The 121,896-nt window shown below is 46.9% G+C and overlaps 7 protein-coding genes across 11 annotated transcripts in view; 6 read left to right on the top strand and 1 right to left on the bottom strand.

Moving 5' to 3' along the window:
• Window positions 1-241: 241 nt before the first annotated feature.
• LOC144726446 (splicing factor U2AF 65 kDa subunit-like) lies at window positions 242-15,572 on the top strand. Its single transcript, XM_078605171.1, has 11 exons — window positions 242-417; window positions 3,966-4,083; window positions 4,466-4,575; window positions 5,462-5,613; window positions 6,030-6,146; window positions 6,446-6,584; window positions 6,945-7,024; window positions 8,974-9,096; window positions 9,869-9,955; window positions 10,656-10,904; window positions 11,801-15,572. The coding sequence occupies exons 1-11, from the start codon at window positions 369-371 to the stop codon at window positions 11,930-11,932; spliced, it is 1,356 nt and encodes a 451-aa protein (XP_078461297.1). The 5' UTR covers window positions 242-368; the 3' UTR covers window positions 11,933-15,572.
• Window positions 15,573-16,671: 1,099 nt separating this feature from the next.
• On the top strand, window positions 16,672-27,383 carry EIF3L (eukaryotic translation initiation factor 3 subunit L). Its single transcript, XM_078605169.1, has 15 exons — window positions 16,672-16,916; window positions 18,265-18,307; window positions 18,997-19,210; window positions 19,536-19,615; window positions 19,796-19,857; window positions 20,667-20,736; window positions 21,341-21,414; window positions 21,690-21,861; window positions 22,658-22,812; window positions 23,723-23,893; window positions 24,624-24,757; window positions 25,345-25,518; window positions 26,303-26,492; window positions 26,919-26,999; window positions 27,119-27,383. The coding sequence occupies exons 1-15, from the start codon at window positions 16,893-16,895 to the stop codon at window positions 27,167-27,169; spliced, it is 1,695 nt and encodes a 564-aa protein (XP_078461295.1). The 5' UTR covers window positions 16,672-16,892; the 3' UTR covers window positions 27,170-27,383.
• On the bottom strand, window positions 26,946-61,615 carry LOC144726444 (protein flightless-1 homolog). 4 transcript variants are annotated; one of them, XM_078605165.1, is made up of 30 exons: window positions 61,470-61,614; window positions 58,694-58,804; window positions 58,248-58,319; window positions 57,902-57,982; window positions 57,544-57,629; window positions 56,306-56,470; window positions 55,777-55,880; window positions 54,973-55,148; window positions 54,222-54,379; window positions 53,850-53,934; window positions 53,049-53,196; window positions 50,592-50,734; window positions 47,475-47,690; window positions 46,056-46,238; window positions 44,636-44,718; window positions 44,067-44,141; window positions 42,375-42,458; window positions 42,105-42,276; window positions 41,602-41,709; window positions 40,608-40,799; window positions 39,087-39,302; window positions 38,591-38,730; window positions 37,713-37,992; window positions 37,419-37,573; window positions 34,902-34,962; window positions 32,505-32,633; window positions 31,925-32,031; window positions 31,039-31,144; window positions 30,578-30,643; window positions 26,946-30,173 (listed from the first exon to the last, which is right to left on the bottom strand). In XM_078605165.1, exons 1-30 carry the CDS (start codon window positions 61,533-61,535, stop codon window positions 30,039-30,041), a joined length of 3,903 nt encoding a protein of 1,300 aa, XP_078461291.1. In that variant the 5' UTR covers window positions 61,536-61,614; the 3' UTR covers window positions 26,946-30,038. The 4 variants fall into 4 exon arrangements, with proteins under 4 accessions (XP_078461291.1, XP_078461292.1, XP_078461294.1 ...); XM_078605166.1 differs by lacking the exon at window positions 46,056-46,238 and having other exon boundaries at window positions 61,470-61,615; XM_078605167.1 differs by lacking the exons at window positions 26,946-30,173; window positions 30,578-30,643; window positions 31,039-31,144; window positions 34,902-34,962.
• Window positions 61,616-62,698: 1,083 nt separating this feature from the next.
• On the top strand, window positions 62,699-73,409 carry LOC144726443 (protein FAM185A-like). The gene is made up of 8 exons (XM_078605164.1): window positions 62,699-64,044; window positions 65,055-65,164; window positions 65,556-65,645; window positions 66,782-66,920; window positions 67,119-67,160; window positions 69,467-69,562; window positions 70,230-70,367; window positions 70,979-73,409. The coding sequence occupies exons 1-8, from the start codon at window positions 63,156-63,158 to the stop codon at window positions 71,083-71,085; spliced, it is 1,611 nt and encodes a 536-aa protein (XP_078461290.1). The 5' UTR covers window positions 62,699-63,155; the 3' UTR covers window positions 71,086-73,409.
• Window positions 73,410-79,287: 5,878 nt separating this feature from the next.
• Window positions 79,288-83,328, top strand: LOC144726442 (uncharacterized). The gene is made up of 3 exons (XM_078605163.1): window positions 79,288-79,453; window positions 81,383-81,589; window positions 82,037-83,328. Exons 2-3 carry the CDS (start codon window positions 81,493-81,495, stop codon window positions 83,044-83,046), a joined length of 1,107 nt encoding a protein of 368 aa, XP_078461289.1. The 5' UTR covers window positions 79,288-79,453; window positions 81,383-81,492; the 3' UTR covers window positions 83,047-83,328.
• A 13,829-nt stretch (window positions 83,329-97,157) lies between these two features.
• On the top strand, window positions 97,158-100,497 carry LOC144726441 (retinal cone rhodopsin-sensitive cGMP 3',5'-cyclic phosphodiesterase subunit gamma-like). The gene is made up of 3 exons (XM_078605162.1): window positions 97,158-97,331; window positions 99,336-99,376; window positions 99,635-100,497. The coding sequence occupies exons 1-3, from the start codon at window positions 97,192-97,194 to the stop codon at window positions 99,709-99,711; spliced, it is 258 nt and encodes an 85-aa protein (XP_078461288.1). The 5' UTR covers window positions 97,158-97,191; the 3' UTR covers window positions 99,712-100,497.
• A 4,813-nt stretch (window positions 100,498-105,310) lies between these two features.
• LOC144726440 (dual specificity mitogen-activated protein kinase kinase 6-like) overlaps window positions 105,311-121,896 on the top strand; it is a 53,890-nt gene continuing 37,304 nt past the window's right edge. For both annotated transcript variants that reach the window (XM_078605160.1, XM_078605157.1), the window contains exon 1: window positions 105,311-105,600. In XM_078605160.1, coding sequence (XP_078461286.1) covers window positions 105,585-105,600 — 16 coding nt within the window. In that variant the 5' untranslated portion in view covers window positions 105,311-105,584. The remainder of the gene's footprint in view (window positions 105,601-121,896) is intronic.

Here is a 121,896-nt window from a genome sequence, read left to right as displayed (position 1 = left end):
TAATAAATAACGACGAGGCAACACCTGATGAAGGAAACTTGTGTTGCCTCCGAAACGTCGTGATTTATTATTTTATTTCTATTCCTATTACTTTTATTATTTACTTCTATTTTTACCTACGTGACTTTACCAAAAACCCCTAAAGGTATGAATCCTTGCAGTCACGAAAGCTTCAAATGTAGAATTATTATAAATTAATGATGACCCCTCCTCTTCCACCACGTGCCGTCCACACTTCCGGGGCGATGTGCATTGTGGGGAGGTCACGACGTGTGGAGCCCCATCCAAGACGGCGGCTCCTCATCCTCCTCATCCCACCACCACCACCACGGGACAACTTCTTCTGCCACCGCCGCTGACACAGAGGGATGTCGGAATACGACGAATTTGAGAAGCAGCTGTTGAACAACAGAGAAGGTACAACAACAGCAACAACGGCGAAGACGATGCCAGGGTACCCCAGCACAAGAAGAGGGCTTCTCTAAGCCATGCATAGTTTACGGCAGTCGCGAACACTGTGTTGTGTGCACTGCGATATCGCTGCTGCTGCTGCACACACAACACTCTGTGTCGCCTTTCTCGATTGTTCGAGATGCTTTCCTGTGTTTTAGAGTCACGGGTCGTGTCGAATCGCCGTGCGCATCGTGAGCCCGCATGTAACGCGAGCCTGTGTGTGTGTGTGTCTGTATGTATGTCTGTGTGTGTATGTGCGCGTGTGTGTGTCTGTATGTCTGCGCGTGTCTGTGTGTGTGTGTCTGTGTGTGTCTGTGTATGTGTGCCTGTCTGTGTGTGTGTCTGTGTATGTGTGCCTGTCTGTGTGTGTGTATGTGTGCCTGTGTGTGTCTGTATGTCTGCGCGTGTATGTGTGTCTGTATGTATGTATGTGCGTGTGTGTGTCTATGTGTATGTGCGTCTGTGTGTGTGTGCCTGTGTGCGTGTTGTGTGGGGAGCGGTGGTGTAGTGGTTAGCACTACGCTGCGCTATGAACCCGGCGCCCCGGGTTCGATTCCCGCTCACGGCCAACACCGGTGACGATTATCTGAACCAGTCCCGGGCCTCCCCTATGTCGACTCAGCCTCAAATGAGTACCCGGTGCGGTGTGTGAACATCGCCACTAGGGAGACAAAGGCGGTCGGGCGTGGTGCTGGCCACCCACCCCCTCGTGTACCGTTCCGGCCTTCATAGGTGCTCGCTAACAGCCCCCGTGTAGCCGTTAAGGCTACACGGGGGATCTTTGTTTTTGTGTGCGTGTCTGTGCGTGCGCGTCTGTAGACGTTTCGCCGGCGTTGTCGCTCCGACGGGTCTCATGCCACTTTTAAAATCGACCCCTGTACAAGGTGGTAGTGTTGTGGTTGGTGGTGGGGGGCTGAAGTCCCGTTAATTGGGGAAGAACTTCAATCTCGCAGCAGTAAGTGACCTGCATTGCTTGGTCTATCCACAGCTGGATGAGGCTGCTGCCATCTCCTGCTGCTGCACCTCCGTGGCTTGTGGTGACGTGCAGACATTGCCACCTTTGACCTCAGGGCGAAAGACTAAAAGTGCAGCGATTAAATGCCGTTCTTGAGTGTCGCGTATTGCCAGTAGGTTTTTAATTGTAAACATTGTACCGTGTCGCTGGTTTGACGGCTGCCAATAATAACGTCCATCACCAGCGAAGAAGATTCGTGTTTTTAAAACTCGAGTGGGGGCTAAGGACCTCGCTATTGAATGAGGTAGCGCGATTCGATTTCGGAATTGTTATTTTGTGAAAAAATATTAACATTGCGAATATAGCGGCTTCTGGTGCTTAGGGAGTGGGAGGTCACGAAACTTAATAAAAGTAATATTTGGGTCTTTCGGTAAAGTCACGTAAATAGGTTCAAAGAAAATAACAAAAAGCGACGACGTTTCGATCGCAACGCGAGCGTTCGTCATCATGACGACGAACGCTTGTGTCGCTTGTGTGTCACGATCGAAACGTCGTAGTCTTGTGTTATATTTTTGTTATTTTCTTTGAAAATAACTTTGACTTTACCGAAAGACCCAAAGAACATGAATTCCTGCATTCACGAAAGCTTTAAGTCAAGACGTAATACAGTAAAAGTACCGTAATTCAAACCGTTAAGGTAATTGGGCTGGGGCAGGACACGAGAAGGTACGGTTGCCATACAGCCAAGGAAAAACACATTCCTGCGGAGGGAGCTGGTGTAGGAACGTTGGGTTGCTCGGTCAATGGCCAGGGTCAACGGCGGCGTGGTGTATTCCGCAAATATGCCCGGCTGTGAGGGCGGGCACAAGCCGGCGTGAGTAGGTTAAACGTTGAGTTTTATAAGGGCACCACGGGGTGACCAGCCCCTCCCCACCCAGTCCCACCCCTCCCACCCCCCACCCAGCCCCACCCTCCCCACCCAGTCCCTTCCCACCCAGCCCCTCCCCACCCAGCCCCTCCCTCCTCACCCAGCCCCTCCCTGCACGATGGACGGACACAATAATCCCCTGTGGGCTGGTGTAACCAGGAGGTTCCTATCAGTATAACGTGGAAGCTAAGGAATGAAACGCGTCCTGGAGTTGTAATATTGAGGGGATGGAGCGATAACAAAATCGTGTTGTGTACTTTGGTGGACTTACATAGGGAGACTGGTGGCGCCTTTGGGATTGATCACGGCTGATGATGATACAAATGGTGGGGGAGGGACATCGATTATTTATACACCCCGTTTGATGCATCTATCATATGCTAAAGATCAATATGATGTATCGTACAGATGTAACGTGGTGCCTTCGAGGGCACCCTTTGAGGTTGCATTGAGCACTTTTAATGAGATTCTTTGAATTAAGAGCAAGGCAGTTAAGTTGAAGAGATCTACAACGGCATGTTATGCCACGTGGTTGTTTTAGATTGGAGAGGTCTTCTGTAACAACACAGTATTGCATTTATCCAGAGTATAGAATACATTTTCCCAACTACAAATCTCAAGACAAAACACACAAAACCCAACTACAAATTAATCCTAAAGTTGAACACTGAAAAACAAATCCATATCTGAAACGTGCCCAACAAGTGCAGAGCTGCGTTTTTCGAATTCCGCTTAGAGACGGAATAGGGATCAAATGTAGTGGAAGTGTAATGTTGAGCAATTTATAAAGTGATGCCCAGTGGACAGAACCTACGATAGAATGGCAGCTAATGGAGAAATACACCTGAGTGGATGATCCTCTTGGAGCTCCCAGCATGTGTGTGTATATATGTTGAACATCTTTGGCGTCGTACGTAGCCAAACGTGCTGATCGGAGGTGTTGGGCGAATGAAAACAAACTAAACACAAAGAGCCGTTATAAAGAAATGGGGTTTCTATCTAGGTGATTTCAAATTGCACAGCTCCAATGGCTTTCTAATACCGGAAGGCAGAGCATTCCAGACGGCGCAAAAGCGCATCTTAAAGCCCACGATGCGGTGACCGTCTTTGTTCGATGGCCAGCCAGAAGCCGCTGCTGTGAGCATGAATGAGCCAAACGCCGGACATACCCAGCAAACACACAAAACCCACCCGAAAAAACACATCGGAGGGCTACAAGGCACAGCCTCGAAAATCTACGAAATAGTATCAGGTTACAGTACGCGATCACGTGTCTTCTTGGTTCTTTCGGTAAAGTCACGTAGAAGGAAAATAATAAAATAAATTAAATTTAACATAATAAAATAATTCTCACGACGTTTCGGCCACAACGCAAGCAGCCGTCTTCAGGTGGACCTGGACCTGTTCTCCACCTGAAGACGGCTGCTTGCGTTGTGGCCGAAACGTCGTGAGAATTATTTTATTATGTTTTATTTTTATTATTTTATTATTTTCCTTCTACGTGACTTTACCGAAAGAACCAAGAAGATGAATCCCTGCAGTCACGAAAGCTTTAAATCGAAATTTAAGATCATGTGTCTGTTGTTTTTGTATTTCGCCACTCTGCCCACCTTGCCCGTCCTTCGGAAGAGCGGCTGGCGGAGCATGGAAAGGTGCGCCGGCATAGCCACAAAAAGCGGAGCCGCAGTCACAGCCGGAGCCGGAAGAGGCGCAGCCGTTCCCGGGACCACAAGCGCCGCTCACGCAGGTGTCCTTGCCCTGCATGCTCGCGTCCGCTAGCCGGGTCGTGCGTTTGTGGGTACGTCTCTGCGACGGCTGTAGTTATCGTGGCGAAGAGAGAGGAGAGAGTGTTACGCCGGAGGCGAGCAGAGGTAAAAGAGGGGTGAGGAAAATTGCCAGGGGTGAGTGGGTTTTATTCTGTCCAAAATTATCTGGAGGTTGACACCCCAGGTTGAGCTGTGGATGAAAATGGATGGAGGTACTTAAAACAGTTTTCAGTGAAATTAAATGCCATGCGTTCCCAGTGAAGGTTTAGTAAATGTGATCATTAATCAATGGTGGAAACTTCTACCGACTCATAATGGCTTCACCGCCCTGGTTGACATAATTATTACCGTTGTTTCCTGCAGTCGTTCTCGCTCTCCAAAAAAGTGTCGCAAAAAGAAGGCTTACAAGTACTGGGACGTCCCTGCCCCTGGCTTTGAACACATCACACCGCTGCAGTACAAAGCCATGCAAGGTAATATGTTTAACGCAAGAGTTGATTTTGCCGTCTCGTCCTGTCTTTACCCGACAGCATGTCTCTCGAACAGGAGCAATCCACACCGCTGCCAGTGTGTACTTGAGAATCAGAATTATTCCTTCCAATCAAAATGTTGATTTAGACTGGAGGAATCCGATGAGCTATGAAGCTCTTTTTCACGGATCTCCACTTGTGAGGACAAGCAAATGCCCGTAAAATATTGCTGTTTAAGTCTTCCTACATACCCCCCTCCCCCCACCCCAATAACTCAATTTGTCCCCAACATATCCACGGGATATATAATTTTTACAAAAATAGTCCGAAATCCTAATTGCAACAAAAATGAGAGGAATGGAAAGAGAGGAAGAGAGTTTAGAAATGTCTAAAACTGAGTACTGTTAGCATGGGGTATCTTTGCAATTGTGATTTTGATGACTGAGATAAGTAACGAAAAGTCCCGCATTCCTTCCCATCAAAATAAGTATTTCTTTGACTCCGTATGACAAAATTACTGAAGGATCCGCTGAGACTGTATTCTAGATTTACATCCATATTGGTGGTAAATCCCATGCCTTTTCTGTGGGGAGTGGTGACCAGGGATGCTTTCCTGAACACATCGTCATTGACCTTTATCTTCACGGCCAACACCAGCGACGATTATCTGAACCGGTCCTGGGCCTCCCCTAGTACCTGGTGCAATGTCTAAACATTGCCACCGGGGAGACAAAGGTGGCCGGGCGTGGTGCTGGCCACCCACCCCCTCGTGTGCCGTGCCGGCCTTCGCAGGTGCTGTTCGTGAACAGCACTTGCCCCAACAGTCTTCTAAAGGCTATACGGGGGGGGGGACCTTTGTCTTGTGGCGTGTGCTTTGTTGGGCGACCAGCGGCGGGACAGATTCCGGCGACCCCACTGCTGCTGCCGAGCGTGGCAGGCGAGGTGCCGACCGCGCCCACACAGGCGTTGGTAGTCGGCAGCCAGATGACGCGGCAGGCCAGGCGCCTCTACATCGGCAACATACCCTTCGGCGCTACCGAGGTAGTCCGGATTGTTGGCACGAGCGGGCACGCGAGCATCGCATGTGTCCGTATCGTGTGGGCCAAAGGCGTCCGAGTAAATCCTGCCGCTTTTGTTGACTTTTTTCTTAATGTCCAATCGGTCACTTTCCGAACGTGACGAACTATATCTTGTGTGGCTATATTGTGATGAATGAAACAGAAAAAAATGAAATGATAAACATTATTTCTGACGAATTAATGCCTTTGATGGAATTTTTTTAAATATAATCTGCCATATATTTTTTGCTCTCCAAACTTACATCTTATCCGATCTTCGGGTGTATCGCAATCGTATATTAGTGTACCTACTACAAATGAAAATGAATGCAATTTTTATTTATTGAAACGTGCTGTCAAAATGACAAAATAACACTTTGTCTTTTGCGTATTTTCTAGGAAGCCATGCTTATGTTCTTCAACACACAGATGAAATTGGCTGGCCTCAACCAGGCTCCAGGTGACCCCATCCTGGCTGTCCAGGTCAACCTGGACAAGAACTTTGCCTTCCTTGAGGTAAGTCGTGCAGCAAAGCAGCGGTTCGAGAGCCTAGCAAAAATCATTAAGGTCTCAATCCTGGTGGCCTGCTCGTCTTGCCGAATTAAACACCTTCTGCAACAGTGCTTTGAAATGTTATCAACATCGTGCGCACCACACATGTCCTTGTTTTTTTATGTAAGGTTTTAATTTTGCAATCGCGTAAATGTGGACCAAAGTCCACGAATCTTGTCGCGTTATTTCAACGCTGGGCGGACTGGTTATGTCTCAAATGATAATTTGCTCCGTACTCTTACGCACCCGTGGGACGCGTGTAGTTCCGCTCGGTGGATGAGACGACGCAGGCGATGGCGTTCGACGGAATCCTGTTCCAAGGCCAGAGCCTCAAGATCCGACGGCCGCACGACTACCAGCCGCTGCCTGGCATGTCCGAGGCACCTACGGTCCACGTGCCAGGTGCGGGGGTGCCCTCGGGGCACGGTCTCACTTCTAGGACGCTCGCTGCTATTGCCGTTGATGACTCGCGTTGCGATGGCGCGTCCACTCCATCAGCTGTCGACGGAGCAGGCAATTGAACAAGCGTTGAACCGACTTAAATTTTCCGTGGCATGTGAAATGTGGATTTCAAGATCCCTTCGGTGAGATGTTCAAATCTTCCCGCGCCTCCGGTCAGCATGGTTGGCTTCGTACGATGCGTAAGAAGTTCAACATACATGCATACGTACGTCCCACGTGTGACCAGCCATTACACGCCATTACACTTGTTGTCTGTAACCCTGACTACTCTTCTCCTGTGGTATGTTCTCCCGGTGGTAGGTGTTGTCTCCACTGTTGTACCAGATTCTCCGCACAAAATCTTCATCGGGGGCCTGCCAAGCTACTTGAACGAGGACCAGGTGGGACTTGGAACGGTGCAGCAGTTTCCAGTGGTAGCAGCACCGGAGCATTTCCATGATTAATGTTTGTGTTATGTTCCGGTTACGGTGTTTGAAAGCTTCCCTATATCATTGGGCCAATTTTCATGTACAGTAGATCGATTTAAAATGGCATGGTCTCATTTGGAAAATACATATAATGTATGCCCTCTCACTTTAGAAATGAGAACTGCAATACCAGTAGTTCATAGTGATATAAAATCCTTATTATTGACCCATGTAAATATGCCACGTGCTTTTGGCGTCTTATCGACGTGACTTTACCGAAAGACCCAAAGAATATATCCATGTATGGTTTGACTCATTATTTACGCTTTGCATCCATAGCTTGTCCACTCAGCGAGAGCATGTGATTTCTTTTTGCATGTAACCCAATCTACTGCAGGTTTAGTCGGAATGTGCGAGCAAACACGGTGCGACTCATATTTTTGAAAGTGGGTTTAGATTTAGTGACGTGCTGCAGGCAAGACAATGCAGTGCATTTTATTTGTTTTTTCGGCTAACACTTTTAACACTGCAATTCAATTTCTAAATCATTATTCGAAAAATGTTCCGCTTAGGACAAAAAAAAACTCACTTTTCACCACACACATTGATTAATTAAATGTTTGTAACAAACTTGATATGCCCAGCTTCTTTAATTATTCAAAAAAACATGCATATAAATTTACGATTGTGCGATTTTTGTGTTTACCGGACATTTCTTGGCACAGTCCGATCTGTAATGGTGTGTGACTTTGTGCCACTGCCAGCGATAAACAAGGTAATAAAATTGAGCTGCAGTTAATTTCTAGCTATTGCAACCTGTGCATCTCAAGGATAGCATTCCAGTTTGATTTAATATTCTTACATTCCATCTTTCTCACGACATTTTATCCTTTGAAGTCGCCAGAATCGCTTCTTTTTGTCCGTCTTTCAGCCAAATTTTCTAAATAAATGATTCAATATTCTCAGCGTAATATATCTGCAGACAGTGCTACAGCAACACAGTTTTGGAATGCCCTGCTGCTCGGTTTTTTCCCCACTAATATTGACTCGTGTTTTATTTTTTGTTGTTGTTTCCCAATTCAACAGCTAGGGAGCTGTTCAAAATCATTAAGTCTTGGCGCGTAGTCCACCTAGTACTCTAACACTGATCTGCTGCAAACCCAGACAGTAAGAGATCCCAGGCAAGTGAAAATACAAGTGGCCCTTGCCAGTCGATTGAGTGAGTCTTTTTACACTCTTTTTTTTTTCTACTAAATAATGTGTGCAGCACGGAATGGAGCCGGGCTCTGATACACATCAGGCGGTATATCGCTTGCACTCGTACAACGGGCAGCACCGTATACACAGATTGATTTTGAAGTCCTTTTAGGTGAAGGTACATTTATTCATCATCTGCTGCACCCCTTAGCCTGCACGGAGGCTCTTGCTCTCCGCCCACCAACATATGACGTAGTAATCATCTTGATGCTGTTTGTGAAAGCGCATTGATGGGTTTTGGTTGATGTGGGAAAATCGACTGTTGTCTGTGAGGCACAGTGAGTATTTTGTGACCACAACATATTTAAAATATCAATAGTTGAGCTGAGTTCACAGCTTCCTCCAAACAAAATACATCACAACATCCAAAAACTCTTAAATTAACTTGTGGTAATATAATCACAGAACCAGTGGCAGGGGTATAAATACGAGGAGGCCCGTATTTATTAGTGGATAGATCATGGCAGAGAAGGTATGTAGTCCCGGTGCATTGCATGTGTTGTACGCGCATGGGCACATGTGCTGCGCATGATGCACGCCCGTACATGCATGCTTACTGGACATCTGTGATTTAAAAAAAAAAGCTTTGTAGCTCATCGGATTCCTCCAGTATAAATGAAGATTCTGATTCTGAACAACGGACAAATGTTGTTATTTGTGTTAAGGTTAAGGAGCTCCTCACTGCGTTTGGGCCTCTGAAAGCATTCAACCTGGTGAAGGACAGCTCCACCTCCCTGTCGAAGGGCTACGCTTTCTGCGAGTACGTGGACGTCAACATGACGGACCAGGTACGGGCGTTGAAGTAGTCTCGCCGCTTGTTGTCTTGGTGTCTCTCGCTCGTCGGAAGTAAAGGCTGCCGTGAGAGCCGTTTGAAAACAATTACAGAGGATGGCAGTGATTGTTAGCCTGTGTGCAAGTCGTTTATTACGTGTTATGATGTCTATTATCTGTGGCTTAATACAGCATATTTGCAATACATTTTGATTTTATCTCGCGCTCTTCATGCAAAGTATCCACAAAGGTACTTTAAAATTAAAACTCAAATTTAAACAAAAATATATCAACAATAAAAGCATTGGCCAATCAAGCCAGCTTAAGGATGAGTTAACGGAAAAAATATTATTTTACATTTTACTCAAAAAGTTCAACGTTGCTAGAAACCCTGATATGACTTGTTGTGGAGTTGCAAAGGCAGGGAGCATAACAATCAGAGGCCCTAGCATCAACTCAATTTCAACGACTTCAAGCCACCACCAATAAAGCCGTTTTATTGAATATAAAGCTACCACGTTTTATTATATATAGGAGGCCCATTAGTCTACCTTATGTACAAGCTATCTGCAGATCAAAGTGCAGTGCAACACCAAACGTGCAGGATCATGTGGTTATTAACATAAACAAACACTTTTAATAATTATAGGAAAACAGCATTGACGTGAGGAAATTCTAATTATCAGTAAACGTAAATACAAATGTCGTAAACCTTCCCGTAAAGATAAAAAAATAGCTAACAAGTGCCGTTAAACGTGTGCCTGCGCGTTGCACGCTTTGCGGGTGCAGGCCATCGCGGGACTCAATGGAATGCAAATCGGAGACAAGAAACTCGTGGTTCAGAGAGCCAGCGTCGGATCAAAGAATGCCGCGCAGGTCCGTAGCACACTCCCTCGCTCCCTTCACTGGCATTCGTCGCTTCTGTTAAATACCACACAGTGCCGCACGGGTGGCGAGATGTTAACTCCCTCACCTGGTATGCAGGAAGTCGTGGGTTCGATCCCAACCCTGATGCCTGCTGCTGTATATTTAGAGTTCGCGGTGTCTCTCTCCCCGCGGTCGTGTGGGATTTTTCTCCAGGCCCTCCTGGTTTTCCCTCCACATTTAGAAATATGTGTTTATAGTTTAGCTGCTATAAATTTCCAAGTGATAAGCCACTTCGTTGAGCTATCATTTGTGTCCAAGTCACTTCTGAAAAAGAGCTATATAGCTCCGTTGACCTTACCTGCTAATAAAATAAAAATAGTTTAGTTCAGTTCATTGCTAGTCTGCACAACCTGCATGGTGTATTCAGTACCACAGCGCTTCATGCAATTTAATTCCCCAGGAAGACCTCACCGTGTCTCAAGACCCATTTTCAGGAGGGTTCTGCAATTGGATGTTTGGCCATTTCCATTGACGAGTGTTTTCTTTCTCAGAGGAAAACGTCGGACGCTGTGTTGTAGAAAAAAAAACCCACCGTACAATCTAACAACACGTCGGGAGAGCACCACTTAACCAAGATCATCGTCGCTTCGTTTCCGATATTCAACGTCGACTAAAAGCTCCCTCTTTGTGTTCACCGATGTGCGCGCAGGGCGCGGTGACGCAGACGCCAGTGGCGCTGCAGGTCCCCGGTCTGGGCCCCACGCAGGTGCAGCACAGCGGGCTGCCCACCGAGGTGCTGTGCCTCATGAACATGGTGACGGCGGCCGAGCTTGCGGAGGAGGAGGAGTACGAGGACATCGTTGAGGACATCCGCGAGGAGTGCGAGAAGTACGGCTGCGTGCGGTCGCTCGAGATCCCGCGTCCCATCAACGGCCTCGAGGTGCCGGGCTGCGGGAAGGTGGGCACAGGACAATAACTGCGCGTGACCCGTCGACGGCTTGTTTGCGCCCACACTTTGCGCGGTTTAGGCTCGCGGGGATGTGTGGCAATATATGCCACAGGTATGACGTTTTCTTTTCTTGGTTCTTTCGGTAAAGTCACGTAGAAAGGAAATAATAAAATAATTAATTTCTCACGACGTTTCGATAGCAACACAAGCAATCATCATCAGGTGTGAAATCCACAGCAAGAAAATTAGAAAAAAAGTGACGTTTTTTTCTTAACGTTAGCACCACTTTTTTTTCAAAATTTTCTTGCTGTGGTTTTCACACCTGATGATGATTGCGTGTGTTGCAATTGAAACGTCGTGAGAATGTTATTGTTTTATTATTGTATTATTTCCCTTCTACGTGACTTTACCGAAAGGACCAAGAATATGAATCCCTGCAGTCACGAAAGCTTTAAATCGAAAAATGACATTTTTTTTCGTACAGAGTCCATTCCTGATTTTGGACAGTTTTTGCTATGAACTGAATGGGGCTTAAAGAGCTGTGCTGGTCCTAACTGATTGGAGATGAGAACGTGAGACTTCACAGCAACTGTATTGCTGATGATCGCATGAAAGGCCATTGGGGATATTTATTTTTTCAATGTTTTATTGAGCGGTACAATCCGACCTTGAAATAGCCTGATGCATGAAAAACCATGGATGAAGACACGGGTTAGAACAACAAGCAGAGAGCTAAACTTTAGTTGCTTGCAGGTACCACGTGTTCATCTGAGAAATTAAACTTTGCCCATGAGCAGGCCTGTGCTCAATAGCTACCAAATGTGTTGTGTTTGCAGTGATGTGGCCGCTGTTTGTGATGGCACTAATGAATCGCAGTCTGATTTTCCATTCTCCTCTTGTTGCAGATTTTTGTGGAGTTTTCATCCATACTTGACTGCCAGAGGGCCCAGCAAGCATTGTCAGGACGCAAGTTCGCGAGTCGCGTAGTCGTGTCAAAGTACTACGACCCAGACAAATACCACAGGAGGGAGTTCTAAACAAATAATTCTCACTTAATTTTTTTTCCGAGCCCTTGTCGCGTTATTTATTTGGATGGAATTACGGACGTTTCTCTCCACGTTCTGGGAGCTTTTAAGTTCCTGTTTTGTTCTGGTCGTACTGGGTGCTGTGTTGGGCTTGATGTACGACGTTCCGCTGAACATGCCCAGAGAGCTGTGGTTACTTCAGCTTGGAAGAAGCTCCCACGACGCGGAGCGAGGCGTTGGACATGCCGAACAATGCGTGGTACGGCCCCAAAGAGCGATGGAATGTTGTTGTCGCTGCTTCTGCTGCTTGTTTATTGAATGACTCCAGGCATGTGCACATGGTTTAGAATGACAAAAAAGGGTTATAGGATATTGGAATGTTAGGAAGAAAGTTCCCCTTGCAGTTATAAATTAAAAGTGATTTTAATGATGGCACTTAGTTCAAAGCAGTTTTGCTTAATTTTGTGAAATCTTTAGCAAAAGCCCTGCATTACTCATTCCCCATTAGCTAGATATATTGACCCCTTAGGACATGCAAGTAAATATTTATTTTATTTAAAAAGTTACGTTTAAAATGACTTTGCTTTATTTTTACTTGGACGAAATTCTAGAAAATATTTGGCAACAACAGTGTGACGTGAATGGCATTGGTGTGCATACATGACTTATGGACAAGAACAATTCTTGAAATGTACTAGCTAGTGCCGGAGTAATATAAAGTGCAAAGTTTTGTGTTTTTTATATCTGTTCGTGTTGCTTTTAAAAACTGAAACTAAAATTGGCAGATGTTCCATTGAGATGTAATTTTTAGCAAATGTTGAGATTGTATATCTCGACAGGCAGAGCACTACCTTGCGTGCACATGTTTTATAAACTCCACTGCCTCCTGGCAATATAATAATCAGGGGGGTCGTGTGTGGTGTGGGGACTTTGTTCCAAACATTGTCGTTTAAACTGACCTAGTAAAACCAACAACATGCCTTCCACGTATGATGCTGCTCTCGGTTGTAATTTTAACAAAGCGGTTATTTTACGCACAGCAGACAGAGATAGCTCAATGTGAAACGCATTTGATGAATACACGTCAAATTAGCAATCGAACAACATCATGTTTGTATGTACGTATGCTGAACTTTTTTCGCACCGCACTTATCCAACCGTGCTAATCGGAGGTGTGGGGGAGGGGAGAGGACAACAAACTAAACAAAAAGAGCAGTTTTTTATGGAACGCACTCCCGAATAACACATTTAAACCTCCGCCTCATGCCTGGGATTCAGGCTCAACGTATGCATACAATCCATTCCCCCCCCAGTAGCATTTTTTTCCTTTCATCTCCACATTTTGATGAAGAAGAGAGCGAAGATCTGTCTGCCAGAAGTTCTGCGAGGCCGAGATGTGTCGTGCATCACGAGTTGGAGGACTTGCTGGCCTGTGACCAGGCTCCAGATTTGAAAGCGATGTCAGTTCAGTTCCTAACAAAGGAGATGGCACCGCTGCTGAGTTATGTGCACAACTTGATCGCGTGAGGTTATTGGCAATAGCCTAATGTGTGACGGCGTTTCTAGACAAATCGGTAGGATAACCAATCATTCTCGGTGCTAGGGGAAACTGTGAGCTAATACTTTGAGAGGAAAACGTGACGGTAAAGCATGGGTGTTTGAAAGGGAAGGCTTCATTCGAATAACAGACATCGTAGCTTGCAGACTCGAGACTCACAAGGTATGATTTATGAAAGACGTGTTGTGATTGGCGATCACACTATAACAAATGGAATAGTATCCTCACTGGGATCTTAGTTAATACAATCTGATGATGCCCTGTATTTATAAGTATGCTGCTGTGTAAACATGTGCGCAGTAAATGAAATAGTTTGGTCGTGTCACCAAATGTCACTTGTGTTGTTGGTTTATACCATTCCGCATGACTTTTCAGAGGGTCGTCGGTAGTATTGTTCTGGCAATGTCTTTCACAACCTTTTGCAGGCCCCCGAATATTCTACGCAGCTTCTGCTGTTGAGCAACAATGTCCACTCTGCGGCACGATGTAGAGGGATGAGAGAGAAGGAATCTCCCTTTTTGTAAGTGAACATTATTGGTGTGGGGAATAATCTGAGGGCTCGAGTTTTCACTTCATAGGGCTCGCTAAAAGTTGCTACAAGGCAAACCCTGTTTAGTTTATCCATCGTTCGCCGTTCACGAGGTCACACCTTGGGTTAAGTAAGGCGGAATTGCCCTCTGTGAGGCTCAAATGAACTTGACTGGTGAGCAAGGGGGTGGTGTGAGGTCTGCAAGTGTCCTCGTGCAGTTAAATAACTGGCGGCGATGAGTATGAATTAGCGTGTGGTGAGGTTATATTGCTGCTTGTGAATTTATAGCCGTTTCTGAGCACTTATTTGATAACGAGAAACCTGCGTGTTGGATTGATACCGTGAAGTAGTTCTCTCCACTCTGGTTAGAGGCTGTACCACCACCACAACAGTGTTTTACGTTGGTCTGGTTTTTGTAGACGTCAATGGGAGCTCGTTGATTTCAAAGGTTGTGTTTGTGTAGGATTGCCACCAGACCAGACGACCTGGGAATTGAATCGATTTGTATCGTGAACGGGTACCGGTATTGTGTTTGGAACTGTTAATCTATACTGCGCAGTTTTGATTGCCGAGGCTGGCTGAAAAATATGTCTGGGTTTGGTTTACTGTAGAAAGTTTGACACAACTTTAGTTTTGTGTGTTTTTTTAGTGGGGAAGTATAACGCAATTGTGGGAATACTGTATAAGAAAAATACTGTAATTTAAGCTAAGCTTGTCACTTTAAACAAAACGTGAAATTTAAAACAAAGCGGTACGAAGGCAATAAAAGTAAATGTGCTAATGGAATATATGTAAAACATATATATTGTAACTAAATGAACTGAATGCTCATGATGCTGTTTTAAAAAACACTTAGCAATATTGAGACTGCCTGCCTCCAACAATTGTCATAGTAAAGTTTCGAGCTTGAAACTCGTGGTTTGTGTTGTACAAAACGTGCAAAAAATAATGTATCGTGAAAGTTTGTTATTCTATTAAGGTCTAATTCGTCCAGCTTTAACAGAGCGTGCTACTACGGTTGGTTTGCGACTTCCTTCAAAATGTGATGAGCATCGCTTTCTTAGAGTTTGTGTCGAGTGGTTTTAGCATACAGGCGCGGAAAGGTTACATACTGCTCAGTATTACTACTGGATTCGTGAGAACATTAACCCCCCCCCTCCCTTAGCCGACCTGTTTCGTTGCGTTTATGTTTGCTGCTTAGATTTTCCGTCGTAAAAGCAACCGATGTTTATATTTGCCGTTTTTAATTCCAGCCCAAACGACGTCTCAAGAACATGCACGCTAACACACGCTGGGGCGGTTGTTGGTTTATATAAAAAAAAAACACCGTTTAAAGAAGAAGAGAAAGAAAAAAAAATCACACGTGAAATTGTTATTTTTTAATGTCAAAATATTTCTGGGAAGAAACTCATGACTGAAAAGTTGCTCCCCGAGGTCTCATCGCAAATTATACCACCACCACCACCACTTTTGTCATGAATTCACTTCTAAATAAGCTGTGCGTGTGTGTAATTTTTACTTGGTGTAAAAGTTTTGCGGTTATTAAAAAAACACACTTTTCATGACCGGTTCGTTGATTCTTTTCTCATTTGTTTAACGGTATATCATAAGTCGGTTTATGTGACTTGCTGTGGCTCTGATTCCCACTGCCGGTGTGCAGGCGAAGGGGTTATCGAAAGGGGTTTCAGGACAAACGAGTTAAAAAAAAAAGTACCTGGACGTCAAATCCATCAAAATACTCCACGATTTGTTTTCATATTACGGTAATATACAGGGTGCTTCAACATTTGTTTTAACACTTCTGAGAATTTACAACAATGCCGCAAGAAATGTGCTTCTGGGATCTGGAGACCACCTGGAGAAGATTCCAGGCACGCGTTGACAATGTTGGCGAACAAGTGGAGGCTCTGACTTTTGAAGCTATTAGCATACATTTGTTATGTTACAGTGTATATATTTCTGTTATTTTCCATTAAAAACGATAGTCCCATATAGGTGTTAACATTTTTTTTAAGCACCCTGTATTTAGGCGTGGCTGGGAGGAGCGGTGGATACGTCTGATGACCTAAGTTCGATGCCCAGCCACGGTTTCGGCTGAAAATGAATTATGTTAAGTCCACCCACCAACCCGCACTGTCGCCCAGCGTGGTGAAGTATGGTGACACAACCCTCACTGGCAGTGGATTGACACTTTGTAGCTTTAGCCGCATTGGGAGGGGGGTGGAGGGAGAGAGGGGGGAGGGAAGGTGGAAGGGTGGGATGGAGAGTGGAGGGAGCGATAGTGCAGGGATGGAGAGTGGAGGGGGGGATAGTGGAGGGGTGGGATGGATGGTGGAGGGAGGGGAGGGTGCAAGGAGGGGAGGGTGCAGGGGAGGAGGGGAGGGTGCAGGGTGGGGAGGGTGCAGGGGAGGAGGGGAGGGTGCAGGGGAGGAGGGGAGGGTGCAGGGTGGGGAGGGTGCAGGGTGGGGAGGGCTGGAGGGGAGGGTGCAGGGAGGGGAGGGTGCAGGGAGGGGAGGGTACAGGGTGGGGAGGGGTGGAGGGGAGGGTGCAGGGAGGGGAGGGTGCAGGGTGGGGAGGGTGGGGAGGGTGGAGGTAGGGGAGGGTGTGCTGAGGGTGGGTGGAGGGTGGGGGCCTTTAACGTAAACAGTTGGAATTTCGCGATTGCAAATTTCCGTTTTGAGCCGCGCGGGGCGCCGTCGCCGGCTCCCGTGGGCACCACGTGTAGGCGAGGCCAGGGCGCGTCGCTGTGAAGGCCGCAGTCGCTGCCGCCGTGAATTCTGCTCTTTGACTGTTTACGACAAATTTCTTCCGCTTTTAAAAGTGTTTTTTCCTTTTCACATTTTACTCTAAATTTGTAACTCCCCCACCCCCACCACCGATAAAAGATGAATGAAGAACTGGAGAGCGATGTGAGTACAGCGCGGCAAGCTGCCACTTGGGCGAAGGCCTTGACTCTAGGCCTAGCCCAGTCGAGATGCGCTTTGGTGTGACCCAACAACCACCACCACCACCACCTCGATGTTAACCTGTAGTTGCGTCTAACATCAGCCGCACGAAGACGAATAATAAGTCGAGCTGATGCTAGGAGCGGCAACAGAAGAAGCAGTGTTACTGGCGAATGTGGTTTTGTTGTTGTTGCTGCTGCTGCTGTTTCGAGGCGATTTTAAATTGTGCTGTATTCTAAACGTGCATTGGCGTCTCCTGTTCATTGCGTAAATCGCGTATATCCCAGCAGCTCGTGTCGGGGATCAATTGATCCCTGAGTCTGAGCCAGTTCAGCAACCGACTCAAAACGGCCTTGTTGCTACAGAGAGCATACTTCATTGTGTGATCAATGCGCGTACGTGATGGACTGGACGCTTAAGAAATGCTCAAATGTTCTTACGTAGACGTGAATGTGTTCGCGGTGTCTTTTGGAGTTTGATGAGCGTGTGTAGTCGTCGGTGACCGAGCGTCTTTGTCTCTGGTTAATGTGATGGTTCGTTTCTGGCTGAGTTTGGGTCAGTGCTTGGGGCAGGGTTTGACACGGGGTCAGGGGTTGAGCCAGGTTTTTGGTTTAAGAGCGTGTTCATGGTTTAGGCGTGGAGTTTGGGGTCAGGCTATAGGGGTTTTTCCCCATCGGGTTGAAGGTGTGGTGATAGGGTTTGAGTTCGTGGTTGGGATCAGGATTATGATTGTGTCGGGGATAATGTGTGTAGGTTCGGATTGTGGGCTTTGAGTCAGAATTGGGATTTGTATCAGGGGTTAGGGTTTGTGTTATCGGTCAGTTTTTGTGTTGAGGTTGAGTCAGGGTTGGTATCAATGTCGGTTACATTGGCGATCATATACCATCTGTTGCTGATGTTTTCACGTCATCGAAAATTGGCGTTTGAGAGGTCCACATTTGCGACCGATGTATCCACTTGAACCATTGGCAGTGCACACGACTTCATGTCGGCGGGGACTGTGTGTGTGCGCGCCCGTGGCATGGTCGTGAGTTTTAGGATATTGAACTCGTGACCCTTTAGCTTATAAGATATCGTCGTGTCAGCCGTGTGGGACAACCACAGTGGATGTTGATGACCGCTCACTTGTGGGCGTCTTTTATGGTGCTTGAAGAGTTTAAAAAAATATATATATTATCTTGGACGTTCTCAGTTGCTTAAAATATTCTTCCATCAACGTTATTGTTGTGCTTAGAAATGTCATGTTGACATGCTATAAGATGTGTAAGTCATCTGCATGTTCACTTACCTGTGTGTGCATGTGTGCTTGTAGGTTGATCCTTATGGCTACTTTCCAGACCAGGAAGGGCACACGGGTAAGTTTGGGCCCTTAAGTGTACTTATTACACAAAATGTGACACTTCAACTCTTGCTGGACACGAATATAGAGACTTCCTTAATTTTGATGGCACTACGTTAGTTAGTATTTGGACTTTAGCCTCATGTGTCCCTGCATTTTATACACGTACTCCTGAATTATTCCCACACACAACACTCTTTAAAAGAGAAATGGCCAGGCAATGTAGATCTCTGCTGCATATAATTTTGAGACTGAGGCTTTCCTCGATCTAAATGTCATTATATCACTGATTGTAACGATATTAAAGCCCAGTTAGGATAATCCTTACCCTTAGTGCAGAGGTCATTGTTCTACATGTTTTACAAAGCAATCTTGATGATTAAGGTGTTTAATTAATTTGAATCTTGATACACTGACATACAGTTCATGTATAAAATTTCATCCGAGATATCTGGCCAGCATGGATGAGTAAACCCCAGGATGCCTTCTGGAGAGGCTGTTGAGCCTCTCATCGAAGCCCTTCCACCAAGCAATTGCATGGCTGGACTGTTACCTGTCCTATATAACATGATCTTGTTTTAACTATGATGGCCTTTGACCATCAATGTATACATTCATTCACGCGGCCTAATAACTCACCGTTTGCGCCACGTGCCGGATGCGATCAACGCCGCTAATCCTCTCCGCCGCGACTCCGACCGCCAGGTGACCCGAGGCAGGACGGCGCGTTCGAGCGACAGAGCTCGGGCGGAGGCATGGCCTACATCGTCCCCGACGTCATCAAGGACTTTGTGCAGTACTTCCAGCGCACCGTGCACGAGCTCATGGAGCTGAAGGCCTTCCAGATCACCTCCAACGGCGGGCCCAACGACAGCATTGAGCAGAAGCGCTTCGACATCCAGAACATCTATGAGAACAAGTGAGCGCCGCAGCCTGCCCCTCTCTCTCGCACGTTCACCACGGCAGCGATGACCTCCAGGGGGGGTTTAGCAACCAAAAGCGGTTAGTGCTATCGCCGTTAAGTTAAAGGTTTGCAAGGATTTGCAATGCGCCCGGTTAGTAACGCTGCTGGATCACGTCTCATTACTTAAGGCCACTATTATCGAATGTGAGTTTTTATTATGATGTAGGTCTTTAGGACAGTGTCCCTCTTTCTAACAGCGACCGCCTTGCAGTGTTCTAACGTGTGGCTGCTCACCGCTCGTACTGCAGCAGAGTCCTGACGGGCTGGTTCTGTTTCACAGCTGGAATAAGTTGACGGAGCGATTCTTCCGGAACTCAACGTGGCCGGAGTCTGATGTCATCGCGCCGTACGTGCAGAACGGTGAGGCCACAGTCGCACTCCCCAAACGCTTTTGTTAGGCCGGGAAGTGATGATGAAGCGGGCCACCAACCACGTCACCTGCGCGGGAATTTGTTCTAACGCATCTGAAAATACATTTTAGGGTTTATTGCTGACGCTAACTGTGGCTGCTGTTTGTTTTAAAAAAATCCCTCTCTACAGATCCCGTGTTCTTGATTCTTTACAAAGAGCTCTACTACAGGCACATCTACGCCAAGGTGCAGGTAAGGTTTTTGAACAATTGCCATCCTTCTCGTGGAAATTTGTGACGAGCACTGCGGCATTTCACTGCGGGAATCATTCCTGCCAAGTTGCCGCTGCATTAACAATTAGATGATGTGTGAATATTATTTTCCTGTAAGTGACCTCTTGTGTTTTCTATGCCTTTATGGACTATGTTTCGTTACATAGAGATGCTTCACTCTTTTACTCTGTGCAATATCGTAATTGTAGTCATTATTCCTTTAACTTGAAATTTGATGTATCTCAGGGAAACTTTGTTACTACAGTATTTGCGTTTTTATGTCTTATTTGTAACATGTCCTTTAATCATAATCCTCACTTTAGTTAAATATTTTAAAGATAATTTTGTAATATACTCTACATGATGTGATTGGTTGCCATTTTTTTCTTATGTATTTTTATATCTATTGTTCTTGCGACCTGTTAAGTACGTTGTTATGTTTGGCAGAGAAACCAATGTTTTTGTTGAAACCCGATTGATTCAAAATAAACTAAACGAACGAAATTTGAGCAGACCACCTCGGCAACTTAATAGCCTCACCATGTGTGCGTTCATCTTGAGGATCCCAAGCCAGCTTAATGGATCTACTTGGCATGGAGCTATTAAAGATTAACAGGACCGCATGATAAATGAACTCAATTCAAGTTTTAAGAGCTATTTTGCAGCGGATAAAGCTAAGCTGTACGTGCACCTAAAGGGTTACCATTGTGGAGTCCACATGATTCTGTAAGATATGACTTTTGAGCTGCCCTTTGAGCCATTATTAACATGCAGTGTCTGCACCTTTAGGGAGGTCCCACTCTGGAACAGCGATTCGAGTCCTACTACAACTACTGCAACCTCTTCAACTACATTCTGAGTAAGTTTCTGTGCAGAAACACAGTGGTATATGCACTGTAGCATGCATGGAAATAACGGAGCAATCTTGGCTTCCCTAAATACATTATCGGATCGTATAATGTGGATGCAATTGCTGATGATAGGCAAATGTGTGTTTGTATATACAGAAAGGTGAACCTTACAAAAGAGCTGTACAACACAGTTCAGTGGAGCCAATCCCCCCTAAAATGCATTGTATAAAGAAAGGCAAATACTACTTAAAGCCTTCATATAGTCTTGGGGCAAGTGCTGTTAATGAGCACCTGTTCAGGCCTGCATGGCGCATGAAGTAATCGTGTGACCAGCACAATGCCCAAACAGCCTTTGTCTCCACAGTGCTTCTGTTTACATACTGCACCTGGTACTCATTTAAGGCCGAGTCGATCTAGGGGAGGCCCAGAACTGGTTCAGATATCGCTCGCCAATCGTGTTAATCGTTTCCGGGGCTATCGAATTCGCCGGTATCGTAGCACACAGCACCGGGTGACCGCACGCACAGCCACACGCGCCACGAATGAGCGGCACAAGGAACTTGCAGCGCCCTCATCGCTGCTGCCTCCTCTCTCTCTCTCTCGTCCGCACAGACGCTGAAGGTCCAGTTCCCTTGGAGCTGCCCAACCAGTGGCTGTGGGACATCATTGATGAGTTCATTTACCAGGTACCACTGCTCGTTTGTGTTTTTGGTACGAGTTTAAAATGAGGGGAGGAGATGTCTATTGGACGCTTATTCTGAATGTTTGCTGATTGCAGACAATGTATTTTATGAATTATAAAAGACACACCCTAGATGTTTTTTCTTCAAAATACAGGAACCAAAAGTGTGCCTTACAATCGAGAGAGAACCGAATACAGAGCGCGGCAGCGTTCGACCGGTCGTCGCGATCGCGTGGAAACAACGGTGGCGTTTTTTTAATTTCCTCTCCGCGCGCGCAGTTCCAGTCGTTCAGCCAGTACCGCTGCAAGATGGCCAAGAAGTCGGAGGAAGAGATCGAGTTCCTGCGCACCAACCCGAAGATCTGGAACGTCCACAGCGTGCTTAACGTGCTGCACTCCCTGGTGGACAAGTCCAACATCAACCGGCAGCTGGAGGTGTACACCAGCGGAGGTGAGTGGCACGCTCGCTCGAACCGCCGCCGCCGCTGATTCGTCTTGAACTTTTGCCGGCGATACGCGCTGCTGTAAAGCGAGGTGGACCCGGTGGTGGCGCAGTGGCTGGCCCCCAGGGGTTGGCAACGTGCGGTTCCGGAGATGCGTGCGGCTCTTTTAAGGACTGCTTCGTGACGTTACTTATCAACGACTTTCTTGTGTTCACCTGCATTGCGGATCTTAACATACGGAGGTGGGTTTTTTTTACTGAAATCGATTTTTTTTTCCAATTCTTGTTATTTTTGGTCACCGAACACTGGGCTAGCCGCTCTGCACTATGACCCCGGCAGTCCTAGTTTGATTCCTAGCCGTGAGTTACACCAGTGGCGAGTGATCTCTGAACCAGTTTTTGGTACCACTCTTTACCGACCTACATCCATCACGTGCTAATCGGAGGTGTGGGTAAAGGACAACAAACTAAACACAAGAAGCAGTTCTAAAGAAACGAGTTTTCAATCTAGCTCCAGTGGCTTCCTAATATCGGAAGGAAGAGCATTCCAGACGGTCGCAGAAGCGCATCTGAAAGCGCCGTGCGATGCGGTGACCGTCTTTGTTGGATGGTTAGCCAAAAGCCACTTCTGCGAGGATGACCAGAGTTTGCATGATGATTGTTTATGCTCCATGATGAGATCGGCAAGGAGATGAAGGTCTCGGCCCGTTCACAAACGGTTGCAGAAAAACACACATCCTCGCTCATTTGCTCTTGGACTTAAACCCGATCGAGCTCGTTCGCGTTCGTGTGCGTTGGGACACAGGCGACCCTGAGAGCGTGGCTGGTGATTACGGCCGCCATTCCCTCTACAAGATGCTGGGCTACTTCAGTCTGGTGGGGCTGCTGCGTCTGCACTCCCTGCTGGGCGATTACTACCAGGCCATCAAGGTCCTGGAGAACATCGAGCTGAACAAGAAGGTGAGGACGGATCAACAACAAAGAACTCGGCTCGCCACGGTCATCCGTTCACGCTCTTTAACGGTCCAAATTTGCTTCGTTTGATAAATCCTTTGCGAAATACTTAATTCACGTATGACTTGGATAGAGAGAAAATTATCGATTCTTAGCCAAGTGATTCTATGCACATACCATGAACATACCATGAACATTAGTTGATTTTAATTGGTGCATTGTTACAGGTCTACTTAGAACAGAACAAGGCAAGAGAGGATAGCGTTTTTAGCATTGGCTTCAGATTAACCTTGATGTACAATCGGTTAACATACGGCTACTCGGAAGAAAAGCCATTTCTCAGTCTATTCTGAAGCAGCATTGCATGACACATTGGCCTATAATATTTTGGTTCCATCAAAAAGACCAAGTTGGTGACGAAAGGAACGATATATTCCGCGCCTTTTCCACCAACAAATGCCAGCGTTGGGTAGAATAATAGCAGAGGGGGAACGCTTAATGCTTATCCTACTACATCTCACGTCCACGTGTACAACACGATGAGTGAAAGAAAAAGCAAAGACTTCCCTGATTAGACTCCTTGGGGCTGGTGCTGGGAATGAGTGCCTAATTAAGGCCGGCCTGGTGCACACGAGGTAGTGGTGTGGCCAGCACAATCCCCGGACGCCTTTGACTGCTGTACTTACTTGCTAGCTACTACACTACTTGCCACACACAGTGCTCTCAACCCAAGCCGAGGGTTGGGTCCGTCGGTTTGCTTTAACTGAGCCTCCAGTGAGGAGGGGGAGGGATGTCTGATCCAGCCAAGCTGATGGGGTCGACCCGTCGGGTAAAACTTGACGGCGAGTCGGATTGTGCCTCGCCAAGCTGATCCGGGGGGGGGTCGGTCCTTGGGTGTCCGTGTGTCTCCGTACAGAGCATGTACTCGCGGGTGCCCGAGTGCCAGATCACCACCTACTACTACGTGGGCTTCGCCTACCTCATGATGCGGCGCTACCAGGACGCCATCCGCATCTTCGCCAACATCCTGCTCTACATCCAGCGAACCAAGGGCCTCTTCCAGCGCTCCAGCTACAAATACGAGATGGTAATCTCACGGTGCACAAAATGGTCGCAAATCGTCCGCGACACGCGCCGCTGCCCCCCCCCCCCCGGTCTCTCGTCGGTTCTCGGAAGCTCAAGCAGATTCTAGCCCAGACGGTGCTTGGATGGGCAAGTGAGGTGCATGAAACGCACGGCGTTGTAGGCTGCTGCCGAGAGAAATGCAGCAGATTAGTGCTGTTCTGTAATTCTATGCTGCAATGTTTTTTCCTCCGCTTGCACCAATGGGCACGGAGCAGTGCAGTGATTTACGGTTAAATAACTCTTCGCGTGGGGGGGTGCCCTCATCCAGCAGTGGATTGACAAAAGCGCCCGTATGTATGCACAGTTTAACAGTTGCGGAATCCCTTCGTCTTCATTGCCATCGTTATCTGTACTTCGATCGCCGGAAGTTGAGCAACTGAATGGCGGTGTTGTATCTCGCTTTCGGTCCCAGGACCAGCTGCGAGTGGATTTCGATTGTACATCCTGATTCCTGCGCACACTGCGCTACTCTCTCGAGCAATAATGGCCAAGGAATTTTTTATTTTTTGTTTAATTCCTAAAACAACTTTTTGTCGGTGCCTTTAATGATTTCCTCTCGGCGAGTTATATAATGGGGCTGAGATTAGATTGAAAGCAGTGAGAATCCGTCTTGGCAAAAAAAAAAAAACCCCCATTGGGAACGTGCAAATTGTGGCTGTTGACACGTGCGCGCGCGTGTGTGTGTGTTACAGGTGAACAAGCAGAACGAGCAGGTGTTTAATCTGCTGGCCATTACCCTGAGCCTGTACCCCATGCGCATCGATGAGAGCATCCACACACAGCTGCGGGAGAAGCTCGGAGACAAGATGCTGCGGATGCAGAAAGGGTACGGCGTGTCCACTCCCGGCTAAAGAACGCCCCCCCGCCCCCCCCCCCCCCCCCCCCCCCCCCCCCGTATCCTGCACAGGGGCACCATGGTGGCAAGATGTTGACTCCCTCGCCTGTTATACAGGAGGTCGTGGGTTCGATCCCGACCCTGACGCTTGTATATTTGGAGTTTGCACGTTCTCCCCGTGGTCGCGTGGATTTTTCTCTCCATAATTAGAAACATGCGTTTAGTGTTTCGCTGCTATACATTTGCACATGATAAGCCACTTAGTTGAGCTATCATTTGTGGCCAGGTCGCTTCTGAAAAATAGCTGTGCAGGTCAGTGGGCCTTACCTGGTAAAATAAAAAACAAGTCATTCAGACGCTGTCACCTCGACAGACCTGGTTTTCACCTGAGGACGGCTGCTTGCGTTGTGGCCGAAACGTCGTGAGAATTATTTTATTGTTTTATTTTTATTATTTTATTACTTCCCTTCTACGTGACTTTACCGAAAGAACCAAGAAGAAGTTTTGAATAGATGGACATTGTTCATCCAGAAGTGGATTGCGAGCGGCTGACGTTGATGCGCCTCTTGGTCATGCAGAGAGCAGCAGCTGTTTGAGGAGGTGTTCAGCTTCGCGTGCCCCAAGTTCCTTTCGCCGGTGGTGCCCAACTACGACCTGGTGACGGGCACCTACCACAAGGAGCCCTACATGCAGCAGCTCAAGGTGTTCATGGACGAGGTGCAGCAGCAGAGCATGATCTCCAACATCCGCAGGTGACGCTCTCCGCGGCTTGTCTCGTCGGTCGAGGTCGGTGGTTCTTAACCTTTGCTGCGGCCTTGCACCACTTTGGTTCTCAATTGTAAAAGAATGTACGTTAATACGTAGGTTTGATGAAACAAAGTAGTTGTATCTTCTTGGTTCTTTCGGTAAAGTCACGTAGAATGGAAATAATAAAATAATAAAAATACAACATAATAAAATCATTCTCACGACGCTTTTATTATTTTATTTTTATTATTTTATTATTTCCTTTCTACGTGACTTTACCGAAAGAACCAAGAAGATGAATCCCTGCAGTCACGAAAGCTTTAAATCGAAATAAAAGTAGTTGTATTCCGTGCCCGTGTTTAATTTGTTTCGATGATTTACCTTATAAAATAATCTGGCCATGTCTCGCACCCACAGAAATGGCATCTCGCACCCCAGGTTAAGAACCGCTGGTCTTGGTAAAGGTGTTTTAAAGGTTCAGCCCTGAAATGTATCGCTCATGCCGGTGCTGGTGGAAGAACTTGCAGATGAATAGCGATTAATACCCGAATGATCATTCAATTTGTGAAGTACACAAAAAACAAGACCATGCAGATGCAAACTATATTTGCAAAGTCAAGGTGAACTGATAATCGCGATAATTGTCATATAGAAAATAAAACAAATATTTTATGTCTCTTGGTAACCCACCATGATGTCCTGGACGATGTTATGTTGGGAGCCAGGCAGCGTGTGTGTGTGCGTGAAGACCGTAACATTGCGTGTCCCCCCCGCCCCGACTCCTCGCAGCTACCTGAAGCTCTACACCACCATGCCGGTGCAGAAGCTGGCCGGCTTCCTGGACATGTCGGAGGAGGCGTTCAGGATCCAGCTGCTCGTCTTCAAGCACAAGATGAAAAACCTCGTGTGGACCAGCGGCATCTCGGCCCTGGAAGGAGAGTTCCAGTCGTCCTCCGAGGTGGACTTCTACATCGACCAGGTGATTGCGCGAGCGCGTGATGTGCTTCGTTTACTTTCAACTCCAACCCGAATGTATTTTTTTTATTTGATTTGTATCCTGTCAACCTCAGTTTATTGGCTTACCGCGTGGCCGTTTATATGACAGTACAGCAGACGGCCATATGGTTACACCAGGTTAAAGTGGGTTAACATTGGTTCGCTAAGCTGGATTGGGAAGTCCATACTGGGAATTACAATTCCCAGCATGGGGGGTGTGAACTAAAACGAAGTTAAGGTTATTGCATGGAATTCTCACTCCGTGAATTGAGTTTCGTGTGCTACGTGCGGTGTGTAATGTACGTGCTTGTGATGATTTTGTGCCCGTGTTGTGGCCGCTTGGGCTTGTGTGAATGTGACGTCAGTTTATGTACTTTATGTTCCGTCAACTTGTGTGTTTTATAACCAGGACATGATCCACATCGCAGACACCAAGGTGGCTCGCCGCTACGGCGACTTCTTCATTCGGCAGATACACAAGTTTGAGGAGGTAAAAGCGATCTTTTTCGCGAGCCGACACAAAACTTTGTACGAAACCCCCCCCCCTCCCGCGGTTGTCGCGAACGCGATGTAAACGTTTGGGTCATTTTGTTCTTTTCGCCTGCTCAGCTCAAGAAAGGGCTGAAGAAACTGGGGACCGAGAAACCGGCTCGGGTTTAAAGCTGCCCCGCGCGCTCCACCTTTGCATCACCTTCCTCCGGAAAACGACATGCGGAGATGCCGAATGTAACATTCCCTTGGCAATTTGCGTTTCTGATGGACATGTGCCCAAACAATTAATTCGGAACCACCTTTTGCAGAATTGCTTGCATCAATCTTTTTTGTAAATCTACCCATTGTCCATTGGAATAAAAAAAAGGTGATAATTGAAAAATGGCAGTTCAGTTTTCTTTCCTTGTGGGTCTGTTGGTCTCAAGTTTGTGTTGATTCATCTGCGTGTCTGTGCCTATTTCCACACGCGTGTCATTGCGTGTGTGTAACTGAAGTTGGGAGCAGTAGCCGTTAGTGCACCGCGCTACGAACCCAGCGACCCGAGTTCGATTCATGCTCATGCCCATTACCAGTGAGAGTTATCTGAACCACTCCTGGACCTCCCCTAGGTCGACTCAGCCTCACATGAGTACCTGGTGCGATGTGTAAATATCACCACCCACACCGTCGTGTGCCTTGCCGGCCTTCATCGGTGCTACTCGCCAGCAGCCCATTCTCCAATAGTCTGTTCAGGCTTTGTGAGGGGGGGGGATCTTTGATATACAACTGCAAGGACAGCTTATTCTCCATGGAAGCCATCCTTTTTATTAAGAGTGGTGACCACCTACCGTAGAATAGCAACACCGGAGACACTACTGCACGACACACATGAAACATTTGACAACGATCGGTTCGTGTACGAACTTGCAGAAAGAACAGGAAAAAGGCAAATTGGCTGGTTGAAATTCATTACGCAATGGTGCTTACAATGTGAATGTGGTCGCATTGCTCGATTGAAACGCTGGGCAGAAGCACAGCTGCAGCTCTGCTGCTACAGAAGATAAGCACACATTCAGGCAGCTATATGGCTGTTCTTTAGACAAGGCTTCGAGACTACAGCCTTATAAACACTGTCATAGTTAAACAATACTGTTTCGGTAATAAACTGCAATTTGAGTCGGCCTGTGCCAGGCTAAGTTTGGTTTAGTTGGTGCCGATCGGTACGAACCAATGTTCCCGTGAAATCTGTAATGGTGAAACATCAAGTGCGGATATAAAATATCGCTGCACCAACACCAGTGCACATCGAGTGACTGCTGATGTAACGAAATAGGGGACAAAGTTGCTAAGAGGTTTCGATTTCATATTGCCTTTTCATTCATTGGAATCTAGTGCAGACAAGGTTCTTGGTATGAATTCAGTAGTGGTGGAATGACTTCCATGAGTTGTCACAATTCGTGTTTGTGATTGCATTCAAATGTTGATTTTATAACACGGCTTTCGAATGGTAACTCCTCCAGTGGCTGCAGAGGTGACAGCCAATTACAATGTACGCAAAGTGAAAAACATTGATGCTTAACACCATTCGATATATGCTATCTTGAGGATCGATATTAATCGATGGTGTAATGTATCGCGGTTGGTTTCAACCCACTGTTAAGGACACAGACTTGATATTAGAAGCATTCTAGTGTGTCAAATGGTGAAACATCAATCCGGATTTAATATCACGCTGACCACCCTTGTTTATCCCACATGGTATCAGCTGGCCTGTGCCGTGTGGTTTGTCCTTGTGGCCTATGCTGTGCACTTAGCATCAGTAACCCATGCCAGCCTTCGGCCCCTGGGTTTTCCAAACCTGGCATTTAATACAGCTTTGATAGGAACAAGAATTTAAGAATCAATCTGCTTTAGATCCAGTAAAGAGTTTGGGTCACTGACTTACTTTAGCGCAGAGTAGTGTTCACTAGGTATGGACCGAATTTAGATATTTTTAAAATATCTTGTGAACAACCAGTGCAAATATGGATCCAGGATTATCCAAGCCTGGGATTTAGTTGAATACAGTCAAGCACTCTGTAGTACACTCCTGAGTGGTGTAGACAGCCAGGTCTCGCTGCAAGGGTGTGTCCGGGGCATTGGAGCCGAGATGCGTCCATAGCTGTACTACTTTGAGATTAAGAGCAGGCTACAAGAAGGATTTCAGTGTGTTTTGGCAAGTTTTTTTCTGGATTTCACCGATTATTCAGCCAAACTGAACTCCCATCAGTGCTGCATCATTACCGCCAACGATATAACTGAACAAAAAAGCTTTGCATGGATGCTTTGGTTAATGCTGCAGTCTGCTTTTCATGAAGTTTAACCTGATCTTGTTAGGCATTCAGGCAGAAATAATATCATTTGAACCAAACGCACATTTTCTTTCCATCGAAACTGCTGTTGAACTGGTCTCAAATGGAATGACATCGTTGAGATTTCTACATATTGATGGAGATGCACGGCGTGCGTCACCTTGGTAAATAATATCTGATGATATGCCATGTCCTGCCACAATCACTCAACCAAAGTCAGAACAATAGGTGCTGTTATACCAACACAGCAAATCATGTGCACACAGCTATGGTTTGCTCAGGCATGCAAAAAAGGGGTGCCGTGGTGGCGAGGTGTTAACTCCCTCGCCTAGTATGCAGGAGCTCGTGGGTTCGATCCCAACCCCTGTTATATTTGGAGTTTGCATGTTCTCACCGTGGCCACATGGATTTTTCTCCGCGTCCTTTGGTTTTTCCCTCCACATTTAGAATAAACGTGTATTTGGCTGCTATAAATTTCCACACGACAAGCCACTTTCGTTGAGCTATCATTTGTGGCCGGGCCGTTTTTGAAAAAGAGCTATTTATAGTATAGCTCAGTGGGCCTTACCTGCTAAAATATAAAATAGTTTCAATTAGCTGAGTTTAAATTGTTTCCTTCGGGGGCGCGGGTGTTATTGCGGGCTGGCCGACGAACGGCGGCGTTGATAGGGGTGCGCGTAGGAAACCGTCACTTGCCACTGAAGGCATCAGTTGGTCGGCTTGGGGAAGGGCACCCAGGCGTGGAAGCAGCGAGAGAATATGTGCGGCTCGTTGCCCTTGCGCACCAGGCGCAGCTTGCGTGGATTCTCCGGCTCCTTGCTCTTCATGTGCTGGATGTAGACCTGCAAGAAACGGGGCCTTTGCTAGTGTACGGTTACCTAAGAGGCAATCTACAGCTCCGTGGGGCAGTGACGTTGGCTAGGCTCGACTTTTAACAGCGGCCGCCCCCCCCCCCCCCAAACAATATTTCTAACGTGATCACCGCAGAGATATGGCTGCTGTTACCCGACCTCGAAAACTAATTGGGACCCTCCTAAATAAGAGCCCCGAGACTCGGTGTGGCTTTTCAGACATAAACGAGCGTAATGATAGCATATCCCTTCTTGTCATCTCATGAGGATTTTTATAAATTACAAGGGGGACTCCACCCCTCCCTCTCCCCAAAGATTGTCTGCTTAGAGGCCCCCAATAGGCCAGCTCCCATCACCGACACGCTCGCTGGGTTAAGGGCACGGCCGCCATGTACCTGTGTGGCCTTGAGCCCCAGCTTGATCTCCACCTGGCTGGACTGAGTGCCCACCCACATGTACACCTGCAAGGCAACCAAATCAAGGTGAGTGCGGTGTGCAGATTCATGCAAACACATGCATGTATTTTTGATGCAAAGCTTTCGTGACTGCAGGGATTCATATTCTTGGTTCTTTCGGTAAAGTCACATAGAAGGGAAATAATAAAATATTTAATTTTTTTTTTATTTCCCTTCTACGTGACTTTACCGAAAGAACCAAGAATACATGCATGTATGATAAAATTCTTTCGCACCGTACGTAAGCCAACCACGCTAATCGGAGGATGCATTTCTCGTGACAGTCTTCATAGGTGCTCGCTAACAGATCTTACCCCACAAGTCTGTTAAGGCTATATATGGGATATTTGTCTTGTTTTTTGTATGAGCGTGCGTGCGTCTGTGCGTGCGTGAGCACGTACCTCGCCGCCATTGTCCAACACCATGATGTCGTCGTCTGCCAGGTCATCCTGGCAAAAGTCGGAGCACTTCTCGGAAACGGAGAAGTAGCCCTTATCGTTGGAGCACCTGCACGCGCCAACCCCCCACGGGCAGAAGGATGGAAGATGACGGTCACATTCTACGGTGTTTAATAACCAGCTGAGAAGTCGAAAGGGACCAGGATGGTCTAATGTACAAAAGAGCGACCCGGGGCATTAGTCTGCCAGGAGAGGGGATGATGATTGCTCTGTATAATACCCAATTGAGTGCGTTGTCATTTTCTAATTTGGAACCTCGTGTGACCACAGGCCTACTCTTGCAAATGACCTCACGGGATCTTTAATGTCCACTGTAAATCAGGCTGGTATAAGATTATTATTATTATGGTTATTACACCGGCAGTAATAACCTGAGCCGCGGAAACGCTACCGCCGGACCACACTGCCTGGTGCGAGCAAACTTCTCCGCAGAGGTTCGAGATAAGATAGGAGGCAACTTGTAAAAAGGGAAGGATACACACAGCAGGTACGCAGGTGTCTGAGTGAAAGGAGTCAGGCACCGCACCTGAATCAGAGGTCGCAACCGGGTACTCGATACCCGTACCCTACCCGATACCCGGCTACCCGTACCCGGCCAGGTACGGGTAGCTGTTTGCGACCCTGGTGCGGCCGGGTACGGGTAGGCCGTGAGTCACTGGTGAGTAACCGTTTGTCACTCATTTCGGGTAGGGTACGGGTACCCTACCCGAAATGAGTGACCCTGGTGCGGCCAGGTACGGGTAAGGAATCAAAACCCGTTTGCGACCTCTGACCTGAATGTGCGGGTGAAGGGAGTGTACCTGCTGGAGGGGGAGCAGCAGCACCGCACCTGAATAGACGTGCCGTGCGCATGTAGGCGGCGTCTTGGTCGTACGGCTTTCGACCGCCAATCCCCACCCAGAAGAAGTTCTCCGGCTCCTCTCCCTCGGTGATCACCTGCATTCCGCGGCAGTAACCGGTCCCTCGGTTCAAACTCACGATTTAAAAGCTTCCTATTATTCCTCTTCTTCTTTATTTTCTCCCTACCCTCACCCTGACCGTATTTGATAACTATGGTGCAGTGTAATTTTGCCCTCCACCTTGAATCGTTTCTTCACGACACAAGCGTTCAGATCATTGTGTGGCCAAGCAGTGAGCGCACTGTGCTACAAACCCGGCAACCCGCGTTCGAGTCCCGTTCACGGCCAATAACAGCGGTGAATTTTTTAACCGGTCCTGGGCCTCCCCTAGGTCGACTCGGCCTCAAATAAGTACCTGGTGTGATGTGTAAACATCGCCACTAGGGAGACAAAAGTGGCCAGGCATGGTGCTGGCCACCCACCCCCTTGTGTGCCATGCCGGCCTTCATAGGTGCTCTCGAACAGCACTTGCCCAAAAAGTCAGTTTTGTGCGTGTGTGTGCTCGCGGACCTGCTTGCTGTAGGAGGTGTGGAACATGCTGCCCATGATCTCCTCCGTGAGCCGAGCCTCGTCCGGCGCGGCCCCCCGCCCCACCCACGCGTAGACCATCCCTGGGCCGTCCTCGCTGCCAAACGGCACCTGCACACCACACACAGCGCACCGAGGGCTCAGCCCCAGCCAAAAACGCCGCCGCTGATCGGGGCAACATTTGAAGCTGCTTTTACGGCCCAACGTACACGCACGGCCCATTTTGTCAGGGACGACGGCTGCCCTCGTGATTTTGACCATATTTCACCACGGTGGTCCAGTGCACATTGTGGGGGGGGGGGGGGGGGGGTACAGAACCACAATAGATGTTGCCGCAGTGCTGCCTATAATGGTGGCGTCTTTCCCGCTTGTTGCCAAGGTTCGCGGTTCGAGCTCAGCGGCACTCCCTGGTTAATACTGGGGCTGTATGAACGACAAAACACACACAGCTGCCGCTTCCCGGTAGATGTTAAAAGATCCCGTGATATTGTTTGAAAATGGAGTAAGGCCATCTTGTTTCGGCGTCGTGATGCGAATATGAGAAAGTTACTGGCACAATTTGGAACAACCAACAGCAAATCTTGACTTAAAGCTTTCGTGACTGCAGGAATTCATATTCTTTGGGTCTTTCGGTAAAGTCAAGTAGATAGATTCAAAGAAAATAACAAAAAACACCGACGTTTCGATCGCAACACAAGCGGTCGTCATCAGGAAAAGGGGGGTTAGCTTCCAAGGCAAACTGTTTATAAAGGTTTGAAATGGGCGTAGCCCAAATGTCAGCAGCTAATGTTAATGCAAGTGGTGGGCAGCAACCACGACAGTGGTCCCCCTAGGCCAGGGGTCGGCAACCTGCGGCTCCGGAGCCGCATGCGGCTCTTTTGAACCTTGACCGCGGCTCCGGGGCGGATGCTAGCGAGGGGAGGAGGCGCACTGTGACACCTGCTCTGGCGTTGCCGCTGCTGACAGGTCGCCGCTCCGCTCCACACTGCCCGCCCGGTGACAGGCAATAACGTTGCCGTTGCTTTGTCACATGTTTGGAAGAAGTAAAAACCTTCCTGGGCAGCAAAGAGCTCACCTTTGCTGAGCTGGAACAGCCAGAGTGGCTGGAAAAATTACATTTTATGGTAGACATGACAGCACATCTAAACACGCTAAATACAACCCTTCAGGGGAAAGGAGGCACAGCCCTGCACATGCTGGAGGAGGTTTTGGCATTCGAGCACAAGTTGACAGTGTTTGTCAAAGATTTACAGAGAGGTACACTGTCTCACTTTCCCTCTTTGAGAGAGTTCAAACAAAGTCATGATACGATAAATTTGGAATATTTCAAGTCTGCAATCACCACAATGCAAAGTTCGTTTGGGAAACGATTCTGTGAGTTCAGAGAGGAAAAAACGACATTATCCTTCCCTGTCACTCCCCTGGCGATCGATCCATCCCTATTGAATATGACTGCATTTGCAGGTGTAAGTCAACCTGATCTTGAGATGGAACTGGCCGATATAGCCGACAAAGATATATGGGTGTCCAAGTTCAAATGCTTGACCGCTACTCTTGAGGATGTTGCCCGTCAGAAGGCCATTCTGGCTCAGAATCATAAATGGAGTGATATTGAAAACCTTCCCAAACAGGACAAACTTGTATTCGAAACATGGAATGCCATCCCCAACACTTATATAAACATGAAAAAGTATGCATTTGGAGTCCTGTCGATCTTCGGCTCCACATATGTATGTGAGCAGGTCTTCTCCAACATGAACTATATTAAAAACAAACATCGATCACGCCTCACAGATGACAGCTTGCAAGCCTGTGTGAAAATGAAGGTGACGTCTTACAGCCCTGATGTGCAGACACTGTGCACTGAGGTTCAGGAGCAAAAATCCCATTAACCAGGTAATTGAGCTATTAATTTGCAAAAATATATTTTACATTGTTAAGTGAAAAAGTCCTTTTTTTATTCAGATTGACAGCTGACTGCACGATCCTGTATATAGCAATAAGGTAAGAAACAATATATGCAGTGTTATATTTGTTTTAAATGTTGCAATGGTTTTGCGGCTCCCAGTTTATTTTTTCCTTCGGAAACGGGTCCAAGTGGCTCTTTATGTCTTAAAGGTTGCAGACCCCTGCCCTAGGCCAAACACAATGTGCTCCAAACACGTTTTGTTATGTTATGGGCGCAGTATAAACGCAAGTATTATCAGTAATATATTACGATTATTTACAGCCAAACGTGGATCGATGTTGGTAATTAATCCGGCGTTATACTGCGCCTTGTAATTTTCTTCTCCAACAGGTGCAGAAAACAGGCAGTGCTGAAATGAGACCGGGCACAGAAGGTCATAGTGCAGGTAAGGGGTAGAGGCAGTACAGTACCTTGAGAATGTAACAGAATTCAGAGTTGAGAAAGGCAGCATCAGTATTAATCTGAATGCACCTGCACAAGCAGAGGGGCAGAACCGAAGGCAAGCAAAAGACAGGGGAGGGGTGGAGAAAACGCAAGACGGAGCAAACTGATGTAAGGAGAGAAGAAATTACAATTCCCATCCGGAGGTTATAGGAAGTCACCACCATCAGCCGTTAGCACGAGGCACCAGGAGAAAGACAAGGGCAGACCGCCATCTCGCGAAAACTGCGTGTGGAATATAATTCATGATTGACGTTTGCGTGAGCCCGCCCACGTAATGAATGGTCTTTACCAAATGCGTGTCGGTAAGACGCTCCATGACCTGACGCAGCCGAATTAAATCTCCACGGCGTGCAAAGCGTTTAATGCGCCAAATCGTTCATGTTTTCGGCTCGCTCACCGGGTGAGGTGAAGAACAATCCTCGCAACCAGATTCGCGTGAAAGCATACGCGGTACGTGGCGACGACTATACTTCTATGCGTTGGTGTGAACGTGTATTTCGTACATAAAGTGCGGTGACAAGAAGCCAGACTGTCCGTAGAGCATAATTTCACAATACGTAAAATTCAGACCAAATGGCAGTGTGGCCTAGATGGTTGCCCCTCCAACACCCCCCCCCCCCCCACCGCTAACTCACCATCGGCCCCCTGTACCCCACGTTTCATGGCCAGTGGTTTGCGTACATTAGAAAGCATCGACGAAGCGAAGCATCGTCGCGAGCACAGCTCAGAGTGCCGAGTGCAATCGTACCACAGGGAGGTTGCCGGCGTATTCTCTCGATTATAAGATGCAATTCCTCCCCCCCCCACGCACCGGTATTTGAAAGCAAAAGTCGGGGGGGGTTCAGTCTTACTATCCGGAGAATATTCGTCGTCTGCCTGCGCATGCGTTTTACAGTAGAACCCCTCTTAACGACCACCCCTGTGTCTTAATGATGGGCCTCCATAGAGCCAAATGTGGAGTGTATAGTGTAGTGTATAGTAGTTTTTAGTGTAGTGTATAGTAGTGTATAGTTGTGTGGTGTATACTAGTGTAGTGGATAATAGTGTAGTGTATGGTAGTGTAGAGATAGTAGTGTAGTGTATAGTGGTGTAATCCATAGTGGTGTAGTGTATAGTGGTGTAATCCATAGTGGTGTAGTGTATAATAGTGTAATGTATAATAGTGTAGTGTATAGTGTAGTGTATAGTAGTGTAGTGTATAGTGGTGTAATGTATAGTAGTGTATTGTATAGTTGCGTGGTGTATAGTGTAGAGATAGTAGTGTAGTGTATAGTGGTGTAATGTATAGTAGTGTAGTGTATAGTAGTGTAATGTATAGTGGTGTAATGTATAGTGGTGTAGTGTATAGTGGTGTAATGTATAGTGGTGTAGTGTATAGTGGTGTAATGTATAGTAGTGTAATGTATAGTAGTGTAATGTATAGTGGTGTAATGTATAGTGGTGTAATGTATAGTAGTGTAGTGTATAGTAGTGTAATGTATAGTGGTGTAATGTATAGTGGTGTAATGTATAGTGGTGTAATGTATAGTGGTGTAATGTATAGTGGTGTAGTGTATAGTGGTGTAGTGTATAGTGGTGTAATGTATAGTAGTGTAATGTATAGTAGTGTAATGTATAGTGGTGTAATGTATAGTGGTGTAATGTATAGTGGTGTAGTATGTAGTGGTGTAGTATGTAGTGGTGTAGTATGTAGTGGTGTAGAGTAGACCACCCCTTTTAACAACTATTAACAACTATTCGCTTAACGACGGGCCTCCATAGAGCCCCTTTACCGACCATTTCCCTGTTAACAACAGGCTGCTGTACGTACAGTAAGTATTAATAAATTAATTGCTTAACTATGTTTCTTTTAATATTATTTGTTTATAATGTTGTTGATATCTTTATGTATTCATATCGATTGTTTAAATATTATAAAGTACGTTTTGTGGGTGAAAAAGGGTCACTTTCGATGCTATCGGAACGAATTAAGCCTTCAACGTGTATTTCCTATGCTCGCTTAACGAGCAAATCACTTAACGACCGGTTTCGTGGGACCAATTACCGTCGTTAAGAGGGGTTTCTACTCTGATCGCGTTCGCAATTATCATCTTCCGGAAGATGGTTAGACACCGCAGCAATACATTAGCACCCAGGGGGTATGGAAGAGCAGAACTAACCAGGCTTTCAGAATGATCTTCCGGAAGACATGCCCATTTGAAAGCAGCGCGTGCGTGATCATCATCTGAACGATGTCTCTCCATAACGTATTCTCCCGATCATAAAGCACTTTTTCTTTTTCAACATTAACCCCAAAGGGAATCGCTTGGTGTGCCCTACATTTCCGGAGTGCATTATAATTTGGAAAATACGGTCAATTTCAAGGTGCAAAACGGCGATAAAGCACGGCGGACGTTTTTGTCGCGAACGCAGCGGCAGCGGGAAAAACAGGGCGGGGAGGTGGTGGGGGGGGGGGTGCATGAAGCGGGGCACTGAGCTCCTACCGTGTGCACAGCGCGCTGCCGTTGCTGCGCACATGGTACAGGCTCGGCTGCGCATCGTTATCCGTGATCTTCCTGTGGCCCCGGTGAATGAGAAACTTCCTCTTGAAGTGCGACAGGAACTTGGGGTTCTCCTGCTGCTGCGTCATCCGCACCACCTGCACAGCCGCGCGCAAAGTGTCACTCACGCGTCGCATTGGCACGCAGCTTTGAAGACGATCATGGTGATGATGATGACCATCACATCGAAGGCAATCTCCAGCAGAAATCTCCGGCGCAGATGTCAGCCGCCCCCACCTCCAGCTTGCCGGGGAAGAGGCTCTCAAACTTCTTCTGCAGGCTGAACGTGAAGGTGAGCCAGCCCATGTTTGAGGCGTCGTGGCCCTGCCAGAAGTACACCACGCACTGCATGTCCTCCTCCACGCCTGTGGCCTCCGCCGACGACTTGTCCGGCCTCGCCGCACTGGGCTCCACGGCCTCCCCCCCAGTGTCAGCCGCGCCCGCCCCGGCCTCCCCGGGAGCCCCGGCCTCGCCTCCTTCCTCTGCCGTGTTTTCGCACTCAACAGGCATCCAGTACCTGTCAAATTGAGCGGTGGTGGTCGTGGGGGCAAACGAGAGAATATCTTCAGTTATCTCCAGGTACTGAGAGCAAGAATGACTGAATACTCTTGTCAATCGACTGTCGGATGAAAGCCCATCCCCCGTGCCGCGTTGTTGGTCATGGGGGTTTGTTTAACTATTCTTCACCACGCTGGTCAAAGCGGTTTGGTGAAAGAGGGGGCAACAGGGCCGGTTCTGATATAACTCGCCAATGATGTTAGCCGTGGCCAGGAATCAAACTCGTGCAACCAGGTGCATAGTGCAGTGTGCACCTTCGCTAGCTGGGTGATCACAAGGCCAGTTGTGTTATAACATTGCTAGCTGGGTAATCGCATTGCAAGCTGGGTAATCGCATTGCTAGCTGGGTAATCGCATTGCTAGCTGGGTAATCGAATTGCTAGCTGGGTAATCGAATTGCTAGCTGGGTAATCGCATTGCAAGCTGGGTAATTGCATTGCTAGCTGGGTAATCGCATTGCTAGCTGGGTAATCGCATTGCAAGCTGGGTAATCGCATTGCTAGCTGGGTGACCACAGGGCCAGCTGGGTGAGAACAGAGCTCAGATGGCGTGGTCACCGGCACAGGAAGACGTAGCAGTCGTTTGTGTAGAAGTGGCCCAGTTCATCTTCGGGGAGACGCACAAACTTCTTTCCCTCCAGCACGAAGGCCTCCATGCCGTCCAGGTCGTCGCCCCACTCCTCCATCAGCTGCTCGGCCTGGGGGGGGGGGGGGGAGGGGGTGGCGTCCGCAGTGAAAGTGGCACCACATGGTTACAACCAGGTTCGCGACGATCTGGCGATACTGATATATATCGTATGAGAAAGAGAGAGATTGAGTGAAAGAGAGAGTAAGAGTGAGACAGAGCGAGAGAGTGAGTGAGAGAGTGAGTGTGAATGAGAGCGAGTAAGAGCGAGAGAGTGAGTGTAAGAGAGAGAATGAATGAGCGAGAGTGAGCGAGCGAGAGTGAGAGAAATAGAGAGTGAGAGAGAGAGAGTGAGAGAGTGAGCGAGAGAGAGTGAGTGAGTGAGTGAGCGAGCGAGAAGATGGCCGGTGAGCCTGGGAGCTGCTTGACCTCAGTGAAAGGCATGGGCGCCTGGCGGGGCAGGAAGAGAGCGGAGAGGTCGGCCTTCATCTGCTTCTCTTTCTTGGGGTCGGTGATGTCCACCTCGTCGGCGGTCGTCGTCGACGCCGTCGGTATTGGGGCCTCGACGCGCCTCATGCTCTCGGCGCTCTGCGTGTAGTCCACCTTCAGCACGTCGTCCCAGTTCTTGAACTTTGACTTGAACACCTGCGAAGCAAACAAAATAAACAGTCAGAGTATTGTCTATTTATTTCACAAGGGTGTACCGTACAAGTCGAGCATCGCACACGTCTACACGCGAGTGTTACGGCCTCTATGTGTGTTGAACTTCTTTCGCACCGTACGTAGCCAACCGCGCTAATCAGAGGTGCGCGGGAAGGAGAACGAACTAAACACAAAAAGTACTTCTAAAGAAATTAATTTGAAATATAGATTTAGAAGTGCATAGCTCCAGTGGCTTCCTAATATCGGAAGGACGAGCGCTTCAGATGGCCGCAGAAGCGCATCTAAAAGCATGTGATGAAGTGACCGTCTTTGTTCGATAGCTAGCACAAAGCCACTGCAAAGATGACCAATGATATTCAAGCAAGTGCCCATGCTTTATTATGCTTCGTAGAACTGTAATTAATTTCAATATGGCTTTGGTGGCCGGGTCGAGATGGGTTAAGCTGCTGTTCTTAAAGTCGGAAACCAAGGATTGAATTCAGGTGGTCTGTGTAGGTGTCGACTCTGAAATTGGTCATTCGAGAGACCAACACATTTTATGCGCGTGTCTGGGTTTATGAGGTTGCCACTCTGTTCTACGATGCAGGCCAAAGCTATCAAGCTACATCGCATGCTCGTGTTACATCAATACATGATAGCGATGCATGATGTAGCGATGCATGACAGATCAAACTAAACTAAAATTTTTTAGTTTTACCAGGTAAGGCCCACTGAGCTATATAGCTCTTTTTTCTGAAGCGATCTGGCCACAAATGATAGCCCAACCAAGTGGCTTATCATGTAGAAATGTTTAGTAGCCAAATACACTCAACTCATGTTTCTAAATGTGTAAGGAAACACCTGGAGAAAAATCCACACGACCACGGGGAGAACATGCAAACTCAAAATATACAGGCGTCAGGGTCTTGATCGACCTCCTGCATGCCAGGCGAGGTAGTTAACTTGCCACAGCGGCGTCCTGCATAAGGCATAGGGCATTGCTACATAGCGATGTAGTTACATAGTGATGTAGTGACGCATGACAACGATGCGTGATAGTGATGTAGCGACGTACGATAGGGATGGAGTGATGCATGATCGCGATGCCTGTTAGCGATGTCGCAATGCTTGCTTGTGATACGTGAGAGGTGCGTGATAGAGATGCGTGAAAAAGTTGCGTGACAGCGATGCACGTGAGTGACGTAGCAAAGCATTATAGCTACGTAGCGACAGCATGACGGTGACGCGCGATAGCAACGTAGCTGCCTGCGACGACAGGCGAGCAGGCCCCTCCCCCCCCCCCCGTACCTGCGTCTCCGTGCTCTCCAGGCTGCGCGTCACCACCGCGTGCGCCGGCCGCTGCACGAGGCTGCACAGCTCCTGCGCCAGCTTGCCGGCCGCGGCGCGCACCAGGCGCGGGGAGCGCCGTCCGATCCACACGAACACGTCGGACGCGCAGTCCAGGATGTAGACGCCGTGCGTGTCCAGGAGGCTCTGCACCTGCGTGCACGGGGAACCGGCCTCCGCTCAGGGTTCACTCTCGTTTACGTCTCTCTCTCTCTCTCTGGAGTGAACTTGCGCCCCACGGTTCAATCTTGATGTGGTATTTTATTGAGGGACTAACTGTGTTGGTGTTGTCTTGCTTTGGTCTGGGAGTGTTTTATTGTTGTAGTTTTTTCTGCCTTGCCCCAAGCTTGATAACTCAGTCGGGCCTTACCCGGTAAAATAAAAGTACTTTTGGTTTTTTTGTGTGATAAATCTGACTTTTTCTATAATGAATGTATCGATTATTTATTTACATTTAGTGAATTTCTTACCTATTTCTCTATTTAGCGCTCCTTAAAGTTTCTTTGTATCGTTCGCTGTTGTAACTCGTTGACCCGCCCCATTACTGGGACATGTGTGAAAAAGAGCTTCATAGCTCATCGGATTCCTCCTCCAGTCTAAATAAAGATTTTGATTCTGGTCGAGTGTTTGCCACTTGTTGCAAAGGTTCGCGGTTCGAGCCCAGTGGCCACCCTGGCTAATGCTGCAGGAGTATTGACCAGAAAACACAGCGGACATCAAAGACCCCGTGATGCTCTTCGATAAGGAAGTTGGCCATGTGTGCTGGCATCACAGTCCAAACTTACCAAATATTACAATTTACTTTCAAGTTATTTCATTTGGAAAAAACAAACAAACATCACAACACTGCCCCGTACTGGCAGACTTGGCAGTCACACATGCATATCATCAAACATTACGTCTTAAAATCGAAGCTTAACTTGAACACAAGTCGCCGTTCTAGCCGTACACTTACCAGCCTTTGATCTGGTGCCAGGTCTCTGGTGAGTTTGGTGTTGGTGTGTTCCACGGACAGGCGGTAGTTCACCTGCGGAAGCTCCAGGTATCCAAGTCCTAGCCCCACCTATACACAAAGACATAGACAAAGATCCCCCCCCCCCATATAACCTTAACAGACTGTTGGGGCAAGTGCTGTTGTCAAGCACCTATGATGGCCGTACGGCAGACGAGGCAATATTTACACACCACACTAGGTACTCATTTGAGACGGAGTCAACCTAAAGGAGGCCCAGGACCAGTTAAGATAATCATCACTGGGTGTTGGCCTTGAGCGGGAATCGAACTCGGGTCGCCGGGTTCATAGGGCATACGGACTAACCGCTAAACTACCTCTCGCCACCGATATGCACACACACATATGCGCACGCACATGCGCACAAGACGCATCAATCACCGCTGTGCCAAGGTCTCTCCGTGAGTGTGGTGGCCCCTCACAGGCCAGAGTGCCAAGGGTTTTACCTTGTAAAGTTTTGGCCGCGGAGGGCTGAAGTCCTTGGGCACATGACACTTGATCTCTTCGGGCTGCCCTCCCAGGATGTCCCAAAACTCAGCCGGTTCTTGGTTCTGCACCAGAACTTCGATTGCCGCGTGTCCCTTGCGCTCGTTCTTGTTGATCTTCTCTGCAAAAAGCCTAACAGTAGGCACAAGCACTTGGTCATTTGCTGTCTCTGTAAAACATATATTTTAATGATCATTATTTCAAACATTAACTGAATAAGCCTTGATTACCTGGCCTTGGTTTTGGCTCCAAGTTTCGCATACAGTCCCTTCCAGATGTAAATCGTGAGTCCTTTATCCAGCATAAACACAAACCTATGACAGGGCAAGAGGGTTACAATTCTTATGTAATTTCAATATCACTCTTTGTAAAATGTACACGACTACGGATTCATAAAGGCTACTCACGTACAACATCTTACTTCGACCAGAATGAATACAAATCCTGTCTCTTGGGTAACTGAAATATGACTGCATCTCAAGACACTATACAGAAACAGAATGATTGTATTACTATTTCGACAGAGGCAGTGATTTATAGGCAGAGGAAAAAATGAAGGTGTGTGAGGCTGGACTTAAAATAAGGGCAGGGAGAGTTTATGGGACGGTTGTAATGGCTGGGAAGGCAGTTCCAGACCGTGGGCGCAGCAAAGGAAAATGAGCGACCTCCCACTGGGTAAATGTGGCCTGTGGGCTTCGACAGAAAGCCTTGGTTGGCGGAGTGGGGTGAGATGAGAGGGGAGAGGTAGAAGAGTGCGTGGAGGGGAGTAGAGTGAGATGAGAGGGGAGAGGTAGGAGAGTGCGTGGAGGGGAGTAGAGTGAAATGAGAGGGGAGAGGTAGGAGAGTGCGTGGAGGGGAGTAGAGTGAGATGAGAGGGGAGAGGTAGAAGAGTGTGTGGAGGGGAGTAGAGTGAGATGAGAGGGGAGAGGTAGGAGAGTGTGTGGAGGGGAGTAGAGTGAGATGAGAGGGGAGAGGTAGGAGAGTGCGTGGAGGGGAGTAGAGTGAGATGAGAGGGGAGAGGTAGGAGAGTGTGTGGAGGGGAGTAGAGTGAGATGAGAGGGGAGAGGGAGGAGAGTGCGTGGAGGGGAGTAGAGTGAAATGAGAGGGGAGAGGTAGGAGAGTGCGTGGAGGGGAGTAGAGTGAGATGAGAGGGGAGAGGTAGGAGAGTGTGTGGACGGGAGTAGAGTGAGATGAGAGGGGACAGGTAGGAGAGTGCGTGGAGGGCAGTAGAGTGAGATGAGAGGGGAGAGGCAGGAGAGTGCGTGGAGGGGAGTAGAGTGAGATGAGAGGGGAGAGGTAGGAGAGTGCGTGGAGGGGAGTAGAGTGAGATGAGAGGGGAGAAGTAGGAGAGTGCGTGGAGGGGAGTAGAGTGAGACGAGAGGGGAGAGGCAGGAGAGTGCGTGGAGGGGAGTAGAGTGAGATGAGAGGGGAGAAGTAGGAGAGTGCGTGGAGGGGAGTGGAGTGAGATGAGAGGGGAGAAGTAGGAGAGTGCGTGGAGGCGAGTAGAGTGAGATGAGAGGGGAGAGCTAGTAGAGTGCGTGGAGGGGAGAAGTAGGCAGGGGCAAGTCCATGCAGGATCTTGTGGACCGTGCATGCGACCTTGAAATTGAGCCGGGATTGGATTAAGAGCCAGTGGAGGGATTGAAGCATTGGGGTGATGTGGTTTCATTTCCGTCATGGGATCAGGAGCCTGGCAGCAGCATTTGAATTGTCTGCAGTTTGGAGATGAGAAGAGTGTGGAGGACATTGAGAAGAAAGGATATGTGTGAAGAGAACAAGGACGTAGGATAAATGACAACCTCAAGGCTTCGCATTGCTAAAAAAATATATAAATATTATTGCGTACCTGCCTTGTACTGTTATAACTGCATTTGCTGCGACATTGCACTCAAGCGTAGTGTGGCTCCCACAGTGCACCTCACCTTGGGTCTAGGCAGCTTCCCGTCACAGGAACCGGCTCGAGCTTGATGTTCTTCTTGCCGTAACAGCGGTACATGCTGCGCACGCGGTGCACAAACGATGCTTTTATTTTCTGCAGTCACACGTGATGACATCATCGGGGAGGGGGGGTGGCGTGCAGATGACTTGTGGCGTAGAGAGATGACGTCACACGAATGACGTCACGTCCTTGGCCGCCACGGATATTTTTTTCAGTGCTGGTATTAATCATCAAGTTTTGGGCAGCCCTTTGACCAATTTGGCCAAGTCTCTCGAGGTTACGTCACTAAAAGCAACACATAAAGCATTTAGTTACTGTTGGATAATTAATATTTGCAAGTGTTAACGTGCCGACCCCAATCTATGGACAGACACAGACGGGCAGAGCTAAATTCATTTACGTTTTAAATCTTGGTTGGAAAGTGTTAAATTCAGCATCGAAATGTAAATCAAAAAAATCAAAAATGAAAACAAAACAATGTAGGCAGTGAAGAAGTAAATACAGCTATGATTGTATTATTGTGAATGGCGCTATATTCAGTCGGCTCAGTACCGGGTCACATAGACGGTCTCTTCCACCGTGAAGAAGCCACTGGGACTGCCCCCCTCGATGTAAGCCAGCTTGTTGTTAAACACCTTCAAAGGAAAACAAGCAAAAACACAATACAATAGGCCGTCTTTATGTACCATTTTATACACGCACGTACTCTAATACCCATTCCTCTTTTCCGAAGTCCGACTGACTGATTGTACGTGGACGATGGCCAGGAAAAAAAACGTTTGTTAAACTCCACTTGTTCACGTGGTTGGTTGGCCTCTGCATTTCTCACGATTCAGTTCCCAGTGATCTTTGATGAAATATAATTTGTGTGCTGGTGCAAGGTGCATTGTTACTGGTGAGGCCTTCAGCCAGCAGTGGATTGATTATCACTGATGACGACTGTAACATTATAGAATGTAAAAATGGTTGGACCACACTAACATATATATCAACAGCAGAGCCAAGGGAAAACAATTACAGATAATTTCCACGTAGAAATTCCAAGTGCGTGCATTGCTCTGGCTATTTATAATCTGCTCATTCACACTCAATTAGCACGTGGACAGAAATACAAAAGTACACTCAGTTCAGTTACTCTTTAGGACAGTTGCTGCCTTTGCGCTTGCAAGTAAATTCACCCTGCAAGCACCAGCTCTCTTCAGACATAATAAGCTAAGCAGAGTTTTTCATCTGGTTAGTAATTGGATGGTTGACTGCCTGGGAAATGGCAGGCGTTATAGGGCTTGGGCTGCGAAGATGCCGGGAGTTCCAAATTCAGCAACGAACTAAATGCATTTGTGCAGAGCTTGAAACTTGACCCCTCGAATAAATCCATTAATTAATGGATTTCCCTGCGTACTCTAGTTTCCTACCACATGCCAAAGTATCATTGACGGTAGTTGTCAACCAACCCAATGCAAAACCCTCCTGGAAAGAAAGTCTCAACACTCAGGGATAAATAAATGTCATTTGTATCTATATTTTTGGTTCTTTCGGTAAAGTCACGTAGAAGAGAAATAATGAAATAATACAAATATAAAACAATAAAAATTCTCACGACGTTTCGACTGCAACACAAGCAATCACACCTGATGATGATTGCTTGTGTTGCAGTCGAAACGTCGTGAGAATTCTTATTGTTTTATATTTGTATTATTTTATTATTTCCCTTCTACGTGACTTTAACGAAAGAACCAAGAATATGAATCCCTGCAATCCGTGCCCTATACAAGTTTACGGGCAGCAGTCTGGAGGGCCTGGAGGGCTGCTAGGGCATGGGTTTGGTTCTGACGGCCCTGTGGGGGCCACACCTCCCCTGTGAATGAATTTTGCATGCGGACGCTTCCACGCCTTTTGGCCCGCGGCCCTGGACGAGGCGGCAACGCGACGGCGCAACGGCGAAGCGAGACATGGAGAGGGCACGCGGACGTACGGCGCAGAATTCGGGGCTCTCGTCGCCCATCTCCTCGCGCAGCGTGCGGCACTTTGCGCCGAGGAAGTTGCGCAGGTTGACGGCGTGGATGGCGGCGCACGCCTTCTTGTCGAGCGTGCACTCGCTGCCGATCCAGTAGAAGATCTGCCACGCCTGGTCCGACACCTCGCGCGACGAGAACGTCTGCGGCAGACGTCGACGCGGCCATTCAAACCTTTGCGGGTTTCTCGCCACCCGCCATGTCCAACCAACCGACTCGCCCCATCCCTCCCCCCCCCCCCGCTCTCTCTCCTCTCTCTATCATCGTTAAATAAATGAAAACTCTCCATTTAAAGCTTTCGTGACTGAAAGGGTTTCATCTTCTTGGTTCTTTCGGTAAAGTCACGTAGAAGGGAAGTAATAAAATAATAAAAATAAAACATAATAAAATAATTCTCACGACGTTTCGGCCACAACGCAAGCAGCCGTCCTCAGGTGAAGACCAGGTCTGTTTTATTACTTCCCTTCTACGTGACTTTACCGAAAGAATCAAGAAGGTTAAAACTCTCCAGTGTGCGACTGTGGTCATCCAGAATATACCATACGCAATGCCCGATCCACAAATACCAACGAGACATCGCAGCGATACACTCCGCTGCTCCTGCTGCTGTTGTCTAGCTTGACCACCTGAATGTGAAATTGAAGTTGCTGCTCTGCATCTAAATCAGCCGTGCAAAAGAAGAAGGTTGATTTGCGAGGCTTTCCTAGAGGCTGGCTTGCTGGCTGGCTTCCTGGCATGTTTTCTACCACGACAGCAAATTGATAGGCTGCTTGCCTTTCAAAATACTGCATGCCAGTAATGCTGCGTGCCAGTACTGAAGCAGGAGTTTGCCGTAAAGACTCAGCGAGATGTTTTATGCATGTATGTTGAACTTTTTTTGCGCCATACGTCGCCAACCGTGCTAATCAGAGGTCCGGGGGAAATAACAACAAACTAAACGCAAAAAGTAGTTCCAAAAGCAGTCCTGATATGCAGGACTATATCGTTGTGTGGTAGTTTAACTTATAAACCTAAATATTTACAGTTATTTCCAGCACTTTGTCAAATCCACTACTGAAGGTATCCCCCCATTCTACGTCGGTCATGGGGTTGTATGTCAACCTCGCATGAAACAGTGTCGTTGTTTGTTAATGCAGGTTGGTTGGTGATGGGGTGGTGGGAAGGGAGTCACAATAAGTTCAAATATCTCTCTCGACAGACGAACATTAGCCGTGGCCAGGAATCGAACTCAGGCCGCCGGGCTCGTAGTGCGGTACACGCTAGCTTGCAACACCACCGCTCCAACGACCCCCCCCCCCATTCCCTTGTACACTCTTAGCTACAGGACCTCCCCTTTGTCCGAACTGCCACCGAGATGTACAGATGATGCCGCCACTCACCTTGAGCACAATGTAGCAGTCGGCCTCGTAGAACTTCCCGTGCATGTTGTCGTCCACGGGCGTCGGATAGAAGTTGTCGATCTGCCACATTTCCACGCCGGGACGGCCGCCCACGCCCTCGATGAAGAGGTTGGAGTAGTCGATCTGCGGCTTCTCCAGCCCCTCGTCCCATCGCCGCGCCTTCAGGTCCGAGCAGCCCAGCTCGCCCATCTCTTGCTGCGCACCACAGCAGAGACAGCAGCGACCGTTCTCTCGTCAGCCTGTTGATGACGATAATTATTGTTCGGGTGCTCGCGTGTGTAATATTGATTACGAGCACAGGGGATAATCAGGAAGGCGCTAGCTATGTTTCACAGTAGTTGGGGGGGGAGATATTGCTATTTGTAATCCCATTTGGGTAATTTTCTCGTCGTTTTTCTAACTTGGATCATGATGCTGGCACACAATGCATAATGATTTTTTTGGTTAGATCGCGTAAATATAAATGTGTCGTTAAACCCGCCACCACCCAACACAGCCAATTTGCAATGTTTGTCGAGTAAACAAAACGTGCCAATTAGTTACGACTGCAGCACATCGGTGTTGGAGAGTACATCCACAACATTTGCAATTCGAGAATGACGTTTCGCTAGTGATGACAACGAGCTGCATCAGGCGATGGCCAGAATTGTGAAGAAGTCCTCCTGTTTTGGTCTTAAATAGAGTCAAGGTGATGTCAGTACTGTAAGCCGATCAAGTGTGTGAACACACAACGGCCTACTCTTTTAGAACGGTTTCACAGGATCTTTGATATCCACTTTGAGGTAGCCGACCCGTATTTCTACGGTTATTTACCCGGGCCGGCCTGTCACATTGAAACCGCGACACCTCTGCAACAAGCGAAAAACGCACCGGGGCACTGGGTCACGTCACGGAGATAACGTTTCAGCAATAACCGATTACGGTCGGCAAAACAAATGGAACGACGAATCTCTAGCGCAGCACGAGATCATCGATTAGGGGTCCAAGTCAATCGATAGGTGGTTTATAAGCGTCACGGATGTTGATCGGTTGCCACCGATGTGTTGGATCGGGACTGCAGTGTAAAGCGTGCACAAAGAACGTACAGTAGAATGTCACATGTCCGACCGTCACATTTCTACCCTGGCCAATGACCCTCCCCACACCCGGTGCAGTATTTGTACACGGTACCTTTTGACACAGTAACGTATTCTTAATCTCGAAAACACTGGATGACCTCCCGTGTACTGTTAATAATTTCCCCATGTTTGTCAAGGTAACCTATCTGTGCATTGTTGTACTGTCATTTTACAGTTATATAGATATTCACATATCTGACCATTTCACACAGCTGCCTATACATCAGTACCCAGAGAGTCGGATGTACGACCTTGTACCTTATATAAGATGTACAATAAAACGTGTGTGACGCATAATGAAAGAGCATACGACCGTGACAACACACGGAGAAAGCACATACGACACACGGACGACAACAGCAGCGCGCTTAGCGTCAACACGATGGAGACCTGGGGTATAAATGTAACCCAAGATGCAGGTTACGCAGGATGATGCTCTTGACTGGTTACCTAAACTCGATCTACCCTTGTGTATCTCCATACGACGCAAGAATGGTCAGTAAAATATCAACGTTGTAACATTACCGCCTTCAACCCCCATGTGGATTTCCATATTCCTGTACAAATGGGACACGGCACTCACTGTACATCGCCAAGAAGTGGTGCATTTCAGGATTGAAATCGAACCATTCTCATCCAACAGTAAAGAGGAACTAACGATAGTTTCCATTACAAAAAAGATGAATCGTCTTATCCAATACGCAAAGCGTCAAAACCCGCCTTTCCCTATTCCCGTTTTGCACGTGCATCAAACATCTGTCGGGTCGGAAAAGTTACCAGAAAAAGTACGCGACATTTCTCTGCCGTATCGCTTACCAACGAAGCACCACTACGATAAGAGGCGCGAAATCACACAACAAAAAACTTCACTCAACGTCACGCGCCAAATAACGGCAGTCTCTTCTAGAAAGCAAACAAATGCACACCACCGTACCTCCTATGATGCCTGCATGGCCTGCCCGATGGCCGCATGGCGCACTGTCGTTGGTGGCAGCCCTTAAAGTAACTCTAACTGCCTCCCATTCCCACCGCGGCCGGGGGGAGGCAGGGGGAGAGGAGTGCCAAGTGGTCGTGTTACAAAAAAGATATTTTCGTTCCATAGGTAGCTGCCGGCTTGGCCATGAAAACAAGGCTCGGTTACTCAGGCGCACACCACGCTTCTTGCAGGGGTTTTTTTCCCCCTTTTTATCAGTTCGGCTTCTTCAACGGCCGATGTGACACAACGTGATGTTTGAGCCCCATCCAGCTGGGCCGTGAAGTTTCCGAGACGACAAAACCGGGGCCAAAGACCACGGGGAAGATATCGCGCTTTGAAACGCTCAATGAGGCGCGAGGGGAAACGCATGGATTGGCAAACATGCCCGAGTCCGAAACATTACTGGCATGACAGTATTATGAACGAGTTGGAATGGAACATTGCTATAAGGGACGTTAAGTGATAAACAAAGCCCACTGACACATGGGCAGCCGAGAGTGGGAAATGACAACTGACACCAAGTATGGATTACAGCACAAAGGCAATGGCTCATTTATGTGATGCCCAAAAAGCAGATTAGATCCCAGCTTACACTTCTTATCAAAATGAAATAAAGTTTTACAGAAGAGTGCCCACATCTGAGAAGAAGCAGTGACTCCCCCTTGCTGAAACCAAGGGAAAACTATCCCCTCGTTATCTCCGATAGCAAAATTAGATTACGCCGTAACTGCGGCCAAAGTGGGAGAAAGTAAGTGCCTTCCCTGATCGCGGGTTCAACACAGCATCCCTTGTCTCAGTCCACGCAAGTAAATGCCCCCCCGAGCCAAATAAGCTAATTCACTTTGGCACCTCAAAGCGGCGACCAGACGGACTGTGTCAAGTTCACATTAAATTCGCTGCACCGTTGGACGTGTGACAGGGTGCCGCAAACCTTGGCCCAGTGCTGCCCCACACCCCCCCCCCGCCCAAACCGTGACCTTTCACCCGGGCCCTGACACTTACGTCCATGCGGCGACTCTTTTCCTGCGCCACGTCCGTCATGCCCTGCAGCACCTGCTTGGCCTGGTCCTCCTCCGTCGAGTCCAGGGGCCTCCGGAGGCGCATCTTGCGTGCTATCACATCCTTGGTGCTGCCTCCTCCGGGCACTGTGGTATTGTTGGGAGAAGAGGGGTCACGCTCAGTCGTGAGAGGGGTCACGCTCAGTCGTGAGAGGGGTCACGCTCAGTCGTGAGGCCTCCCCCAAAGGTCGCAACCGGGTACCCGATACCCGTACCCTACCCGATACCCGGCTACCCGTACCCGGCCGGGTACGTGTACGGGTACCCGTTTGCGACCCTGGTGCGGCCGGGTACGGGTAGGCCATGAGTCACTGGTGAGTAACCGTTTGTCACTCATTTCCCAACGTCTTATCTCTTCTCACAATTCAAGTTCCTAGAATCAACCCGCGTGCGCCTGCAACATGGCTTCATCCCAGAGGTTGCAATCGGGTAGTCGATACCCGTACCGTACCCGTACCCGGCCGGGTACGGGTAGGGTACGGGTACGGCCGGGTACGGGTACCCGTTTGCGACCCTGGTGCGGCCGGGTACGGGTAAGGAATCAAAACCCGTTTGCGACCTCTGGCCTCCCCCCAGCCCCTTATTCATGGGGTTTTCACTCTCGAGGTGAATAATGCTCATGGGCTTGAGCCCAACTCAACATTTGAACGTCGTGGCAGTGTCAACATATTAATGAACGTTACGTGTGCACAGGCTGTCAAACGCGCCCTGCTGCACATACAAACTTTAAAATGGAATGAGGTACTATTTTAAACCTGCTCGCAGCAAATTTGGACCGCGACGCTTGAAGAGACAAGTTTAAGCTGCACTCGTAGGAAGCCCATCTGCTAATACGAGGATAACGTTTCATCTTATTCAGAATACATTTAGGAGCGAAAATATTAAACAAGTTCTCGATATTCTTGAGTTTGCAAATGTTCTGAATTCAAATCGCATTTCAGTTTACAACCTGGACCACGGTGAGTAATGACCCATGAATACCACTCTTCCACACAAACACAACTCAGAGAGACAAATATAAAACACAAGCAAGCACAGCAGATATACCAAACGTTCAGACACTAAAGATGTGTGTTCATATTCACCCTGGCTATACGGACATGTAAGCACATCTGCACACATCTGAAAAGACTTCGAACAACCACCATTTGCCACCACGCCACCTGTATCAGGCCATATGTACTTTGAGGCGACGTGAAGCAGAGGTCGCAAACGGGTTTTGATTCCTTACCCGTACCCGGCCGCACCAGGGTTGCAAATGGGTACCCGTACCCGTACCCGGCCGGGTAAGGGTACCCGTTCCCTACCTGTACCCTACCCAAAATGAGTGACAAACGGTTACTCACCAGTGACTCACGGCCTACCCGTACCCGTACCCGGCTGCACCAGGGTCGCAAACGGCTACCTGTACCCGTACCTGGCCGGGTACGGGTAGCCGGGTATCGGGTAGGGTACGGGTATCGGGTACCCGGTTGCGACCTCTGACGTGAAGTATCAAATGGCTCACTGGTGGGAGGTCACAGGACACACCCAGGTGTTATGAGTTAACCGAAATGACTGCCAGATGCACCGGCTGCATTCCCCACCTTGTTGTTTTTAAAGCCGCCTGGCACTCTGCTTGTTTCGTGAACTCCTCCGCCTGCTTCACATTACTTCTAGAGGAAGGCTACTTTCAACTGACCAGTGCCATCTTTGATGAGGCTTCTCAATAGGAGGACACGACTGGTACCAGTCATCAGTAAGTCCACTCAGCTCCAGGTCCTCCGGTACCACATCAGTCAATCTAGTCTCTAGTCTGAGGTGCATCCATTTAGTCTCTACTATTCAGCCAAACAGAAGCTGCTTAAGCATGCAGTGGCTGGGCATGCGAGCTACAAGACCCACCCGGCACAATCTTGCCTGCCAGCGGAGCGCATTGAAGCAAAAGAATGGTCGGGGCATCTTCCAGCGGCTTTTGGCGGGCCATCGAACAAAGATGGTCACGGCATCGCATGCTTTCAGATGCACTTCTGAAGCCATCTGGAACGCTCTTCCTTCTGATGTTAGGAAGCCGCTGGAGCTATGCACTTTAAAATCTAGATTGAAAGATTATTTTCTTTAGCACTGCTTTTTTGTGTTTAGTTTATTGACCTTCCCCAGCATCTCTGATTAGCAGGATTGGCTTCATACAGTGAAAATTAAGCTCAACATATGTACATACATTATGGATGACAACTCAGTGGTCAGTAGACAAATCAGCTCTGCAGTGTATCCTGGTGTCAAGGACATGGACTAGCATTCGCGATTCCGCCAATACATGTTCTTTCTCATAACCGGGCAGGCACCCACGTCGTTGTGCGGGATGCACCGAAGATGGAAGGGCACGTCGATAACAACGCACAGAGGAGACCTCAACACGCACCAGCAGCAGCAGCAGCCACCGCAGCGGCAGATGCCCCGGCCTGACGGAGCTGGTTCTGCAGCGAGAAGTCAATGTTGTACCACTCGGCCGAACGATCCATTGGCTTAGGAGGCATCACCAGCTTAGGGTTGTCCCTCACATCCAGAACCTGTGATGGCAAAACAGGGAAAAAGCAGTCCAACAAGCGAGTCTGCTAACATGCGCCGTCTCATTTAGGAAACGGTGTTCAAGTACAGGGCCCCGTCGAGATATGTTCAGCGATCGGCAATGGCAGAGCCAGGATTTTCCAGTAGGGGGGCAACCCCTACAGCAATGAAATATAATAGGAGTTGTTAGTAAGTAATGACTTGTCCCTTGCTTTTTATTCGACGCGTGTGCGGTGATGGCACAGCCATCGATCGAGGGTTGAATTCGAACCGTGTGTGATCAGCATCGCGCTCGCTGAAGGTGTTTGCCTTCAGGGAAGTCGTGTACTTTCTTTACGCAACTGCGCACAATTCTGAGTCACTTATAACTGCTTTGCCATTACTTATTGCCAATTATGGACTCAGACTATTGTCCTATCATCTCATAGAGTCCCTGGCACGTAATAATATGCTACACAGTGGCAGTGGGGGTCGCAAAATGCCGATTACTAATAAACCCCAATGATCATTGGGGGGACACGTGCCACCCCACCCCACCCACTGGCTCTGCCAGTGGCGATCGGATTCGTGAACATCAGCGTCAACACCCATTAACATCACACTCATCACGTTTAGAATCAGCAGTGAAGAAAGGCATTTGGGGTCTCAATCATACCTCAAGCAGACGTAAGAAGTGGACCGTTTCAGGCAGCGTCACGAGGCAGTTCTTATTCAAAATAAGTTTCTTCAGTTTTCTGCACCTAAAAACAAAAACGATCGACAATTTTCCAGCACATACAGTGGAACAATAACTTTGTAGGGTCTTCCTGAATCTTCATTAGGCGAGCTGATGATGCTGAACAAAAGCTGAAACTCTACAATGCGTTGGTAAAGCTAAGGCATCCTCTTCCACATGCAATCTCCGTTCATCGTCGAATCTTAAAAAAAAGCTTTCCATTTCAAACAGTCCCATTGGCAAGTTGTATCATCATTAAGCATTTGCGGTTATTTCACAAATCTCCGTATTTTCAGTTAATATCTCTCTCACCTGCAGAGGCCTTCTGGGATAAGCTCCAGGCTGTTATTGGCGGCACTAAATTGCTCCAGGTTTTGCAGTTTGCCAATCCCGGATGGGATGCCCTCAAAGTTAAGACTGTTGGAGTTGATGAAGAGTTTTCTGAGTTTGGATAACTTGCACACAGCCATCTGATCACACGACAAGGAAGGAGGGAGTGGATACCAATGTGAGGGACACAGGAGTGAAATTCAAGGAAGTTGTAACACAAAAACAAGGGACATATCGTAAAGACAAAAGCTTAACACGTACATTTTTAGCAGCCAATATTATGATTCATAATTGATGTTTGTGTTAGGCCCCGTATTGATTTGACCGAAGTTATGTTGTGAAGATGCTCCACCACCAAACACAGCCAAACCAATTATCACGAGTACAAACCTCTAACGAGCAATTATTATTGTTTCAGCTGACAGGTAAGTTGAAGAACAATATTCACAATCGCTAAATTTGGTTTGCGAGAATGCTTCTTCACCTTACCGACTAAGCTGAAACAACAATAATTGAACCTAAACAATAAGCGGTTGTATTCAATGCTTGTACACGTGAACATTTGATTTGTTTGGCCGTATCGGGTGGTGGAGGGATCTAACAATACAAATTTGGTCAGACCATTACATGGCCTAAACGAGAAATAAATTTTGATTCAAGATTTGTTTTGTCAACCGAATCTTCTTTAATGTATTTGCAATGCAGTGCGCGTGTGTATACGTTCGCTCCTCACAGGCAACATAACGAGTTTATTCCGAGATAGGTTGAGAGTCTCCATGTTGGTCCAGTGGTCCATGCAGAGAGACATCTCGGAGATTTGGTTGTCGCTCAGATTTAGACGCCGGAGAGTCGACAGGGCGTAGAGACACTCGGGGATGCTGGGCATGTCGTTACACGACAGGTCCACGTCTGGACGATGGAAACAGAACGACGCTTATGAGATTCACATGGAAATTACTAGAAAGGTAAAGATGATCCCATCGCGCAGATCAAGTAACCGTTATAGCACTCACAACCGTAATATATAACTGCTGCGTAATAAAGGTTTTTTTAGGTTAGATCACGTCAAAAATAATAATGCGTTGTTAAACCTATTTTTTTAATTTATTATGGATAATATTGGTTGCAAAATCCTACGCATATATAACTGTGTGTTGGCCAAACATGCCAATGCTAAGTTACCTGCAAATTACTCAACTGGAATTTCACAGACCAACATCACCTCCTACTGTGAAAATCCAACAGAACTCTTCCAAGACTGAAAACGCAGTGAGACTTTCCTAGGTAAACAAGCATCATTATAATTAACGATAACAACAGGACAGAACGGGGGCAAAAGTGTATGTCTGTGAAACTAGATAATGTATGTGTGTATCTTGAACTTCTTTAGCACCGTACTTAGTCAATCGTGCTAATCGGAGGTGCGGCGGGAAGAACAACAAACTAAACACAAAAATCCGTTTAAATAAATCAGTTTTCAATGATGATGGCGATTATATTGGTAGCAATGTGCATGCAAGACCAAGGCTGCAATAACCTGTCAGGTGGCTTAGTGCATCCAGCGACGCGGGCATGTTGTTCGGAGACCGCTGTGTGTTCCGCAAGTGCAGAGTCTGCAGTTTCGTCATGACAGGCAATTGCCTGCATTACCCACGTCAAAAGAAAAATTGTAAATGTCAAGCAAAACAGTCCAAACACCCAACGTTCTCCTATATTAGACTTAACGTGGTAATGCCTCCTTCACCATCATATAAAATGTAAACATGTAAACGTTGGGTTGACAATGATTGTACTAAAAATATATACAGAATAAGGCACTAGACAGGTAAATGACTGAATTTATTTTAAAATGCACAAGCTTCCTCTGTGACGTAGATCCCCCCATTTGGTATAACATCTTCAAATGCGATTGCATTTAGACATTCTATATAAATACACATTGTATTGTGCAATACGGATTACGCGAATTATGAAATCCATACGGAGATGAAAATTACACCCATCTAACAAAGTGGCTTAGTGGAAGCGGTGCCGAGTAAACGGTGCTCGAGATGCGATGCTCTCACCGGAGCTGGGCGTGCTGCAGCGGATTGTTGTTGAGGATGAGGGTCTGCAGGTGCACGAGGCGCCGCATCTGTGGGGGAAGACTCTGCAGGCGGTTGTTGCTCAGGTCCAGGTACAGGAGGTCCGTGATGTTGATGAACAGCTGGCTGTGCAGCGACGGCCCAATACTACAAGAACCATTAATCATCAACAGCAGCAGCAATGATATTCGTGTTATTGGTTCTTTCGGTAAAGTCACGTAGAAGGAAAATAATAAAATAATAAAAATAAAACGGTAAAATTCTCACGACGTTTCGATTGCAACACAAGCAATCCATCATCAGGTGTGAAAAATCACAGCAAGAAATTTTGAAAAAGCAGCAATGATAAAAATAACAATAACAAGCAATGCCAGCCATGACTGTAAACATTTTAAAGTACTGTTGTTTTTTAGTGTGTGTGTGTGAACACCGAGCACGTTTGTTAATCATTGAGGCATTTTAAACTGCTTTTTTATTTACTATAACTCATCATCGGGAGCATAGAGAAAGCAAGGATAGCCACGAGAAATGTACTTCTAAATTGATCTCTGCAATGGAAGCACTTTTTCCTAAAACGTGATGCTACTAAATATTTTTGGTTATGAGGCAGAGTTAATCAAGATGGTTTATTTACTTCTGTGGTTGCTCACTACTATTACCAATCACCCGTGTTTTTGTTGCGGAGTAAGACCATACCTGATAATTGTTTTTTTACCCTTCTATCTGGCAACAAAACTGACACCTTTTGTACAAGGAGTCATGTTTGCATAGACCACAATACCTGCAGTCATAATGCAAACAAAAAACATAACTCTGATAATGTGCACTGTCCTTGAAGTTGATTGTTCCACACCCAAGACAGTTTTCCTTAGAGCCTAGTCTGGCAAATGAGGTTCCAATGGTGTAAATGCTTACCCCGAGCTCTCATACTCTGATGGTGCATTGTCTTTGAGTTGCGCGCCTTTTGACGTCATATGGTCCAACCCATCTGAGACTAGGCTCTAAGGAAAGCTGTCTCGGGTGTGGACCAATCAACTTCAAAGACAGTGCACATTATCAGAGTTATGTTTTTTGTTTGCATTATGACTGCAGGTATTGTGGTCTATGCAAACATGACTCCTCGTAAAAAAGGTGTCAGTTTTTTTGCCAGATAGAAGGGTAAAAAACCAATTATCATATTTTTTACTGGCAAATGAGGTTCCAATGGTGTAATACCATACCTGTTGTGGCTTAGATTGAGGACGAGCATGTTGCGTGCTTTATCCAGCTCCCGCGGGACCTCCGTCAGCTGGTTGTGGCTCAAGTCCTTTGTGTGACAAACACGGGTTTAAAATACAACTCTGATCATCGGCTGTTACCGTTTAACCAAACACAACAATCAATTACAATTACCGAAGAAAATAGCTATAATAATAACTTGGTATTTACTGACTTTCCACATTCAATCTTACATTTCATGTGAAAATTAAGATGTTGACCCTTAGGAATCACTATTTGTTGGCAGCCTCTCTGCTGTATGCAGCGCTTGGGCGAGCACCCGCTGTCGTGGGCCATGGACACGCGAGGGCCTTGACTCACCAGGACAGAAAGGTCCTCCAGCTGAAAGATGTCATTGGGAACGCCGCTGTTCTTCAGGTTGTTAGCCCGAGCAACAATGGCCTGCAGAAATACCAAAACCAGATTTAACCGAGACAATGACACAAACCGTCTGGCATATTTGATCGGTAACAGGTAAAAACCTATTACTATATTTTAATATGTTTTGCCACTGGTAAAGGAGGTCTCATAGTGTAAATATTTGACATTGTATGAATGTTAACGGAAGTAGTTGAGAACTATGCCGTAACGTTCCAAACGAAATGTTTTTTTTTTATTCTGATAGAATTTCTTGAATTGTAATGTTTTAAAGGCAAAAAAAACAAACCCGGAGACAAGGCAGGTGTGAAATCTCTCCATGAAGGGTGTTGATGCTGTTGTGGCTCACAGACAAGTACTCCTAATGCAGAAAGCAGAACAAATATTCAGCATTAACAACTGCTGAACGTAGCAGTTCGGATAAATACATTAGTTCCCATAGACCCATCCCAGACAACTGGTTCAAGTCCCTCTCCACTGTGTTTTCGGGTTGTTACCGCCACTTGTTTGGCACTGATGTCCCCAAGTTTGACTCATCGTGCTGGGAGCTTGTTCAAGAACTGCGTCCGAAACTTTCTGAAGAAGCTCGCAGCACGAAGAGCAAAACGTCGGACATCACACCCAGCAACTCGCGGTACAACTGTGAAAACCTGCAGTGGTTGCAAAAAAAAGCAAGAACTACTTTAACCCGTTAATATTGTACAACATGCTTAAGGAAATAAAATGATGGCGAACCAGCTTCTCCAGTTTTCCCAGCTCTTCCGGCAGGTAACACAGTCCCGTGTGGTTGAGCTTCAGCCACCGAAGACTGCTCATGTCCTCCACACTCTCAGGAAAGTAGCCACCCTGAATGGAAAAGAAACGAGTCAGTAAAATGCATAACAGTTGAAAAGGTACTTTAAATTCCAGCGAAATACTTACAATTATTTTCAATATCATAATTTGTAGGAGTATGCAATCATACGCTAAAGGTACAATACCAATTAGAATTCCACATTTTTAAAGTGCTTGAAAATAAACGGTGAACCTTATTTATTCATTCAGTAATTCAGTATCCCAAGTCTCCATTCAAGTGAAGGCAATGCACATCAATTGGCTCTTGTTTGGTTTAGCGAACGACATCAATCTAGAAAAAATATCATTCTCAAAATGATCTAAACCTGCTGCTTTACGGACAGTTTCATAGTGAATCTCAATGAGATTTCACAGAGTGACAGCAAATTAGTAAGGCTTGTCACATAAACAAAACATGCCAATTCATTACTAGTTCAGCACACCGGTGTGTGTTGGAGAGTAAACGCGAAACATTTACGATTCGAGTACGACTTTTGCCAGTACAATTACAACTAGCATCATTAGGCAGACAGCCAGAGTTGGCGGGTTTAACAACACATCTATATTTACGCGATCTAACCAAAAAACATCTATTGTGGATAATATTGGTGGCGAAAGCCTAGGTGCAGGGTTGTCAACAGCACAAAGGCCGTCTGAAGGCGAATGCCTCCCAATGGAAATTCGCATGGTTAAAGGGTGTCCAAAAAGACCATTTATGGTCCCCGTACTAGGGATTTCACGTCATTAAAAGTAATTAATCCGACAAAAGGGGTTCCGTGCTCTTGCTCAAAATTGTTTCATGTAAAAAGTGGTGGGGGGGGGGTTAACTTCCAATCACATACCTGTCAACCCCCTATCAGTGCCTACCTTTTTAAAGACCAATTTAGACCTCATTGGCCACCCAGTGTCCTTATAAATCTGAACGTTCATCCATCAAAGTCCCATCACAAGGGAGAAACACAAATAGATTCGTTTTGACTTAAAACTTTCGTGACTGCTGGAATTAATATTCTATGGTTCTTTCGGTAAAGTCACATAGATAAAAAAAATAACAATAAAGTAATAAAAAAATATATATTCACTTTATTTTTATTATTATTTTTTCTATCTGCGTGACTTTACTAAAATAACCATAGAAAATAAGATTTGTTTAGTATTTTGCCCGTATTGAAACGGCTGTACGCCGTATGGACCTGTAAACTCGATTTCCCTGCACAAGAATTACGGAGTAAGCCGTACCGGTTGACAGCTGTTGCAATCACAATTTTATGTTGGTGTCTGTAGTGGGAAACGAACTCGCCATCAAGTTTTTTGGGACGATACAACCCGATAACAATGGGGAGCCGCAACATTTAAAAAATATGGGGCCGTCCATAAATGACGTCACGCACCTAGGAGGGGGGGGGGGTCAGACATTTGTGACGATGTGTGACGAGGGGGAGGGGGGTTTAAGAAATGTGACGTCACATAAAAATGAGCAACTTTAAATAAATATAGACAACACGTTAAACTTAATTAAATAGACTTTTTTTAAATAAATATTTTCTCCTACAACATCAGAGTGCAGCGCCACATTAAATACTCACTACAATGACAATAGTTTAAAGCGATTTGAAGCATGTTTTATTTGGGGGGGGTGCAGAGCTTGTGACGTCATATTTGAGGGGGGGTCTGACTGTTTGTGACGCCGTGTGACGAAGGGGGGGGGGTCAAAAATCGTCAAAACTCGCGTGACGTCATTCATGGACGGCCCCTATGATGTGAGGGAGGATGTGGAATACAAGTATTGTATTTAAACAAAACACAACACCAGGTGCTCTGACGTCAATGCAGCGCTGTGACTGTGCGCCACACAGCGACTTTTAAAAATAAATTTTCTCCACAAATTTGGCTGTCGTCTGACGAAGCTGGTTGCAATTACTGGCGAAACGTCGTACTCACGTTCTGTTTACGTGACAGACCTTACAAATTGTCCGTGTCGGGTGTGGTGGCGGGTTTAACGACACATTCATACAATTAATAGATCCAAACCAAAAAACACAACCTGCAATTATGGATCTAAATTAATTAATGTTTGCCATTGAAGCAAGGCTCAACAAGAAACGACAGAAGATATAATGAATAATTTTCTTGGTTCTTTCGGTAAAGTCACGTGGAAGGGAAATAATAAAATAATAATAAAATTAATTTGTTTTATATTTATATTATTTGATTATTTCCCTTCTACGTGACTTTACCGAAATAACCAAGAATATGAATCCCTGCAGTCACGAAAGCTTTAAATAAAAAAATAATGAATCGTTTCATTATTAAATTCGCGTCCGTCATTCAAACGCCGAACAGCTGTGAATGATAAACAACTTAGCGACCGCGGCTGCTGCAGCCTGCGCTCATTCAACAGAGGAACAGCAACAGCTGCAACACGAACGAACTGCGTCACTGTCGTCGCGGCTCAGCGGAATTCTCGACAATGCCATCTAACATAAACTCGCTTTTGGCCATCGTGCTCAAGCAGAGAGTCAGTCGGCAAGTGTTGCCACACACACACACGCACGAGACACACATCGACGCAATTGATTCTAACACTCCGATAGCAAATCGCGTTTATTGCCAGCAGTTAAAACAAACACACACACACACGTGTGTGAAGCTTTTATTGAAGCGTTTAGCGGCGAACCTTGAAGGAATTTCCACTCAAGTCCACGCCGCGCACGAACGGCAGCACGCCGGTGGAGGCCGCCATGACTCTCGCTTCACTTTCTCCCCCCCCGCCTCGTGACGTCACGAGGGGGGAAAACTACGGCGCGAATGTGACGTCACTCGGCACAAAGTTGCGGCTTTGCCTTCGGCTGACGTCACGGGCTGCGCCGCAATACTCGGCGACGTCACGGGCTGCGCCACAACACAATGGTGACGTCACGAGCTGCCCGGTAACACTCGGTGACGTCATGGGTTGCGTCGTAAAAGTTGGTGACGTCACGACGTCCATCTGTACAGAGACTAAGAATATTACTCTTAGGTTTTTTCGGTAAAGTCACGTAGGTAAAAAATAAAAATAATATAAGTAATCATAGAAATACAATAATAAAGCATGATTAATTTTTTTTAATGAAATATTTCTATTATTTTTTTTTTACCTACGTGACTTTACCGAAAAAACATAAGAGTATGAATCCTTGCAGTCACGAAAGCTTAAAATCTAGAACTAAAAATATTAATTTATTTACTGGAAGAATCCGATGAGCTGTAAAGCTCTTTTTCACAGATGCCCGGAAGAGACGGGTCAGAACGTATACAACAATAACCTAAACAATCTAGACGCAATCTAAATCATCTTATCTTAATAGGGCCCTTCCTGCTGAAATAAATAAAATAAAATCTGTCGATAAAAATAGAAATCTAACCGTACACTCAATGACGTCACGCGGCGCAATCGGCGAATTACGTCACAACAAAGTAAAACATGAATAACCATGCTCTTGAATTTCACGCATCGGATAAGCTGCTAGGGTCGCCGTTCGCCAATCAGCTGACGGTACCGGCCGCAGCGCTCTGTGAAAGGTAACGCCCCCTCCACCAAAAGCCAATCAGCTGACGGTACCGGCAGAAGCGCTCTGTGAAAGGTAACGCCCCCTTCACCAAAAGCCAATCAGCTGACGGTACCGGCCGAAGCGCTCTGTGAAAGGTAACGCCCCCTCCACCAAAAGCCAATCAGCTGACGGTACCGGCCGCAGCGCTCTGTGAAAGGTAACGCCCCCACCACCAAAAGCCAATCAGCTGACGGTACCGGTCGAAGCGCTCTGTGAAATGTAACGCCCCCTCCACCGAGAGCCAATCAGCTTGGCGGTGCCGGCCGAAGCGCTCTGTGAAATGTAACGCCTCGCCCACCCCCCACCCCCACTAAAAGCCAATCAGCTGGCGGTGCGGGCCGAAGAGTAGGCCACGTGCGGGAGTCGTCGTCCTTCATCCCTTCCCCCCTCCTCCCCTCCCCGTGCTCCGTAACAACAACAACAAAACAGAGCGGGGTTGTTGTAAACCTCCCGGGGGGAGGGGTGGTTTGCTCGCGGATGTTTGTGTTTGTTTAAACCGTTCCAACGCTCTTAACTCGCGCCAGCACGATGACTTTAACCACGTAGGCTCCGTAACTCTTCCCAACACGCACCCTCGGTCGAGCTCAACGTTGGTAACCACTGAATGGAGCAGCACCACACACACGTGTTTGTTTCCGTGACGAGCCCCTCGACCAAGTTGGAGCTGTGTCCGGGAGTTGGCGGCGGTGGTGGCGGGTTTAACGACGAAAAAGCCATCGGCGCAATAGATCGAGATATATATATACACAGTAGATTGAGGCGAGTTAACAACAATGACGGCTCTGCGATCGATCGCGGCTCACTTGAGAGTCGCGCTCACCCTGCGGCGGGCGACTCGATCGATCCGGCGTGGACTTTGCCACCGACCCGGTTCGAACCCAGCGCCGCCACCGCGGTGGGAGTCGCGTGTGGCGCTCTTCTCGTCGCTGCGTCTGCGGGCCGCGAGCCGCGTGTCCGTGCTGCCTCTGGACCCGCACGGCTACCCCGATGGCGACAGAGCTGTCGTTAGGGTCTTCAGGGAACGGGGCAGTGAGCACGGCGCGGGGCAGGGTCCTGGAGAGGGCATTGGGCTGGGTCCTGTAGAGGGCATTGGGCTGGGTCCTGGAGAGGACATCGGGCAGGGTCCTGGAGAGGGCATTGGGCTGGGTCCTGTAGAGGGCATTGGGCTGGGTCCTGGAAAGGTCATTGGGCAGGATCCTGGAGAGGGCATTGGGCTGGGTCCTGTAGAGGGCATTGGGCTGGGTCCTGGAAAGGTCATTGGGCAGGATCCTGGAAAGGTCATTGGGCAGGATCCTGGAGAGGTCATTGGGCTGTGTCCTGGAGAGGACATCGGGCAGGGTCCTGGAGAGGGCATTGGGCTGGGTCCTGTAGAGGACATCGGGCAGGGTCGTGTAGAGGACATCGGGCAGGGTCGTGTAAAGGTCATTGGGCTGGGTCCTGGAAAGGTCATTGGGCAGGATCCTGGAGAGGGCATTGGGCTGGGTCCTGGAGAGGGCAGTGGAAATGGCATTGGGCAGCAGAGCGCGCCCGCTGGTCAGGGCAGTGCGTTGGGCGCACGAGGCGTAAGCGTGGACTACAGCGATTCCCACAAACGATTGCAGGTGACGGGGAGTGAGCGAGCCGTCGGTTACCAACTGGAGGTGACCGTGCCAATTAAATTTGGTAGGTGTCTTGTTTGTGCAGCGCATTTCATGATGCTGTACAGGGTGGTCCGGATGTCATTGTGACCCACATTTAATTATCTTGAATCTATTTTTAAAGTTAAGGTTTATTTTAAACAAATTAATATGCAAAGGAAAATAAATGTGAGGAATTCATTGGGGGTGGGGGGGGGGGTCACAAGACACCTGGACCAGCCTGGACAGGGTGATCCATATACAACAGTACTGTATAGATTCCCGACTGATTTCTATTGATCCTCAATCTTATCAAAAGCCGATTGAACATCGCCAAAGTGATGTCCCCAAATCTCACATCGGAGTGTTGTTGTGATACGTTTATTGAGATTGGATGGTAGACATATAGGGGAAAGAATTCACGTGCTGTTTTCTCTCATTCCATATTATTTTAGTACGTGGATTGGCCAGTATTAATACACACCAGGGGGGTTATAGGGTGTGTAATCATTACGTTAATTGCCACCGTGAACTGAATTCGCATGATAGTCTGCTGTGGTACAAAAGTGACTTCTTTTCGTGCACCGTAACAGACAGTCCGTGGCGCCATAAATAAAAGCTATGAAAATCTGAAAAGATCGTAAGTTGCCCCAGGGAGGGGCCCAGCAACGCTAACCAATTGGCCCACCAGCCCGTAACCCTAACCAACTAGCCAACTAACAAATCGTACAAGCCCTCTCACTCACCCTAACAATCAGCCACTCCAACTAGCCCTAATATTGCCAGTAGCCCTGTCACTGACCTTAACCAACTCGCCAGTTAACTTCGAGTACCAACCAAAACCAACGAGCCCACCAGCTACGAATACTATGCTTCACACTGAACATAAGCATATCATTAATGCCCACCCTTGCACTTGGGCAGGACCTTTTTCACATTTCGGTCGCTTTAACGTTTTTAGTGAAAAATAAATTGATTTGTGCTAAATCGGGCATCGAGTTGACGGGTGGCTTCCAGAGTGGTGAATGATGACAATTCGGGCATTGTTCTGACCAGACTTGGATCTCGCGACCAGCGGGGATGGTGACGTCCACGTGGGCAGCATGGAAAGCGATGTGTGCAGCGTACGCACGGACAGAGGCGGCGTTCACTTGGCATCTATCAAGGTAATCCCCCCCTCTTCAAAAATATGGGGTTGTGTTAAAAAAATATATCTAGAGATATCACCAACTTTTCGATTTAAAGCTTTCGTGACTGCAGGGATTCATATTTATGGTTCGGTAAAGTCACGTAGAAGGGAAATAATAAAATAATATAAATATGAAACAATAACATTCTCCCGACTTTTCGATTGCAACACAAGCAATCATCAGGTGTGAAAAGCAATCATCACCTGATGATGATTGCTTGTGTTGCAATCGAAACGTCGTGAGAATTGTATTGTGTTATTTTTATTATTTTTTCCCTGCTACGTGACTTTACCGAACGAAGCAAGAATATATATCACCAACTGTTTAGCAACTGTACATTGAAACATGTCATTGTTTGTGATGGCAGGGTGCAGACATCAGCGTTGAGAGCGAACACGGAAATGTGTCAGCAGGGTCCCTGCAGGGTAACGTGAACATCCATGCCAGAGGTTGCAATGTAAGTCCCACTTGATCATGATCTGTCTCTTTGCGCAATGACAAGCTTTTTCGTTTTCGTGGGTTTCTTTGATTTCACACTGGAACTCCCGTGTGTGGATGCGTTCATAGCTGTGTGCTGGACTTACCCCCACATGTTGTCACTTACACACGTGTGCATTTGCCCAGTGAATATTAAGGATGTTGAACCAATACAAGCTCAAGGTAATTCAAATGTATGATCCAACAACAAGAGATGGGAGATGTATAAGTAAACCAAATGTATGAAAAAATGTAACAACGTCTAAATGCGGACCAAACACTTAAACATCTTAAAGGGTGATTGAAATGCAAAAGTAGGTCAAAGAATATACAGTCTATAAAAACGATGGTAAATGAAACGGGAGAAGATGACGCCTGTTGTATATTTGGAGTGTGCATGTCTCTCCCCGTCGTCACGTGTGTATTTTTCTCCGAGTCCACCGGTTTTTCCCTGCACATTTAGAAACATGCGTTCAGAGTATTTGGCTGCTGTGAATTTCCACATGTTAAGCCACTTCGTTGAGCCGTCATGTGTGGCCAGGTCACTTATTAAAAATAGCTATATAGCTCAATGAGCCTTACCTGGTAAAAGAACAAATAGTTTATATTTGATTTAAAGCTTTCGTGACTGCAGGGATTCATATTCTTGGTTCTTTCGGTAAAGTCACGTAGAAGAGAAACAATACAATAATAAAAATATAAAACAATAACCACAGCAAAAACATTTTCTTGCTGTGGTTTTCACACCTGATGATGATTGCTTGTGTTGAAATCAAAACGTCGTGAGAATTTTATTGTTTTATATTTTTCTTATTTTATTGTTTCCCTTCTACGTGACTTTACTGAAAGAACCAAGAAAAATAGTTTATAGTTGAGTGTAATTGTAATCGCCAAACGGGATGGTGGGTGATGGACGAGACTGGTGACGGAATGGCAGCCAAAGGGTACGACCACTGTGGAGAGGGAGCGATGATATCAGTTCATGTGCACGAGTCAGATGGTCGCAGTACAGCACTGCACTGTGAGCGATGGTGACGGTTTGGGGAGGTCTTTATCCAGCGGTGGATAGACACTTGCTGATGACGATATTGAACGAGGTTTTTCTTGCTGTTGCAGTCGGTGAACATCGATAAGCTGCAAGCGATTAAAGCGTGCGTTTCCACCAAGCGTGGTCCACTGAACGCGAAATTTATTTACGCGGAATCGTCGCAGTTCAGCTCGACTTCTGGAACTGTGAATTTGGGGAGCACACACGGTCAGTTGAACCCGTAGTCTTGTTGATATTAATATCTGAAAACGACAATTTTAATGCTGTTACCTGCCGCTTGCGGTAGTAAACGCTAACTTGGATTACAGAAAACATCTTGTGATGCCAACAGAAAATGCGATTGGATAAAAAGGCCCCATAAAGTAGCAGTGCATTGCTAACAATCGCAATGCTATGTATTTGCAGGAAACACAGTCGTCACTACGGACGAGGGACACATCGTCGTAGGTTGGTAATTGAACTCCGTGACAGCTGTTTGTGAAGGGAGGGAGTGAAATGCCACGTCCAGCACCAGTAGGATTCCTTAAAATGGGATGTCCAGTAGGGTGACCTACCTCTGTGAAAAAGACCTTCATAGTCCATCGGATTCCTCCAAGTCTGAATAAAGATTCTGACTCTCAGCTGCAGCTCAGCAAGACAGCCATAGGGTGGCACTGCGACTGTTATGGGGTCAATAGAACCTCAATAAGAGAGCAGCTTCACAGTAGTGGTGTGTAAAACGATAACCGGTAAACCGATAACCATTCTCAGAGTTGATTACCGGATCTAATAGTCACCGATTCTGGTGCAATTTCCGTCTTGTATGCACTGATTGGTTGCGATCGTACAGACCACTAGACCGCCTGAGCACATTGGTCCTCGTTTGAAAAGGTAAAAGTACAGTCCTGCATTTTCTCGCGCTCTAACGCCACTGCTGGCGGAAGGGCCTCGACTAGACGGAGCTCGAGCGAGGTAATTGGTCTACTCTTCCATTCTGGCCCAGACGTTTTGGAAGAGGTGGGCCGTATCATTGATAGTTTATTTTTATTTTTACATGTCTCCATAGGTACACATTGTTTGTGCTTTTAAAGCAGCCTAGCACCCGAACTACAGCGCCACCCTTAATCACCTAATTCTTAACAATTAAGAGTTTATAGTTGAGTCGTGCTCCGACGATGACATTTGTGTACATTTGTATATTTTGTACGTGGGTATGCGCACTTTATGCTTGTTATTTTCTGTTATATTTAAAAGTACATAGTATGCACTATTCTGCTTTGTAAAATGTTGTTCGGGCCAATCGTGCCCCCTTTAACCCGGTTAGTCTCGTTCTTCGCCTGCAATGGTTATGCATTTGCAATTCTCATGCTCGTGCCCCATGAGCCCAAAAAACCAGTTGTGATGGGTGGTAGCGGTGTATTTCACTCTGTTGCCAGAGGACGGGGTGGCAATCACGCAAGCTCGCAATTTGCAGACAGAAAACAGGTTGCTGTTGGCTGGGTCTCTAGGCAAAGAATTGCATTGATTTGTAGGCTGCCATGGCAACTGCCAGCACCAACCTCGCTGACGTTCTCTGCCGTCACAGGCGCGTACGTCAGCGAGTCGTCAACGAGAGAGGGTGCGGAGTGTGTTCACGGCAACTGCGTTTTTTGTGGCTGTGATTCTTGCCTTTCTCAGAATTTCTAACGGAACATCGATTTTGCGCTTCGCACAAACTTAATACAATTCCCGAAGTTCCAACATTGTAAAATGCGACCGGTTTGGCGAGGCTGAGACGTAAATATTTATTTCACAATTATCTTACAATTATCATTAATATCATTGGATGAATTAATCTCCTCTCGGAACTCTTCAGCTAGCAGTGCATCACCCTGTGTCAGAGAACGCTAGAAGATAAAGTCACTGAACTGCCCTTTGTGTTCCTTTCCATTTAGTCTCGAGCTTGAGATACGAGTTAATGGATTTATTTAAAAAATAATCGATTAATTTACAACGGTCGATTACATGGACCTCTTCAAAAATCACACGACCCTAAAGGTTGGAATTCTCCCCCCCCCCCCCCAACAAGTCACAGCCTCAACAGCCTGCCTACTAGAGGTGAGTAACATCCCCAACAAAATCTCGGCCAGCATGACCCGGCTGATAATAACCGATCACAGCCACAAGCCCTGCCCATCAGCTCCCGTCCCACCGTGTCACACGTGGGGAAACAGGCGAGACATTTTTCAACAATTTCGTGCCGTCTGATTGAAGTCGATTAATCGATTGCTTAGATTTTAATCGGAGAGCAGTCCGGCACCTCCGATTAAGCACGGTTTGGATTACGTACGGCGGTTAAAGGAGTTGAACGTAAAATTTCGATTTAAAGCTTTCGTGACTGCAGGGATTCATCTTCTTTGTTCTTTCGGTAAAGTCACGTAGAAGGGAAATATTAAAATAATAAAAATAAAACATAATAAAATACAATTCTCACGACGTTTCGGCCACAATGCAAGCAGCCGTCCTCAGGTGAAGAACAGGTCTGTCGGAAATACAGCGTCTGAATGACGCTTTTGAATGACGCTGTCTTTCCGACAGACCTGTTCTTCACCTGAGGACGGCTGCTTGCGTTGTGGCCGAAACGTCGTGAGAATTGTATTTCATTATGTTTTATTATTTCCCTTCTACGTGACTTTACCGAAAGAACCAAGAAGAAGTTGAACGTACACACACACACACATGTACAGCTCTTAACTGAGTCCCCCCTGTGTGCCGTGCCGCTTGTGCCTCCACAGAAAGCCTGGACGGGGGGTTGGTGGCTCGCACGCGAGCGGGCGACATCACGGTGCACCTCTCTCAGCCCAGCGCCGTGGAACTTTACAGCGAGCGAGGTGCTTGCAGCTTGCGGCGTTCGGCACGAGCCGACGCACGCAAAGGCTTAGGGGGCCCCAAGCGGCAAACGGTGCCCCCGGAATCGTAAAAAATAGGAGTGGCCAGCTCAAATTTTTGATCTTCATAAGCATTAAAGACTGATTAATATAAAAGAAAAGTTATTTAATATCTCTCGTCCCTGTCTTGTCTGTATCACTTCTAATCTAATTACATCTTCGTTACTTTTTTGCATCCCGTTTCAGTAAACGTGCCTCATCTGTACCTCCTCATCTCATTGCACTCTTTCTCGTCTATATATAATATATTCTGTCATCTCTCTCTAGGAGTTTATAAATAGGAAGGCGGTCCCCAAAGATAGACTCGGTGAGGCTTTGACCATTTGCAGGTTGATGGAGGTGGGAGGCGGCATGTCCAGTTCGAGTATCACTCGTCACCGATGTAGGCCACTGCCCGGGGTTGAACTTTTATGGCCAGGTCCATTGCGGTGGTGTATGAACTGCTGCGTCACCGTTCTGGGTAAAGAAGGGGAATTCTTCTTATGAATGGTATCTACGGTTGAAATACACTCAAACAATATCAATGTGTGTTCATTGTGTCCAAATTTTTTTTTTATTGACATGCCAATGCTGATTTCAGTTGTCATGCCCTCTTGTGTCTTGTGAATAGGAGATGTAAATATAAAATTCCCAGACTCCCTGGGGCTAGAATTCCTTGTTACTGGTGGAAAAGGAGTGGTCGTAAGTCCTGATGTTCACCTGGAGAGCATGGAGCTCAGCACTAAAGGAAGCACTGAGTCCTTGACAGGTAAGTTGGTTTCTTATTGAACCATTACTCTATAATAATAATGCATTTTTACACGCGCAAAAATGTGCGCACATATATTACCTTTGAACCTCACACAAGCTCATGCCCGACGATGTCTCAATGCTTATGTTTGTTTCAAAAATGTTATTAAGGCAGTGACCGATGTTAAAAGCCTTACCTTTATCTCGGCTGACCCAGCTGCACGTTGTCGGGTCATCTTGAACAAATGTTTTTTTTTCCGGGATTTTGGACCGAAGCCAAAAAAACACGATGTTCTTATGCAAATGTGGAACTCGTGGCTTTGCGCAATTGCGTCTCTCTCTGTGGCACGTACGCACCATCAATGCGAATGGAACAAAGCTCGAGCATTCAGACAATTTGACTGATTTTTTCCCCACTCGAATTGAATTACCCTAAACAAACGGGTTTTCTTTGTGATGGGCATGTGGCTACGTTTTACACGCACGTGATTTGCAGTACTGCCCCTGAACCAAAATAGCCTCGTGCTTCTGTCCGCAGTGGCGAATGCTTGGTGTCTGCGCGACACGTTTTGTCGTGAAGGTTCACAAAGTGATGCTCGTTCCTGTTGTCGTCGTCGTTGTTGTTGGTAGGTCGGTTGAGCAAGGGTGGCGTGCTGGTAAGAGCCACGTCCAAGCACGGCACAGTGCGTCTGCAATGGCAAAGCTGGTTTCAGTCTCTCGGCCTGAAGGGAAAATGAACGTTGTTTTGGAGACACGAATGCGTGAAAAATGAATCGAGAAAACATTAACCGTCGGAGATTCATCTGACGATATTGTCGTTGTAATGTCCAATGGAAATGTATGATGGGCAACGTTGAGAGAACGTAAGAAGGTCGCAACGTAGGGCTCGGGATGTAAATATGGGCAAATCAAAGATCTTGTGGAACAAGTTCACTTCAACAGGAGACCATTTTTTTTTTATCAAGTAAGGGCACACTGAGCTACATAGCTCTTTTTCAGAAGCGACCTGGCCACAAATGATTGCCCAATGCAGTGACTTATCATGCGGAAACGTATAGCAGCCAAATACTCGAAACATCTGTCGAAGTGACACGACCGATTGAACACAGAAACATATTTGTACCTTGGACTGCTATTTGAAGTTGGACCGAAATCTGAATTTTGAAATAAAGAGGTGGATCATTGCAGATTGTATGGAGTGTTTTTCTAATACTGGACCTTTATTATGAAGATTAACTTTCGATTGTGCCCAAAGAAGAACGTTTGCAATCCGTGTATGACACCCGCCGTGATACGATTCAGAAGCTCCGTCATGAAAATAAAGCGAACAAAAGCTGACCAAAGGCACGTACAAACATGGAGAGATGCATGCTTGGATTACAGAACTTACACAGATAAACAAGTATATTTGACACTGTAAAGAAACGTAAGAGGGCTTAGGTGGGAGACATCACTAGAAGGGATAAGGACAAATAGTCAAAAAATGTCAGCCAAGGAATGCAACGCGTCCGAGTGGAGGTCAGGCGAGGAGATGGAGGGGTGAAATGGGGTTGTGTGCAGGTGTTGGCTGGATCGTTGTATTGCTGGATCGTACAAGATGGGAGTGGCTTGGGGTGGGGGGGTAGGCAGTGTTGGACTAGCAATGTCTGTTAATGACGGTGATGAAATTAAGTGCTGTGCAGACGTACTTTTTTGACTGTCAAGTTAATATAAAAATCGCATTGTTCAATTTATCCTCCTTGTTTATGTATTGATATCCCCATGCCCCCACCCCCATGTTGAGGCCTTTTTCACGAAGGCACTGTCCCCTAATACTATTTACCATTCACATCACCCAAAGTATGTCACTTTGTAGTTTACTGGTTTGATCAAGATTCGACCATGTCCGTCCAGTGCTCGTCGAGCTGCATTGACTTCCGGTCGCCGAACGAATACGTTGTAAGGTCGCGTTTATTACACATCAAACGATTGCTACAAATGAACCACAACACCTTGCTGATCTCGTCAAGGAGCATAAACCATCATCACGCGAACTCCGGTCATCCTCGCAGCAGCTTTTGGCTGGTCGCTGCATTGCGCGCTTTCGGATGTGCGTCTGCGGCTGTCTGGAAAGCTCTTCTGATATTTGGAAGTCACGGCAGCTATGCACTTTCACATCTAGATTGAAAACTAATTTCTTTAAAACTGGTTTTTGTGTTTGGTTGTCCTTCCGCCGCACCTCCGATTAGCACAGTTGGATACGTACGGTGCGAAAGAAATGCAACATTAGCTTAGTGACAACTTGCACTGGCTGCCATCTTGATCTATAATGTGGAGTTGTGTGCATACCACTATCCATTAAGCTTCGTGTTTTTGCCCAAGAATTACCGTTTGCCTTCGATCAGGCCACATCCCATTCAGTACAGATTTACTGTGGCATTGAGAAATGTTATTTCCTTTGCGTATTTTAAATAATTTATAAATATACCTGTGAAGGCATTCTAAGTGTTCACGTGATCCTTTTTGCCACATGTCATGAGGCCACTTGATCAAACTAAGGAGTGCCTGCTGTGTGTACAGTGCTCCAGGGTTACCCCTGTGTATGGATTGCATTACCAAGTTGGTAGTAATCGATGCTTGTGAACTCGTTCCCTTTTTGAGGAAGCATGTTATATTCATAAAAAGTGTACACTGCGTACATATTAAACGCGTTAAATTGGGCCATCAGTGAAATCGCTATCCACGTGTTCTGAACCAGAACAACAACAACGATTGTAAAACAACCGACACTAAAATAACCCTTCGGTGTGTGAATATCTTGAGAAATTTGTATCTCAATAGAAATATATAACCTGTTTGTTTTGTTGATGTAATGGAAGCCTTGTAAATGTAATGGCCCATAAAATATTTAACGTTAAAAAGTCCGTAACGTTTTTTTCCACCACCAAGGCCTTTCCACAAACACTGAACGTTGTTCCACGCTCTGCGAATTGACCCTGCACTGTGTATGGATCGCCTATCTGTTACTATGCTGCAGTATGTACGTAAATGATGATTTATTTTTAAACCCACCTTTATCTCTGTTTGGCTACAGTGTTTTTATTCCGTTTCTATCTGTTCCAGAGCTATTTTGGTTGATAAGGCAGAGCGCTCGTTTGGTCACCTGGAAAGTCCTGTTTTGTTGGATGTGTGTGCCCTACTATTAACATTCAAAACACGTCATACCAGTGGTTGAATGAACCAAAAATAAAAGATTAAGGTATTTTAGTTATGTAGCTTCAGGCGATTCAATGTCATTCCGCATGCCTTGGCTGTCGAAAAACATTGTGCACGAGGTGACGACGCTTTGTTAAGACAACCAAAACCGTGGCGACATCCCTGAAATTGCGTTGACATATAGTGTTGGAAAATAAAATAACGTTCATCCCTCTGTCAATCCACTGCTGGATGAAAGCCTCCCCATTTTATGTCGGTCATGGGGACTTTGACCATGCTGGCAAGTGCAGGTGGGGTGAAGGGCCATCCAATACCGCTCGAAAAAAAAATCACTCGCCACTTATGTTAGCCGTGGCCGGGAATCGATCGATCGATGTCAGATCTCTGGACTCGGAGCGGAACACGCTGACGAATATGCCACCCCCCCCCTTCAACTCGAGCCAAGAAAAAAAACTGCAGCTCCCCCACATCGCCCAGTTCACAGCAAAATAAAAATAGGACGGCAACGTCACAGCGGCGAGTGTCTTGGGAAGAGTTGCAGCTGCTGAGTTCACGAATGGGCGTTAAAAGCTGTGCCAAAATTAGTGAGTGGACTTGTTAGAGGGAGATTGGTGAGGCGTATTCGCGTACAAGGCCAGTTCGCAAAGGGACCAATGCGGTTTCCTGTTGTGAAGATAGATCTTGTTGTTTTATGGGTTTTTTATTAATACAGAGAAGTGTAGTTTACATATGCCTTCGCTGTAAGCAACACCACAATACTGCATTTGTTTTTATTGAAACCAGTTATGTAAATGAATTGTAATAATGACTGGTTTACACGTAAATCTAAGTTATCCTGCATCTCGGTTTACATTTAATAAAATTACGTGTTCATATATTTATCTCGTTAGAATACTGTACCAATGAGGTTTCATAATACTTAGATTTAAAATGTTATGAACCTGACTAATAAGGGCTGACTCGTAGGTTTTCTGAACGTTTCGGGGATATCTGTCAGGAGGGACATTACTGGAAAACGGCAAAATGTGTGTACCTAGCAATTCTATCCTTACATGTGGCAGCAATATGTTCAGGAGCTAAATATGAATACTGGTAGGAACCCACTGGTTCCAAATTTCCAAAGTAGCATGGACGGAAAATGAGTGCTTGGAATTTAGAATCCGAATCAGAATATTTATGCTGGAGGAATCCGATAAGCAACAAAGCTACTTTTCACAGACGCCCAGCAAAATGACATTGAGAGAGAAAATAACACGTGGATTAAGAGATCACAAGGATTAAAGTCAAGCAATTGTAATTTAAATGTTTAAGCAAATCAAGTGGGCTTGGGTGTAAGGTATGATAACCCGGATGGACGAGTTATAAGATTGAGTGGCACCAAAGGAATGGAAGGATTCAGAGAGTACAGACCGCCGATGATTATGATGATGAGATGGAGTTACTGAATCAGCTCGTGTGCAGGGTTGGAAAGTTGGATCGCGTTAGATCGCGGTTTGGGGGGAGGGAGACCTTTATCCAACAGTAGATTGGCCATAGCTGCTGACGAAGGGCTAATTAAACGGCGCTACGTGATTGTAAAATGTACACTGCGTGCTTACACGTTTGAATGCGGCTATACCAACACCCGCAATTCGCCACGAAGTGACGATGACGTCACCACGGTGCCTGTGCCAGGCCAGGTGCACCTTGCACCTTGAGGCCACGTGAAGGGACAGACCCAGGTGCCATGGGTTGGCTGGCTGAGATGACCGGTTGATGCACCAGTTGAACGCACCCCCACTGTGCCAACTGCGGCTATATACACACACAACACACATTCGGTATTTGCACCGTGTACACACTGAATAACATCCATCATCTTCCATCGTGGTGGTGTAGTCTAGCTTGTAACATTAGAGTACTCTATTGCGCTTTGGTGCAAGTCACATACCGTGTCTACCCCGTATTCTTGTACAGGGAAATTGAGTTTTCATGCCCATACGGCGGACATCCGTTTCAATACGGGTAAAAAAATTTTAGTTCTCTCTTTGTCTGTGTTTCTCCCTTGTGACGAGACTTTGTCGGATGGACTTTGAGATTTGTAAGGGCCACGGGGTGACCAATAAGGCCTGAATTGAAATAAGCTCGGAGCCGATCAGGGTTTGAGCGGTGTGAAGTGAAGATGGGGACGAATTAGTTAATTCACAACCTCGACTAGGCTCGTTGATGGCGCAACATTTTTAAGGGAAAACACAACACGGACCCACAGACGCTTTGCCCCAAGCCTTACACGTCGTGGGAGTTGTGTTTGCACGGAGTTATCGTGTCGCACATATATATATTTTTGACGAAAAGCCACGTCTTGCTGAACAAACGTCTTCTGTTTAGACAGCCGCCATGGCCTCGGGTGGTAATTTCTTAACTCACGCGGGATAAGTGGGATACGTTATATGACTATGTAACACGATTTTGTTTTCCTGGGTAGTAAGTGTTATTTTCTAATTGCGTATGCCTCAAAAGTACAGAAAATGGCTCTTATTCCCCCACGAACTTTTATTTTGTTACCAGGACTTTATGTGAAGGAATGACACAAATGCAAACGTTTTCTCATTGAAAATATGTACATTTCAAAATATCACTGTCCTGATCACAAAAGCAAAGTTTGTGGGGAATAAGAGCCATTTTCTGTACTTTTGAGGCATTAGTAATTAGGAAATAACACTTACTACCCAGGAACAAAAACATAGTTTTTTAGACAGTGTTATTAATACAGTGGATTATTAACGTTGCTTTTGTGTCCTGATCACAAAAGCAAAGTTTGTGTGGAATAAGAGCCATTTTCTGTACTTTTGAGGCATTAACAATTAGAAAATAACACTTACTACCCAGGAACAATTTTTGTTACGCAGTTATTAAAACGTGAGATTTTTGTTTTCACGCCTAAGACCATCATCATCCTTATTAAAGGTTTACACGCGCATGCAAGTACATGCACATTACTGTAACTATTTTGAGTTGGGAGGCTTCGAATGTGCCAAGGGGAAGGCCAACATTATTGTGGAATGACTCATACACTTCATTCGTGTCACGTACTGTATAAAAAAATATAAATATTCAACACGCGTGCCACAGTTGTGCTATTGTGGCCCAAGCAACGCCTCACGATGGGCCGTATAGTAACCCACTGTAGTCTGACCTCCTTTGCTGGGAGGAATAAATAGCAGAACTACACAAACTCTCTCTCTCTTCTGAAGCCCTCTCTCGTCGTGGCTAGGAGACCTCGACATTGCCATTTAGCTCCTGAAAACGCAAGAATATACGTGTGTAAATGTATGAGGATTTCAAGACACACGCGTGCGTTAACGTTTCGATTTGGAGCGACATTCTTCAAAAGCGAGCTCATCTTTTGTCTCAGCGTGGCCAAATTGCGTGCTTTTGTTGTACACGCCAAGACATTATTAAAAAAAGACCTGCCTGTCGGCCTTTATTATGCTTACTCGGGAGATTCCAGAGCACAAAACAACAACGATTACCCCCCCCACCACCCCGTATAGCCTTTAACAGACTGTTTGGGCAAGTGCTGTTTGCGAGCACCTATTAAGGCCGGCACGGCACATGAAGTGATGGGTGGCCAGCACCACGCCAGGCCTCCTTTGTCTCCCCGGTGGCGATGTTTATACTACACACCACCCTCAGGCACTCATTTGAGGCCGAGTCGACCTCGGAGAGGCCCAGGACCGGTTGAAATATTCGCCACCGGTGTGTTTTGGGAGGATCGCGTGTGTTGGGAATTGAACTCGGGTCGCCGGGTTCGGAGCGCGCACCGCTCCAGACCGCAAAATTCCACCCCCACCCACATTCACCCCCCCCCCCACCAATAGCTCCCCCCCCACCAATAGCTCCCCCCCCACACCAACCCCCCCATCCACCTCACCAATAGCCCACCACACGAACCCCACCACCCCCACCGCCCCCCCCCCCATTCACCCCACCCCACCAATAGCCCCCCACACCACTCTTCCACCCGACCCCCCCCACACCAACCCTCCCCATCGACCCCAATAATAGGCCCCCCCCCACCACCCTACCCCCCCACCACCCTACCCCCCACATCACCCGACCACCCCACCCACACCACTCGTCCACCCGACCACCCCTCCACCACAATTCCCCTCGGGCCGACCAATCACGCGGCAGTGTTCACGTGCACACACCCCGGGCCGACCAATCAGGGAGGAGCGCGGTGACGTCAACGCGCGTGACCGTCAACTTGAGGGGGGGGGAGCTCCGGATGTCGCGTGTATCCGTGCGCGCGTCTCTTTAATTAACCCCTTTGGTGAAGGAGGAAGGGCCGGCTTTGTTGTGACGATGAAACAATGTTAAATAATATATAACAATAAGGTCACAGTAACAACAGACAGTGTGCGGACGGCCGCTGTGTTGTTTGCGTGGAATGTTTAGCGTCTCGTTGATGCTCGCGGGGTTTGTTTGGCAAAAAAGATGCAAAAACAAAAACAACTTTCGCTGGTTTCGAGACAGATCGTCGTGGTTTTATAATTCAACGCGTTTGAACAACAAAAACTATACTCAGAATTATATTGAAGGATGATGTTTGTATCACTGCCAGCATTACGGCCTCATCATGCGTCGTTAATGTAAAATATATTCTAGATTTGAAGCTTTCGTGACTGCAAGGATTCATACTCTTTAAGTTTTTTCGGTAAAGTCACGTAGGTAAAAAATATAAATAATAGACTGATTAATAACGGTCTTGTTTACATCCAGATTTGTGATGTGTGGCTCTGGTTTCTTCTTTGATAGGAGGTTGAATTTAGAGATCAAGTTAGCTTTGCATTTGCTTGACATTGAGTCAGCAGAAGCAGCAGTCATGTTATCAACGTGGTTCCAAACAGAAGGGGACATTTCTTGTGTTAACATTAAATGTGTTTGTAAGAGAGTCTTGTCTAAATTATCGAGTCAACAAGACCGTTATTAATCAGAGTCTATTCTTTTTATTATTTATTTTTACCTACGTGACTTTACCGAAAAAACGTAAAATATAATCTGGCTGGTTAGAGTCAATGGGAATTAATTGAGAATGTAGTTTAATTCTTACACGAATACGTCAGTGGGGAGTAGATATCTTAATCGATACTGAGGGATGAGCCTTCTTCACAAACCCCCATTGACCAGCGTGGTGAAGTATGGTCAAATTACCCCTCCGTGTGGGAAGCCTTCATCCAGCAGCAAGTGGATTGACAAAGGGATGTAAACAATTATATTCGTTAGTAGCTTGTGGTATAATAACATTATAGGGGGCGAAATAACTTATGTAAGGAACAATACTGTAGTGTATGAAAATGATAACATTGGGCATTTTGCGCAAAATGAGAATTCTACTAATCAAGTAAAACGTGATGAACATGAAGCAAGGCTGTACGTGTCCGAGACAATATTAATTCTTATTTGTAGCGCCGTCAATCGCGACTAATCTCGCGTTTTTATATTATAATCTCGTCACGTGTCTCGTTGGCCGCTGCGTTAACCTACATTTTAACACCCAGCTTGTACCTCGGATAAACAAACAAAAAGCCAATTCATTACACTCCTCCTCCGCATGTATAATTAACGCGAGCATTAACCATTGTTGTCACAAGACGAATCGAATACAATCGTTGTTTTGTCACGGGACTACTTTTCTTTGTATTGTTGGGCGTAGCTACGGATGGACACGCATGTGTGTGTGTGCTGCGGCTCGGGTGGGCGGGGCGTGGGGGGGGCGGCTTCTATATAAGGCAACGCCCGCGCACGCGCGCGTCACTTTCCCGCCCTTTTCCCCTTTTGCCATCAGATTTTGCCGCGATGGCCAACATCTAAGGCTGCGCCGTGACGCCGGAGCAGTGCACCTCGCACACCAGTTGCAAACATGACGTGAGTTCCGCGCAGTGTTGCCACGACGATCGTGTTTATTCGTGCGGTGTTGATGCGATTTTTAAAATGAAATAAAAACTCGCGTTTATAATGCGACGGGAGTTGGGGGGGTTAATGGTCAAAAGTCTCGCATGGCGGTATCCCGACCAAAATCATTTTCGCTATTCGGTGGTGGTGGTGACCGAGCTAAGATTGTGTTGTCGAGTGAGAATTGTCGGTGTATTAAGTTGGCAAACGTCTAAGTGGGTCACGGTCGAGTCCGACCGCATTGACGGGGGGGGGAGGGGGCGTTAAAATGCGGCGTCAAATGTGTAACGTTCATAGGCGTGTTGCGAGTGTCGTCATTAATAACAAGGCTTAGTAAGCCTTGTTTTATGTAGCGACTCGAGGCGACGTCGTTGTCTAGACACGACGTGGGGGGTGGAGGAGAGGGGGGTGCGAACGTCAACGAAGCGTGCGTCAAGATGGCGGGGAGCTTCCTGCTCGCTGTTGTTGTTGCTGTGAAGACGGCGACCCCAGCGGATTCCTCTTCCCCCGTGTCACCCACTCGCTCACGGTGTCCTTTAGCACTGATATCCAATGTGAAATAACCACTTGCCACCACCACCTTGTTGAATTATCTCGAGAGCCATTTCACGTGAAGGGGGTTGGTGGTGGGGTGAACCATTTTAGTCGCTTCGGCTAAAACGCGTGAGAATAATGGGTTAAATAAGAGGATAATCGAGTGTACTGCTGATCCCCCTAACGTTGTTGAGGTTACCATCGGAAGTTATTCGTGACGGAGAAGGAATCTAAACGGTTCTAAAGCGAGACTCCGAAATTTACTTTGGTTGTGATATTTTGAAATGGAGACCCGGGTTTTACCGATAATTTTTTTTATATATAGAGGGTTACTGGTGTAGTCCCAATCGGTAACGATGTTAGTCTTTACAATGTTGGTTAGAAAGGCCGCGTAACAAAAGCTCAAGTTGTCACCCAATGTGGGATCAAAACACTTGACAAGTTGGATGCAATCTCGCACCTCGAGCTTATAATGCCAAATTCCATCAATTCCCGTCACCCATGAACACATTCAACAGTCCACGATTGTTTTAACAGTGTACATGGTAACAACCATAGGTGGGACAAAGTCATTGTTATGCAAGTCCAAGTCGAGTCACAAGTCATCAAATTCATGACTCGAGTCTGACTCGAGTCCAAGTCACATGACTCGAGTCCACACCTCTGGTAACAACCCAATGGGGAAACTACCGAAGCGTAAACGCTCAACGACGGAGTCGTGTCGGGCAACTCCAGATTTCGTACGGCGCGAAAGAAGTTAAACATTTAACGGATTAGTGCGCCGTGGGATAAAGTATCAACCCATCCACATGCTTACACAAGTCGATGAAAATGTGAGTCAACTCGATATGAGAGGTGGGGGGGGTGTGGAGAGAGGGTTCCCGATAATGTAGTTGTGATAATTCAGAGTTTTACTAGCACACACAAAAACCCCCAGCGAATCTTAAAGAGCTGCGTTGTTTTGAAACACGTGGCTTATTTTAAGGCAGCCATTTGGACCGTCGCCATTTCCCCATCACCTCTCCTTTGACGCGCCGCCCTGTCGCGTAGGGGGGTGGGTGGTGATGGCTATTGGCTGTCAGCCGGCTCTTGGTTGGCTTCTCCCCGTGACCACGTGTTTGGTGGATCAAGTGGCTTTGCCGTGTTTGTAAACTGAGAATTCGCCTCTGTGCGCGGGCTTGTCTCATACGAAATTGAAGGCGACGTTGGCGAATATTTTAAAAGTCGTTTAATTTGTTGCCTATGGACTTTGTTTTTTAATGCGTGTGTGTAACGTTTGGTTTTGGTAATTTTTCCCCTCCAGGTAACGTTTTATTCCAAACCTTTTCGACGAGTCCTAACAAAATGCGTGTGTCATTGTCATTGCAGGTCTCTCGATGCATACACCGACGACAGGCTTGCTGCTTTAGACAGCATAAAGATCTTCCATGCTTCGTCACTAAAATCTCCTGAAATTCATCACGAGAAAAGATACAGAAATGATGGCGGAGAACACAACAGCTTTGCCCGCGGAGATATTCCAGGGCCACCGTGGGTCGCCCTTGGAGATGGCTGACGACCCCTTGTCTGGACTCGGTGCGTGCGTTTTTATCGGCCACCCCCATTCCATCCCGGTTCTACCACATTCCTTTATTTCTTTTTTTGTTCAGGGTGGGGTGAGTCGGGCCAAAAACATTTGAATGACGTCATTGGTGTTTGCAAACGGCCACTGAAGCCCCATGCAGTGTTAAATCGTATTTGTTGATTAGGAATACACGTTTACAGTACTGTAATTGTTTTTCACACAGGTAAAAATGAGATTGTCCTTGAATGCATTGGAGGCCTTGGATATGTTTTCCATATTTACATTCATGTGGCAGATTACATTTTCCTGCGTTCTAAATAATACACCTGAGCCACAGACCTATGAAATAAGCACTTTTACAGAGCATACAACTACAAGTAAAGATTGTGTTTCCATCAGTTGTCAATCACATTTTTCGCGTGTATGGGATTTAAACTTTTTTTTGTGCTCTTCCACAGTGGTTGACTTTGGACAGCCTGAATGGACAATGGACTTGGACTTCTTGCTTGAGGCAGAGACTGATCATCTGTCGTTCGCAAAGGAGACGGGTCTCTTCCATTCTGGCGGCCTCTGTTTGGACCAGAACCTGGGCCTGACCGATCCAAAAGCAGAGCCCCTGAACCAGCAGCCTGGGTTTGGTCTAGACAATATGCACCACGAGTCCATTCTTGACATTGGGGATCCTCAGCAAAGCTTATTTAAAATGCAATTTGACACATACCTTCTTCAAAATGATAATTTGCCCACGATAGAACTATTCGATATTGAGGCTAACCTGGGTTCATCCGAGTCTTCAGCCTGTATGCAGTCACCATGCTCTCCTTGCTCTTCAAGCTCTCTCGGCTCTGATCAGGTGGCGCCTTGCACGCCTCCGATTTCGCCCATTTTGTCCCCATCTTCAGAGTACTGCACTGATGGGGACAGCCCATGTGAAAGTGTACCCCAAGAGATTCTACTTGTAATTAAAGAGCCCGCAGCACCAGATTTTGATTTTGAGATGTCCTACTTGACAGAGAGTGAGGCAAGCCCTGAACACACCTCTGCTGAAGAAGGCGAAAGCTTTGACTCCAAAGATGAAGTCAAAGTGGAAGTTGTCGTGCCACGTGCGGAGACGACACCCAAAAAGTGCAGGCGCACGCCATACAGCGGCATGCCTAAGCGCGGCGGCGGCGGCCACGCTTTCCCCAAAGTTAAGTTGGTCTCCGATTCCTGCCCGTCGTCCCCCGAGGCGAGCGATTCGCCTGCGGGCGAGGGCAGGTTTCAGAAAAAGAAGGATCAGAACAAGACGGCCGCAACGCGCTACCGGCAGAAAAAGAAACAAGAACTTGAAATTCTGCAGGTCGAGCGAGATAAGCTTGAAGACCGTAACCGTACGCTCAATGAAAAAGCCGACTCGTTGAGTCGAGAAATTAAATACCTGAGAGATCTAATGGCTGAAATTCAGATGGCCCGTAGCCTCAAAAAATGATTAGTTTTTTTCGTTCTGGTTTTTTAAAATGTAGTTGCAACTATTTAATACAATCATAATCGGTTTTTCCAACACTGGCAATGTCATTAAAACCATTTTATGTTTAGCTTTAGAGTAGTGATTGCGCTTGGTGTATTTCGGCACTTAGTTTATAAACTGGGGGGGCTCTTGATGTTGCGTTGTCTTGGCTAGCTTTGTGTATTTATGCATTTTTATTCGTCTTCGAAAAAAATAGTGTGGTGTCATTGATCTATCCTGTCAATAAAATTGGCCCTGACCTAATGCTTGTTTACATTGTGTTTAATGTTTGTATGTTGAATATCACTTGAGATTTGCAAGCACAATTTATAATTCTTTAACCAGAATTAAATTTATGTAAACGCCCTCACTGCACCCTAAGCTATACTTAATATGGTGCTTTTAGGCTTTGGATTCTGAATAATATATTTCATTAAGGGAGTAAATGCATACGCATAGATTGTCATGGTTTTTAAGCGTAAGCTGTCCAGATTGGTGACGGGTGGCACAGTACATCGCTGGTGCAGCAGCAATGTTCGCATTGGGACTTGGAAATAAAGTAGGTAAGGCCTTCAGTAACTGGTAAGTACTGTACAGTACACTGGATATGAAATCCAGGTCACCGGTTCCATTTCACCTTTAATTGCGGCAGTTAAAAAGGCATCCCTGCACCAAAAAAGCTCGTGAAAGTGCTTTACATTCAGAGAGCATGAGTATAAACGGGGATTGATGTGACATGAATTAGCTTTACTCGTGTGCTTAAACGTAGGAAAATTACACTTATGGAATGCTTTAGAGACTGTGGAAACAATTTAGAGGCGAATGAAAGACAGCAATAGAACCCACGGCTGTGAAACTTGAACTTTGTTCTGCCCATTCTTCTAACGAGAGCACATTGACACAGAAAGGGGTAAACCAACGAAAACTCGATCTTACTCGGGCCGCCATTCACAACACAAGGCCTCACAGAGCTTAAGTTACAGAATAGGACCCAACCTTTCACAAACATAGCTGAATAAAGCATCGGTTAAACATCCTCAGGGCATTATTTAATTACAGTTCCAACAGTACATATAATAAAGACAAAGATGCCCCGTATAGGCATGGACTTTCGGGGCAAGGTGCAGTTAGCGAGCACCTATTTGAAGACCGGCATGGTACACGAGGGAAGCGGGTGGCCAGCACCACGCCCGGCCACCTTTGTCTTCCGAGTGACGATGTCTACACATCGCACAAGGTACAGTCAGCATTTGATGCTGAGTTCTCGGTGGGGAGGGGGGTCTAAGACTGGTTCAGATGTTCGTCATTGGTGTTGGGGGCCGTCCATAAATGACGTCACGCAATTTCGGACGATTTTTGACCCCCCCCCCACCTCGTCACACGGCGTCACAAAAGTCAGACCCCTCCCTCAAATATGACGTCACAAAGCTCTGCCCCCCCCCCCCCCAAAATAAAACATGCTTCAAATCGCTTTAAACTATTGTCATTGTAGTGCGTATTTAATGTGGCACTGCACTCTGATGTTGTAGGAGAAAACATTGATTAAAAAGTATATTTAATTAAGTAGAACGTGTTGTCTATATTTATTTAAAGTTGCGCATTTTGATGTGACGCCACATTTCTAACCCCCCCCCCCATGTCACATCGTCACAAATGTCTGACCCCCCTAGGTGCGTGACGTCATTTATGGACGGCCCCTTGGCCGCCAGCACGGAACCGAAGTCTGCTTGCACGGACGGTCACTATCGATTCTGGCCACTAGGTGGCTACGGAGGCTCTTGAGGAGCTTTGTGATGACACACCAGGCAAATGAGCACACAAACCTGCTCAGTGTAAAATACATATTTGCTGCGTGTTGCAGGTATTTAAAAACGTGTTGCCATCGATCTGGAGCGCCTTACGTGTTCATTTAGAACGTGTGAATATACGAGAGGAGCACAGACGTCACGCCACTCGTGTGGGTCTTTGAACATCTTTCGCAAGCCGCCGAGACGGATCTCCGTTGAGAAAGGAAGAGAGGCCGGTCAGCACTTTTCAAATTGACTGTCTAAAGGCAATTGAAACGCACGTGCCCACGATGCCAGCAGCTCGTCTGTGGCAGAAATATTTGGAGGACAAACCCATCGTGGACCTGCAGTGTGAACTTTGTAAAGGCTGGGAGGGAGACGCTGTGTGTGTGTGTGCGCGCCAGATGGATTGAAGGCTTCAATTGGGGGGTCCTGACTGTGGGGCTGGTGATTACGCCGGCACTTTGGTCAGAATCCCACCCCCGCCCACCCCACACAATGCCGCACGCCTCAAACCTGTAAACAGAGGTATGGCAATGCCATCCATTCATTTCTCCCAGCAAAAATGTTGCTAAAAAACGTCAACGTGAATATCGGCGGAATGGATTCTGATACACGTTTTTTTTACATTTATCCGACAAACATTTAAATCGTAACATTGGGTCACTTGTCTTGGATAATTCCAAGGGGGTGGGGTTAGTAAAGAGCTTTATAATAATCATTACATATTCAGCCAGTTTATCCACTTCTGGATGAGGTCGTCCAAACACCATGTCAGCCGTGGGGCTTGTTTGACCATACTTCACCAGTGCGCATCAGGGTGGCTCTTGGACAGGTTCAGGTAACCACTCACCACTCATGCCAGCTGTGGCAGTGAATGGAACTCCGGTTGCAGGGTTCATAGCGCAGTGCGATAACCACTGCTGCTTGACATACACAGTCGTAAAGATTTACGATCACCTTCAAACAGGCGTGGGGAACGTCCGGCCCGTGGGCCGTATAAGGCCCGCAAAATTATTTCAGTCTGGCCCTGCCAAGGCAACCGCAGGCGGGACTCGAAATTCAATAAATCTAGGCGCAAACCTGGAAAAGCATTTGCGAGTAGCAACACCATCAACACCAGCTAACATCACACGCCTCGCCAAAGAGAAGCAGTCCCAGCCATCACATTAGGGGTGAGTGAATTAAATATTTGACCAAATATAACGAGCTAATTTTTAAGTTGATAATTTTGTATGGCCCGCGAATGATGTTATAAATATCCAAATGGGCCTTGGCAGAAAAAAAGGTTCCCCACTCCTGCCTTAAAACAATCTCCTGAGTTTCCTAGAAATCACGACTACACACTTTGTGTCGTGACTATTATTTTTGCGAACACGCAGATTTTTCGCAGGCAATATTATTACGATTCACGATAGATTTATTTTGGGCTAGGCTACGTGAAGATCTGACCAAATTTGTGTGCTTAATAATAATGCTAATTTGTAACTCGCAACAATTTTCACTTGCCCCGAAGGCAGCAACCATGAGGCGCTCCACTACGCAACACAGCCAACACATATATACTGTATATAACGGTCTCAATCGCAAACGCTTAACGCGCCAATTATCGCTTCAACATAGCTCACCGCTAAATCGAGGAACAATTCTCAGAATCGACGTTTGGCAGAACCGTTACATTTTGTTGTTTGAAACCCCTTCACTGCTTACTTATAGTTGTGACTATAATCGCGAGAAGTTGAGACCTCCTGGCTTTAGCTCAAGCCTTCTATTTCTCGAGAAATGCGCTCTTTAATCCCTGGCCACATACGTCAATAAGTGATTAGAGGTGGTGCACGTGTGCCGGTCGTGCGGCAGCAAAACGCTACGGGTCAAGAAGGCTGTATCCTGTAATCTGTGAAATCTCATCGCCTTATGTCAAGCCACAAGCATCTGCGGAGAAAGTGGCACAGATCACACACATCACATACAGTGGTGATGATGCTGGAACATTGGTGGCCATGAATAGAAATGAAACAAATTGGGGCCCAGATTTTTCAATGTATAAACTCCGAGCGAATTCACAGAAGAGAAATGGTGAAATGCGAGAGAGAGAGAGAGATAGTGATATGAGAACAATTCAGACAGCAGATAGGGGCAGTAGTCTTCTTCTTACACGTGGCGTTTGAAAAAAAAGCCACAGGGCTCCGATTGTTTGAGTTTATTTTGTAATGTATTGCACGGCACCAGAGTATCTGAGTGGAGTCCGAGAGGTCGAGTGAGAAGAGAGACACGGATGAGAGATGTAGCGAATGATGTAGACAAGTGAAAAGTGTGCTAGATGGGAGAAGATACAAACACGAAAATGATGATACATATTGAATCGCCTTTAATGTCAAGAAGCTCGTGGTCTTTGTTAGGATTTTAATTCGTGGAGTAGTCGCGAACCACAATGCCACCACAGAGTATTATTGTTTCGTGAGATATTTAAGGATCTGTTGTTTTACCAATATCCAACTAACGAGTGCGTTTGAAGGCAATTATTAATTATCTCTGTCCATCCGTAATGTGGGCCAGGTGGCACGATCACTTTCCTCGTAAAGAAGACCCAATATCCACATGACCCGATTGAAAACAGCCCAAACTGATCCAAGGCTTCGCCCAAAACTTGGGAAACCCAAGCCACAGCAAACGTGATTCTTTGCAACTGCATAATTACATACTTCAGAAAATGAACGCATGGCTGCAAATAATCACATAATCCGTGTGATTTGTCCAAGATTCTTTATGGTTATATAGTACAAGTGTGCGAGGCGTGAGGTGGCATGTATGTGCCGTACGTTGAATTTCTTTCGCACCGCACGTAGCCAACCGTGCTAATCGGAGGAGCGGGGGAAAGGACAACAAACTAAACACAATAAAGCAGTTTTTAATTAAACTAATTTACCAAACTGGATTTTAAAAGTGCATAGCTCCCAGGAGTATCGAAGCAAAGGAAGACACCAGGGGTTGTCTCCCAGGGGTATCGGAGCATAGGAAGATACCAGGGGTTGTCGAGTTTATTGAAACGTGCGGTTTAGACAGGTTTCCATTGCACTGTAATCCGTAATGTGTTTGTGCGGGTGTCAACCGGAATCGTTTTGTTCGTAAAATACTTTTGGAAAAAAAAGTCCATTGCTCCAGCCCTTTCCTAATGGTGGTGAGTGGGGTTGGGATGGGGGTGGTGAGACGGTGGTGAGGTGGGGGGTGACGGGGGGGGGGGGAGCGTGTGGGATAGGGGGGCACCAGGAAGCAATGGGATTTATGTTGAGATTTCACGCTGGGGGCCGGCCCCCGTTATCCGAGTCGCAGGGTATTTTAAGGCAGAGATTAAAACCGCGCAGTTCATTTGACCAAACTGCAGGCGCCCCCGCGGGCACGGCGATCGGCCGCTCGTTCCTCCTCGTTGCATCTCCGCGTTCCGACAAAACATTTATCGGCGAGGTGAGTTTGGTTAGGAACGTTGTCGGGTCGCTGGTTCAGCAGTTCCACTGCTGGATTATTTTTTTTCGCCGGAGGACGACCGCTTGTGTTGCGATCGAAAACGTCGTGATGTATTAATTTTTGGTTTATTTTAATTTTTCTACCTACGTGACTTTACCGAAAGCACCAAAGAGTAACGTTGTTATTATATATTAAACAAATATATATATACGGATTGTTTGTTTTAACTTGACGAGTTATGCGAGCTGGTATGAGTATTTGGCGTAGCATCTGGCTCCGGTGTCTAAATCTGTGGGTTTTGTGCGTGTGCTTTAATAGAATTTGGCCAAGACGATGCAGCCAAAGAGATGGCGTTGCACACATTCCAGAGAATAAAAAACCGTAGGGCAAAGTCCATGTGTAGGGATATATAGACAATAATGTACAATGATTGTGTTAATAGTGTACAGCATACTCTTGATGAGGATTGCTTGTATTGCGATCGTGATTTATTTTATTTTATTTCTACCTACGTGACTTTGCCGAAAGAACCAAAGAGTATGGATGCCTGCAGTCACGAAAACTTCAAATCAAGAATGTACAGCACTTTGTAATTCTGCTGTTGCAGAAAGGGTTCCTTCCCCACACTCTCGGTCATTGGAGGCTCTTTGACCATTCATCACCGCGCTGGGCAGCGCTGTTTGGTGAGGAGGATGGGGCCTGACGTTCAAGATAAAACTCGACGCTGACGTTGAGCCGGACAACAGCGCTCCTTTAACTGAAGCATCATCAAAGCAAATATAAATTTAGAACGTAAGAAGAGTCAATGTTTTTTGTGTTTCTGGGGCTATAACTAAGATAAGAAACTGTTTTTTTTCTTTGTTTCTTCCTGAACTTATTTAGTCTGTTTCCAGCCTTGGTATATCTGGCCAATGCGAGTTCTCAAATGTCCCACGCACACAGCCTTAATAGAGTGCGGGCAAAGAAGGCGTCTAAGGGTTTACCGCCTCTCCGGCAATCCGGCGAATTTACCAAGAATTTGGCGTCGCGATTAGATTGCCAAGAATATGAATGGTTGCGCTCCGTATCTACTATCTCATTCGTATTTTCGCTCTCGTGCACGCTCTCTCATTTGTTACAATGGTTTTGTCCACAATGGTCTAAATGTAACATCTGCGCATCATTATTGATTCTCGCGTGCACGATCATGATGCATCTATCGTGAGCATAATTTATTTTAGTTTTATCTCGCCCCTCCCCGCCGCGATATCAGCATCAGCGCACGAGTTGAAGAATTCAGTTGGATTCGGAAATTCGTAGTTCTGCATTTTGGCCAAAGAACAATACGCAGAAGGCGTCACACCTCCGAAACTAACTGTGTAACTTGCTAAAACACGCTTTTCCGTGCGGCAAATGCACATTGCGTTGATTTGAAACGGTGGAAGAAGAAACTGGAGTAACGGAACTAGGTGACTGACGCGGTTAATTTAAAATCGCTCTAACTTTTCAACTTGTGCTGCTAGCAATGTAATTCTTTCACCAGAGTACAATTGATATCCTGTCTATAGAGTACAGGCTATACAAAAATACCTCAATACATTTTATCTTGACATTTAATTACATGAAGAGCAGAGTACAGTCTGTTCCCCTATAACGCCGAATATTTTCACGACGCGAATTGGATATAACGCGACGAATGTATTAGGGAACACATTTATTATATAACGCGGATGCCAATTGGATATAACTCGATTCAGTGTACAGAACTACGTCACCGCGCGAGTTGGAACTAAGCGGTTTTCCATTAAGCCGCGGCAAGGCATCACACGAGGCGGGATGCTGCTGGATACTTCTAAATGCTACTCACGGCGCCTCAATCTCTGTTCAGCATCTCACGTGTTGTCGCGGACGGGTGCTCTACCCGATATCATCTCTATATTATAACGCGATTTGTACGTAACGCGGTGTTCTTCAGGCAAGCAACGACCGTGCTATAATGGAACAGGCTGTACTTTTAGCACTGCGAGCGTGGGAGTATTGTGAGAAGAGTGTGGAAATTATGGCTTGTATATTACTTTACTTTGCATAGAAACGTGTTCTCGACTCGTGCTTACACCTTGCATATAAAACTACAGCTCTTTTTTTCGTATAATTTACCGAGCATGGGGCGTTCTTTCCCAGTCATAAACTCACTGCGTGTGAGAAACTCATGGGTGACTAAGAGCCAGGATGCACACACACCCGAGCGTATGAGCCGTCTCGGCTCCCGTTGTATGTACGTATCTTTGGGGCCCTTTTTTGCCAGTATCAAATAAATTATGAAAAATAATAATAATAATAATAGGTTTACCCTTTCTGGCAATAAAAGAGGTGTTAAAATTTTGATTTAAAGCTTTCGTGACTGCAGAGATTCATATTATTGGTTCTTTCGGTAAAGTCACGTAGAAGGGAAACAAGAAAATAATACAAATATAAAACAATAAAATTCTCACGACGTTTCGATTGAAAGAACCAAGAATAGGTGTTCAGATGTTCAAACGCCAAATATAAACCTTTTACAAGGCATCGAGTCTCCATTAACCACACGTACTTGTGGCAAAACATGAAAACACGCACGCTCTGATAACACTGTGTAACACATACATTTTTTGTTCCTGGGTAGTAAGTATTATTTCCTCATGCTCATGCCTCAAAAGTACAGAAATTGGCTATTATACCCTACAAACTTTGCTTTTGTGACCAGGACAGTGATATTTTGAAATTTACCATTTTTCAATGAAAAAAGTGGACGAATTTGTGTATTTTCGTTCACATAAAGTCAGAAAAAAACAACATATGAATCTAAATTAACATGTATTTATACTAAAGTAATAAAACGATGCCTGTATTGAAGTGGTGCCACGTGGCATCGGGTAACATCACTTCTGCAGGCACGAAGACTCCTTAAATTTATCACGAAACGTAAATGATGAAAGAAAAATCCGAAATTATCCACAAAAAATGTCGAGGTGCAGTCTGTTCTCCCTATAATGCGGTAATTTGCGTTCCTCAAGGACACCGCGTTCTGGAAAATTCGCGTTATAATAAATACTATAGGTTAAAGCACTGTCTGCGATAACGCATGAGATGCGTACGGAGGCTGAACAAAGATCTCAGACGCGTGGTGGGTAGTGTCTAGAAGCATCCAGCAGCATCCCAACGCCTTTTGTGATGATGCATACCTGTCAACCCCCTATCAGTGCCTACCTTTATTACAGACCAATTCAGACCTTCTTCTTGGTTCTTTCGGTAAAGTCACGTAGAAGGGAAGTAATAAAATAATAAAAATAAAACATAATAAAATAATTCTCACGACGTTTTGGCCACAACGCAAGCAGCCGTCTTCAGGTGGAGAACAGGTCTGTCAAGTAGACAGAGTCTGACTGAAGACAGGTCTGTCAAGTAGACAGAGTCTGACTCTGTCTACTTGACAGACCTGTTCTCCACCTGAAGACGGCTGCTTGCGTTGTGGCCAAAACGTCGTGAGAATTATTTTATTATGTTTTATTTTTATTATTTTATTACTTCCCTTCTACGTGACTTTACCGAAAGAACCAAGAAGATGAATCCCTGCAGTCACGAAAGCTTTAAATCAAAATTCAGACCTTATTGGTCACCCGTGCCCTTATAAATCTCAACGTTCAACTTACAAAGCCCCATCACAAGGGAGAAACACAAACAAATCGACAATTATATTTTTGCCTGTATTGAAACGGCTGTACGCCGTATGGACCTGAAAACTAAATTTCCCTGTACAACAATACGGGGTAAACCGTGTGGGTTGACAGGTATGGATGATTCTACGCCGAGGCAGCCGTACAAACCGCTTATTCCTACTCACACGACGTAGTTCTATTCGTTCAATCGCGTTACATCCAATTCGCATCCGCGTTATAAAAATACGTGTTCCCTAAATACATTCATCGCGTTATATCCAATTCGCGTTATAGGAGAACGAGACGTGTGCAAAATATTTAAAATCTGAAACTCATTCGTCGTGCGTTTAAATCTTTTTAATTTTCTCTGCCTGTTTCAGTTGCATGTCGGTGAACTAAAATATCTCGAGGGGGTGGGAAGGGCAAATGAGGCAGAGCCCAAGCCCCCATTCACCCCCAGCTTGCTCCGTTAGACCGAGGACTGCGCTCTGGCAAGCCGTCACACCTGGCAAGCCGTAGCAAGACCAAGGGCATCCGTGAGACACCCCCCCACCAACCCCTCTCTCCTTAATCTCTACGGGCATTAACAAAATCAGAGAGAAGACTTGAGTGGGTTTAGGACTCAGGATCTCATCAACTGACAGCAGCGTTCAGCCCAGTGTACCGCTGTCAGTCGGGACACGGAAGAGCCGTTGCGTGCGTCGTTTGTCAAACGTTTATGTTACTGTCCGAGCCAAGGTTGCTTTTCCATCGACCCCTCTGCCCCAATTGGCAGTGTCTTTGGCTCACACTGCCTCCCTCACCCGCTCCGTTTTTACCTCCAGCCGGTCTCATGGCTACTGGATGCGTTCTTTCAAGTCGTCCAGTAGCACTTTTAAGTTTGCCGGGTGGCGAGGGATCACAGGGGAATCCCATTTCAGTGTTCGTGTTGAAATGTATGCGTGCATGCACGTTGAACTTCTTTCGCACCGCACGTAGCCTCGGTTTGGCCAGAGAACATCTTTAGCCGACGGAAATGTCCTGGGTTTTGTTTTACTAATTTTTTGTATTTCACCACGAGAAACATACAGAGGGGAGAAGGATGGTCAGGATTAGGGGGACACAAGTCACACGGGAGGGGAAGAAACAACAACCAAACCGAGTGAGTTGCACGAGGGATGTCAGCCAGGACAAGACGAACATCGTCGTCTAAGGCTACACGAGGGGGTGGGGGGGGGATTGAAGCCAGTCTCATCAAGAGGTCCAAAAAAATATCCCCCTCCCATATAAAGCCGTCGATCGTTCGTGATTCCTTTAATCTGCGTGCGGTATGTTATCGTACGTAATGTGACTTTAACGGGAGCCAATCGAGCACGTTAGGATGTATCTCGACAGATCATTTATGATATGTAATCAGTGCCTGCCGAGGTGCAGGGCAGGCAGAAGGGTTTACCAGGGCATCCTGCTCGTTCGAACCTGTGTGGTGATGATTTTTCCCCCGATTCATATTGTTGAGGGGGTGGGGGGGGGATGTAGAGGCGGATTTCCCACGATGGAACGAGCTTCAGTCATGTTCCACGGTCACGTGTGGTGTGCGTTGGCTGGCGCATCTGGAAAGCGATTTGTTGTTAGGCTTGGTGGAGAAACTCATCAAGTGCTTATTTACATCGAAAGGCCAGATGCAAAAAGTTTAAAGCAAGTATCATGCATATTCTGATCACAGCGGCCATCTGGCCGGCTGTCTTACTTGGTTGCAGCAGCAGCAGTAGCAGCAGCAGGACACGTAACGTGACATCAACGACTCCTCCCACCTCCCCTCTTCGGTTTGTTCAAGGGAAGAAAAAAAAAGATGGACAAAACGCTGTGACCGGCGGAGCTGATAAACGGGCATAACAAAAAAAACCGGTCGAGTGAAAGATCACTGGGACGTGTTACGGAAGAGTTTACTGCCACGGCCATGTCATGTGCACAGATGATTTAAAAATCTGGGATTTGTTGTTGTTTACAATAGTAAAAAAATGTTTGTTGTTACAACAGTAGATGAAAAAAAAACATTGTGTGCTTTCATTAAAAGAGACGTTTGATTAATCGCGCGAGGTAGGAGCTTAAGATATGTCTCCCCTTGCGCGGCGCTGAGCAACTCATTACATTAATGGATTTGTTTGGCCGATTTCCTTGCCAAATTTAGGGCAAAAATCCGGCTGACCTTAAAATTCCATTTACGTGAAAAGATTAAGTGGCGCGCGTGTTGTGCCAGGCGCTGCTGTAATCTCTGCTCTTTCGTGGCTTTAAATTAAATTAGCCAGATGCATCGCAAAGCCGGGTGAAGTAATTGCGTCTTTTAGCCAACACAACAGACTCGACGATTGCGCTGCTTGTTAAGCCCCGCGGTGGTGAAGCATTTCAAATAAGCAAAGTACCGGAACGACATCGAGAAGAGCAAGCGCTTGATTTACGGCAAATTGCCACGTTAGAAGGCACGATTGCTTTAAGCGCACATATTCCCCGTTTGTGCGTTATTGATTTTTTATTTAGATTTACACCAGGAAAATATCGTATTCGTGGCAAGTTGCCTTGGCGCAACTTCTAAACATGAAGCTAAATTTGAGAAAACGAGGAAAGAGTTTGTGGCCCACAATGTATTGTATTAACGTATTCTCTGGATCATTGGACGCACTTTTGCCCCTATAATTTAGAGCAAGAGTGTGGGGGTGTTGTGTGTGACCGTATTTGTATCATTGACACCGCGCATATTTTTGGGGTTCGTTTTACCTTTCTAGAGCGTCTTATAATCCAAAGAATTTGGTATTATACTGGTAGGAACCTCCTGGTAACACCAGTCCACAGGGGATTATTGTGTCCGTCGTGCAGGGAGGGGCTGGGTGGGGAGGGAGGGGCTGGGTGGGGAGCGGAGAGTGGGGAGGGGCTGGGTGGGGAGGGTGGGGCTGGGTGGGGAGGGGTGGGGCTGGGTGGGGAGGGTGGGGCTGGGTGGGGGGTGGGTAGGGTGGGGCTGGGTGGGGAGGGGCTGGTCACCCCGTGGTGCCCTTATAAAACTCAACGTTTAACCTACTCACGCCGGCTTGTGCCCGCCCTCACAGTCGGGCATATTTGCGGAATACACCACGCCGCCGTTGACCCTGGCCATTGACCGAGCAACCCAACGTTCCTACCAGCTCCCTCCGCAGGAATGTGTTTGGTAGTGCATGAGAATCCACACACATTTACCGACGTTAATGATGCCAGTTATGTTTTTTAATGCTCGCCATAGCTTTCAGAGGACCTGAAGTTAAATTGTAAATAAAGACGCACTAGAGCACACTACCTTCTAGAACCGTGAGATACTCAACCATCCAAGAACTAACGGTTACCGAAGCTTATGCTCAGCCGACAACCCATAATTCCGTGATCTCTAATCTCTGATCAAGTGATTGTGGCTTGATACCGTATTCTCCTGCGCCCCAAACTTGTAGGGTCATTAAACCAAATAAAGAGTGCGCTTTCTCATGGGGGATAATATGGTAATATGCAGAGCCGTCTTTCAGAATATTTTGATTTATGAACGGGCTGCTTTATAATGGAGAAAGGTGTCTTAGTCTTGAAGATTCTGAATGGGTGATGGTGTCCTCTGTGTGGTCACATAGTTAACATCTCGCCACGGTGGTGAGATATCAACTACCTCACCTGGTGTGCAGGAGGTCATGGGTTCGATCCCGACCCAGACGCCTGCATATTTGGAGTTTGCATGTTCTCCCCGTGGTCGCGTGGATTTTTATTCAGGTCCTCCAGTTTTTCCCCTCCACATTTAGAATCAACATCACGCGTTTCAAGAATTTGGCTGCTATACATTTCCACGCGATAATCCACTCCGTTGAGCTATAATTTGTGTGACCAGGTCACTTATGAAAAAAATCTAGATAGCTCAGTGGGCCTCACCTGGTAAAATAAAAAGTTAATAGTTTAGTTTTAGTATTGCTATGGAGGAACCATCTTCCCGAAGATGAGTATTGCCAACTCTATTAAACTATGCCTTCTGGAACACGACGTATTTTTTCTTTAAAATACAGGTGGTGGTAACGTTTTTCGTACGCACATAGTATACAGCAATTGAGGGGACTCTTAAGTGGTGGTAGGAAGTATTCTGTGGTCTATTAGGTGGCATCAACGACATTGGCCGTGGCGACCGTTTGACACTCGCCTGATGATGTATTCAAGGTGTTATTTGAAAACTTGAGTAGCCACTTTCAAATGTGAGTTACGTGGGCGTTCACTGTAACGAATGGGGAACACCCACATCAATAACATAATTACCCAAAAATATCCATCCACACTCTCTCCCACGCACACAGTCACCTTAATTAGTATACACCGCACGTGTATAATTACACCGCCTATGACCAAATCAGCCAGAACGTGCCTCATTTTCATACCTCGGAAGCTCCGACTTAAGCCAGAGGTCGCAAACGGGTTTTGATTCCTTACCCGTACCTGGCTGCACCAGGGTCGCAAATGGGTACCCGTACCCTACCCGATACCCGGCTACCCGTACCCGGCCGGGTACGGGTAGGGTACGGGTATCGGGTACCCGATTGCGACCTCTGGGATGAAGCCATGTTGCAGGGGCGGTTGATTCTAGGAACTTGAATTGTGAGAAGAGACAAGACGTTGGGAAATGAGTGACAAACGGTGACTCACCAGTGACTCACGGCCTACCCGTACCCGTACCCGGCCGCACCAGGGTCGCAAACGGGTACCCGTACCCGGCCGGGTACGGGTAGCCGGGTATCGGGTAGGGTACGGGTATCGGGTACCCGGTTGCGACCTCTGGCTTGAGCCTGGCTGGTGCTTCAATTGGTCACCAAAATTCATGCCACGTTGCTCAGAGACGGCCGCTGTCTGCTACCACGGTGGTGGTCAGCAGAGGGCAGTGCAACAAACAAATCCACAGTTCTGTGCTTCACGTAAGTTTCACGGTGTGGTAATGCCCACATCCCGAAGTGGGTTGACAACAAGTGTGTGCACGTGTACAGACCTCATGTCATCACGCGGCTCGAAACGTAACGTTTCATCATCGCCAATTAAAAAGTTCCGAGGACAAAAAAAAAACCGCGTGTTGGAAAACTTGACAGACATCACGCGTGCGCTCGCACGGTTTTTTTTCCTTCCTCTTTTTTGGTTTGTTCGCTGCAGCATTGATTTGCCGAGGTCAGAGTCGGACGAAGGCAAGGATGAGTGCGAACACCTCGAACACACTCGCCCCTCCGACCACCCACACGGGCCCCACCACCCCCAAGAAAGGCCCGCCCAAGTTCAAGCAACGAGCGTCGCGACAGTTTAAGAGCAAGCCGCCAAAACCTGGCGTCAAAGGGTACGTGGGAGGGAGGTTGCTTCTCGGGGTTAACCTGGGAGAGGCAAACACGTGATTAAAAGTACGGCTCAATTTTGGCCGAGATATGGGACATTTCAATAAGTATAACCCGTAAAAACAAAGTTTTTCACTATAAATCCTTTATATGCGTGGCGGCTAGAGTCCTCTCGTCCTCTGGCTTGAGATGGCTGCCACCTATGGGTCAGATGATTGTATTGCACCATTAAGCAATTGGTAATTAAATATAATATTTTTGTCCCAAAAAGTGTAAAATTTTGGAAAAAAATTTCACGAACATTAATTGTCACGCACAACGAGTCTGTGTGGAAAATGTCAGCTCGATTGGATCACGGGAAGTGGGTTAAAAAAAAAGCAAGCAAGCGAACTTAATATAAAGGATTTAAAAATGCCAAAGCACGTTCTGTTTCAGATGGATCCGAAAGTATCACGCCACGGGAAATTACGCCACTTTTAAGGTGGTGTCACTTCCACCCCCCTCCCCTGCTAAATGTAGTGTCACGTGGCGTCAGGTGACGTCCCCTTTGCTAGGCAAAGTCCCAGGCGTGACACGGTATTTTCGGAATTCCATTGGAAAGAACGTCAGTGCTCGCAAGCTCGGTCAGACGGACTCTCATCCGTTCCGTTCAGTGTCCGATCCAGCCGCCACCACCTCACACCTCCCACTCTGCAGCAGCAGCAGACAGTCGTCAGCCCCCATCCCCGGCCCTCTCAACTCCCTCGGACACGCACGCCGAGTTGGGACGAACAGCTGTGCCGCAGATGACCGAGCAAGCTCGAAAAGTGTGAAAAAGCTCGAAAGGCTCTGATGTAAATGATCTTAAATTCAGAAAACTATTCGCGAATTAAACTTAACATTTAGAAAATGTTAAATCCGAGATTTTTTTTAAAATACAAAACTCATCTCGAGTGGTGGCAGTTTTAGTGGCCATGGTAATAGGTCACTGGGAGGTGGATGGGTGGCTCAAGGGAGGAGGGATACCGTGCCTTGTTGGAGCTCTAAGCTGGGACCGAATATATATTCCATGATCGAATCCAGCTACAGCCACCGGCGATTAAACCGGATTCCCAAACTCAGCGAGTTGATTGTAAAGGCTCGTCCAAATTTTTTGTGACCCCTAATTAATTTACCCCTTACATTTGTTTTCCTTTGAATATTCACTTCTGTTTTTAAATAAACCTTACTTTAGAAACAAAATACGTATTAGAAAATTTAATGGGGGTCACAATACACGAGATATCCACAAATAACCCAAGTGGCACCTTAAAATGTTGTTTCCAAATGAATTCGGCTTAGATCAAGAATTAAACATCTTCATTGAATGAAAATGCAACTCATTCCAGCGTATTAAAAAAAGTGGGTTCCTATTTCGAACACAATGGGAAAATACAGAAAGGCCTTCAACAAGCAAGTGCTGTAGCATCTTGTGAGGGGCGATCCTCTGACGCAAGGTGGTGCACTGCTCAACCAGAAAGTTCTAAAGGGAAATGCATTCGCGTCTTGGCACGACACCGATAGTTCAGTTCTGGCAACACCGAGGCTGATCGGTCAGTAACATTTCCACGACAAGACAGCCGGTGCACTAACAGACGTTACATCGGCGAGGAGGAAGGTCCTTGCCACAGTATATGTTTTATAAATCGAGTACATTTCAACTAAACCATTGCGAGCCGGCGTCTCCCTTGCTTTCGACTCACGCGCTGGTGGCTGCAGTCGGCCTCTCAATTGACGAGCTGGTTAGGAGGCTGACCCCGCTGAGTGGCGACCAGTATAGTTGACGGCGCGGTCGGCGCTTCGTCCGGATGAGAGATGCATTGCATGCCTGCAGCAAAGTCCGCACATGTCCAAACGTTCTCAACGTTTGTTTAATGAACGTCCGAGCTGGTGTATTACGCGTTAGATGCAATCGCGCGGATGTTAATGCACGCGGTAAAACTAAACAAATGTGAAACTTTGCCGTGAATGCATGTTCCGTTTTTTTGTAGGTTTGGGGATGAGATTCCAGGAATGGAAGGCTTGGGAACAGGTGTGTTACTTTATTATACACATGGAATACATTTGTTTGCTTAGAGAAAGAAGTAACTTCCTTATTTTTACACAAAACAAATCCATTGCTTGGTAAATATAAGAGGCCGAGACTGGATGCGACTTGAAATGCCCAGAAATACGAAGCATTGGAGCGAATGCCTCGTGACATTGCATCCATCATGATGACACCGTGTTTATTCTTTTAAAATCAATTTTACGTATTAACCACCGCGTTCCCAAACCCTAACCCCTGCAGACATCACCGTCATCTGCCCCTGGGAGGCCTTCAGCCACTTGGAACTACACGAACTGGCGCAGTACGGGATCGTGTGAAAGACACTCAACTCATCGCCACCACCGATCGTCAACTTCAGCAGCAGCAGCAGCAACAACAGCACCAACGCTCGCAACGTGCAAAGGGCACGCGCACGCACGCACGCGCACACGCGCACGCACACCCACGCACGCGCACGCACGCGCACCCACGCACGCACGCGCACTCTCGCACGCGCACACCGACCCGTAGACAAGCGACGTAACACACCCACACCGCACACCGATGCATGGGGCGCGCCAACCACGTCAAGAACGCGTTACCCAACGCGGTTGCCCTCACTTAAACTGAGAGGGTACACGCATACGCACCGATGCTTCGCACGCACCCCAAGAACACACCCCTCCTCCCCCTCCCTCGTCCACGGTTGCCCTCTGGGTCAGGTTAACCTCAGGGCTGAGTCACATGTGCTGCTTCCTCGAACAACTTTGCAATGCTGCCAAGATTTCCAAAGCCGACACTGCCGTGGGGGTTCTGATTGGTGCACGCGACCGAGAAAGGTTGTGGGTGGGGGCGCAATCGAGTTGACTTACCCCAAAATATAAACACACGTAATTATTTATCTGCAACATTTTTTTTACGTAGAGTCTAAGCTCGGATGTTTAATACATCAGGAATATTTCAAGACGAAATGTGTTCACGTTCGGAGAGTTGTGCGTGTCTATTTTCGTATCTCAGAATCACAATATTTATTTATACTGGAGGAATCCAACAGATGTCAAGTAAGGGGCGGGTCAGAACGTTTCCACACAGTACCAAAGCACACGATAAGAGTGCAAAATATAAGAAAGGTAAATAATAACTTTAAAAAAATACATATAAACGAAATGATTTGTATCCTATTCTTGGTTCTTTCGGTAAAGTTCCGTAGAAGGGAAACAATAAAATAATAAAAATATAAAACAATAAAATTATTTTCAAAATTTCTTGCTGTGTTTTTCACACCTGATGATGATTGCTTGTGTTGCAGTCGAAACGTCGTGAGAATTTTATTTTTTTATATTTTTATTATTTTATTGTTTCCCTTCTACGTGACTTTACCGAAAGAACCAAGAATATGAATCCCTGCAGTCACGAAAGCTTTGAATCAATATTTGTATCCTACCAGGTAAAGCCCACTTAGCTATTATCTTTTTCAGAAGCCACCTGGCTACAATTTATATCTCAACGAAGTGGCTCATCGTGCGGAGGAAATGAAAAAGCATCAACATAATCTAAACGCATGCTTCTAAACATTTTGACCTATGAATCGTCTGACATTTCATAACCCGGAAGCTGCCCTCACCCGAAATTCTACATCCCACACCACCACACTCAAAGCAGCCCAATGCCATCAAGGGCATCTCTGCAATTGATGCCACATTGAAGCAACCATTTCCAGTCGTCAGCATTGAGCAGGGATGGCCAAGATACGTTTGGGAGATTTGAAGATTTAGTGACTGCAAGGATTCATACTCTTTGTTTTTTTCCGGTAAAGTCACGGCGGTAAAACAATGAATAAAATAAAATTAATGAAAACAACTAAATTAAATCACGACGTTTCGGAGGCAACACAAGCTTCCTTCATCAGGTGTAAAAAAAGGGCACAGCAAAATAACTGTAGGAAGCTTGTGTTGCCTCCGAAACGTCGTGATTTAATTTAGTCGTTTTCATTTATTTAATTTTATTGATTGTTTTACCTACGTGACTTTACCGAAAAAACAAAGAGTATACGTTTGGGAACCAAGATAGATGAAATCCGCACCGCCGTAAACCTAGTTTTGTAGGTTAATCTTTCCATTATACTAGTATACATTTGTATCGACAAAGTGGATTGTATTATATGGTTATTTATTTCTTTTCAGTGTGTCTATATTTTCGAGTTTAAATGTCTGTTACCCACCCCCACCCAAAAAACTTTGGGTTGGCTCTTCCATGCGCCGTACACGTATGGTGCAACTATTCAGTGCAAGTAGCGCAATAAGCAAAACGCAGCGATGCGCTGTAGCAAGATTGCTCCTGGAACTTGTTGGGGTATTTTGTTTAAGGTGTAGCCTTTTGAAATCACCTCGCGGATAATATGAAGGTGTTCGGATTCCCGCGAAATGGAAATGCATTATCGTACGACACAAGACGCACAATAATTGTATCATCCGTTTATTGCTAAATATCGTTATATCGTGATTATAATTGGGCAATAATTGTTTTTTTTTTCAGATCGCATTTCCTGACGAAATATTTACGATTACCCACGAATTGAATCTTTTGAAAAGTGTTTTGCAGAGTAATCGATGACATGATGGAACTTCGCTCAACTATTTAATCGCATCTTGTGTTACTGCCTGCCTGTTCGTTATGCACGTTATCCCTTTTAAAGTTGCAAAGATTGGAATACTCGTGGCACAGGCTTCTGCTGAGTGAACTGCAATTGCAGAGCTTTTAATTCATCTTCATTAGGGATGGAGCACAGAAAAACAACATATCGATACAATAAAATTGTGAAATACGACAGAGTTCGGGAAACCTGATATCGCGATTATCGTCATATCGTGAAAATTAATATTGTATCTTGAAATTTTATATTGTGGCAACCATATAATTGTTTAACCCTGGTCAAATGCCTATTTCGTGTTGTTCATAAATATTACAGACTCCATTACAAACAATGTCGTGTTCAGTTTTACTCTGCCTTTGTTATTTGTGTGGTCGGTTCGAGCAAAGTCCACATCGGTGAATGGTTCACAGGTGTTCATGTAAACAAATAATGACAGATACAGTTCGTTCATAGGCTCCACAGACTGACACAGTACAATGCTGCATTAAATCACTTAAACCCAATCTAACGCCTTTTGTAAATGATGAGAAACTCGTGGGACAGAAGAACGAGTGCAGGGTGGAAGCAAGTAAGAGCAAAAATAGATAAACAAATAGACGCAAAAATGTGCTTTTTACACAGCCAACGACAGCGGGATTGTGACCACCCAATCGGTGCTCCCATCATGCCTTGCATGTCACGTGGCATTGCCATACTACACCTGTGCAATGCTCACCAGCCTTGGTTTAGAACGTTAGACCAGCGACTCGTAAAAAGAGCCATAATTGTGGCATTTTCCTGCGAGTTTTTTAAAAATCCTATATACGGAGAGCCTGCGATTTGGTTTAGTCACCCTTAAGGCAGCAGACCCAGACTGTATCCACATCAATCAGGGACCCAGAGCTTGGCCACGTGAAGCCCCCAGAGGCACAAGATAATGATGGCTTTACTGTACTGATGATTCCTAACCAAGAGTGAAACCGGTATTCGGTGGGTTTCATTGTCCTCCTCCGGTTGCTGTTTAAAATAAATACAACTAAAATATGGCCACAATAAAAAAAAGTGTTCAGAGAGGGCGCTGTGTGTGTTGCATGTGCTGCGTTACGAAGCCCCAGAGATACTTTTTGACTTTAAAACAACTTTTATTGCCGCCAGCAGCAAGAGCACTGGAGGCGATTCCGATACGAAACACACAAAGTCACCAGCAAACAAATAAACTAACGCTATAAATCCACGCGCTGTGGCGCTAAGCCCCAGAGAGAGAGAGAGAGAAAAAATGTCCCGTATCGCACTCTAGAAAGATTTTAGTCATTGCCATCATAATGATCGTCAGCCATGGTCAATCCACTGCTGGATGAAGGCCTCCACAAGCCGTCGCCTTCTTTCGTGATCCCGCGACTCAACAATGCGCCGTAATCCTCACGAAACAATTTCATTCCAGTCGTGAGCGGCAATTGGTGCAAAGTGACGGGCCATTGTAAAACTGCAGAAAAGTACGTGGCACTCATTCCTCGTGACCATTGCCAAGAAACTCATCACCAGTGTATCAACCCATCGTGGGGAATATGCTCTCTAACTGAGACCTAATTACAAATGCCCCCTCCCTCCTTTCGTGATAACTGAGAGGGCGGAGCGCCCTTCACGAAGACGTACAGCGACAGGGCAGCATACCAAGCATCTCAAATCTGAGTCTGACCAAAGGCCACCAAACCTTGTCCTCCACCCAGGCAGTCCGGCAACGTTTGGCAGAGCAGGAACGCACATCGATGAGAGGGAGAGGAGCATGGATGTTCGTTTTTTTATTACATATTTTTAAAAATCTAACTTGCACTGTTGTCTGATTATATTCGTTCAAATCTTTGACGCTTTAATATCTTCGGATCTACGAAGACTAACGAAGTGACATTTTCAACACAGACGCGTCGTCGTCTCGCGTGTCAATTTAAGATTTCATTGAAAAAAAACCGGTCCAGGTCCCGCCGATCCTGGGCCTCTTCGTGTTTTTTTTTAAACTAAGAAATGTATTGCAGCATTTCAAATATATTATATCCATCATCATCCAGACAAAATGTAGGTAACAAAAGTTTTTCAATGCACAAACTTTTATTTGCACTCAAAAGTATAAACATGTATTATTTTGACCCCAGTATGAATCAAATTTGATGTGCTGAATAAAAGTGGGTGGTTTCGTTTCGATGTTTAATTTTCCTTATTATGCAAGCCACCTACTTTTAGTCAGCACATCATATTTGATTAATACTGAGATCAAAATAACGTTTTTCCCCCCATTTTTTGGTACAAATAAAAGTGTGTGCATTCAAAAAGTAGTTTTTTTTTAAACCTGATTTGTTCATGAATTGCTTTAACCCACCTTCTAGACCTGCAGCAAAACACCCCTGTAGCCTCTTTTACTCGTTTCTAAGATAATATGGAGCCCTGCATTTGCGTGCTCACGCCACGGCTGGAGTAAGAGCCCTCGTGATACCGAAGGGAGTTCTACGAAGGGTATTGACCTACTAGACTGGCCAGACGTCTTGGAAGAGGTGTTAGTACCCACATTTTACCCTACCACACGCCGCCCGCTCACGTACTCTGGTGTATCACTGCATACTGCTGCGAGGTCGGGGTATTTAGGAATCATGCCCCATTGTTTCAACTGCCGTCGGGAGAACGAATCGGCGATCGATGGACTGCAAGTCCAGTGTTCACCATTGTAAGTGCTGTTGGCGAGTAGCACCTATGGAGGCCGGCAACGGTGTGGGGGGGGAGGGTGCCCAGCGCCACGCCCGGCCGCCTTTGCCTCCCCCAGCGGCGATTGTTTACACACCCCGCACCAAGGTGACCCCCATTTGAGAGGCTGTATACGTCTTCTGCAAGCTCCGCCACGGCTGCGACGGCCACTTCAACAAAATGCTGCCCTCTGCTGACCAACCACCACCACGACGACGCGCGCACTGTGGGCGGAGGGCTGACTCGGTCTTCCGGAAGATTACAGCCGAAAGGAACCCCCCCCACCACCACCCCCACCACCCCCACCACCACCCTCTCCCGAGCCCACGCACCTCTTGAGTGCCAATAATTATAATCAGCCATGTTCAGTGCACTGCTAGATGGACGTCCCCGAATCCCTCCCTCCAGTCCGGCGTGCCACACCTCTCACAATCCTGCGACGTTCATGATCACTCCTGAGCACCCCCCCCTCCCTTGCTCCACCTCCACCACACCACAAACCCTCCCCCCCTCCACCTCGCCTAGCCCACACCCTTCACCCCACCCACAGCTCCCCCCCCCGCAGTGATCATCCCATCCCCGCGGAGGAGCTGAGTGAAGGTGTTGAGTCGCGCGTGGTGGTGCTGGTGGTGCTGGTGGGTGCAAGCAGCAGCGGTAGTGGTGGTAGTCAGTTGTTGGTGGTGAAGCTGAGCGCAGGAGCTCACGTTGAGCTGCACCCGCCGAGTTTGTGTTGCCGAGTTTCGGCAGTGGGCTGAGAGGGGAGGGAGGCGGGGAGGGGGAAAGGAGCCGAGGCAAGCGGCGAGGCTGAGCGGCGTCTTCCAAGCGCTCGTTTAACGCGAGGAGACGGGCATGTCGCTTCCGAAAGGTAAACGTTGTTGGCTTGTGTGTGTACGTGTGTGTGTGTGACCGGGGGGGGAGCGGTGGTGTAGTGGTTAGCGCGCTGCGCTATGAACCTGGGTGACCCGGGTTCGATTCCCGCTCACGGCCAACACCAGTGACGATTATCTGAACCGGTCCTGGGCCTCCCCTAGGTCGACTCAGTCTGAAATTAGTTCCTGGTGCGGTGTGTAAACATCGCCACTGGGGAGACAAAGGCGGTTGGGCGTTGTGCTGGCCACCCACCCACCCCCTCGTGTGCCGTTCTGGCCTTCATAGGTGCTCGCTAATAGCACTTGCCCCTACAGTCTGTTAAGGCTATATGGGGGATCTTTGTCTTTTGTGCGTGACCGTGGCACGCACCAGCGTTTGCAAACGACGTTGTCTCTTGTCGGGTGCGCGATGTGTGTGTGTACGTGTGTGTACGCGTGTGCGTGTGTGCGTGTGCACGTGTGTACGTGTGTGTGTACGTGTGCATGTGTGTACGTGTGTGTACGCGCCCCTGTGTACAAGGCGTGTCGTCGAGGATGTACGCACGCTAACAGCACTTGCCCCCCCGACGTTCTTTGTCATGGCTACACGGGGGACCTTTGTCTTTTCTTTAGCCTGCGTGCGCGTGTCGGGAGCGCGCCCGGCAGCGGATCCATTTCTTGCTTTCACTTTTGCATCGGGGCCGCGTTTTCATTTCCGTGCTGGTGGGGGACCTTAGGTGTGGTGGTGGTGGGTGGGGGGGGATAGGAGATGTGGAGATGGCACGAGTGAAGGAGATCTCTCACCCGCTTTAATTCGTCGAGACCAAAACAGTGGGGAGCGGTGGTGTAGTGGTTAGCACTACGCTGCGCTATGAACCCGGCGACCCGGGGTCGATTCCCGCTCACGGCCAACACCGGTGACGATGATCTGAACCGGTCCCGGGCCTCCCCTAGGCCTTTATAGGTGCTCGCTAACAGCACTTGCCCCTACAGTCTGTTAAGGCTATATGGGGGATCTTTGTGTGTGTGCAATGTGTGCGTGGAGAGCGGTGGTGCAGCGGTGAGCGCCACGTTGAGACCCGAGTTCGATTCCCGCTTACGGCCGACACCCAGCGACGATTATTTGAACCGGTCCTGGGCCTCCTCCCCACCCCTCCCCCAGGTCGACTCAGCTTTAAATAAGTACCTGGGTTGCGGTGTGCAGTAAACACCGCCACCGGGGAGACAAAGGCGGCCGGGCGTGACGCTGGGCCACCCTACTCCATCGTGTGCCTTCATAGGTGCTCGCTAACAGCACTTGCCCCAACAGTTCTGTTTGAGGCTATACGGGGGATCTTTGCCTTTGGATGCATGCGCGCGCTCGTGAAGACAATGGCGTGCTGGTGTCAAGTCGTACTTGTGTGTGTGTCGCTGCTGCTGTGCTCCTGGCTAATTGCAATAGATCTTACCCCTGACGTGCTACTTTTAATAATTAGATGATACGCTTGTGAGTTTTGTGTTATCGGCGGTGCATTAACCGCGTTGGCAAGTGGATGCACAAGCAAAACTTGACATGACCTCGGAACAGGTTTCGTCACAAAACGCTGCACCTACAAATAAACACGCGCACGAGAAAGATGTCTTGAACAAAACAAATGTATGCACGACCAGGCGACGTTTCGGGCAAACGAGCTGCTTCTTTTCGCGACACAGAGAGAGAGAGAGATCTTCTTGGTTCTTTCGGTAAAGTCACGTAGAAGGGAAGTAATAAAATAATAAAAATAAAACATAAAATAAAAAAATAGTGAGAATTATTTTATTATGTTTTATTTTTTATTATTTTATTACTTCCCTTCTACGTGACTTTACCGAAAGAACCAAGAAGATGAATCCCTGCAGTCACGAAAGCTTTAAATCGAGAGAGAGATGTTTACGTGTGTTCTGCAAAGCGACTTTGCACTGCCGTTCGTCAATTGAGAGTGATGTTTCTGATTAAAACATCACCCCCCCCACCACCCCCACTTAGCTAACATCCGTGGGCCTGAATCCACTCTCCATCGGCAGCGGCAGTGGTGACTCTTGCGCGGGCCCCCTCGAGGTGTGATTGGGGATTTCTCAGGCAGTCGTTTCGTGATCCGTGGTAGTTAGAGATCCTTGGCACTGATGTTGAACACTTTTTCTTGCTCAACATACATCGCGCTGCAAACAATTGTAAGGACCGTGTCTCGGTATTGCACGGGTAGACTGGATCATCCCACGTTTTTTTTTATTTACAATCATTTTCAAAGACAATGCACATGTATATCGGAGCATGTTAGTTTGCATGCATGCATGTTCACCACCAAAATGCGTGTGTTTAATTTAGTACTTCTTGATTTCTTGCACAAAATGTATCCGACAGTATTTGGTGGTTGAACATCGTAACACCTGGTGTATTGCGAGAAAGGGTAAACCCCTCGTCTTGTTTCTCATACTGTCATTCCTGCTTGTCTCGTAAAAAAAACAGCCGTGTGAGAGCATCGCAGGCCCCTCGCTCAGGAATGCGTGGAAATTCCCAACCACGTGGCGATCGTAGAATGGACGTTAAGCATCGATTGCCATCGTTGCAGAGTTATGTAATGCATTGCAATCGCACTGGCCCAAACATCCCGACTTTACGAGACCCACCCGACTCGGTGAGTGACGCTTTGTTGGCCAGATCGAACGGACGGAAAGTCCTGCGTTATTCCAGCCCAATAACTCGAGTGTGTTTTTTTTATCAGCGACACAAAACACACACGAATGCGCGTTCGCCCTCCTCGGTCACACGCCATACTGCACGATGCACGAATCTCATCGCCGTTTCACCGGATTGCAAAGCACTCAACCGCTGCCGCGCATTGAAAGGCAATCGTCGGCAGCATAATCGCGCCATGGTTACTCCACTGCTGGATGAAGGCGGAATTAAATTTCTCAACAGCCCACCATTACAGCTGCTTGCGCGCGAGGCCGATTTGATTGATTTAAAATGTGTTTGCTCAAAGAAAGCGATACATTATACGTGCATAGTGTGTGTATGCAACTTACATAAGCACATTACAATAGCGTGGCACGTGAAAAGGTCCACGGACGAATGTTCGAGATCGGGGATGTTCAGCTCTGGGATAATGATGTTAGTTATCAAGTAAACAATTAAGGACATTTTCAATCATTAGGAACTTACATGAATTCTCTCGCCCACCTCCCGACACCAATCGCCGAATGGTAGCTCGCATAACACGTGCGTGCCTTTTGTAAAAAATAAGATAAAGGTGCAGCCCTGCAGCTGCTTGCTCACGCCTCTGTTGGTCCAATAACTTCCACAAGGGTTGAGTCCTAGGGAATGCAGTGTCTCTGGGAGGGTATTATGGCCTACTCTTCCACGATGGTCAGACGTGAGTGGTACCGACACCCTAACCCCACCACACGTGGCCTGCCCGAATCAATTTTTATTTATGCTGGAGAAATCCGATGAGCTATGAAGCTCTTCCCCCCCCCCCCCCACATATGTCCCGCAATTACTTTGTTTGGGCTGTGGTGGCACCCATTTATTACTGGCGGGTGGACAGAGGCGAGGGGTATTTAAAAAAACGTGGCTCATTGTTTCAACTGCCGCGCCTGGAGATCGAACCGGCGAATTGTGGATTACAAATGCCGGCGCGTTGCCGATTGCACCACGCACGGCAGCATCCTGTGCTGTGGAGCCAGAATGATAGCTTGTTTTTAATCTTGTAGTATCACGTCCGCTTTGTTCGTGTTTCCCCTTTGGGAAGTCGTTTAATTACTGTACACCCATTGTGATCGGGTGTCTAATGTACAGTATATAATACATTGTGCATGTAAACACAAGACAGACTATTGGGGCAAGTGCTGCTAGCGAGTAGAACCTGTGAAGGCCGGCACGGCACAAGGAGGGGGGTGGGTGACCAGCACCACTCCCGGTCGCCTTTGTCTCCCTTAGTGGCAATGCCCGCACGAGCACACGCATAACGTGGGCTGCGGAATTGCCAGGGCAGTACAGAAAATGGATTTCGTTTTAAAGCTTCTTTCGTGACTGCAAGGATTCATCTGCTTGGTTCTTTCGGTAAAGTCACGTAGAAGGGAAATAATAAAATAATAAAAATAAAACATGATAAAATAATGTAATATATTAAAATAAAAAAGAATATAATATAATAATATATTAATATTTAAAAATGTGTTTTTTAATTATTTTATCATTTCCCTTCTACGTGACTTTACCGAAAGAACCAAGAAGAGCAAATGGATTGTTGAATCAATCTGTGCGCAGCCTTTGATTGTTACCCTCCACCCACTACCCCATCCCTCCCCTAACTCCCTGTGGTGGATCCGGTTTCCAACCCACGCAAAGCAATATCATCGATTCATCATCTCAATGCCTTACAGGGGACCCTCTTGAAGAAGAATACAAATAAATCACACCCACGAGGTTTTAGAGAGCGTGAGAGACATTCCTGGCCAAACAAATCAAAGAGCATTACAAATAATGAATTGCTCTCTCTCTCTATTTCTCTCGAGAGGGTGGGTAATTAATAAAATTCCAATATTAATCCGTAAAAAAAATGTTATACTGCAAATCTCCGCAGGTTATACGATGCGTTCATTCCGGGGGGGGGGGGTGATTTCGTCTTCTTTTGCACCAAAGTGTGACTTGTGCGTCGACTTGCCTGCCTTGTGCCCCCCCCCTCCGCTTTCATATACAGAGGCCAAAAAAATCAGCGGGCTACGGCCGCATGCAATGAGAGCAAGGGGCAATCCACTACTCTCTGGGGGGAAGAGGAGGTGGTACGGGGGGGGGGAGCTGACGTCCACCCCCATTCCATGACGCACGGCGGGGGGGGGGTTGCTGTTCTCTTCCAAGAGTGCCGCCGTATCGCGTTGCACAATTGTGCAAAGGAGGTGTTTGCTGGCATCTGGGTCGGTCTAACAGTGTAAATTGTAACAGACAAAGGAAAGAATGAACACAACCCAAAACCCCACCGCGTCGTCGGTGAAAAAGTCGGCGGGACGGCTTTCCCCAAATCCAGTCGTTCCAAAATTCTTGGCAGAGCGGATCCAAATCATTAGCACGGCGAACTTGCCTTTTTTGATGATGGTGCATGGACTAAATGGCTTTGAGCAAATGCTCACCGTGGGTTACTCGAGATGACTCGATGCACAGCAGCAGCCGTCGCTCCCAATCGTGAACACTTGGCAGGATTCTCTCTCTCCTTGCAAACAGAGTCACGAGACTCGGCTGCGGCCTTGCTGACTAACGCAAGCGTCATGAGAGCACTATGTATGTGTATGTGCTCGCAAACAGCACTTGCCCCAAATGTCTGTTAGGGCTATACGGGGAGGGGGGGGGTCTTTCTCTTTGTATGTGCATGCATATGCATGCGTCGTTTTGCATGTGTATACAGACTGGCTCCAGTAAGTTGGAGGGAGCAGTGGAACAACATGTAAAACAATGATGCAATGGGCGTCACAGCCTTGACTCGTATATACATAAGGGGAGGGAGAGGTTGGAGAGATAAGATAGAGCGGAATGCACGATAGATGATACTTTAAACGTTGTTTTAAGCGTTTGTTTAACGTGTGTTTAACATTAATCGCAATCGTATGCAGCCTCCCCCGAGCTCCCCTTGGTTTTTGTATGCCCTTTTTTTTTTGCGACACAAAGTTTAACACGGATCTGTCGGGTGTCAGTCTTACGAGCGAATCGGGTCACTGTGGAGTTGTCGCCCCGACCTCTCAATCCTCAGGAAGCTCAGCACGGTCGAGGCCCCGGATTCGTGTTCTCACGTAACTTGAACAACATTGAAGTTGTAGGAATTATTATTTTTGTTGTTGTTGCAACTTTAGATTTGCTTGCACGTCGAATGCATTTTTTAAGTGGACAATACCCCCCTCCCACACTTTCCCTCACCCCCCCCCCCAACACGTTTTATTCAATGCACCTGAGCTACATACACTTGCATACCTGTTAACCCCTTATCAGTACCTATCTTTATTACAGACCAATTCGGACACTATTGGTCACCCCGTGCCCTTATAAGTCTCAACGTTCATCCTACAAAGTCCCATCACAAGGGAGAAAGACAAACAAACAGACACAACAAAAAAACGCGTCGTGTGGACCTGAAAACTCAGTTCCCGCTGCACCAGAATCCGGGGTAAATCGCTCCGGGTTGACACGGAATGTGATCCGGCATTGACACCCAGCGCGGCGCCAACGTGTGCGCCTCGCCTGGGTACAAGACGCTCTTTCGTGTCACCCGGCGGAAAATAAAACCCACGTGGGTTTGTCGACACGTGCGGCTGCAACCCTAACCCCCCCCCCCCCCACGTGCTTCGTGACACGCAAATGCAGAGTCCACAAAAAACAAAAACCACACGCCCTCCTTTATTTACATCGGATGGATTTGTGCGTTTTCAAGGTGCGTGCATTGCATTGCATTGCCCCATCCGTTGGGTGCCAAATGCACGAAAACGCACCGGGGAGAGCGTCGCTGCTGCTGCTGCCGCTGCTCTCAGTCCGCAGCTGCGGTCCTGCAAAGGCGACTTGCGGTGCACCAAGCGGCAGCAGCAGCAGCAGTGGAAGAAGAAGAACGCCGCGCACTCGAGGCCCGGCACATTCTGTTCCCTGCGCTAATCGCCGCGGCTGGGGGGAGTCGGGGGGGGGGGGTCCCTTGCGGGGGTACTGCGACGGGCAACACAAACACCGCCAGTAAGAATTGACTGTTGCCGTACGTACTTTTTGTAAAAAAAAATCGATATGGTTTTTAGAGTAAGAGCGCTGCATTGTCCGGATTATGAAACGCACCCCCCCCCACATCTCCCTCCCTCCCACTTCTTTATTTTAATGCAAAAGTTGGCGCTGCGTTGTATAATTCGTACGGGATGGCTGCGTGTTCAGACACGCAGACCAATCGCTTTCACAATTATTCAGTCACTAATGTTTTCACAATATTACATTGAAACCTGAAGTAAGCGGGCTTCATTATTAATCAGCCGTGGGGGGGTAGGGGTATGCCTGTAAAAGGATGGCCCTCTTTTAAATATATCTACAGTAACCTAAATGTGACTTATTGAACTGCGTTAATAATTCTAATCCAGTGGAAAAGTGCGTCGTGAGTTGCAAGTGTTGAGTGAGCGGTGGTCCGTCTGGGTGTGCTGCTTGCTTCGCCCCCCCCCCTCCGTGCTTCTTTGAATGGACGAGGAGGCCCCCCCCCCGTCCTGCCACCAGACACAAATTCGTGGCGTGTTTATCTGCCCGAAAAAAAAACGCAGTGCTGCTCCTTTTTCCGCTTTCGAGGCAATGCGCTCCGACACAAACGCACTGCGCTCGCTTCCGTACCAACACGCAAAACGTTTCGTCGAGTTGAGTGAACTTTTAGACCCCCTGACATGCCAGAGGGTTGTTTCTTGTGCGCGCGCGCGTGTGTGTGTGTTTGTGTGTGTGTTTGTGTGTGTGTGTGTGTATTTGTGTGTGTGTTTGTGTGTGTGTGTGTTTGTGTGCCTTCTCGCGAGGAGTAGCCTTCACAGCAGCATTCTTCTGTACTCATGGTTACAAGAGGGTCGTGGCCTTTTTGGTTTCGTTTGGGGGTGGGGTGGTGGTGGTGGAAACAAACCGGCAAACCGTGCCACTTTGTAGGATGAGGTCGCTTTTGTGTATTTCAAGCTTTATACCCAGTTGAGTCTTTCTCCTTTCGTATGGATTTATAGCAGCAATATAAACATGTAATTTTAGATGTGTTATCCACTCAATTGTCCGTGGATCTCCTTCCTCCCTTCTTTAAAGAAGTGCAGACAGCGGCGGCGAAGTGTTCAAGATGCGGTCGATGGTTTGGGGTTCGTGTCCATGCCACGTGCAGGCCGTCGAAACTTTGACGCGCCATTTTGTGCATCTGCGTGGCCGCATTGGCCACATGGCCCGGTCCCGAATTGGTTGATGGTCAACCTGGTGATGGTCAACCGGTTGATGGTCAACCTGGTGATGGTCAACTCGTTGATGGTCAACCCGTTGATGGACAACCGGCCTTTAACACCACCGCCCCCCGTCGGTACCAGAGGAGGGGGGCGGCGCGTACGGACGCCGCCACGCCACGAAAACGCCACCGCTCGTCAACTTTGCAGCTTTTGTTTTCGTGCAGACAAGACGAGGCGTCCCATGCAAGGAGAGGAGGTGGGGGGAGGAAGGGGGGGGGCAAAGGTCAGCGAAACGATCCGGGCCCTTCCTTTCTCGCAATAGACACGCCGGCGTGAAACCTTAACCTAAGCCGTTGTTGCTCCTTCCTCCTAAAAAAAAACAGCAAGCGTAATTTTAATCGAGTCTTTAGTCTGTGATCTCCGTGTTGTCATTCTCTTAAAGGTCACGATAAAGCAGTTGCATGGGATGGTCAACCGATTCGATTGATGGTCAACCGTTGGCGGCGTGGAAGGTTGAAACCGGGGTTGATCGACGGTCGAGTCGCTGTAGGAGATGTTCAATTTTTGACGTCGCCCGCAGTCCAGACTTGCTCCCATCTCTCGCCTTCATTTGTATTTGTGGCGTGTGGAGTGAGTTGGTTGATGGGCTGGCCTGGTAATATTATTTAATATTAATGGGAAAAAAATATTGCATCCGCAAAAGGTCCAGAAATGTGGTGCAACATCTCGTTTGCAACGGTGTCCTGGACTTGACGCCCACCTCGCTCCACAACGCGTGATGAGCGAGACCGGTCGAGACATAAATGACAACACGGAGATCACAGACTAAAGACTCGATTAAGATCACGCATGCTGTTTTTTTTAGGAGGGAGCAGGAGGAAGGAGGAGCAGCAACGGCTTCGGTTAAGGTTTCACGCGGGCGTGTGTCTTGCGAGAAAGGAAGGGCCCGGATCGTTTCGCTGACCTTTGCCCCTCCCCCCACCCCCCACCTCCTCTCCTTGCATGGGACGCATCGTTTTGTCTGCACGAAAACGAAAGCTGCAAAGTTGACGAGCGGTGGCGTTTTCGTGGCGTGGCGGCGTTCGTACGTGCCCCCCCCCTCCTCTGCAGGGGGGGGGGGGGCGTTAAAAGCGCGGAGCTGGAAGTGTATGCCCGTGCCTTGTTGGATTTGAGACCACGTTGGCAGCGACGATGACAACTGGCAGCAGCAGCAGCAACGCGGTGGTTGTTGGCTTCTTGCAGCCTCTCCTCTGCTGCTGCGCCGCTGTGCGCGTGCGTGCGTGCGTGCGCGTGCATGCGTGCGTGCGCGTGCATACGTGCGCGTGCGTGATTTGAGTTGCGCATTCGCCGGCAGGTGTTGTTTGTATGGCGCCAACAACAAAAAATCCCGAATGGACCCCCACCCCTTCCCACACCGCCTCCATCTGACTCACACCACCTCCAACTCTGTCCATTTCCTGTCTTCTTTTATGATGATGATGGTAACCTCAAATCCCCCCCCTCTCCCCCGCATCTTATGGGTCCTCAAGACTCGCAAGCCTCCTACGACATGCCAAGTGACTAAGCGAGTACTTTTCCGTGGGCCTTTTGGTTGTTTTTTAAAATTCTCCGATGAGCACGGTCGGCTACGTGCGGTGCAAAGGAAAGTTCAAGATACATGCAGACATGCACCGTCTGCAGGTGTTCTCAGCACAAGGCTGTCAAGACTCAGAAGGGTTCATGCATTGGCCAATTTCATTAATGAGCGTTTTGCATTGTGTATGGGGGGGGGGGGTAATTCAAAGTGCCCAGAGGAAACCCACGCATACAAGTGGCTCTCACGAAACACCGTGCGCGCTGATAACTCTTGCACTCGTGGTGATAGCTTGCACGCCCACGCTGTACCCGCCATCAATCTTGGTCACCTTGCAGGCCAGCAGTTTGGGAATTTCACGTCTTTATGTCGTGATCCACTAAAACCCTTCGTCGCCAAAGTGCTCGATCACGGGTGTTTGTCACACGGCTGCCATGGAGCGAGTGAGACCTTTGATCAGATCGAGGTGCAGTTTCACATCCTGGTTGAAGATTCCTTTGGACCAGAAAGAGAAAAAAAAGCCGAAGTTAATTTTAGATGATTTATCTTTTAGTTTTAAGTGAAATGCATGTAATCGCCGGTTTTGACTGGCATGTGAGTGCAGCTGTTACGACTCTAAAGTTGAGATTGGGCGTTGATATGACATTGGCAAATGTTATTTAAAGAAAAGAAATGGGCATGGTTTTGAAATTAATTGAAATTATATATTTTTGGTGAATTAATTTGTTCTCTCCAGAATCCTTTATGAACAAAATATGAATATGGCGTAGGTGTAAGAAATATCTTCCGGTACTTTGTATTTGACTATCGGTATTACGTACAGGCTGTCGACAACATGAATATAAAATTGCATGCTTTCTTCGCAGTTAATGATCGCATGGCTCAACTGTTTTATCACGCAACGTGCGCTCACAGCAACCGCGTGCCTGGCTGAGCATGCATTTATTTATAGCCGCCTGGGTTTGGAAACACGCGGTACATTTTAAAATCCACCTCCGAATTCGTAGACCTGGATTATGGCGGCGGAGAGAAGTGGGACGTTAAAGACATTGTTCGGGCTGTGACCGTTGACTTGCGTTGAATTGTGACATCGTCAAACAGCTCGCGACCGTGGGCATAAAGTTCTTCACCGCGACGAATCGGTGCACGTAACTCGTAACCACAGCCCAAGGTTGCTACTGGATGTGGTGTGCCGGGAGTGGAAATATGTTTTTTTTTTATTTCGGATTGCTGACCCAGACAGATCCGTCTGCAATTCAGTCCAGACGAGGACGATTTTCTGCAGTGCAATTTCAAGCGCTGTGTGTAATTACGTTTGACTCGCCCATCATCATCGTCGTCGTCATCGTCAACTTGATTTCTCTGTTACTACAGCACATTTCAAGCGACTGTATTGCAAGGCAGCGCATGTCTATCAAAGTGCTCCAGCAGTTACAGATTCCCATAAGCACAACTCCCCTCTGTGTCTCCAAATATAAATACAAATAAATGTTAAAATATATATAAAGTATACATATATATTTTAAATAAATAAAAAACTTTTTTTCCATCGGCCTTATTAGCTTTTCGAGACCAACTCCACCCAACTCAAGCCTTGGGCCCATCAGGCAACTCCTGCTGAGTTAATAGGTTGTTATTGAAAAGAGCACCCCGTGTAGACTATGGCACCCTGTTCAATACGGAGAGCAGCATCGTAATACTTATTTACAAGCAGCATGAACCGGCCCCCTTTGCCCGTATTAAATTCGAGCTCAGCAGGGTGGCACTCGGATGTTCTCGTTACACTTTCCAGGAAAAAAGGAGGGCTTGGAAACAAGTTGCGCTTGCTTGCTTTGCTCGGGACGTAAACAAGCTTCCAGGGCTGGGGTGACCGTGCTTTCTGCTCTGTCGGGTGTACTGGCTGAGCTAAAGTGGACAAGCATGTGTGGGGCAATGTGGGGCTGGGGGCTGGTGGGGGGGGGTATCATCTTAGCCAGTGTGTCACCCCAGGTGTGCGTTTCATTTTGGTTCCAACATCAACAGTAAGCAGTGTTAATGCGCACTTGCGCCATACGATGAACAGTTGTTCAACTTTTAGTGAACCGCGTTACATTCTCACGCTGGCTCGATCCATAATCTCCCCCCCCGCCGCCGCCTCCGACATTCGAATAGAAATCACCGCTTCCTTGTCAACAGCGATCTGCGGTGCTTGTGGAAATTGTGGACAAGAGTCACGCTTTCTTGGAAATGAGGTCACTGGATTTCCCCAGGCGATTCGATTGATTGTAACCATTCCGATTCATTGAGAGGGTTTTGACTCTTAGGTTTTTTAAATCCTTTATATTAAGTTCACTTGCTTGCTTGCTTGCGTGCTTGCGTGCTGGCTTGCTTGCTTGCTTACGACCGTGCAAATCTTTTGGTCGTTTTTTAACCCACTTCCCGTCATCCAATCGAGCTGACATTTTGCACACAGACTCGTTGTGCGTGACAATTAATTTTCGTGAAAACAATTTCCTAAATTTTACACTGTTTAGGGAAAAAATGTTAAATATTTAATTACCAATTGCTTAATGGTGGCAGACAATCATCTGACCCATAGGTGGTAGCCATCTCAAGCCAGAGGACGAGAGGACTCTAGCCGCCACGCATATAAAGGATTTATAGTAAAAAACTTTGTTTTTACGGGTTAATTTTTTGTTAGCCTTGTTGCGGTGATGGTAGCGCCCCTAGTGGTTGACAGTAATGTCGTGTGTATCCATTGTGTAGATCGTTCCGCCTTCGGAAAAATGGAAGAACTAAATCAAATATTTGTTTGATTGCGTTAGGAATTTCAAACGGGCGCCGAAAAAGTGTGTTTACATCGATTGCGTCCGTCGCCAAAAAATATCAACCAAACGTTCAGTTTCAGTTTTCATTTATTTGGTATAGCCCTGTGAGCCATTCGGCTCTTGAATCGGGTGCAACCGCAACACACAAAAAATAAAAACATGAACAAAGAAAACATCTTGAAGTGACTATGCGCAAACAGAAAAATCCAGGAAAAAACTGCAAAGTCTTGCTGTGGAGTTGTGTTTTTGTTCGGGGCTTTCCCTCTTCAAAACCGGACAAATCGATACAAGGATTTTCCAAAAAAACTTGAAAACCCAAGCCGGGACAGGGTGGCCCTAAGCAACCGATGTGGGCCCTCCCATACGGAGCAGCTCGTCCCGGGATGTCATTGCAGCAGCCTGCGGACCACACTTTCCCGTGAAGATGATGATGGTGATGATGCAACGCGAACAAAAAAAATTTGCGCGTAAATTAGAGCCGCTATTATTAAGCCGGCTAAATTGGTTCAAACGAGTGGCCAAAACTTGGGGAGATAAACCAGCGCTAAAGAGGCCTATTGTTTTGCATATATGCCAAGAGCATGATTTTGTCCTGACGGCTGTGGCTATATAGACTTAGGCTTTTGTACCGGTAACTGAATGCAGCACTACTTCCGTGGACAACGGCACGTTACGGAAAAGCGTTCCAGAATGCATGCGTAACGAACGCACGCATGCACGCTTTTCCTCATTGTGAATTTCACGAGAAGACCCCTCGCAGGTTATTCGCGTGGTTGCAACTGGCGTGGTTGTTTTGTGTCGGTTTTCAATATTTGCATCTGTACATAAGGAAGTGGCAATGTGGAAACGAGAAAAAAACTCGTGCCGCGGTGATATGTATAATGTCCGTAACACCTCCATTCTATAAATGTGTGCGTAGGCTTCCACCAGTTTCGGAGTGTGGATTAGACCGTTTATGTGAAAACGCTTGACCCGCCCACATTGGACACCTGCCAAAAAGAGCTTGCATAGCTCAAAGACAATGATGCTGTGAACCGCAACAGCGCTTTTGAGATCCTAGATGAAACGTGCAAACTAAATCGAATTATTTAAACGTCCGTGGCCACGTGCGTGGGGGCAGGGCGTGTGGTATCATAGACCAATGGAATTGACTCCCCAATTGCTCGGAGCGAGAGCCAAGGCCCACAAAGGGCAACATGCAAATGCTGTCCCTTTACATATATAAAGGGGGCGGGGGAGGGGGTGGGGGTTTAGTCACCATTTATTTTCTGAAGTGGTTGATACTTAAAAAAATTGGGAAATATAAATGTGAGTCTCAGACTTTTTGCAACCACGTTTTCTGTACTAATGTCAGATTTGAACATACCCACATATTGTGATTTGTTTAACACACAACACAAGCCTGCTGCTGCCGCCTCTGCTGATGAGGCCCAGAAGGTTGAAAACCGGTCCGAGAGTTTGCTTGCTTTAACACGTTCTGGAAAGTCATTAGGTTCATAGACTAAACACGATTGTAATTTTTTCAATATATATTGAGACGCAAAACAGAGTTCTGGTCATGCTGTATTTTACTTGTACGCGCATCATAGGAAGACCGATTGTGGCCCATGCAACTCACACCATGGGCCACGTAGTAAACCACTGTAGTCTGAGCTCATTCAATGCAGGACAAACAGCAAAACAACACGGAATTCTCTCCCGAAGCCCTCTCGTTGTGACCAGCAGACCTCGACTTTGGCATTTAGCTCTTCAACGTATCGCTGCCATCACACGCAAGCATAGAACCGATGTGAAGCCGTGTCAGTGTTTAAAAAAAAAATAACCGTGCCGTGTTAGTTATTATTTGGCCCTCATCTGCTGTCAGGTGTAATTTGCAGAAATAAAAACCAAGCAAATTTACAATGTTTCGAATAATTGGCCGAATTTCCGAGCCACGGAGCAAAAACAACAAGGCGCCAGATGATTTGCAATGCAGCACTTAGTTCGAGTAGTAAACAAAACACAGTAATCGACCCTCCAAATGCGTAAAAATGTAATATGAAGGGGACAAACAAGATCGTTAGAGCGACTACGAACTGCGCTGCGTAATGAATGAGCGAACGAATGATCGGGGCACAACAACATTTGTTAAAGGTGCACATCAACAAAGGGTGGTGGGGGGGGGTCTCCTTCTACGGCCGTGCAGTCACTCCCAAGATCCATTCCTTTGGTAGAATTTCCTGAACAACAAAAAAAAATCACACGTGGCCTCTGCTCCACTGGCCCACTTGGTTCACACATGGCGGTGACCCCCGCTGTTGTCTTTTCGCTGCCAGTTGCGGGAGGGCGGTCGCCACGTTGGCCGAGACTTCTTCCGTTAGCCTCCCAGTCTAGACTCGGCTGTAATCGTCCGCGACTAACTGCTCGTGCTGCTAATCTTTGTGTCCTCTTCTTTCTGTTTGCCCCGTAAACACGCACACAGCCCCCATGACCTTTCGTCGTCGTCGTCAAGCCGGCCTTTGCAATCTCGCACGATTCTTCAAATGTAATCCAGCCGGTACCCGACGGCACACGAGATGATTTCTTTGCTCCATCTCAGAAGCGACCTGGGCCCTCACTCTCGTACTCGGCTGCCACTCCAGTCCTTGTTCTTGACCATCAGCCACAATCATCATCATCATCATCCCTTAGAACAACGCGTCCTGCCCATGCCCGCTTGATTTTCTTAACGGTTTGCATTATCTTCTTGGTTATTTCGGTAAAGTCACGTAGAAGGGAAATAATACAATAATAAAAATAAAACATAATAAAATAGAATTCTCACGACGTTTCGGCCACAACACAAGCAGCCGTCCTCAGGTGAAGAAATAGAGCTGTCGGAAAGCCAGCGTACGTTCTCTAATCGATTTGTGTTCTTGTCTCTGTCTCTGTAAATAACGCGGACAGTTTTCAGTTTTAGTTTTTCATTTTGTGTTTTTAATGACAGTGTTTCTGAACCGCGTCTCACAGCAGGTAGGATGCACAGATTTACGAACGTTCTTCGGTAGGCACATTGGTTCACTCCTTCGCATTCAGTCGACTTCAGCTTTCCAAGAGCACTTCCACCTCCTCCCATCTGATTATTTTTACATTAATAATAATAATAGTTCAATTTGTAACGCGCGCAAATTTGCAGACGTAGTGGCCGCAACTCAGAGGCGCGGAGCCAAGCTTACACCCAAGTACACACTTGTGTAGCAGGCAAACCCTGTATGTTTCGTTATTTTGATTCCGGTCACAGCATTCAGTAGCTGTCCTAGGTAAAGGTTCGCCTGCTGTGTTTTCCTGTTGCTGTCCCTCCAACGGGACACGTGGTACACGTCTCCGATAGTCTAGTGATCTCGTTTTGACGCGAACCTTTGTCCGGCTCATGTTTATCCTGAGCCCCAACCTCCCGGCAGCCTGCTTCATGCAGCTTAGTCAATCATTTCCTGAAGTTTGTTCCCGGTGGACATTTAAAAGTGACGGATGCCATCGGCAAATCTGAGATGCTTCGTGTTTCCTCCTTTAATATGCATTGCCTATTGTTCTCCAAGCATAAATAATAAAGAAGAGGTCATTTGGATGCTGGTGTCTCGGCTTGGTACATGCGGAGGATTTGCGCAGATTTTGTTTGAATTATTATTAAGATCAGCTCAGTGTTGAGGGTCCTGGAACTCCAGGAAGAGGTATTGCCATTGTTGAGTGTAAGTTTGAAATTTTTTAAATTATATTTATTTTACCAGGTAAGGGCCACTGAGCTATATAGCTAATTATCAGAAGCGACCTGGCCACAAATGATAGCTCAACGAAGTGGCTTATCATGACGTGGACACTTTAAATGCAGCCAAATACTCTAAACGCGTGATGTCGATTTCAAATGTGAAGGAAAAAGCCGGAGGACCCGGAGAACAATCCACGCGACCACGGGGAGAGAGCGAGACACGCAAACTCCAAATATACAGCAGCAGGCGTCAGGTCCGGATCGAACCCACGACCTCCTGCAT

This window comes from Lampetra planeri, chromosome 23 (assembly GCF_965212315.1).
Source record: "Lampetra planeri chromosome 23, kcLamPlan1.2.h2, whole genome shotgun sequence".
Taxonomy (NCBI): Eukaryota; Metazoa; Chordata; class Hyperoartia; order Petromyzontiformes; family Petromyzontidae; genus Lampetra; species Lampetra planeri.
Note: the sequence above shows the minus strand (reverse complement) of the source record. Positions and strands in the feature narration are given on the sequence as shown.

Bases quoted from the DNA above. Each gene is read 5' to 3' on its own strand.
- LOC144726446 (XM_078605171.1), top strand. From the start codon at position 369: ATGTCGGAATACGACGAATTTGAGAAGCAGCTGTTGAACAACAGAGAA. The intron at 418-3,965 runs GTACAACAACAG...GTCCTTCGGAAG, and splicing joins GCTGTTGAACAACAGAGAAG to AGCGGCTGGCGGAGCATGGA. The intron at 9,956-10,655 runs GTCCGTAGCACA...ATGTGCGCGCAG, and splicing joins GATCAAAGAATGCCGCGCAG to GGCGCGGTGACGCAGACGCC.
- EIF3L (XM_078605169.1), top strand. From the start codon at position 16,893: ATGAATGAAGAACTGGAGAGCGAT. The intron at 21,415-21,689 runs GTACCACTGCTC...CCGCGCGCGCAG, and splicing joins TTGATGAGTTCATTTACCAG to TTCCAGTCGTTCAGCCAGTA. The intron at 21,862-22,657 runs GTGAGTGGCACG...GTTGGGACACAG, and splicing joins GGAGGTGTACACCAGCGGAG to GCGACCCTGAGAGCGTGGCT.
- LOC144726444 (XM_078605165.1), bottom strand. From the start codon at position 61,535: ATGGCGGCCTCCACCGGCGTGCTGCCGTTCGTGCGCGGCGTGGACTTG. The intron at 57,630-57,901 runs GTGAGTCAAGGC...TGTCACACAAAG, and splicing joins TGGAGGACCTTTCTGTCCTG to GACTTGAGCCACAACCAGCT. The intron at 54,380-54,972 runs GTGAGGAGCGAA...TCGTGTGATCAG, and splicing joins ATAAACTCGTTATGTTGCCT to ATGGCTGTGTGCAAGTTATC.
- LOC144726443 (XM_078605164.1), top strand. From the start codon at position 63,156: ATGACGGCTCTGCGATCGATCGCGGCTCACTTGAGAGTCGCGCTCACC. The intron at 66,921-67,118 runs GTCAGTTGAACC...ATGTATTTGCAG, and splicing joins GAATTTGGGGAGCACACACG to GAAACACAGTCGTCACTACG. The intron at 69,563-70,229 runs GTGCTTGCAGCT...TCTTGTGAATAG, and splicing joins GGAACTTTACAGCGAGCGAG to GAGATGTAAATATAAAATTC.
- LOC144726442 (XM_078605163.1), top strand. From the start codon at position 81,493: ATGATGGCGGAGAACACAACAGCTTTGCCCGCGGAGATATTCCAGGGC. The intron at 81,590-82,036 runs GTGCGTGCGTTT...GCTCTTCCACAG, and splicing joins CGACCCCTTGTCTGGACTCG to TGGTTGACTTTGGACAGCCT.
- LOC144726441 (XM_078605162.1), top strand. From the start codon at position 97,192: ATGAGTGCGAACACCTCGAACACACTCGCCCCTCCGACCACCCACACG. The intron at 97,332-99,335 runs GTACGTGGGAGG...GTTTTTTTGTAG, and splicing joins CCAAAACCTGGCGTCAAAGG to GTTTGGGGATGAGATTCCAG. The intron at 99,377-99,634 runs GTGTGTTACTTT...TAACCCCTGCAG, and splicing joins AATGGAAGGCTTGGGAACAG to ACATCACCGTCATCTGCCCC.